This window comes from Neopsephotus bourkii, unplaced genomic scaffold (genome assembly GCF_033783945.1).
Source record: "Neopsephotus bourkii isolate Nb327-2 ecotype Australia unplaced genomic scaffold, CSIRO-AGI_Nbou_v1 NB_414, whole genome shotgun sequence".
Classification (NCBI taxonomy): domain Eukaryota; kingdom Metazoa; phylum Chordata; class Aves; order Psittaciformes; family Psittacidae; genus Neopsephotus; species Neopsephotus bourkii.
Window position 1 is genome coordinate 1,110,309 of NW_026900918.1, and position 123,245 is coordinate 1,233,553.

The 123,245-nt window shown below is 58.3% G+C and overlaps 8 protein-coding genes across 22 annotated transcripts in view; 4 read left to right on the forward strand and 4 right to left on the reverse strand.

The window, feature by feature from the left end:
• The first annotated feature begins 589 nt into the window (after positions 1 to 589).
• Positions 590 to 26,462, forward strand: FKBP5 (FKBP prolyl isomerase 5). Of its 4 annotated transcripts, none has more exons than XM_061349428.1 (11): positions 590 to 712; positions 12,539 to 12,667; positions 13,804 to 13,948; positions 14,174 to 14,316; positions 15,131 to 15,245; positions 20,349 to 20,505; positions 21,425 to 21,515; positions 22,265 to 22,348; positions 23,185 to 23,370; positions 24,261 to 24,500; positions 26,068 to 26,462. In XM_061349428.1, the coding sequence occupies exons 1-11, from the start codon at positions 617 to 619 to the stop codon at positions 26,164 to 26,166; spliced, it is 1,485 nt and encodes a 494-aa protein (XP_061205412.1). In that variant the 5' UTR covers positions 590 to 616; the 3' UTR covers positions 26,167 to 26,462. The 4 variants fall into 4 exon arrangements, with proteins under 4 accessions (XP_061205412.1, XP_061205414.1, XP_061205413.1 ...); XM_061349430.1 differs by lacking the exon at positions 590 to 712 and adding an exon at positions 7,707 to 7,731; XM_061349429.1 differs by lacking the exon at positions 590 to 712 and adding an exon at positions 7,756 to 7,780.
• A 2,098-nt stretch (positions 26,463 to 28,560) lies between these two features.
• Positions 28,561 to 36,711, forward strand: TULP1 (TUB like protein 1). 2 transcript variants are annotated; one of them, XM_061349421.1, is made up of 14 exons: positions 28,561 to 29,022; positions 29,439 to 29,481; positions 30,862 to 30,997; positions 31,109 to 31,252; positions 31,757 to 31,891; positions 32,126 to 32,239; positions 32,351 to 32,485; positions 32,672 to 32,763; positions 32,949 to 33,122; positions 33,987 to 34,099; positions 34,513 to 34,621; positions 34,803 to 34,901; positions 35,174 to 35,345; positions 36,265 to 36,711. In XM_061349421.1, the coding sequence occupies exons 1-14, from the start codon at positions 28,976 to 28,978 to the stop codon at positions 36,396 to 36,398; spliced, it is 1,647 nt and encodes a 548-aa protein (XP_061205405.1). In that variant the 5' UTR covers positions 28,561 to 28,975; the 3' UTR covers positions 36,399 to 36,711. The 2 variants fall into 2 exon arrangements, with proteins under 2 accessions (XP_061205405.1, XP_061205406.1); XM_061349422.1 differs by lacking the exon at positions 29,439 to 29,481 and having other exon boundaries at positions 28,904 to 29,022.
• Positions 36,712 to 41,367: 4,656 nt separating this feature from the next.
• Positions 41,368 to 65,610, forward strand: TEAD3 (TEA domain transcription factor 3). Of its 5 annotated transcripts, XM_061349437.1 has the most exons (14): positions 41,368 to 41,601; positions 53,772 to 54,025; positions 56,821 to 56,885; positions 58,871 to 58,933; positions 59,064 to 59,126; positions 61,527 to 61,538; positions 61,830 to 61,967; positions 62,183 to 62,226; positions 62,334 to 62,395; positions 62,717 to 62,850; positions 63,671 to 63,844; positions 64,245 to 64,385; positions 64,582 to 64,734; positions 65,365 to 65,610. In XM_061349437.1, the coding sequence occupies exons 2-14, from the start codon at positions 53,890 to 53,892 to the stop codon at positions 65,476 to 65,478; spliced, it is 1,299 nt and encodes a 432-aa protein (XP_061205421.1). In that variant the 5' UTR covers positions 41,368 to 41,601; positions 53,772 to 53,889; the 3' UTR covers positions 65,479 to 65,610. The 5 variants fall into 5 exon arrangements, with proteins under 5 accessions (XP_061205421.1, XP_061205422.1, XP_061205423.1 ...); XM_061349438.1 differs by lacking the exon at positions 61,527 to 61,538 and having other exon boundaries at positions 41,369 to 41,601; XM_061349439.1 differs by lacking the exon at positions 58,871 to 58,933 and having other exon boundaries at positions 41,370 to 41,601; positions 65,365 to 65,609.
• A 4,439-nt stretch (positions 65,611 to 70,049) lies between these two features.
• On the forward strand, positions 70,050 to 74,550 carry SMPD2 (sphingomyelin phosphodiesterase 2). Its single transcript, XM_061349443.1, has 10 exons — positions 70,050 to 70,146; positions 70,572 to 70,668; positions 70,773 to 70,849; positions 71,703 to 71,796; positions 71,885 to 71,974; positions 72,314 to 72,396; positions 72,608 to 72,740; positions 72,814 to 72,918; positions 72,998 to 73,154; positions 73,831 to 74,550. The coding sequence occupies exons 1-10, from the start codon at positions 70,097 to 70,099 to the stop codon at positions 74,169 to 74,171; spliced, it is 1,227 nt and encodes a 408-aa protein (XP_061205427.1). The 5' UTR covers positions 70,050 to 70,096; the 3' UTR covers positions 74,172 to 74,550.
• An 889-nt stretch (positions 74,551 to 75,439) lies between these two features.
• Positions 75,440 to 83,244, reverse strand: MICAL1 (microtubule associated monooxygenase, calponin and LIM domain containing 1). 3 transcript variants are annotated; one of them, XM_061349414.1, is made up of 24 exons: positions 82,996 to 83,244; positions 82,095 to 82,302; positions 81,876 to 81,992; positions 81,589 to 81,684; positions 81,354 to 81,509; positions 81,016 to 81,116; positions 80,499 to 80,756; positions 80,016 to 80,131; positions 79,809 to 79,935; positions 79,463 to 79,535; positions 78,852 to 79,002; positions 78,589 to 78,776; positions 78,374 to 78,483; positions 78,246 to 78,296; positions 78,082 to 78,159; positions 77,628 to 77,799; positions 77,457 to 77,539; positions 76,906 to 77,368; positions 76,733 to 76,815; positions 76,485 to 76,583; positions 76,303 to 76,393; positions 76,120 to 76,219; positions 75,956 to 76,029; positions 75,440 to 75,865 (listed from the first exon to the last, which is right to left on the reverse strand). In XM_061349414.1, the coding sequence occupies exons 1-24, from the start codon at positions 83,242 to 83,244 to the stop codon at positions 75,735 to 75,737; spliced, it is 3,375 nt and encodes a 1,124-aa protein (XP_061205398.1). In that variant the 3' UTR covers positions 75,440 to 75,734. The 3 variants fall into 3 exon arrangements, with proteins under 3 accessions (XP_061205398.1, XP_061205397.1, XP_061205399.1); XM_061349413.1 differs by having other exon boundaries at positions 76,300 to 76,393; XM_061349415.1 differs by lacking the exon at positions 81,589 to 81,684 and having other exon boundaries at positions 76,300 to 76,393.
• A 4,959-nt stretch (positions 83,245 to 88,203) lies between these two features.
• FANCE (FA complementation group E) lies at positions 88,204 to 107,001 on the reverse strand. Its single transcript, XM_061349559.1, has 24 exons — positions 106,812 to 107,001; positions 106,458 to 106,684; positions 105,437 to 106,061; positions 105,184 to 105,354; positions 105,022 to 105,132; positions 104,799 to 104,915; positions 104,597 to 104,720; positions 103,989 to 104,064; positions 103,818 to 103,884; positions 103,598 to 103,723; positions 94,608 to 94,759; positions 93,552 to 93,598; positions 93,111 to 93,187; positions 92,894 to 92,957; positions 92,528 to 92,603; positions 92,281 to 92,308; positions 91,550 to 91,690; positions 91,300 to 91,431; positions 90,658 to 90,805; positions 89,844 to 89,896; positions 89,205 to 89,255; positions 89,003 to 89,085; positions 88,809 to 88,922; positions 88,204 to 88,463 (listed from the first exon to the last, which is right to left on the reverse strand). The coding sequence occupies exons 2-24, from the start codon at positions 106,679 to 106,681 to the stop codon at positions 88,304 to 88,306; spliced, it is 2,967 nt and encodes a 988-aa protein (XP_061205543.1). The 5' UTR covers positions 106,682 to 106,684; positions 106,812 to 107,001; the 3' UTR covers positions 88,204 to 88,303.
• Positions 107,002 to 107,431: 430 nt separating this feature from the next.
• LOC133210296 (E3 ubiquitin-protein ligase makorin-1-like) lies at positions 107,432 to 110,574 on the reverse strand. Its single transcript, XM_061349560.1, has 8 exons — positions 110,121 to 110,574; positions 109,473 to 109,592; positions 109,091 to 109,386; positions 108,788 to 108,942; positions 108,469 to 108,689; positions 108,130 to 108,240; positions 107,938 to 108,058; positions 107,432 to 107,892 (listed from the first exon to the last, which is right to left on the reverse strand). The coding sequence occupies exons 1-8, from the start codon at positions 110,171 to 110,173 to the stop codon at positions 107,707 to 107,709; spliced, it is 1,263 nt and encodes a 420-aa protein (XP_061205544.1). The 5' UTR covers positions 110,174 to 110,574; the 3' UTR covers positions 107,432 to 107,706.
• Positions 110,575 to 112,827: 2,253 nt separating this feature from the next.
• PPARD (peroxisome proliferator activated receptor delta) overlaps positions 112,828 to 123,245 on the reverse strand; it is a 17,727-nt gene continuing 7,309 nt past the window's right edge. For 2 of the 5 annotated variants that reach the window (XM_061349385.1, XM_061349384.1), the window contains 6 exons: positions 117,734 to 117,968; positions 116,937 to 117,088; positions 115,748 to 115,886; positions 114,977 to 115,179; positions 114,137 to 114,590; positions 112,828 to 113,159 (listed from right to left, as the gene is read on the reverse strand). In XM_061349385.1, the coding sequence (XP_061205369.1) occupies positions 112,912 to 113,159; positions 114,137 to 114,590; positions 114,977 to 115,179; positions 115,748 to 115,886; positions 116,937 to 117,088; positions 117,734 to 117,869 (1,332 nt within the window). In that variant the 5' untranslated portion in view covers positions 117,870 to 117,968 and the 3' untranslated portion in view covers positions 112,828 to 112,911. Of the gene's footprint in view, positions 113,215 to 114,136; positions 114,591 to 114,976; positions 115,180 to 115,747; positions 115,887 to 116,936; positions 117,089 to 117,733; positions 117,969 to 118,460; positions 119,143 to 123,245 lie in introns of those variants that run through there. The other 3 variants (XM_061349386.1, XM_061349387.1, XM_061349388.1) reach the window with 3 other exon arrangements.

Here is a 123,245-nt window from a genome sequence, read left to right on the forward strand (position 1 = left end):
ACGGAACGTTTCGCCGTGCCCCCGCACCCGGCGTCCTCCAACCCCGGGCAGGGGCCGGTATCTGCCTTCTGCGGCTTCCCGTGCCCCATAACAAGGCCCGAGGAGGTTACACGGGGATGGGGCACCCCCTCTCCCCACCGGCGTTGCGTGGAGCTGGTTGGTCCTCAGCGATGCGGGTGCCCTTGAAGGGGTTTGAATGAACCCCCCCGGGACACTGCTCAGGGCTGGGGGTGCCCTTGAGCGGGGTTGAACGAACCCCAACCCCCCCCCCGGGGCCACAGCTTAGGGCTGCGGGAGCCTTGGAGCGCTGCACGGCGCCGGGGCGTCCTTGGAGCCCTGCATGGAGCTGACACCCCCCACCCTCGGGGCCCTGCACGGGGCTGGGGACTCCCCAGGAGCGCTGCACATCCCGGGACCCCCCGCAGGGCATCGCCCGGGACCGGGACCCCCGGCTCCTGCCCTGCTCCGCCGCTGGCCCCTGCGAGTGCGCGGGGTGGGCGGGGCGCTCGGGCACGCCAGGGGAGCGGAGCACGTTCTGATTTGCATACCACCACCACACGAGCCAATGGGAAGGCACAGCGGGGGCCGTCCACAAGATTGGCAGGAGGAGCTGCCAATGAGGAGCGGGCGGGTGGGCGGGGCGCGGCGGCCGGGGAGACTCAGCCGGTCCGGGCGGGCTGGGTCACTCGGAGCCGGGCGGTGGCGGCAGCAGGTGGGTCCCTGCGCCCGTCCCTGCGCCCGTCCCTGCGCCCGTCCCTGCGCCCGTCCCTGCGCCCGTCGGAGCGGCTGTGCGCGGTGCCGTGGAGGACTCGGGGCTGCCGAGGGCTGGGGTGCCCCGCGTGGGGCTGCGTGGTTCCTGTGGGAAGCCGGGCTGGGGTTGGGGTTGGGGCGATTCCGTCTGGGGCTGGAGAAGCACTGGGGGGGGGGTGTGTGGGGCTGGCGTGCGGCTGCGGGACCCTTCCTGGGGCTGTGTGAGGCGTTGGGTCCTTCGTGGGTCTGGGGAGTCGTGTGGGAAGGGGATGAAGCTCCCAGCTGCTGCTGTGGGGTGAGGATGGGCTGGGGTCCTCACGGCTTAGACACCTCCACCCCCCCAGTGCAGGAGATGGGGAGGGAGTTAACCCAGAGGTGCAGGAGCAGTGCTGAGGGATACTGGGATGATGCTCCGCAGTGACGCACCGGGGTGCTCTGGGATGGGGATAGCACTGGAAGGACGGCGTCACAGCGGGTAGGGGTCGGTGTCCCACCGTTCGCACCAGCTGAATGGTGCTCGCGGGGGGGGATTTCTCTTTTCCCCCCTTTCCCCTCACCAAACAAGGCTCTGGTGCTCAGCTCCTACACTTTCTCTAATGCCACCTACCAAAAACACCCTACAGGGCATGTTGCACAAATCTATAGTTTATTGGCAGCAGGAATAAGTGATTGCACAAGATAAATGTGACTATTTTTTAAGCATCTTCTATTTTTCCTCCTCTCTGAGCACAAAATCTCTTTCAAAGCTTCTGTTTTTAAAGTACACATTGAAGTGCACTTAGCAGGAGAAAGTCTTTTATGTGGTGAGCAGTGAGAGCTCCTGGGGGATACATCCATCCTTGGTGTGTCCCCGGCTCCAATGCTGTGGCTGTGCCTTGTCCTCCCTGGAATTGTGCTGCTGCTCGTGGGGAAAAGCTTGGAAAACAACTGGAAAAAAAACGGCTGGGAGTTGATACTGTGGGTTTTTGAAGGTGGAGTTTGAATGGTGTCTCTCATAGCGAGTCATTAAACTGTTGAGGTGGACTTGGGACATCACTGAGGCATCAAATCCAAGATGGGAATTGGGATCAGAAGTTGGAAAAGAGAAGTTAAAAGCAGGTTGCTCTTCCCTTTAAAACATGGGTACGCTACAGCCCTCCTGCCTCTCCTGCCTCCCTCCCTCTCTGCCCCGAGAAGGGCTCGAGGGGAAGAAAATCATTAAATCCTTTGGGCAGAGCATGTATGTGCTTTTGTGGGCTGTTTTCTTGGAGGTGGCGTGGGTTTGGGTCAGGCGGTGATGCTGCGGCTTGGATATGCTTAGGTTCTATCTCCAACCTGGCGTTCCCGAGCAGGATTAACTTCCCAGGGGGGATGAGTTTTGCAGCCCAAAGGTGGGATGCAGGAGTCCCTCACTGAGAATGCTAGAGACCCTGTTAGGATGCTGGTCCTTGGCCCTGCTGTGCGGTGGGTGATAACAGCAACAGATGCAATGCAGGAGGATGAAGGTGAGGGTGTGATGGAGCTGGATGTTCACAAGGATGGGGCACTGGTGGAGAGGGAGGTGTGCCGGGAGTTCTTTGGGGGTTTGGGACTTGTGCCGGAGGAAAAAAGCCCTAAACCAACAGGTTTCTGGTGCAGTGATTGCTTCTGCCACAGCCTGCTGGGAGGTGATGGATGTGGCCTCTCTTGCAGTTTCGGGCTTGGAGGATGGAGTGGGAATGGTGCTGGAGCGGTTTAGGGGGGGGGAAGGCTATCCCAGTGTGGCTTCTTACCCTGCCTGGAGCAGAGATGGCTGCTGGCCTGACAGCTTGTGCCCTTGTTTATCTTCTTTTTCAGACAATTATATAATCATAGCTTCCCAAAGTTGTATTTGCCCAGCACGGGCTTGAATTACGTTGAGCTCCTTTCCCAGCGCTGTTAGAACATCTTCCTGCTGGGATGAGCCAGAAAATAAGGACAATTCCCAAGTAAAAAACCAAGCTGCATCCTTCAGGAGCATCACTGCTGTGTGGTTGGGTGTGTTTTAACTGCCAGCTTGCAGATTAGCTATAAAGCTTGAGATGCTCAGCACTGAGACCCTGCTCTGTCCGGCCACAGCTCCCTGGGCTGGCTCAGAGTGGGGGAATGCTCTTGAAGTATTCAAAGAACAATTTGTTCTCATTTGTTTTTACTTTTATACTGTTTAATATTTTATATTCACTCCCTCATATATATGCATCTAAAGTTGTTACAGCCCCTTGAGGGATCGCTGGAGCTCGTGCCAGTCTCATGCATAGATATCACAAGGAAATAAGTTTCTTAGCAAAGTTGGGGGGGTTGTGTTTATTTAGTTTAATGTGGTATGTTTGTGGGTGTAAGGAAATGGCCATGACTGTTCTAACGTACGAGTTGTTCTTGTCATGGCCCCGACGGGCTTTTTCTGTAATCGCTAACTGTGACTGCAATCAGGATTTCTGATTTTGCTAGCGAGTGTGCTGGAAAATGAAAAGGATCGGAGTAAAACTGTCAGAAGTGAAGAGGTGGGGTGAGAAGGAGCTGAGGTTAACTCTTCCTCTGCCCCATCTGCATAAATGGTAGCACCACTTTTAGGAAATGAGGTTCTTTAAATCCAAGAGTACTTGAAATGGGAATATTTCTATCATAGAATGGCTTGAGCTGGAAGGGACCTTAGAGCTCCTCCAGCTCCAACCCCTGCCACGGGCAGGGACCCCTTCCACTGGAGCAGCTTGCTCCAAGCCCCTGTGTCCAACCTGGCCTTGAGCACTGCCAGGGATGGGGCAGCCACAGCTTCTCTGGGCACCCTGTGCCAGCGCCTCAGCACCCTCACAGGGAACAGCTTCTGCCTTAGATCCAACCTGAACTTCCCCAGTTTCAGTCTGAACCCATCACCCCTTGTCTTACTGCTATCTATGTTCAATTTAATCACTTAATTCAGTATAAGCAGTCGTAGGAGGCACGGCCTCACAAATAGCCTCATCTCTGGCGTGTGACCCCCATTATGGCTCCCTCCCCATCCTTCAGCAATTCACACTGTGTGTGTGCGCACTCGTGTTCACATGCATGTTTCCACTGGGCTGGTGAGAATGACGGTGACCTGGTGGGTGTGCAACATTGTCCCCAAAGCCACAGCATTCTCAGCATCATCCTGACCCCCGAGTACCTCGCAGGGTCCTCCAGTGACAGCAGTCCTGGTCCCCCAGCATCATTTTGGCCATTCGTGGCATTTCCATCTCCTCTCCAAGGAATCCTGATTTGGGGTGGGAGCAGGCTGGTGTTTCACAACATGCCGGGAATTGTCATTTGCCCAGTGAAGTTTGGCATTTATAGAGCCCTGGTACGCACATAGCTTCATAGAAAGGTTCCTGGGTGCCGGGTTATTTCTGGCAATGCCAGATGCCAAGTTGGGGATCCCTCCTTTGGGATCTCAGGGTGCTACCAAGTGCTTGTGCATGGGGATAAGTGATAACATAAGGATAAAATACACATTCCAGCTGCTGTGGGTGCCAGTGACTGGGTGGAAAGTTGTTTGGAATCTCTTGCAAGCAATGAGATGATTTTAGAAAGTACAAAAGATGAAATAAATCCAAGTTTAATTGTCAAATTTATTCAGAAAAAAAAGGCTGGATTAGGACAGAATTGGCAGACAAGGTGTTCCTTGTTTATTCCCATTTAGTATTTATTTTAGTGCCCCCAAGCTGGTTCTTAAAATGGGGTTTGCTTGCGATGCTGTAGCTGCTTCCAGGAGGATGCTCCGTGGAGGGGAGGGGTGAGTGTTACCAGACTGTGCTGTCCAGGGAATGGAACTTCATGTTTCATAGCCAGAGGTGGAATATTTCTTTCCAGTGTCCCGAAAAGCCTGGCTGGGTCTGTTCTCCCTGCTTGTTTTGACCAGCAGAGGAGACACGGTGGAAGGAGCCTGCTCATTTTCAATGGCAGAAACCCCAGTTTGAGGTTGCCAGGGAGTGGGCAGCGGGATGTCGAGCACTTTCTCACTTTTTAGGGGTGGTTTATGTAACCTGCTTGGCTATATTATTGTAGTTTTTCCCCTCTCCAGTTACATAATCCTGATTTCTGAAAGCATTAGGAAATTGAGTGCTCTTCTGTGTCTGTGGATAATGGCCTCTGAGCTCGTTCGGATGCTGCGATGGGCCCCTCTGCCAGCCATCTCCTGGGAAGCTGAGGCAGGGCTGAAACAGCCCATTCTACACTTATTATTACTGGTTCTTATCTTTTATGTTTTACCATCATCTGAGACCGTGTTAGCTCCTCCAGGAGTGGGATGGGTGCAGGCTGTTGCCTCTTCCTGCTGATGCACAGGAGAGGCTTTGCTGCTGGCTCTGGCATTCCTGGGTTTTCCAGTATTTTTGGGATGTGCTGCCTGTGGGAGTCTTGTCTTTTGTGCTGGGATCAGCTGAAATCCTCAGGGGTAGGAGCAGAAGAGCATCAGTGTGTAAAACCCTTGACTGCATCCTGTCCTGGTACCTTCTCATCTTGAAAGAGCAGCAACCCATAAATGTGTATGGCTTTTGCTTTTCCCAGTATATGTGTGTGGTTTGGAATAAAAGAGAGGGGAAAATATATTGCTTGGGGTTTTTTGTCCATTTTACATTAGAGGGTGTTGTGTCTCTGGGCACCCATGCTGAGGGCATGGACCATGGGCTGCTGATGGGATGCTTGCTAGAGAGCCAAAAGGAGCTTTATACCTGCAGCATCTTACTTGAAGCAACCCTGACAAAAATGGTGCTTTGCTAATAACCAGATTATTTTTAATGGGTTTATATTGTAAACTGTGGTTGGGGGGCAACACCTTGCTGAAAGCCTTCTGCGTGTTGCCATGGCTCCTGGGGGATGCAGAGGGGCTGAACCCATCCGTCTGTTGGAATATTTATCCTGGCAGGGAGCAACAGCCATTCTGCTCACTTGTTCTTCTCTCTGCAGCTGAATCTTGAGGGCAGTCTGTTCTTCAGCATATTTAAAAAGGAGAAACAAACCATTCATGACTTGGATCTTAACTAAAACTGCTTCAGAAGCTTAAAAGTATTAGCTGGGCAAAATGATTAGCTAGGCTGATGTGATGGGAGCACATGCTGTTGTATTTAAGTTAGCCTCATGCAGTAGTTCCTTTCGGTGTTCTCTTAATGGCTTAAAACTCTTTGCTTGTTGCCTCTCTGCTGTTACAGCACCAGCACCTTCTGGTCCTTGGGAGATGATGGGTGGCCACATCCCTCTCCAGGGTGTCCCACAGGGCAGGTGGCCCTGGGATGCTCAAGGGATGCTTGTGGGGGTTCCGGGATCTCCATGGGCAGGAGGAGTTACCCCATGGATAACCTTTGGTCCCTGGTCTGTTATGGTTTGCCCTGGCCAGGATGGAGGTTGGTCAGGGTGCTGGGCCATGAAAGCAGTTCTATTTGTGTTTTGGCTTTTTGTTTGAATCAAAGTGGCCGTGATGGGCCCAGTGCGATGCTAGCTGCTTGCACAATGTGCATGCTAGGATGTAAATCAGTCCATGCGAGTCTTAGATATAGTTTAGATTTAATGGCTTCGCTATTTGTGTTAAAGAAGGGGTGGGAAGTCAGAAACATAGTTAATGTCAAATGGAAGCTGTGATCTATGAGTGGGAGAAGTGGCACTCAAATGTCTGGGTGCATCCTTCTGTGTCGGGATGGGGCTGAGGGTTGTGTGGTGCTGCTTTGCTCAGCACCTTTAAGAAGGTCGTGTTTTCTTAGGAATCCCAGTTTTAATTTATTCCCAACTCAAACACCATCTTCCTGGGTCTCTGCTTCTCGGGCTTGTGTTGTTCCAGGAGCCTTAAAACACCCTTGTCCTGGGAAAAACATTGCTCCGGGCTCCCCTCTCCCGCAGTATGGGGACTGTTCACTCAGGTAGCAGGAACAAGGGATGGGACAAGAGGAACCGGCCTCAAGCTGAACCAGGGCAGGTTTAGATGGAGCTGAGGAACAATTCCTGCCCCAGAGGGTGCTCAGGCATTGGAACAGGCTGCCCAGGGCAGGGCTGCAGGCACCAGCCCTGCAAGTGTTCACAAACCCTCAGTGCCGTGGGTTCGGGGTGGCCTTGGCAGTGCCGGGCAATGGTTGGGCTTCATCTTAACGATCTTTCCCAACCTGTTTGATCCTGTGATTCTCTGATTTTATTAGAAAAACTGGTTTTTGTAATTAAGGGGAAGCGAAACCCCAGTGGGACAGTGCAGAGAGCCTGGCTGCTGCGCTGGGTAGGCTGGTCTTCGTTATCTGTCAGTGGCTGTGCTAGGATCAGGTCCACAAGCTCCTGCCTAGCTTGAGGGCTGGGATTTGGGGCAGTGCTCACTGCGATTTGGGGCAATGCTCGTGGCATTTGGGGTGATGGTCACCAGGATGTGGGGCCCCTTGTTTCCCCCAGCTGGTGCATTCAGATTTGCTGGTTTTAGCCTGACCTTTTGCATGTTAAACTCCCTCCTGTGTTGCAATCAAAAGCTTTTAAGACTTGTGGTGCCATAGAAGTGCTTTGTGCTAAGTAGGTCTAAAAAAACCCAAACCCTTGCTCTTATTTTTTCATCATGCTAATTTTCCTCCTGACTTTCAGCAACTGTCAATAAAAAAGTTGGACAGAATATAGCCTTTTCTGTTTCTCCTTTCTTTGTTTCCCCCTTTTTTAAGCTGATGGTAAGATGCTGAATGCTGTTTTATGGAAACAGCAAATCAAAACATCGTCCCATGGCTGCAGGGGATCTGCCATGGGAGCTTTTGTCTGTGGTCTTATCACTCCTTTCTGACCATAGCAGAGCTGGGTTTGTGGCTTAGAACAGCCGTCTCTGTTCTCCCTTCATCTTAACCCCTGTTTGAGGATAAAGTGTATGTGGGGTTTTTTACATTACAGTCTTATTTTTAACGACTTCCTTTCTTTTCTACCAGGTTTTGGTGTGAAATCCTCACCCTGTCTCTGGGTGGGCACCTCCAGACCCTTCCTGGACTTCCCAGCGTTCTCCAGCGATCGCATGGTGGCAAGGTGAGATCCCTCAAAACCCTCCCCATCCTTTCTGCTGCTTTCCCCTCGGGTGAGCCTCTGGCAGGGATCTGCGGCAGAAAGTTTCCATTTGGAGCTGGCAAATTCCCGGTATGCTGATTTCTAGGAAACGTGGCTCGGGATCGTGTGCTTGGTGAAACCCTAGCATGTGTGATACCTGTCTGTCCTCAGCCGGGGTTGGACATCTGCATCCCATTCTCTGCTCGGAAAATAGGAATTGTCTCCTGTTTCTTGAGGCTGGAAGATAGCAACACTCATGTAGAGAGGGAACTGTAAAACCAAACGGCTTGCGTTTGCGGTGTGGGTTTTTGTGCAGTGTGTGTTGCTGTTGTATGGTGTGCATCCTCCTGGTCCCATCGTTAGAAAGGCACATGCAAAGAGGAAAGGGCTCTGAGGTATATGGGGCCGTTAGTGACGTGGTTTAGTGATAGGTTTGGCATTGTTGGGGAAAAGGTTGGACTTTATCTTAAAGGTCTTGTCCAACCTGGTTGATTCTGTGGTTCTCTGTGCCCACTGCATTTCTGCAAGTGCCCGTGCAGTGCCCTGGTGTTGCTGCCAGCCTGAAAACCACACGCCATTGGAGGGTCATGAAGGTGGGGAAGGCACCGGCCTTTGCCCAGCTTAAAAAGACACCAAGAAAAGGCCTTTGTTTCACCTGCCTTAAAAAAAATAGACAAAAAATGATTATTTATCTGATGCCGCAGCTGAATTCATGTCTGTGTGGCAGTGCTAAAATGAGGGATAAAGCCACAGTGGTGCCTGTATCAGGACATGCAGAAGGATGCTCAGCCTGGGCAGCCTGGCCCATCGCAGGCAGCTTGGTTGCACATGGGCATCGACTGCTCATGAGTATCAGTCATGGGGATGCTGCTTTTAATCTGGAAGAGGGAACAATAATATTTACAACTGCTGGTGCCAAAGTGTAGGACAGTGTTTGGGAAACCAGCGGATTTGCAAGAAGGATGGATGCAGCCTTGATGCTTTTGAGCAGTTAAAGGGGTGGATGAGAAGATGCTGCGAGGGCTGGAGCAGCTCTGCTCTGGAGCCAGGCTGAGAGAGCTGGGCTGGGGCAGCCTGGAGAAGAGAAGGCTCCTGAAGGGGAGACCTTAGAGCAGCTCCAGTGCCTAAAGGGGCTGCAGGAAACCTGGAGAGGGGCTTGGGACAAGGGCCTGTAGGGACAGGCCAAGGGGAATGGCTTGAACCTGCCCGAGGGGAGACTGAGCTGAGCTCTTAGGCAGAAGCTCTTCCCTGTGAGGGTGCTGAGGCGCTGGCACAGGGTGCCCAGAGAAGCTGTGGCTGCCCTATCCCTGGCAGTGCTCAAGGCCAGGTTGGACACAGGGGCTTGGAGCAAGCTGCTCCAGTGGAAGGGGTCCCTGCCCGTGGCAGGGGTCAGAGCTGGAGGAGCTTTAAGGTCCCTTCCAACATGAACCATTCCACAATTCCATGAGTTTATATTCCTTTAGTGGGGCTGTGTGCTGGCACCATGGGTCAGGATGTGCTGGTCCAAGCGAAGCGTGTGTCGCACACTTGGAGGAGGCTTCTGAACTCGCAAGCCTCCTTGTCTGCTCAGCTAGAAGCTCTTTAATATATTTTATATTAATTAATGCTGAGATAGTTGCACTTGAAAGAGATTGTGTCCAGATGTTGAAACCTCTGGATTTCAAAGCTTGTTTATTATAGCTCATAAATTACAGATTATTACACTGTATTTCCAGGTCAGCCAGTGGAGTGGGGGCCAGTTAAAAGCAACTGAAGCCTCCAAACCCTTTCCTTTAGCAGTGAGGAATAAATTTGTCCTTTTGTGGGGCCTGGGGAGGGTGGAGTTGGTGGCTTTGGGTCCTGAGCGGTGACTGGAGGTACAGGCCAGGCCCCAGCACCGGGCTTGGGGCTCAAGCAGGGGTATTTGTGGGCTCCTTCAAGGGACTTTGCTTCAGAATAGAAGGAATCAAGTTGTGCAGAACTGCCCCAAAGCAGCTTTCCTGGGCCGTGCTCTGGAGTTTTTACTCTCCTCTCTATTGCTTTTATTCTCTCTGCATGGAAATTCCTTTCCTCTTGGTGTCCTTTCAGTGATGTTCTGATGCACTGCGGAATCGCTGCACCTCTGGGTTGAAGAGGACACCGTGGCCTGAAGGGGTTTAACTCCTCACCACCCTCCCTTCCAGATTTACACCCCAGGGAAATAAAGCAGTGTGGGTGATGAGAGCGTTTAACCTGGCTTCATTGACAGACTGACAGCATTAAGCTTGTGGCTGAGAACAGCAGGAGAGCAGGATCTGCTTCTCGGGTCAGAAATACCCAGAGGCTTTTGCACGGGGTAATGAACTGTTTGTATCCAAGGCACTGCAGCGGGAAGATCCACACTGACGGCTCCAGCAAGCTCGCAGGGCTCTCACCAGCACTCCCCGGCGTCGCGGGAGTTGAATTTGGGGAGTAGCAGATATCCCCCCCCAGCTGTTTGTTCCACATTAATTGGGATTTTGGGCCCCAGCCAGTCTCCTCCTGTTGCTCCAAACCCGAGATAAGCGGGAGCAGTGTGGGGTTTTCTCTAACGTAGGTTGAGCCGCTCTCATTGGATGGAGAAGTCTCGAGCTCTTTCATAATGTGGACCTCATCTTAATAGCCGGTCTTGTGGGCTCCATCCCTCCCACTGCTTCTGACGCAGAGCGTGTCCCCTCCTGCCTGCCTTGGCCAGCTTCCCTGGATGACTCCACTAATTGCTTACGTAGAAAAATAATGAGAAGGATGCGTATGGTGTATTTTTAGATGTCTCTTGGTGGGATTTAGCAGCCGGCAAACCAGAGCCAGCACCTCCCCATCCGTCTGTGCATCCCAGCGGTGGCTGCTTGGTGGACCTTGGGAGGTTCTTTTCTAGGAGGTGGAATTTCTTATGCAAGCTGCTCCCCTTTGTGCTCCTCCTGGTCCTTAACACCACAATAAATGGGTTATGGTTTGTGTCCCTGGTGCTGCCCAGGATCTGTGTTGGGAAGCGCTGAGCCACAGTGCCAGTGATGGGCACCACCACTCCTCACTCATCTCCAGTATGGCCATGGTGGTGCTAGGTGGCTTGGAGACCATCTCAGCATCCAAATCATAGAACGGTTTGGTTTGGAAAGGGCCTTTAAATCACATCTAACCCAGCACCGCTGCAAATGCCAGCGACTCCTTCCACTGCAGCAGCTTGCTCCAAGCCCCTGTGTCCAACCTGGCCTTGAGCACTGCCAGGGATGGGGCAGCCACAGCTTCTCTGGGCACCCTGTGCCAGCGCCTCAGCACCCTCATAAAACATTGCTTCCAAAGTAACCCATGGTTTATTTTCCAGTTTATCATCACCTGGAGATAATAAGCCTTGCCACCAAAGTTGCTGGTTTTAGTGTTTTTATTTAGGTTTATTATTTAGGAAAGGGAGCAGGCAGAAAGTCTTCATCCATGTGACCCCAAAGCCTGTGATAATTGAGCACTGCAGCAAGTAGTTCCTTATTTTTTTATTTGCCTCTTCCATTGCAGGACTCTTTGTGTCTCGGTGGCTTCCTGTGCTGGGGGGGTGGCGAGTTCCAGCTCTTCCCTTTCCACCCGGGTGCGAGGAGCTCAGTTCTTCCAGCACAAGTTCTCTGCCCTCGGAGCTGGAAACATCCTTTGCTCTTTTCGAACCCCCTGAATGAGTGTTTTCTCCTGCTGGTTAACGTCAGCTTCCACACCAAAGACTATGGGAAAGTTTCGCAACTAACGTGACTTTAATAGTTCTGGTTTATGTCTTAAAAACCCCATCACTTTTCATTCTCTGTCACATGTTTCCTTGATTATGTGCCACGCAGCAGTGCAGCTACCAAAATAGCCTTATGGTCTGAAGGAAATCATCAGGAAATATGGGGTTTAAGCCATAGGCAATTCTCTTTTCACCATGCGCTGCTGGAAAAAGAATGTGTTTGACGAAAAGGCTTTTGTGGCACCTTAGTGGTGACGTTGGGAGTGTGGAGCTCCAGCAGAAAACAAAACCAATTTCTTTGAGTCTTGCTGTGAATTTTCTCTTTATCCACCCAAATAGTTGGGATTCTTTTGGTGTTTGGGTTTAGTTTTTGGAGAAGATGCTTGCTGCCTGTTCAGGTCTTTCCATGCAGGGGGATGCTTTGCTTGCCTGAGACTTGGAACGTGCTCTGTCTCTTTGGAGTGTTTTTGGTGGGCAAGAGAAATCAAAGTTTGCCTGGGGTTGATGTGCTGCTTTTTGAATTATAGTGTCTCTGACAAAAAGGTGATTCCTTGTGGGAAATAATCTTGAGTTGTATAAAAGACCCTCAAAAGGCAAATGCTAACCTGGTACATGTATTTCTAGCACCTATACCCAAGAAGTGCTCACTTCTGTGTGAGCCAGAAAGGATGGGTGAAGCTTGGTGAGCAAGGTGATCTACTTGAAGATGTCCCTGCTTATTGCAGGGGTTGGACCGGATGAGCTCTGAAGGTCCCTTTGAACCCAAACTATTCTATGATTCTGTGGTAGCCACCAGGCTGAAGGTGAAGTCTGGGGACCACTGTGAGCATCTGCACCGGTGTGGCCAGACAAAGCTGAGGGGCTGTCCCTGGGCACTGCACATCGGGGTTTCCTGTGCCCTATGGTTCAGCAGAGCCTGGGTGGCCCCTGGGAAGGGATTTTCCGCTCTGTACACTTGAGATGTGCTCAAAGCTTCCTGCCCTGGCCCCGCAGCACAGCGAGAAACTTACTTTCTTTAACCCTTTCCTCTTACACCACTTCCCATGGTCCTGACAGGCTGACAGGGTGGGTGTCATGTCTCCCCAGGTCCAGGGCTTATGCAGAGAGACCATGACCACTGATGAGGCCACCAAGAGCGAAGGGGAGGTGCAGGCGGCGGCTCTCGCTGAGCATGGGGAGGACATCACACCGGCTCGAGACCGAGGGGTCCTGAAGGTGAGGGGGGCTGCCAGGAGGGTCCTGCCTTTCTTTCTGCTTCCTGGGGAGCACAGTCACATCGGTGGGCTGCATCTCCAGCCTCTGGGGTCATGTAGTACTTTGAGAGCTGTAGATTGGTTTCTTCTCTTCGAAGGGCAAAGGAAATGAGCATCACTTGTAATAAAGAAGGATGGAGTGGTATTTGAGACTGATGGATTCAGGCTGCTCAATCAATTTCACTGCTATTGTGTTCCTAATCAGATTATTAGCTGTAAATCCACAAGGCATTTTTGTGTGTGACTCAACAGACATTAAAAAGAGCACATCACTGAGGTCATGCAGTCTGCTCCACAACCCGTTTTTCATATTCAGGGCCGTTTCTGGATAGTTCTGCTCCCCAGCGCTTGTTCTTCTCCAGTTGAATAGGACCTTTCCTCTAAGAATAGCATCCTCCCCTGCTCCATCCTCAGCTCGAGAACTGCATGTTCCAGGCTTGTAGTACTCAAAAGAAGTGTTGACAAGAAGCGAGTAGTGAAATGACACACCCCTGCGAGTAAGATGTGTACGGGCAGAAAGCGAGCGCGGTCGCCTTCGCGTCGGGTTTCGAGCCACTGTGTTTATCCAGGCAGGGCTGCAGGGAACGGGCAGGTCTCAGCTCCCAGCCCTGTCCCGTGGGGTTTATTTTTAGGGGCTGATGGAAGGACAAATTGAATGGCTCCCCCCCTCAAGCCTTCCTTTGGTTTAGAGCAGCACTGAGGTGTATATGCATGTGTGTATATAGATTTTTATGTATGTGCATGCATATATTTATATGTATGTGTACGTGTGTATATATATTTATATATGTGCATGCATGTGGTTTATGTATCAAAATGCATGTATGTATATATGAAAATGCATGTGTGCCTATATATCTTATGCCTAATATCTGTGTATCTAGATAGATGTTATAGCTAATACCTATAACAATAGCTAGGATCTATAGCTAGTATCTATAATATAGATATCTATAGCTAATACTGATATCTGTATATATGTCTCTAATATCTGTGTATCTAATATCTGTGTCCCTATCAAATATCTGTATATCTTTCCCCATGCATCCTTAGCTGTCCCACAGCCTCCCTTTCTCACGGGTGGTTTCTCTCTCTCAGATCATTAAACGACCTGGGGTTGAAGATGAGTCCCCCATGATTGGGGACAAGGTTTATGTCCACTACAAAGGCAAACTGGCCAGTGGTAAAAAATTTGACTCCAGCCGCGATCGGAACGAGCCCTTTGTCTTCAGCCTGGGCAAGGGTGAGCTGGGCCGGGGGGATGCTTGAGGCTGGGATGATGCTGGGGGGAATGGGATGACCGTGAGGGTGGTGGGGCCCTGTTGCTCGATAGATGGTCAGTGTCAGCCCTGCATTAAGTGACTTCTGAGGGTGCTTTTTCGTGGGGTGCCATCCTTGTAGCAGCCAGGCTGGGTATTCCCTGCGCTGGTGGTTGTTCCCTCCTGCCTCACATGTGCCTCTCTCCTAGGTCAGGTAATCAAGGCATGGGACATCGGGGTGGCTACCATGAAGAAGGGAGAGATCTGCTACTTGCTGTGCAAACCCGAGTACGCGTACGGCTCTGCTGGCAGCGCCCCCAAAATCCCCTCCAACGCCACCCTCTTCTTTGAGGCAAGTAACGCCGCGGAGCCGGTGCGTGGATGCGTCCCCTGCTCCCTCCCTGCCTTGCCAGCCAGCTCAGAAAGGAAGAAAAACCCACCCAAAACCAACAAAAAACCCCAGCTTGGATTCCTGAAACGTGTCCCTGTGCTCCAGGAACCGCTGCCAGGGCTTTCTCAGAAATGTGTGTCTGAGCTGGGAGGCTGGGACTGAAACCTCCGGCTGGGGAGAGCCCCGGTGCCAGCAGGGAGAGCGGGCAGATTCCTGCTTTAAACATGTACATGGGGAGGAGAAAGTGGCTGGGAAAAGCCTCTGGGTGCTAAAAACCCATTCATGCTGGGGGTGGTTGGAGAGCCAAGGTTTTGGCACGGGGCAGGGCGCGTCAGGACCAGGCGGTGGGAGGAATGGGGCTGTCCACTTTCAGGCAGAGCCTTTGCAGGTCAAACAGGGACAAAGCCGTGGGTCGGAGCTGGTCCTGCATGAAGGGGAAGCTCCTGCCCACGCTGGTCCTGGGCCGCTTTCGCAGCATCTTGCAGCAATGACTGTGTTGTACCCTTACAGGCTTCATAAACTTGTTTGTACTGTTACTTTGTGTTGTGCTTCAGGTACTGGATGTGTCCCAATTTCTAATAAATCGGGTGTATTATGCTGTGGCTTGGAGCTGGCTTTTATGGGCAACTTCTGCTCAGCAGCTGAATGGAGAATTGGTTGCCTTGGCTCTCCAGGCAGGGGATGAACTGCTGCTCTGTGGCTTCTCTGTATTTTCTCTTCTCCTTCCCCTCTCCCTGAGCTTTGCCCACCTTTTCATTGTTGTTTTACTTTTTAGGTTGAGCTGCTTGACTTCAAAGGCGAGGACTTGTTTGAGGACGGAGGGATAATCCGGAGGATCAAGAGGAAGGGAGAAGGTTACTCCAACCCTAATGAAGGTGCTACAGTAGAAAGTGAGTGTTGGTTGCTGTGGAGGGAGGTGCTCTGCTGCAGGATCATCCCTCCAGCCCACTGGCAAGGAGCTGTTAGCAATATACAGGTTGCAGGTGTTTGTGCATCATGGTGGGATGCTGTGATGTCCAGCTGGAGGCTGGATGAGATGGAGAGATGATGGAGGGCAGTGGTTCCCTGCCTTCCTGGGGATGCTCCTTGAGCTCTCCTTGGCTCTGCTGGAGCTGCTGGCTGGGAGGGTGGATTGGCCATGGGAGCAGCCAGAGGTGCTGGAGGGGCCACTGCAGTGTACCTGTGCTCTCTTCCCTCAGTTGCATTGACAGACATTGCTGTGAGCCCTGGAGCTGCTCAGCCAGGGTGACGATGAAGGAAGCAAACCCTCACATGGGTTTTCAGGGCTGTGGCTTCTCTGCTGACCCTTTTGCATCCATTGCAGTGTCCAGGCTGCTCTGGGATACGCTGGCTGCCAAAACCCCTGTCTGTTCCCTGCCTGGAAAGCATCAGTTGCCAGGTCATCCTCCCTTAATGGCATCTCTTTTGGGCACTGACACTGGTGCTCAGCAGCTTCTCTGGCATACTTGTTAGAATCCCAGAGTGGTTTGGGTTGGAAGGGACCTTAAAGCTCCTCCATCTCCAACGCCTGCCACAGGCAGGGACCCCTTCCACTGGAGCAGCTTGCTCCAAGCCCCTGTGTCCAACCTGGCCTTGAACACTGCCAGGGATGGGGCAGCCACAGGTTCTCTGGGCACCCTGTGCCAGCGCCTCAGGACCCTCACAGGGAAGAGGTTGTTTTGGCCTCGATGGTAGTTTTGGTGGGTTTTATTGCATCTTTTGCAGAATGGAGCCTTTTCTACCCCTGCGGCCAGAAGGCTGCTGAAGAGGGCAGGGAGGGACTCGCCATCAGGGACTGCAGTGATAGGACAGAGGGTGATGGGTTCAGGCTGAAACAGGGGAAGCTCAGGTTGGAGATAAGGGAGAACATTTTAAGTGGGAGGGTGCTGAGGCGCTGGCACAGGGTGCCCAGAGGAGTGGTGAATGCTCCATCCCTGGCAGTGCTCAGGGCCAGGTTGGACAGAGCCTTGGATGACATCGTCTAGAATGAGGTGTCCCTGCCTGTGGCAGGGGGGTTGGAACTGGAGGATCCCAAGGTCCTTTCCAACCCAAACCATTGTATGATTCTGTGAAACTAATACACAGGGTTTGCTGGGTCCAGGATCGTCTCAGCTGATACAGGAGAATGAGGAGCTCAGTCTCATTGGGCTGCCCCTGTTCTGATCCTGTTTCTGGAGCAGACATTACCCTGGTCTGGGTGGGGGAAGCCGGGCTCATTTATCATGGATTCAATGATCTTAAAGGTCTTCTCCAGCCTAGCTGGTCCTGTTTCTTCCCAGGAGCCACTCAGGCACAGACTCAAAGCTCGCTCTGTACGGGAGCATTTCCTTTCTCTCTTTCAGAGCTCCCGTACACAAAGATTAACTCCCTTTAGCGACGGAGAAATTGGATCTGAGCTGTGACAGCTCATAAAGCTCCCTGCCTTAGATGACTGGTTCTTCTAACGAGGCTTCCTCGTAAGGAAAAATGAGTTTCTGACTCAGATTCCACTGTCTGCCTCTCCCGCAGTGAGCATTCAGCTGGGGACCAGCTGCCAGCCGAGCTTCGAGCTGGCTCCACACCCCCAAAGATGAAACTAAGAGACTAAATAGAATGGCAATCATCACGGGTCCAGCATTCCTCTTTATTTTGATGATGTCTGAGCACTTCACAGGCAGCACCGTGCCCAGTGCGGAGGATGGGGAGAGCCCTGGTCCCTCTGTGGTTGTTCCCTTTGCAGCTTGAGGTTTTCTGGAACATGATGATGCTTTAATGGCTCAGGAAGGGACTGAAGCAGGGAGGGAGGGCAGCAGCCAGGAATCATCTCTCTGAAGGGACATAGGGAGCCAAAAGTGAAGCTCCTCACACATGTGATAGTGCTCATCCTATTATCCCTGCTTTACCTATTGCAAATGAATGCATCCATCAGAGCAAGCAGTGCAAGCAGGAGCATGCTTGGGGTCATTGTGATGATGGATGTCCTGCCTGTGGAGAAGGCAGATACAGGGAATGCTGCTCTGATCCCGCTGGTATCATCCCACTGCCTCCGTCTGCAGCTTGCATGGCCCTTAATTCATTTAGTCCTATACATCCCTCTTCATTCAGGTGCTGGAGACCCTTAAATACATCACTGTGAGAGAGGACAAGGAGGAGCCACACAAGGCTGCCCTGCAGTGAGCAGTTTGGGTGCAAATTTACACCTCGAATCCTGTGTTCAGCTCTGGGCCCCTCACTACAGGAGAGACATTGAGGGGCTGGAGCGGGGCCAGAGAAGGGCAGCGGAGCTGGGGCAGGGCCTGGAGCACAGTGTGATGGGGAAGGGCTGAGGGACCTGGGGGGCTCAGTGTGGAGAAGAGAAGGCTCAGGGGGGACCTGATGGCTGCCTCCAACTGCCTGACAGGAGGATGGAGCCAGGAGGAGCTGGGCTCTGCTCCCAAGGAACAAGGGATGGGACAAGAGGAACCGGCCTCAAGCTGCACCAGGGCAGGTTTAGATGGAGCTGAGGAACAATTCCTGCCCCAGAGGGTGCTCAGGCATTGGAACAGGCTGCCCAGGGCAGGGCTGCAGGCACCGTCCCTGCAAGTGTTCACACAGCGTGGAGACGAGGCCTCAGTGCCATGGGTTAGGGGTGGCCTTGGCAGTGCTGGGGTAAGGGTTGGACTGGATGGGATTAAAGGGCTTTCCCAACCTGGTTCATCCGAGGATTATATGAAACATGCTTTTTTAAAGTTAAACCCAAACCCCACAACTGCAGCACTGTTCATGGTGAGCCCTGTGCTGGGGTGGCACAGCAGCCATGGGGACAGTGCACGGCCGTGACCACGGGAGCGGTGATGGTTCCTCAGGGCCATGTATCTGGGAGGCGTTTCTTCCAGCCCAATTCCAGCTGGGATTCCACATTTCCAGGAACAAGCATCTCCAGGCTGGAGTTTTGAAAGCTTTTTTTTGTTTGTTTTAAGTTATACAGATCCTAAAATCGCGGTTCTGGTCCTTAAAACCGGGGCTGCAGTTGGGATCTGGCATTCCAGCTTTTGTTACAACCTTTTCCCCCCATCCCTCCTCCTTCTCCGTTTTTAATCTGAGCACAAATTGCTGTCAGCACATCAAGTTCGTGTGCCAGCCGCACTCGGTACACTCTGTTCTCAGCTCTTCAAAAACAAAATCGCTGCAGGCACCGAGAGAACAATAAGTCAGAGCTGCAACCGGAGTGATGTTCCTCCGGAGCCTTCCCCCCCTGTAATCCAAGAGCGACTGCAACCAGCTGACCTGCTCCTGGAAACCCAAGCAGAGATTTCCTACCCCCTTCTGCATCCAGTGTATTTTGTGTGCTTTTAAAATAGAGCAAAACCGTTCTGGAAGGGAAGGGTCGGAGCATCCTCCTGTGCATCCTGTTGTAAAGAGGAACCTTGCTGTCACCGCCACATCCCGCTGGGGACAGGGAAAAGGGGAGAGATGTAGTGCTGCTTTGAGGGGTGGGGATTATGGATCCATCCTCCCTGGGAACATGCATGGTGCTGTGGGTTACCTGTATTTGAGGCTGAATTTTCCACTTTCTTAGCCTAAGACAACAGCTGCGGTTTGGTTTTGGGTAGTGCAAAAGCCAAGGTTAGCCCTGGAGGAGCTGAATTTGCCTTTTGTCCCCATCCGGATCTGAGGGAGCATACACATGGTCACTGCGTGCCAGTGATGGGTGCAGGATGTGTCCCAGGGTGCTGCTGAGCTCGTGAGCATCCTCTGCTCTGCTGCACTCGGGTCCCAGTGTGGCTTTGGTGGCAGGAGCAGGGTGGCGAGGCAGAGCTTGGTGTCCTGTCCCTGTGGTGGGGAGAGCATCCTCGGGTGGTGCTATGGCAGCGTAGCTGGACCTGCCCTGGGGTTGGGGCTCTCCTGCAGGCTCAGTCTGTGAGTCTCATTCTGGTGACTTCCCATAGGTCCTGGGACAGGGAAGTGTCTGTGGAGCAGAGCTGGGTGGGTTTCCTTCATCCCAGGCTGCAGCTCTCCCATACGGAGCCTGGAACCTCTTGGCTGTGTCTGGCACAGCGTCTGCTTTGGCTTGTCCTTGCACTTGCTTCCTGCTGCCCTGACACCAGGGTGAGGGGCTCAGTGCACATCCTCGGGTCACATCCTGCTCCCTCTGCTGCGAGGAAAGGTAAAGCTCCTGTCCTTCCATGCTGCGGAGCCGTTACGCACAGTTCTAGCCACGTGAATGCCCACTGTGGGTTTTTCTCCTAACAACTGTGTTTCGTGTTGGCTTTTTTCCCCTAACGGTACATCAGTTCCTCAGGAAACTGCTTTTGCTTTACATTTGCCTGCACGTGTTGTGCCTTGTACCTTGCCAGCGGAGTGCAGAGAACATAAAACTGTCCCCAAAGCTTGGAACGGCTTCAGGATGGAATAAATAAAGCATAATCTTGCTGTGGAAAGGCAGCCAGCAGCACCAGGTGGTGAAGGTGCCAGGTACCCGGTGTCCGCTCTGCCTGTGCTTCTGCCAGCGGCTGGGGCTGTTGCTGGTTGAAGATTAAAGGGGGGGGAATAAAGAAGAGAAAAGTTTATCTTGTGCTTTGAGTTCTGGGAGGCAGGGGAACACAGCCTTGCTCTCGAGGTGGAAGGCAAGGCGCTATAGCACTGTATAGGAGGTCTGTAATCGCCGTGATAAACTGCGTGGCTGCGTGCCAGGAGCAATATCCAGTTCCAGTAAGACTTGACTCGTGCACTTGAGTCCGAGGGGAACATATTAGTCATGATGTTTATCTGTTGTCTGGTCCTTGGGTGGATGAGATGGGCCTGCCTTGCTCTTCAGCAGTGTTTCCAAGCCCTCCCCATCCCTTTCTGCTCACCAGGGGCTCTTTGGCTACCCCCAGCCCTGTGTCTTCCCTACTTCAGAGCTGGAGGTTTTGCCTGATCTCAGGAGATCTGCTTTGTATGCTGCTTTACAAGGTGTTTCCTCTGGAGCCCACCTTGCCTTGGTTTGAGTGGCTCCAGGTGCGATCCTGCCCTGTCCCCTCTTCCCCTCGCAGTTCATCTGGAGGGATTCTGTGGTGGCACCAGGTTCGACTGCAAAGATGTGAAGTTCATTGTGGGTGAAGGGGAGGACCACGACATCCCCATCGGCATTGACAAAGCTCTGGAGAAGATGCAGAAGGGAGAGCACTGCATCCTCTACCTCGCGCCACGGTAAGGAGCACCCCTGCGGGGACACCCTCTAGTTCTCAGCTTCCAGGATCCAAAATTGGTTTAGCAGTCATGGAAAACAGCAATCCTGAAAACAGGACCCTCCAGGAAACCCTTGGGTTAGCAGTGCTGGCAGGGATGGCAAGAGGGACAGGGGAATGTGGGTAGGAATCTTGAGGTGCTTCATAAAATCAGGTGAAAGAGTTTTATCCAAGTCCTGTGGCTGAAAGGAAAATGTCTCCCTGGAAATGGCATGGGCTTTGTCTTCACTGGATGGAAACCGGTATAAAAAGATGGATTTGATGCAGTTGGAAATGGTGATTCCCACTATATAATGCATTGAGTGTTGTCAGGTATCTTTGCTTGTGGAGAATAGCACAGAATCATAGAATCCCAGACTGCTTTGGGTTGAAGGGACCTTAAAGCCCATCCAGTTCCAACCCATTGCCACAGGCAGGGACCCCTTCCACTGGAACAGCTTGCTCCCAGCCCCTGTGTCCAACCTGGCCTTGAGCACTGCCAGGGATGGGGCAGCCACAGCTTCTCTGGGCACCCTGTGCCAGCGCCTCAGCACCCTCACAGGGAAGAGCTTCTGCCTAAGAGCTCAGCTCAGTCTCCCCTCGGGCAGGTTCAAGCCATTCCCCTTGCCCTGTCCCTACAGGCCCTTGTCCCAAGCCCCTCTCCAGGTTTCCTGCAGCCCCTTTAGGCACTGGAGCTGCTCTGAGGTCTCCCCTTCAGGAGCCTTCTCTTCTCCAGGCTGCCCCAGCCCATGGCTGAACATCCTCTTGGCCACAAAACACTAGAAAGCCACAGACGTGGCGCTGGGTGTGAGGTGGGAATCTGCAGCGTGGGTCTGAGTTCATGGCCAAACGCTGACGAAAGGAAGGTTCCCCATCCTCTGACAGCTCCTTCTCCCGGTCAGGTACGGCTTCGGCGAGGCAGGGAAGCCGAAATACGGCATCCAGGCGAACATGGAGCTGGTCTACGAGGTCACCCTGAAAAGCTTCGAGAAGGTGAGGGCAGGAGCCAAGGTTCCCTTCTCAGCGCCCACCCTTTGGCCCTGGCGTGGCTGCAGCCCAGCCCCTGCTGCAGGGGGGGCGTCACCAGGGAGCTCTGTGTTCTTGATCTGTTCTGTTGGTTTGTGTGCTTCGCCTGGCTGGGCTCCACGCCTGGGTCTCTCCTTTGTTCCTCACTTGTTCCTTTTGTACTTCCTTAGGGTTTGTTTTCTCCTTTTGCTTACTTCTCTTGCATTATTTTTACCTCTCTTCCCCCCACCCTGGGCTGCACAGACACAAGTCAGCGTGTCCAGCCACTGGGGTACTGGGGACAGGATGCAAGAGATGCCCATGGGATGGGGCAAGTGCTGCTGTCCCGCATCCCTGGCTGGGTCCCCCCCTCACCCATCACTCTGGTTGCAGCAGGAGTGAGATCCACCACATCTCCTGCTGTGGGGTGTTTCTCTCCATCCTCCTTCTCCCTTCTTGGAGTGCCAGGGTTTTTCCTCCTGTAGGGTTCAGGTGGACAAATGACCTTGGCTCAGTGAGAAATCCCAAATCTGGTAGGGGTTCCACTGTTGTAAAAGGCTTCAAGTCTTTGCCCCTGTGCATGCTCTGGGTGTACCCTCATACCCACTGCTGCTGGATCTACCTTCGGTAATACTGCCCTGAGGAGTCCTGCTCATTACAAGCAATCCTGGAAAGCTGTGTGGTCCTGCCGGGTGCAGTGGGCTGCCACTGGGATTGCTCCAGGTATTTCTTTGCAGGCCAAGGAGTCGTGGGAGATGGACACAAAAGAGAAGCTGGAGCAGGCTGCCGTCGTCAAGGAGAAGGGCACGATGTACTTCAAGGTTTGTAAGCTTGAGGATCGAGGAGCAAGGGAGCTAGACATAAATTCGGGTTGACCATCAGATACATGACTTAGTAGATACTAAATCAAGATTAAGGTCATCCAGCTCCAACCCCTTCCACGGGCAGGGACCCCTTCCACTGGAGCAGCTTGCTCCAAGCCCCTGTGTCCAACCTGGCCTTGAGCACTGCCAGGGATGGGGCAGCCACAGCTTCTCTGGGCACCCTGTGCCAGCACCTCAGCACCCTCACAGGGAAGAGCTTCTGCCTAAGAGCTCAGCTCAGTCTCCCCTCTTTTAAGGTTGAACCCATTGTCCCTTGTCCTGTCACTACAGTCCCACATGAAGAGTCCCTCTCCAGCATCTTTGTAGTCTTTTCTCCAAGGAACAAGGGATGGGACAAGAGGAACCGGCCTCAAGCTGCACCAGGGCAGGTTTAGATGGAGCTGAGGAACAATTCCTGCCCCAGAGGGTGCTCAGGCATTGGAACAGGCTGCCCAGGGCAGGGCTGCAGGCACCGTCCCTGCAAGTGTTCACACAGCGTGGAGACAAGGCCTCAGTGCCATGGGTTAGGGGTGGCCTTGGCAGTGCTGGGGTAAGGGTTGGGCTGGATGGGATTAAAGGGCTTTTCCAGCCTGGATGATTCTGTGATTCACAGGGGCTGCACAGCAGCAGCTTGAGCCAAGCCCTGGTGGATTTGTAGGTACTTGGCATCGTCCTCCGTTTACTTAGTGGCCACCCCACGTTAAACTCGTAACCTGTTTGCAGGATGTTTCGGGAGCAGACTGAGCGTTGTCAGCACAGGTTCCTCTAGCCTCTTCTTCTTTGCTCCATCCCAGGAAGGCAAATACCTGCAGGCAGTGATTCAGTATGGGAAGATCGTGTCCTGGCTGGAAATGGAGTATGGCTTGTCTGAAAAAGAGTCAAAAGCCTCCGACTCCTTTCTCCTGGCTGCCTTCCTCAACCTGGCCATGTGCTACTTGAAGCTGCGAGAGTACACCAAAGCTGTGGAGTGCTGCGATAAGGTAGAGGTGCACAAGGCAGTTGGAGCATTCTCCTGCTGATTGTTTTCATTGGGAATTTGGGGGTTTTGAGTTTCATTTTGTATGAGAAGTGATTTCCAAATGGCAGTGTGATGGTGCCACCATCTCTTCTCTCTGTGGATGCTGTGTGCTTGGAGCAAAAGTGCCTTCTGGGCTTCAAAATCCACCTGGGCACGGGTTTAGGGCAATCCAGGTCCACAGGAGTCAATGCTGCATGGGCTGGCAGCCTTCAGATGCTGTTTGGGTCTGCCTGGGCGGGATATGGGCATTTGGTGCTGATCTGGGTACAGCAGGGACAGTGTGCTAGAGCTGCAGGTGATCTCCACTGGGAGATGGGATGGGGCTTTGCCAGTCCCCTGAAGAGCAGCAACCTCATCTTTGTCAGGAAATGATTAATTCTTTCATAAAAGGCTTAGATTTGAGCATCTTGCACATGGGATTAAGGCTAGTTGCCTTAATCTGAAAGGTAAGTCATCTCCAAGATGCATATGTGGCTTTTAGTAAAGGAAAATAACATTCTTGGTAAAGCAGGGACACAAAAGCACATTCAGTCCATTGATTCCCTCACCTCTGAGCTTGCTGTGCTCCTCTGGGCTCACGTTTAGCATTTACACCTGATTTCTTGCCTGTGGGTTTGTCTCCCATCGACTCAGCTTCTCTCAGGGGGATTTTAGGCGTGGAGAAATAAGTAAACCATGGTATCAACCTGCCACTGCTGATGGAGACAAGTCAGTTCTTCTTCAGCAAGGTGCAAGTGCTCTGGAGACTTGAAGCCACCTTGTCCTAATTCCTGCACATTTAATGCGGGTATGACCCTAAAGGGGTCAGTTGTGGGAGTCCCAGTTTGCTAATGGGGACCTATCTGTTTGCAGGCACTAGGACTGGACCAGGACAACGAGAAGGGCTTGTACCGAAGGGGCGAAGCCAGGTTATTGATGAACGAGTTCGAGCTGGCCAAATGTGACTTTCAGAAAGTGCTGGAAGTGAATCCACAGAACAAAGCAGCAAAATCCCAGATCTCCGTGTGCCAGAAAAAAACAAAGGAACACAACGAGCGGGACCGGAGGATCTACGCCAACATGTTCACAAAGTTTGCAGAGAGGGATGCAAAGGTGCGTGTTGCCTGGTTTTGGCCATCTAACAGGATGCTCAGCTGGTTTGTCACGCAAAGAGATGGGTTAAAACCAACTGAGTTACAGATGAGGTTGAGGATGGAGGGATAGAGCCTGCTGCAATGGGAAGAAGTGGTTTATTTGTGGGTCTCTCTTAGGCAAAGGCTGCCATCAGATGCTCAGTCATCAATGGAAGTATTTGTGGTGTGAGCTCCCGAGAGCTGATGACAGGGTGAGCATTTGGACTCGATTTTGCTGTTCCCAGCCAGTGAGTGTTGATGACCTCTTGGTCACCGGTAAAATGAAATGTCATTCTGTCTCTGGCACGGCCAGGGGTATTTTGAGACATGATAGGATGGATTTCCTGCAGCTGGTAAGGCAATAGCCTGCTCCTGTGCTCCTATGGAGAGATCACCATCTCGTAACAGGCTCTCCTCCAGCATTCCTCTGAACAAAACCTGGTGTACTGTAACAAGAGAGGACATGGCTTTGCAAGCCGTCTGTACGGGTCATTTATGGTTTAATCTCTTCTGCACTGGTGCCTGGAGGTTGAGGCTGTGGAATAAGTGACCAGGAAGCAGTGTGCTGGGATAACCAGCTCAGGTCAGGGAGAGTGATGGCTGGAGCAGGCGTGGGGCTGTGCTGTGCCTTAGTGCTCCTCTCCTGCCCCCACAGCCAGTGTATGGGCTGTTACCCACAGCTCAGTCCCTTATATCCCCACTCCAATGCTGCTGCCTTATCTACTTGTCCCTCTGCCCTGTTCCTCTCCAGGCTTGCTCCATGTCAGTGCCTTGCTCCCATCATAGAACCAGACTGGTTTGTGTTGGAAGGGACCTTAAAGCTCCTCCAGCTCCAACCCCTGCCACGGACACAGACCCCTTCCACTGGAGCAGCTTGCTCCAAGCCCCTGTGTCCAACCTGGCCTTGAGCACTGCCAGGGATGGGGCAGCCACAGCTTCTCTGGGCACCCTGTGCCAGCGCCTCAGCACCCTCACAGGGAAGAGCTTCTGCCTAAGAGCTCAGCTCAGTCTCCCCTCGGGCAGGTTCAAGCCATTCCCCTTGGCCTGTCCCTACATCCCTTGTCCCAAGCCCCTCTCCAGGTTTCCTGCAGCCCCTTTAGGCACTGGAGCTGCTCTGAGGTCTCCCCTTCAGGAGCCTTCTCTTCTCCAGGCTGCCCCAGCCCAGCTCTCTCAGCCTGATCGAGGTGGGTTGCACCATTTCCAGGGGATCCCATCCCTTCCCCAAAGGCTTGCTGAGCTGACGAGCTGTAACCTTGTCCAGCTGCTGAGCCAAGAAAACAGGAGCCTCCAGTGTGAGCTGCAGTAGTCTACAGGCAGGGGGGATCTCACATGGGGAGGAATTCCTAGGGTGGGAATTTTGGTTTTGTGGTGGCCTTGGCAGTGCTGGTGTGAAGGTTGGACTTGGTGATCTTAAAGGTCTTTTCCAGTCTGGTTGATTCTGTGGTTTGCCTGCTCTACCAGGCTTACCTGCACCCATGCCCAGCATCACTGTAACTGCCTGCTCTTTCTCCTGTTCCCAACTATGTGCTGTATTTGCTGTCCTGTAGGAAGCAGCTAGCAAAACCCGGGTTGAAAAAGTAGCAGAGAGAGCAGCTTGTGAAAAGGGATCAAAACCTGATGGTGAAGATGCTGAAGGCCATGTATGATGGAGGAGGAGGGGAAGGGAGAGCCTCCTGCCCATAGAAGAAGATTGCTGTCAGACCTCAGGACTCGCCAGTGTTTTCTTGTAAAGCTTGTTACAGTTTGTGTGATCGTGGAAGCAAAAAGGCACCTTGCAAAGGAGAATCCGCACCCTGTCCCACCGCCCTGGGCCAAGCGGGACTGGTGGGATGCTGTGGGACCACCACACGTGGAACAAATAGTGTGGAAACGGAGAGAAAGACAAAAATCATCATCGTAATAAAAATGGAAACTCTTGCCTCTTGGGAGGTTTCCACAGACAGCTCGTCCTGGCTCCTTTGGCTTCGTGTCAGCTGTCCTGGCTCCTCCTGGGATTGGGATGTGGGAGATGCTCCTTGTACACTGCAGTGCTGCCTCCGGTTGCATCTGGCACAGCATTGCGCTGCTGGCAGAGGCATGGGTGGCACCCAGCTCCCCACAGCACCCGGGGGTTTGACACCTGTGCGTACTCACTGGGGTGGGCACAGAAATGGGGTTTCTCTCCTGGTGGTTTCTTGTGTGTGGCCAAAAGGGTTGCAGTGTGAAGCCAGGGATGAGGGTGAGGACCTGCATCACCTCCACTGCAGCCACTTGGTGATAGGATGTAGCTTGCCTGTAACAAGGGTTTTGGTGAGCACTTCATCCTTTGAAGAAGCCAGGTTCTGTCTCCTTGGAGAGTAAAACCTGCCCAGCCGCAGGCAGCCGATCCGTGGCTTGCAGCCCACACCTCAGCACCCATCTTTAAGTGATTTTATTGCTTATTTGGGCTCCATACAGGGGAGGAAAAGAGCAGGGGCTGAGACGTTGGATGCGGGCTGGGACCGTGTGTTCACAGCTCGCTGCTGTGGTGAGGGGGGCCTGGGGCACATCGTGTCTGTGCACCGGTGCTGCTGCCACCTTGGCCATGGTCACCCTGCATCCTAAAGGGACACTGTCAGAACAGCTTTAGTTTTCCTCTCTGTTCTTTGTAAAGCCCCTTTTGGAGCTTAAAAATAAACAACTGAAGAAAAGAAAAGAATAAAGAAGTGTTTTCTCTGGATCCTGCTCAGCAAACGGGCTCGCTGGGGGGAGGATGTGGAGATGTCCTGGCTCCAGCAAGGGGTTTGTTGAAGAATTTACTGGTGCCCTGTTTTACCAGCAGCATCCTGGGGGCAGGCTGGGGGTGAGAATTGTCCTGATGCTTTTGGTTTTCTGCCAGTGCCTACCTTTGGGAAGGGGCTCCGGGGTGGATGGAGGAGGTTTGTGTACCCGTGGGGAGGGTGCAGAGGGAGCAGAGAGCCATGCAGGTGCCTCTACACCCTCTGCCTGTCCCTGTTACACCCCCTCTGCCACAGTCCTGGGGTATAAACCAGATTGTGTTAGAATTCCTCTTTAGTCCCACAGGTGGTACCTGAAGCACCATTTCTCAAGCATGCCCATTCTCCTACCTGCAGCCCTGCTGCTCATCCAGGTCTCGGGTTTTACAGCATCCCCCGGGTGTCTCGGAGCCAGCAAAGCATCTCTGGGGCTGCCGACCAGGGGCTCTGCGACGAAACGGCTTCTTTTTGTTGCTGGCAAAGCAAAGAAAGTCATCTGGGGGCAGCCCAAGCCGCATTTTCCATGGGGAACAGCACAAAACCCACCCCTTGCTTCGCAGTTTCTGGGCTCCCCTCCCTTCACCTCCTCTCCCCCCAGCAAATTTATTGCTTATTCCGCTCGGAGCTTTTATCCCCTTGGAAAAGGATCCGAACGCGGGCAGGTGGCGAGGAGCGGGGTGGAGGTGGAAGGGGAGCGGGGAGGGGTTTGCACCGAAGCCGTCGGGGCGCGGGTGGGTGCCGGTGCGCGGCGCTCAAGCGCCATCTAGCGGCACCGGGAGGCAGTGGGGCGGCGGGGGGGGGGGTCTGGGAAAGGCTGAGGGGCTGGGGGGCACACTGGGGACACTTGGCTTGTCCAGCTTTGCATGGAGAGCATCCAGACCATTCCCTTCGGACGGGAATAGAGGGGCGTTAGCGGGGTGAGGCAGCAGCAGCGACTTGAGGGGACCTGGGGATGGGGGATCCGAGTTGGAGCAGAGTTATGGTCTATAGGGAATTGCCTGGAGTTGGGATGCCACCTTCCCCCATGCACAACTCACACAAAACAGCCCAAATCCTGCTTTTCTATCACAAAATAAAAGACATGCTCCATCCGTGGCAGTGTTCAAGGCCAGGGTGGGCACAGGGGCTTGGAGCAAGCTGCTCCAGTGGAAGGGGTCCCTGCCTGTGGCAGGGGTTGGAGCTGGAGGAGCTTTAAGGTCCCTTCAACACAAAACATTCTGTGATTCCATGCTTTTCGGGTGGAAAAAAGCACATTCAGCGAGGTTAACCTCTGCATTCCTCTGCTCATACCAGCCTGGAGAAAGGGGCTCCACCATGCCAGGGAACCCACGCAGTGTGGGGGGAGCCGTGTACCCCCAAAAGGCACCTGGGGTCCAATTGATGCCCTGTGCCCAATGTGCTCCCTTGGGGCTCTCTTTTCCTGGGATTACTGCCCTGCCAGCTGCCCTGCTGGCCGGCAGCCCCTGAAATCCTATTACTGAGTTTCAGGAGAAATAAAAAGTTAATCATCTCCTTCGCCTGCTCTTCCTCCTCCTCCTCCTGCCACGGGGTTCACAGAGGTGGATGAGCTGATGCGGTGAGGCCGCTTGGACCATTGCGGCTGAGCCCATGGACCCAGCACCAGGCTGGTAGGGACCGTGGAGGGCAGCAGCCGGTGCTGGGAGGAGGGAAGGTTGGGGCAGGAGAAGGGAGCATCCAGCTCGACACTGGAGCAGGAACCATGCCACTGCAGACAGAGATCCTGCGCGAGGTCTGGGCTGCAGAGAGGTGAGTGCCAGTGGGCAGGATGTGACCTGCGGGCTGGGAAATGTGCTGGGCTTCCCCATCACTGCCTTCTTGTCCTATTTCCAGTGAAAATGCAATTTAATGAGCTGCTTTATCCAGGTTGGTTTTTTGCTCTGGGGCCGGTGTGATGATGCTTGTTGGCCTACAGAGAGACAGTGTTTGTTGGTGGGGGTGTCTTATATTAACATCATTGCTGTCACCTTTGGCCAAAGTCTGTTCTGGGCTCCAGGGAGGATGCTGTTGGCTGAGCTTCACCCAATGGAGACAGGGCGAGTTGCTCCTGCAGCCAAATGAAGGCTGACCTTCCTCCCCCCAGAGATGGGGTGTTGCTTGGCCAGAGGGTCTCGGAGATCACGGGGTCTCTGAAAGCCCTGACCCCTTTTCTCTGTGCCCCACAGCCCCAGTGAGGAGCCGGGGAGCCCCCAGCACAAGCCCAAGCAGGTGAGAAAAAGCCCTTCCCCCCCATCCCAGGACCACCATCCTTGGCTGCAGGCCCAAGGTCTGTAGACATTGGAGACCCCCAAACCCCAGGGCCCCACAATGAGACTGACCTGGGGCTGGACAGGATGCTCCATCGGGATGCTGCAGCCCCAGCCCCCCACCACGCTCCTTTGTGCATCCTTCCAAACCCCCTCCCCATCAGTTTCACCCAGCCCGCGAGCTGAGCACCCAGCGCTCATTAAGGCTTTAATTAAGCCCCTCAGTTAAGCCCTTGGCTGTGACTCACTTTCTCCTGGCCATGACCCCAAGGGCCAGACCCTCCTCAGGGGGCTTCAGCCCAGCCCTCGGATGCTGCCCGGCCTCTGAGGGCTCTCAGCAGCGATTTCATTAACCACCTGCTTTAATTAGCAGCCCCTCTTCAAAGGGCTTCCTTAAGGCCTAAAGGGGTTGTTATCCTCCACCCCCCCCCCCCCAGCTGCTTAAGGGACTAAAGGATGCGAAGGAGTTTTTAGCTGTGAGCTGATGACATGGAAGAAACCAGCCAGTTCCATTACGGAACCCCCAGCTTTTCTCCCTCAAAATCCACAGTGCTGGGATCCATCTAAAGCCCCTTCTCACCAAACACCTTCACCCATCATGCTGGAGCATCCGGGAGGGATGGATCCCTGCATCCCTGCAAGGGGCAAGGTGCATGGTTGGGTGGCGGGTGCACTGCTACAACTGGATTTGATTAAATCACTTTCTGAGGGTCTCAAGCTGGCACCCGTTCCCCAGATATCTCCTTTCTAGAGCCAAGTGCTGCCCTACGTGCTCCGTGTTTGGTAAATGAAAGTTATTTATAGCCCTGCCTAACCAGGATTAGGTGTGTTGTGCCTAATCCTCCTGCTTCCTATCTCCTGTTGACCTCCATCTGTAACAGCCCCACTGCTCCTTGCCTTTGTTGGGAGCCTTTTATGGGAACAAGAGGAGATGGAGATGTGGAGTCAGGCTGTTGCTATCCCCACGTCCCCTGTCCCAGCTCAGGTCCCGTGGGATGCCCATAGGTGCTTGGGGTGTCTCCAGGCCAAGGTCCCTGTGGCTTGTTCCTCTCTGCTGGTGTGGTCCATGGTGCTGGGGCAGTGCCAGCATCATGTCCCTTGTCCCCGGGGCTGGCATGCGGCTGGCTGGCTGCTAACAGCCCTTTGTGTTTTCCTCCCTCTGCCTTCTCGGTGGGGCTGCCCCATGGTAAGTCTCTCGTTCTAAGGTGCGAGTGTGTCCCTGGGGTCCCTGCTGCCATGTGCGAAAAGCCTGGCTGTATTTCGCAAAGGGATCTGGTGCTGTATGAGCAGGGGTTTGCCTTGCAAAGGAAAAAGGGGTTTAAGGCAGGCACTGCCTCTGCAGCGCCATCCGCAGGGGCAGAAGCTGAAGAAGAAGCGGCAGGAGCCTGCTCCGGAGCCCGAGGCCAAGCCCCGGCGGCTCCGGGTGAAGAAGCCAGGCGAGGGGGGCGCTGCGGAGGAGCCCCGCGCCCTGGCACAGGGTAAACGCAGACTCCCCATCTCCCACGGAAAGGGGGTGACACCCTGGTGCCCCCCCGTCCTGCACCCGCAAACAGGGCATCTCCGTCACAGGCAACTCTTGAAATACACAGGGGTGAAGAAGCTGAGGAAGAAGAAGGAGGAGAAGGAGGAGGAGGAGAACAACAAGGACCCCAAATTCACCAAGGAGCCTCGGAGGAAAAAGGAGAGCCCAGCCCCACGCTCACGAGTGGTCAAAGGCCCCAAGAAACAGCAAGGTGGGGGGTAGCACCCACTCCTCTGCAGGGACCCGCTCATGGCATCCTATATCCCCATCTACCATGTCCCACTGGTGCCATTGGTGCTGCCAGTGCAGGGACTCTGCATGTGTCTGAGGGGCTTTTGGACCAAAACCCAGCCGTGGATCTAGGAAGCAAGGGGATGTGGCAGGGGAGCCGTGTGCACAGTGCTGGCTGCGGGGCCAGGATTGGCTTGGGAATGTGGCCGGCCGCTGCCACCGGCTCCTTGGGCATCTTTCGGGGACAAAAAGCCGGGGCTCCGCAGCCACGAGGTGGCAGTGTGCCTTCGCCTGCTCTGCCCGGCCCGGGCCGGGCACGTCCGATGTGCCACTGGCCACCAGCCACGGCTGGACTGGTACCCCCGTCCCCAGCACCATGGCCATGGTGTGATGGGTGCCGCGGGAGGTTCCCTGCTCGCAAACCGTGATGGCCCGGTGCAGGAGGCCATCGCATTGCTGATGCCATGGTGTCACCTCTGGGCAGAGCCAGCTGAGGACTCGGAGGATGCGGAGGAGGAAGAGGAGGTGGAGAGTAAAGACCCACCAAAAAAGCTCAAGAAGAAGTTACCTAAAGAGCCCCCCTCGGGTGAGAGCCGGGAGAAAAAGCTGAAGGCAAGGGGTAAGTACCCAGGGGACAGGAGTGGCTTGAGCTCGGCTTCGTCGCCACTTGAATCTGTCCTTAGTGGGATGAGAGGTCCATAGCATTCCACTGCCATTGCTCAGGTAGCTCTGGGGCAATTGCCCTCTCCCCAAATCTCCCCCGAGCTCAACCCTTCCTGCCACATCCCTGTGCCCATCACTGCCTGTACCTGTCCCCCTGTCTGACAACTCATCAGCTTCTCCATCCCACCAGGAGACAAGGGTGACTCTGACAGCAAAGCCAAATCCGCTAAAAGCACCAAGAAGGAGCCCATGTCCATGTTCCAGGTGAATGGGGAGAAGAAGGAGAAGAAAATCAAGAAGAAAGGTACAGGAAGAGCAGGGAAAGGGGGTGGCAGCCAGTCCTGCTGCCCCATCGCATCACCTTGAGCTGACAGCACCCAGTGCTGCATGGCAGTGTCCTCCATATCCCCTCCAGCCGCCACCAGCAGTGATGAAGAGGATGATTCCGACTCCAGCACCAAACCCATCAGGTCGGGAAAGAAGAAAAACCCAGCATCCCTCTTTCAGACCGGTGGGGATCCCCCCAAGGAGAAGAAAGCCAAAAAGAAAGGTGGGAGCCCAGCACTGGTGGTGTGGTGGAGGGTGGTGGGTGCTGCAGGAGTGTGGGCGAGCCTGGCCATGGAGAGGGGGCTATGATCAATGGCTGTGGGGCTATGATCAATGGCTGTGGGTCTATGCCGAGTTCAGTTTTGGGGTTCAGCAGAATCAGGCTCTTCCCTCCATGCCCTGCCTACAGCTCCTCCCAGAGCAGCTGAGAGTGAGGACGAGACCCTGGAGACCCCACAGAAAAACTCCAACAAGAAGGGGAAAGGGAAGAAATCCAAGAAGGTACAAAGAAAACCCTTAGAGCCGTGGGAGGCAGCAGCTCTTCCCACCCCAGCGTGTGTTGGAGGGCTGGAGCATCATCCCTAAATCTGCAGCACTACAGCCCAGGGGAGATGGGGAGCAATGAGCTGGGAAAGGAGCGGGGCACAGGCTTGACTGTGGGGTCACCATTCCCTCTTGTGCTGCAGCCCAAGGAGGAGAGAGCCCCATCACCTGTTATTGAGGTGGACAACCTGGAGGAGTTTGTGCTGCGGCCGGCGGCGCAGGGGGTGACCATCAAGTGCCGGGTGACACGGGACAAGAAGGGGATGGACCGGGGGCTTTACCCCACCTATTACCTTCACTTGGATAATGACAAGAAGGTGAGTTGGGGTTGGGATGTGCGGCTCTGCATCCATGCAGGAGCACCCTCAGGCTTTTGCAGAAATGCCCACCTGCATCCCAGAGGCACCTCTCTAGTACAGAGGAGGCCACAAGGATGATCGGGGGCTGGAGCAGCTCCTGTATGGAGCCAGGCTGAGAACACTGGGGCTGTTCAGCCTGGAGAAGAGAAGCTGTGGGGAGACCTCAGAGCAGCTTCCAGTGTCTGAAGGGGGGGTACAAGGATGCTGCAGAGGGGCTCTTCATCAGGGACTGCAGTGACAGGACAAGGGGTGATGGGTTCAGACTGAAACAGGGCAAGTTCAGGTTGGATCTAAGGCAGAAGCTCTTCCCTGTGAGGGTGCTGAGGCGCTGGCACAGGGTGCCCAGAGAAGCTGTGGCTGCCCCATCCCTGGCAGTGCTCAAGGCCAGGTTGGACACAGGGGCTTGGAGCAAGCTGCTCCAGTGGAAGGGATCCCTGCCCTGGCAGGGGTTGGAGCTGGAGGAGCTTTAAGGTCCTTTCCAAACCCAAACCAGGCTGGGATTCTATCCCACTGTGGTGGTGGGTCCCGGATGGGGCTGTTCCCTTCCCCTGCAATTCCTCCTGGGAAATGCCCGTTTCAGGGTATGTGGGATGGTGAGCAAACGTTGGCTGGAGAGCCATGCTGATGCCAGGCTGGGCTCAGACCCTCCTGCCCCCTGGCCCAGCCTGTATTGTGGGGATCATCTCCAGTCCATGACTTCCCCAAGCTTGTGACAGTGACCTGCTGGGTTAAGCCTTGTGCAGAGAGCAGGGCAGAGCGGGGGCAGTGGTGGCGATGGCTGTGCTAATGCCCAGTTCCCACAGAGTTCCCCTGTCCTGCCAGGTATTCCTTCTTGCTGGGAGGAAGCGGAAGAAAAGCAAAACTTCCAACTACCTCATCTCCATCGACCCCACCGACCTGTCACGGGGAGGAGAGAACTTCATTGGGAAGCTGAGGTAGGGATGGAGATGGCACCCCATCGCTCCATGGGTTGCTGCTGTCCCAAGCGATGGCTGGGTCAAGCAGGAGGCTAAATTCAGTGTTCCCTGTTGCTGGGTCCAACCTGAGGAGTGTCGGGGGGCCGGGAGGGAAAACCAGCTTGTCTGGTTCCTCCAGGCAGACAGGTTATGGCTGGAAACAGTGCCTGGCAAGTCCCAGCGTGCTGCACCGCTGGCGGCCGCGCAGCAATTGCAGGGGAGCCCCCGAGGTGGCAGCACCCTCTGACACCCTGATTTAGGGGTGCCCTGAACCTGAGCAAACAGCTAAGGATGGCACTGGCCATGGGTGTTGCAGCTGGAGCAAAGCTGGCTTGGGGGCATAGAGAGGTCTTGGTGGCACCGGCTGTGGCCATCTCCTGTCCTCGCTGCAGATCCAACCTGATGGGCACCAAGTTCACGGTGTTCGACAACGGCGCCAACCCCGACAGGGCCAATGCTGACTGGTCCAACGTGCGGCAGGAGCTCTCGGCCGTGGTCTACGTAAGGAGCCCCTGGGACCTCCTGGGCAGGGGCAAGAGGGTCCCTGACCTGCACCCCTTCACTGGGCTGCTGCTGCCAGGGGTGGTGGGGATGGGGCATGGGGCTGGATCTGTTCCTGAGCCCTCCTACAGCTGCCAGCAAGAGGCAGTTGCTGGTTTTAGGGATGGGGTTTCCTTTGCAGGAGACCAATGTTTTAGGGTTCAAAGGCCCCCGGAAGATGACGGTCATCATCCCTGGGATGAACTCTGACAACGAGAGGGTGCCCATCCGGCCCCGAAATGTAAGTTGGGGAGAAACTCCTTGGGGCCTGGATTTGGTGGGGATCACCTTGGATTTTGCCCATTTTGGGGCATGGAAAAGATTCCAGGTGTCCCTGAGATTCAAAGCACCTCCCTGGGAGGTGGGAAATGTGGTAGCTGTATTGTTTTCTCCATGCTGGATCCCAGTTTCCAGCTGGATACTGCTGCAGAGCATCCTCTGGGCACCCCAGGGAGGGTAGCAGGGCTCTGGGCACAGTCCCCCAACTCTGCTCCCCGCTCTCACCCTCCCCAGGATAACGACGGTCTCCTGATGCGATGGCAGAACAAAAACATGGACAATGTGATTGAGCTGCACAACAAGGCTCCGGTGTGGAATGATGAGACCCAGTCCTACGTCCTCAACTTCCACGGCCGGGTCACGCACGCCTCCGTGAAAAACTTCCAGATCGTGCACAGCAGTGACCGTAAGCTGGGGGGGGATTGGGGAGCACCGCCTTCAGCCGGCCCCAGCACCCCCCCCTTATGCTGAGCTTTAATCTGCCCACGCGTGGCTGCTTTTGGGGTGCTGGGGTGAAGCCACACAGGGTCTGAGGCACCGTGTGTAGGCAGAGGGAGTGAGCGTCATCTGTTGCCGGGCAGATCAGGGCAATGACAGACCCCGCGGGGTGCCGAGCACCCCCCAAGACGTTGACAGGCCCCCTTAGCCCAAGCTGCCCCAGGGCATCCCCCCCATAGGCACCCCACGCTGCCCGCGGGTCACCTCGGGGTGCGGCGCGCCCTGGGGACCGTGCCTTGGCGTGGCAGCGGCTCCGTGCCGGCCGTTGTCACCTGTCGGGCGCAGTCAGAAGCCCTCGGGCTCGGGTGTTGGGTTACGGGACAGAAACGGCCCCTCGAGGGCCCCTGGTTATTTATACAGATTTCCTGTCACCCGCCCTCCGGTCCCAGCGGTCCCACAGGGGGGGTCCCTGCCCCTGCGGAGGGACTGAAGGGTGCCGTGGTCCACGCAGTGGGGAAATGATGCTTTTTGGTAATAAGCACTGCGGTACCAGGGGGGCAGCAGGTTCTTTGGGGTGTCACATTGGAAAGAGGAACCGGCCTCAAGCTGCACCAGGGCAGGTTTAGATGGAGCTGAGGAACAATTCCTGCCCCAGAGGGTGCTCAGGCATTGGAACAGGCTGCCCAGGGCAGGGCTGCAGGCACCGTCCCTGCAAGTGTTCACACAGCGTGGAGACGAGGCCTCAGTGCCATGGGTTAGGGGTGGCCTTGGCAGGGCTGGGGTAAGGGTTGGACTGGATGGGATTAAAGGGCTTTCCAACCCAGTTGGTTCCACAGCTCTATGGAAGGGTGGGATGGGTGCCCAGCCTCTTGCTCTCTCTCCCACAGCTGACTACATCGTGATGCAGTTTGGGCGCGTGGCGGATGATGCTTTCACCATGGACTACAACTACCCCCTCTGTGCCGTGCAGGCCTTTGCCATCGCTCTCTCCAGCTTCGACGGGAAGCTGGCCTGCGAGTAGCACCTTCACAGGGACCACGTGCTGGTGCCCAGTGGATGCTCCTGTGTCCCTGTCCTGCTCCGCTTCCTCCATTTCCACCTTCTGCATGGTGAATGCTCATGGTTACAGCTGCTCCTGTGGTGGCTGGAGGTGAACGATGCCTGCAGAGCACAGTGGGACACTTATCCAGGCAAACTGGGGCCAGATGGCAGAGTCAAGCTCAGGGTATATTTAGCCGATGAGGCTGACTGCGATCCCGATCTCATCCCTTTGAGACATTTCTTGGACTTGGATCCTGGAAACTCATCCCCCTTTTTTATTTTCTATTTTTTTTTAGATTCTGGTTTGTATTTTGTAGCTCGGTCTCTCAGGGAGGGGGGTTGGTGATCTCTGTGTTTCCTCATCTGCCTATGAGTGTGCACAGACCCCCCCTGCCACTGAGCACCAACCCCCTTTAGTCATAGAATCATAGAATCAGTTAGGTTGGAAAAGACCTTCAAGATCAAGTCCAACCCTTTTTGCCCTATCTTTCCCTGGTGCAAGCAGCCATGCAGTGCCCCTGATGTGTTTGCACACCCAGGGCTCTCCATGCACTGGGTCTAATCCCACTTCCTGGAAGCCTTTGGGGAATTTGGGTCCCTAAGGAGCATCTTGGCACCCAGAGCACTGGCACCGCCTGGGTGTGTGCCAAGGGGAGGCACCGGCAGCCACGTGAGGCAGAGCTGGCATCACCAGCACGGGGCTGGGCCGGGGCGATGCTGCCAGGAGGGACCTGGAAGGGAAAACTCTGGGTGCACCAGGAAGTGCCGGTGCGTGAGTCACCAGGTGTGGTGCGGTGCTGAGTCACACAGCGCCCGGCCAGGCCCCCTGTGTCCCCCCATCCCTCCAGACCCTACCGGGCTGGTGGTGCTCAGGAGCCCTGCACACCCCATAGGTGCTCCCTGCTCATGGGGAGGTGCAGATGGGAGATGCCACCTCAGGATATAGACCCATGGATGTTACAGGGGTCTGGGGGGAGTCACTGGGAAGGGGAGGTGATGGAGAGGGCAGGTTGGGGGAAGCAAGGCAGCTTGTGCCCCATTTCCAGCACTAATGCACCTTTGTGGGGTGAGGATTTGGCTGCATGCACAGTCCCAAATTTGATTAATTCAGTGCTGAGAAACAATGGGACATGCCAAGGTGCCCCATGCTGTCCTTGACCCCCTAACAGTACTTCACTCACCAGCTCAGCTCATGCACTGACCACAGGGTGGCCTGATACAATTTGGGGTCCCCTTCCCAGGACGCACACAGTTATTTCCCCATTCTGTGGGTGATCTAAGCCTCCCAAGTTAACAGTGCGAGAGGTAACTGGGACAGAAAGGCTAAGGAGCAGGAGATGGATGAGGCAGATGTGGTTGTGCAAGAGGGATGCTCATCCTCGCTGGGCAGTGTCACAATGATGCTGTGGCCTGAAACTCCCTCACAGTGATTGCGGGACCGTGAGCTGCAGTGGGACCTCTGGAGAGCATCTGCCAGAGTGGCTTCATGGGTGGAGCCAAGGTTTTCCCACCAGCTGCACGAATGTGGGCTCCGTGATTCATCTGCATACATTTGTGGTGGGGCAGATGAAGGCAGACAGCTCAGGGACAAAGGGACTGCGTGGGACATCGTTCCTTATCCTTGTGGTGAGATCAGAGACCTTCTTGTAAGCTAAAGGGAGAATCGGCGGTTTGGGAGCAGCATCCCCTGGCTAGGTATGAGCAGCAAATGTGGGGAAAGCAAGAGCTTTCTGTCCACAGATCCAGCTGTGATCCCAACATCTGTTTGGAATTGGGCGCAGCTTGGCTAACAGTGGAGCTAACACTTGTCCCTGTCCTCTGATGGAAGCAGAAAAGCCAAAGTGGGGTGAGAAAAAGGAGTTAGGGCTCCCCAAGCTCTCACTGGAGCATGAGCTGCCGATATCCCAACTGCTCCCTGGGGAGTTTCTCCCTCCCCTCACCCAAAAAGCTTTTGTGTTGCTCGTTGTTGCTTGCAAACCCCTTGGTGTTCCCAGCCTGCGGCCCAAGCAGAGTGAAACCCTTTGCCATGGGTGACCAATGCCATGCCACCCCATCCCAGAACCCCAAATCACTTATACAAACCCTCTAACCCAAACCAACTGCAGCACAAAGGAACAAATGCAAACAATTCAGTAGGGCGATGGATGCTCGGGCTCTTTGTTTGCGCTGGCTGTTAACACCAGAGGAGACAGGAATGGAAGCAGTTGAAATGTGTATCTACTTTGGCCGACGGAAAGTGTGACGGATGCGCCGGCAGACCAATGGTTGGGAATGCCGGGGGGTGCGTGGGTGTGAAAGGAATGCTTGCTGCAAGAAAAGATCAGGAAAAAAAGGAAAAGAGCAAGAAGGAGCCTTATCAACAGCGTTGGAGCCCAACGTGCGCATCTTCCTTGGAGAAAGGGTTTCCTCTTGCCCCAGGGATGATGCGTTCCCTACACCAGGAAGGCTTCGTGGCTTCTGAAGCTTTATTTCAGGGGGTCGATAGTGCAAGGGTAGATTTAACCCCATGAAGCGCTCGCAGGCACAGGCATGGCCGATGGCCAGGGGCGACTGCCGGCAGCTCCTCAAGGGATGCTCCCGGGAAATGTGCTTTAGTTTTTGCAAAGCTGGCTATAAGGCAAAGCAGAGACAAAAATAAAGGAGGTTCCAGCCTGATGCTCAGCCAGGACCAATGTCATGGTGGTGCTGGTGGCTCTTGCAGGCGCTGGGTGCTGCATCCCCATCCTGCTCCAGTGCGTGGAAGCATGCTAGTCCAGAGCTGAGCAGGAGGATGGAAGTGGGGTCTCTTCTCTGCTTCTCCTCTGCCCCACACGCCATGTGCCCAGCCCTGAGCACTGACTCACTCTTAGGGGGGATGTGGGGTATTTCTGTGGGGCTTCAACAGGCCAAATGCCCCATGGCTGGGCCGCCTGTGGAGGGAAGGGGCTGGATCCGTCCCAGCAGGTCTAGGAGTGGAAGGGCTGGAGCTGTCAGGTGGGTTCCCAGTGAGTGCCGTGCCCAGCGGAGAGCATTGCCTCAGCTTTGGGGGCTCTTGCTCCACGCTTTGAAGTGGTGATACATTAATGAACTAAAGAAGTGATGGGGATGAGGTGTTTGTCTCTCCCCTTGCCCTCCCTGTGTATTTATTCTGGGGACATTTTTGAGAGGGAAAGGCAGGCTCGTGGGCTGTGGGTTTGCAGGATGGGCTCTCGCTTGCCACAGCAAGCGTCAGGCAGTACTGGGAAAGCCAATGTTTTCCAAGTGCTTTAAAAAGGAATCATTTTTTAATTAGTGACTCCATTCTGGAGAAGTGTTGGAGTTTTACAGTGTTGTAGCTGTTCTTGGTGTCTTGCCTAGACTTGGATGTTCTGGCCATAAGAAAATATTATTTATGGCGTTGCTGCTTGCAGCTCTTTTATATTATAATTTGGGAAAGGAAGTCGCTGTTCCCACCAGTGGACGAAGAAAAGCAGAAACAGGGATTATGGACTTCTGAAGGAGGAAAAGAAATACAAATAAAGAGACAGGACTGAAACAAACCACCAAAGCAGGCTCGGATCACTGCAATCCAGAACCAGCTCATCCCAGTGGTACCAGCAGTTGGGTTGGATGCTGTAGCCAAGCTGAAGCCGGAGCTGAACCAGGCCTGGCACAGCGGTGACCCCCTTGGTACTCCCCTGCATGGAGTTCCATGTGTTCCTAAACGTTTGCAGATCAGGCTTTTATTCATGGGCTAATGCACGCTTGTTTGCTCATGCCTTACTCAGCCTAAACTCCTATTGAACTCAATTAAGGCTGTCATCTCCAGGAGCAGTCAATGTCATTTTTGCCCAAGTAAGGGATGAGTAACGAGGGATCTGAGCGGCCCTTGGAGAATAGCAACCATTTTGTTGCAGTTTTGGGGCCAGATTTCTTACAACTTAGCACCAGGCCAAGGGTGGAAGAATGTGATATGGCTTTATTAATCACACACGATTGCTGAATGTGCTGGATGCTTTGGAGACCGCCGCTTTACGGGCTGAAGAGTTGGCTTGTCTTGTCCCAGAATGCTTCAATGCAACCGAGCTCATCACGAAGATTAGAAAAACATGTTTCGAGAAGGGATGGGATGCAAAGAGCATCCCCTCTCCAAGCAGGGCGCAGGGAGGATCGCTCTCCCTGATTTACCTTGGGGGGTTTTGGGTACCACGGAGTGTGCTGGACCCCATGGCCAGCGATGCCGGGGTTTTGTCATGTGTTGCCCATACCCGGGGCCGCAATTCCCGACAGTCGGGCTGGGTCATGGCCAGGGATTTGCATGCGATCAGCGGCTGTGGCTTAGCACGTTACCACCCATCGGCTGGCTCCTGGCTGGGTTCCCCTGGGAAATCGCAGTGGCGTGGGCTGAGATCCCCATCCTGGGTATCTCAGGGTGGGGTGGGTGTCTGGGGGAGATGGGTATGGGGGGCTGAGGGTGTGTATGGGGGGGATAAGAGGGGCATGAAGGTGTTTGGAGACGGGTGAGGAGGGGGATGAAGGTGTTGGGTGGGGGGTGAGGATGTGAGGATGGGGATGAGGAGGGGGATGAAGGTGTGCAGCACGGCGCGAGGGCATGCAGAGGACAAGGATGAAGTGTGGAAGGGGAAAAGGTGAGCATAGGGAGGCGAGGATGAGTGGAGCGGGATGCAGATGTACGCGGGCGACCCTGGCAGGCTGCTGACGGGGCGGGACAGCAGCGCCGGCCCTGGGCTGCATCTCGGGGCTGCGGGCTGGAGGAGGGAGGAAGAGGAGGAGGGTGAGGAAGGCTCCTAGAGGGCGCTCCCAGGGCGCGGGACGAGCCGGGCTCCAGCGCTGCCCTTTCCCTGTAAACGTCCCGGCGCAGGGGAAGCCGCGGCGCTCGCAGCCGCTGCCCCGGGGGTGCGAGCGGGAGGGAGGGCGGGAGGACCGGTGGGAGGAGGAGGAGGAGGAGGAGGTTGGCAGGAGGAGGAGGAAGGCCCGGCCCCGCCGCCTCCTGATTGACTCCCAACTTTCTGCTCCTCCCTTGCATAAACTTTCCCGTCCCTGCGCCTGGCTCCGTGCGCGGACCCGGGAGCCCGCCGTGCTCCCCGCATTCCTGCCGCCCTCCCTGGCCCGGCCCCGGCCCGGTCCCGGCCCGGCCCCGGCCCCGGTCCCGGTCCCGGTCCCGGCACCCGCGGCCGGCCCAGCCCCTCCGGAGCACGGAGCAGGTAAGTGCCCGCCGGGAAGAGACTCCCAACCCCCCTTCCTCCTTCTCCTCCTCCTCCGGCGCCTCCTTCCTCCCGGCCCTCCGGCTGCACCGAGCCCCGGCGGCTGCTGGGGAGGCGGCGGGGTCGCACCAGCCCTCGCCCCTCGGTACCCGGCAGCCCCGTCCGCCCCCTTGGAGCTCACCCCCCGACGGGGGTGTGTGTGAGGGGCACAGCCGCGGTGTCCCCAAGGTGTCCCCAACCACCCCCTCCCCCGTTGGGTCCCCAGGGTCCCGCCCCGTCGGGGCTGTTCTGCGCTGCTTCCCCGCTCCGGCTGTTCCCCTATAGGGACCTACGGGTTACAAAGAGGCCTTGTGTACAGTATAGCCCGCACGTCGGGAGCAGGCGCCAGGCGTTATAGAAAGAGATAAACGCCCCGGCTACACCCCCCTCCCCCCCGGGGAAGCAGCACGGGACTGGGGGGCTGTCCCGGGCGGGGGGTGGGGGCTACACGCATGTCACGTTACATGTGTGTCACACGCATGTAGGGGATGACCATACACTGACTGTATGCTAAACACTCCGTGCCTCGTCATAGGGGCGCATTGCTAACGAGGCAGCAATTAGGTGTATAATTTTGAGCAGTGTGTCATCTTTATTATTATTATTATTATTTTATTTTTACACCCTCCTTGGGGTTGGGGTTGGAGGGTGTTTTTTCTTCCTTAACCCCTTTGGAAGGAAAATAAGGCCAAGCCCTCGCAGTGCCACCCGTCTCCACCCCCCGAAACTGCTCAGGTCTGTACTTGGGTGAGAAAAACACCTGTATTTTGGGGAGAAACCATCTGGAAATGGTAGTGGAGGCCCTGCCAGGGCAGTGGGCACCCTGCAGCCTGCATTGCCATTGGGTGCTTGGCACGGGGAGAGGTGAGGGCAGAGATCTGGGGGGTTTTGGTGCTTTGCGGGGAGCCAGGGCAGGCGACCGGCCCACGGCAAAGCGATAATCTCCGGTGTCAGGCACGCCGGGGTATTTTGGGCTCCGGCGTCCTCTGTCCCCTCCTATCGCTTTACCCGGCGCGGGTACGTGCGTGCTGTGAGTCAGGGCTTTGGCACTGCCCCGGGGGGCCCTGCCAGTGGGGCTGCCACCCCCCTACCCGGTTTTGGGCTGCTTGTGATGATGGGTAAAGAGCTGGGGGGCTGCCAGGCCATTGATCCCCTCCCCTGCACCCACCGGCTCTGCGGGCCTCCATGGCACCAAAGCTCTTGCCTGCACCCACTTTTGGGGTGGGTTGTTTCACTTTGGGATGAGAGAAGAGGGTCCCCAAAGTGAATGTGGAGCGAGGGCTCGCCAAGGTCATCCAACAGCAAAACTGGGGGGGAAATGGGTGTGGGGTGGTGGGGCTGGGACCCTGCTTGTGGGAAAAGGGACTGTCACCGTGGCGCTGTCTGAGTGACATTCCCGGCACTTCCCCGCTGGAGAGGACGGGCACAAGTGCCCCGTTGAGAGAAGGCCCTGGATTTAGTTGTGTTTGGGTTTGTGGAGCCAGTGTTCCCATGGGAAGGGGTTGCGGATGAGCGTGGGGTGAGCAGCCACCCCCTCCCAGGCGAGTGACACGGGGGGGATGTTCCCATCCCCAGGGAATGTTGGGCACCCAAATCCCTGCCCGGGGCTGGCACCGCACTGGCTTTTCTAACAAAAATAACCCTTTGAAAGCAGCGAGCTCCACAACGGGCTCCAGCTGCCTTCTGTGAGTGGCACTGGGCATTGCAAGGACCCTCGTCCCCACCGGGGTGCCTGCAGTGTCAGGGCTCAGCTCGGAGCAGGGGGATGCTTCAACCAGGGCATTCTGGGGAGCGAACTGGTGCAGAGGTGACCCCTCCAGCAGGCGTCCCACCTCTACCATCACCTTCCTGCAAAGCAAAACCCCCTTCAGCCCCCACGTCCATCAGTAAAAGGGACTTGCATCCATGTCCCATGACATACAGTTACTATCTACCATGAGACCACGAGCAGCATCTCTTTGTAATCGCCATTTAATCCTCATCTTGCTGCCACCAGAGATGGTCGGGAGGTGAATGCCGGTGGCCCTGGCACTGTGCTGAGGGAAGGAACCTTCCTTGGTGGTGTGGAGCAGGTCAGCTCTGGGAGGAGGGGTGGCACTGCCAATCAGTATAATTAATGTATTAAATAGCGAGTAACTGCGTGGCTCCTGTCAAAAGCAGCGAGCACGAGGCTGGTGGCAGGTGAGCTCAGCTGGAAACCGGGGACATGGGCAATTTTGGGCTGTTTACAGGAAAACAGTGTGTTTTCCTGCCTTAGTACCTCTTCTATCCATGGAAGCAGGGAATGGAAGAGGAGAATGGGCTGCAAAGCCCTAATGAAGGATGCTGCCGGGATTCACGTGGCAAAAGCCATCCCAGGGCTCTTTGTGGGCTTGGGATCCCATCAACGAATGGGACGGATGATGTCCAAAAAGTGTCCCATCTCTAAGAGCTTATCTCTTTACTAAATTCTATATGGCAATTGCAAGGGGCTGGCGGGGCTGCCTAGGTGTTACATCCACTGCTGGTGGATGCGATATAACCAAACAGCTTTTATGTCGGGAGCTCCCATCCCTAGGGGATTTGCTGGGTGGCCAGGCCATGCTCCGAGCTCCTCATCCGTGTGTCCGAGGTGCAAGCTGGGGTTGGTGCCCAGGCACCTGCGTGTTGCGGCTGGGGCAGGCTCCCGGAGCGCATGGGCGGGCGTTCGCTATTGCCACCGTCACGTGGAGGCTTATGAAATGTTTTTTTGGAGGGAGGAAGGGAGGGAGGTAATGATGGGGTGAGCGGCGGGGCCGTCCCCGTGCCAGCCTGCAGCGGGCACGTGGCAGGGGCAGCCACCCCCCTCTGCGATAACGCGCGGCCGCATCCTGCTGCAGGTCTGGACATGCTGCCGCAACTCCCGGTGCTCCGGTTTTCCCCGCTTGGTGCAATGGGAGTGAGGGGCCCAGCAGAACCTCCTGGTGGTGCTGGGTGGCCGCTCACGTACCCATGGCGGTGGGGAGTAGGGGGATCGTGGCACTGGGCGCTGTTCTGGGGTCCCCATGCAGGTTGTTGAAGGGTTTGTGCTGAGCACATGTGGCTCAGAACTTTGGAGGTGACAAGCCGTGAACCCCACAGTCTCATCCTTGGGGTGGCAGTTGGGGATGATGTTCATAAAGGGCTCTGCTTTGGCACAGCTGATGGTGTCCATAGAAACGTGAGTGTCCTTTTGTTGAAGAATGTCTATGCTGGTGATGCAAATCCCATTGGAGTGTGTCCCCTCATCTGGTCCCGAATGGATGTAGTGCTCTGATGCCCCCAGCATCCCCTGTTTGGTGCCGCGAGACAGCAGCAGCACCAAAACCCAGCATGCCCAGCGCCTTCCAGGGCTGTGTCATGAGATGTGCCAGGTCTCCACTGGCTAAAGCCAGCCCAGCTCTCACCCTCATCCATCCTTTTACAAGCCAGAAGGTGACTTCAGGGCTGCGTTTCGCCCTGTAAGAAATAACAGCAGGAACCTCTCGCTCACAGGTGGCTTGCAAGATGCGAGCAGTGGAGGAGGCTGGTTTATCCCCTTCCCCCTCGCTGCCGGGGGGGATCAGACGGACCCAGAGCGTGTGCTGGCAGAGCTCCTTCTGCGGGGGGTGGCCGGGGATGGGCCGGCCGAGCTGGAGCTAATTTTAGGTGGTGGGCAGAGCCTTGCGGGAAGCAGCCGGCTGGAGGGAGGGATGTGTGCGGTGCCGGGGTCTGAAGATGCTGCTGTGGGGTTTGGGGTGACCCTGCATTGGCTGGGAGCAGCCGTGGGGCGATGGGACACGCACAGGGCAATGCCCTGCGTGCCTCTGCGCCAGGTTTGCGTGACCCAGGGAGATGCTGAGCCTCGCGCCGCGCCGTGCCTCAGTTTCCCTGCTGGCGGGTTGGAGGCGGGCGGGCTGGCCGGGCTCGGGGATCCTTGCCTGGGAGCGCCAAGCTTTATTCTTCCCCCCCCCCCCGACTGTCTCCTCCTCGCTGCTCGCACAATTAGATCCAGCTGTTCACAATAGCCACTAACTTCTCTCCGGAAGATGTTCAAAGTTTACAGACGCGGCGTGCGTGGAGGATGGGCTGCGATCCCCATGCCAGCTCCTCGCCGCCCGCCCTTCCCCCAGAGGCAGCCAGCTCCTGCCTTCCCCCCCCCCCCCTTCCAAGCTTAGGCAATTCGGGTTTAGGACAAAGCACACCCGCACGCGAGCCCCCGACCCAAGCAAGCGTCGGGTTTTTATTAGCAGGAAGATCCGGGTGCTTTGTAGACCGGGAGCAAAGGTCTGGGGTAGATCTGTAGGATCCTGCCTTTTCCCTGCCTGGTTCTTACCCCACTCTCGCTTGGTGAGCCCGCACTCACTGGTGGCACGAGGTTGGGTTCTGGCTCTCCCATGGCCCTCACTTGCAGCCTTGTCCAGGCAGCATCACGGAGCAGAGGGTCAGGGTCTGGCTCCGATGTCTGGGTGCTCCCCGGCACTCTTGGGCCATGCTTCTTGCCAGCGATCCTTCCTTCTTGTACCAAGACTCCTGCCCCCGTGTATTTTTAGCAGCTTTCCTCCCCAAGGATTCCAGAGCAGTTTTTCAATCTGCGGGAGCGGGAGTCGCTGTGCCCCATTCCAGCTCTCAGCTTGGGAAGCGGTGAGAGGTGCTGGGAGAAGGCGATGCTCTGCCACAGCACCCGGCGTGCACCAGGGCGCGGGGTAGAGTGGTGCTACCCCAAAATATCCCTTTTTGGGAATAAATCACCGTGCAGTTTGGGCAGCTGTAATGACAGAATGAACCAGGCTGGGAAAGCCCTTTCAGCTCATCCAGTCCAACCCTTACCCCAGCACTGCCAAGGCCACCCCTAACCCATGGCACTGAGGATGTGTGAACACTTGCAGGGATGGTGACAGCAGCCCTGCCCTGGGCAGCCTGTTCCAATGCCTGAGCACCCTCTGGGGCAGGAATTGTTCCTCAGCTCCATCTAAACCTGCCCTGGTGCAGCTTGAGGCCGGTTCCTCTTGTCCCATCCCTTGTTACTTAGGAGAAGAGATCAGCCCCTTCCCTCACGACAGCCTCTTTCAAGTAGTTGTAACACATCTCCTGTGTTAAATGCAGGCTCCCCGAGCTTCATGCTCATCATGGTGGGGCAGGGAAGCGTGTCCCCCTCACACTGCCATTGTCACCTGGGGTCCCAGACTGGAGCATCTCCGTGACTGAGCCCCCAAAACCTCGTGTCTCCGGTGCTGGGGGGGACCAGTGTCTGTGTTCCTCTCTGTGTGCCCCTCTGTGTTCCTCTCCCTCCCGGTGCTCAGCTCGGGCAGCTGCTCCCGGGGCAGGGTTGGGTTTCGCAGGGGTGGAGGCAGCCGGGGGTGGGTGTGAAATGCATTGCAGCCTTCCTCATCCTCCTCATCCTCGCCTGGCAGCCGGCGTCCCCGGGAAGACGCTTTCCCTGTCCTTGCTGCAATGGCATTAAATAGGGTCAGCAGCACCCGAAACTCCTCCATGGAGGCATTTCTTCACCCAGGAGTAGGTCCGAGGGCTGGAAGGTTATCCGGGATGACTGGCCCACCCGGATGAGGGGACACCAAACCAGTGCTGGCCCTTAGGGCTTCCCTGCTCCCAGAGACCCTCTGGACAAGCAGTGCCAGGAGCCCCTTGGGCTATGGGACACGGTAGCCACCCTGTGCTCATCTACAGGGGATGTTCAGTACGAGACATCCCAGGTTGGGTGTATTTTGATGTGGGACCAAAGCGAATTCAGTGGTCCCCAGTGGGTGCCAATGCCTGGCACCGGCTGTGCCACTGGCCACCGGTGCTGGGGGTGTCATGGGGTGGCCACAGTGGTGGTGGCCTGTCCCCGGCAGGCGACTCCAACCCTGTTGTTTCCATCCAGAGCATTTCATAACACAGAGAGCAATTAATGCTGCAAAAGCTTTCTATTTATGCTGGGTGAAACGCCCCGGCCTGGCTGGGCAGGGCGGCCGTAATTGGGCCAGGGAGGGTTACGGTGTCCATCTGTCCCCTGCCCTCTGGTCTTGAACCTGGAGGCTTGAGCAAAACTGGCTCAGGTCCTCCAGCAGCCGAAACCCGGCTCTGCTGCCCTGCCCGGGCTGGAGGAAGAGGAGATGGCGGGGTTGGTTTGACACCCATGGTTCTGCCGTTAGGAGGAAGCATCCTGGGCTGTGCCCCAGGGTTTGCCTGGTCCCCTTCCTCCTTCCTACCAAAATGTTTTGGGCTAAATCACTTGAGTTTCCTCTTTCTTCACTCTTTGGGATGAAGGTCGGAGCATCCCTCAGCCTTGGGCGGCTGGGTGAGGACCAGCCGCATCCCTGTGAGCAGGGGCCTAGGGATTTGCTGGGAGCTTGGGGGACGTCAGTCAGAGCTGGGGGGACGTTCCTGGGGCAGCCCTGGCAGCACCATGGACCCTGGTGGGATGCTGCCACGTGGCCTCCTGCGGTTTCCCTGCTCCGATTGCTTCCTGAGCCGCCCGCCAAGCCGGAAGGGACAGGAAGCGATAGAGGGGAGGAAATTAGTCGGGCTGTCTCACGGGGAGCCGGGCTGGGGTATGGGGGCTCTGCCATTGCCCTGGTCCCCAGCGCACCCTGGGGTCCCTTTGGAGTGAAGGTGGCCGATAGTCCCTGGCAGGAGGTGCAGACCTGGGTGGGATGGAGCAGAGCGGCCGCTCTTCCCTTCCATTCCCAAGCCAGGGAATCCCTCACTGCAGCCCGGGCTGTCTGGAAGAGGAGCACGATGTAAACAAACTTCCTTCCATTGCCCTCCCCACTGAGCGGGGTCTTGCTTGGCTGCTGTCGCCTGCCTCAGTGGGTGCTGGCTGTCCCTGGGATGACTGAATGCAGCTTGGATTGTGTTCCCTGTGGGACTGCGGTGGGGTCTGGGGCAGGGTGTTCCCAAAGGGTCCCTGGTGGCACTGCCAAAGGGGACAGGATTCCTGTGAGAACCACTTGGCTATTGCCAGTAAAGCGCTGTTGGGTCGTGCTCAGCCGAGCTCCGTGCCTGGCGCTGGGGTCGGCAGGGGACAGGGCAGCATCTTCCCTGGTGTGTCGTGGTCCTGTTGGGGTCCCCTGGGAGCCCTGAGGTTTCTGGGTTTGCTCTGAAGGGCTCTCCAGGCTGGTGGCCGTGTCCATGCAGCAGCCTTTATCCAGGGCCTGTTCCCAGGGTCACGGTGTGGGCAGAGGCAGCAGCAGGGACACTGCCCTCAGCCACTGGTCCCCTGCCTGACACAAGGAACACGTTAACAAAGGCCTCTGCCTGCCTGCAGCTGCTGCCAGCCCCCCAGCGATGTTCGTGCTGAGCCCCATGGGCTGGGGAGGAGCTGGGGTGTGCAGGAGCCTCGGCTTTAGGGTTTGCTCATTTGGGGTCTCACAGAGCGGGCTCTGGGGGTCTGCGCGCTCAGCACAAGGGGCGATGGGGGCTCCTTCTCTCCCCTCACCCCTGGGTGTGGGTGCCCCTGGTCACGGTGATGGGGAGGGCTGCCGGTGGCCTCGCAGTGCTGCGGCTGTGCCGGTGCGAGGTGAGCGCTGCGCGGTGCCAAGCCTGCCCGGGCTTGTCCATGAACTTTTATCCTTTTGCTGTGGGGTCTGTGTGCAGGAGGGAGGGAGGGGGGCTGGATCCCTCCAGGCCTCCTGCACGGGAAGGTGGGATGGAGCTGGGATGCAGCCAGACCCCCCCCACCTGGGGTCTGTTGTCCCACCAGTGTCCCCAGCACCGCAGGGGATCATCCTGTTGGGTGCTGGTAGTGCCCTGCTGTGGGTCTCCATAGGGAACGCTCTATGCTGCTGACCCCCTTGTGAGCAGATGCTGGTGGCCATGCCCTGAATCCCTGGTGGCTCAGCGGGATGCTGTGGCAATAGCATCGCAAAGGGCGATGCTGGACCCAGAGATCCACAGAGGTCATGGAGGTCAGGAGTGGCTGGGGCAACGCTTTTGGGGCTGAGCACACTGGGGGAGAGGAATACCCCATTCCCCCTGTCTTGGTGGCATGGGACAAAGATGGGGAGAGGGAGCTCCCCATACCCGGGGGCTTTGTGGGGCTGACGGGCACCTCTTCCTGTGTGGTGGCCCTGCAGCCCTCAACAGTGATGTCCCCGTGCTCCCATTGCTCTCCCCTGCACTGATCCCTATCGTGGCTGGTTCTGCTGGTCCCGGCAGCACCCTGCTCCTGAGCTCGGCACCCGCACCCAGCCCCAGCGGGTGCCCCCCGGCCGCTCCGACCACAGACCCTGCCTCCACGCTATTTCCTTCCCACCACCCAGCAGAAAACACCCTGGCTGCAGCAGCCTCCCCCGTGCAACCTCCCCTTTGCTTCTGCAGGGGTTAAAGAGTCTTCCTGTGGCTTTCCCTCAGCAGCTCTCCCTGACCTGCACAACGGTCTGCGTCGCACCCCCACACATGGTGCCAGGGCCAAGCACTGTGATCCTATGGGAACACCATCCCCTGGCACAGCCTTGGCCTTGCAGGGAGATAAGGGCTTCCCTGGCAGCATCCTCCCCTGCCTGTTGCGGGCACCCATCCTGCAACGACTGCGGGACCTTGCAAGGGTGCAGCCCCCGTCCAGCACCCACTAAAAGCTTTGGGCTGGAGCACGGTACCCCACAAAGGCATGGGATGAGCGAGCTGGACCTAGGGGGGGGTCCCCCTGGTGTGACTGACAGCCAGTATCCCTGCTTATGGGGACAAGCATCCCCATGGCGGGGCAAGCATCCCCATGGGAGGCGAGCATCCCCACCCCAGGTCACTGGTGCTGGGGTCCCCAAGCCCCGCAGAGGTGCCTGCAGCACGGGAGGGGGTTTGTCCCCCCAGCGCCTGGGGAGCAGCCGAAGGCAGGAGCTGGTGGCATGTTTCCCAGCAGGTCCGGTCACCTCCCTGCCCGGAGCAGGTCTGGCCGGTGGTCCCCCCGCAGCCCGTCCAGCCACACCAGTTTCCTAATTGCTGCTGGTGCTGGTGTTTTGTAAGGGCAGGGTGGAGCGCGGCCCTGGCCGTGCCTTGCGTCAGCGCAGCGCCTTGCACACTCCCTCCAGGAAATCCAGTGTCCCAGCCCAGCCGAGAGCAGGTTCCGTGGAAGAGGAGGAGGAGGAGGAGGAGGAGGAGGAGGAGCTGCTTCCTCGCACCTTGGCAGGAACCCCGGCATCACGCTCCCTCCTCTCCTGGCTTCCCTGCAAACGCTGGGCTGGGCTTTTCCTGCTGGGGAGGGGGGGAACAGTGCAATGGGAAGGGGCTGGGGGACGTGAGCTGGAGCCCTGCCTGTGCCTGCAGCATCTGGCACAGAGACCATGACCCAGGGCACTGGTCATGCTGCTTGATCCAGGATCCTGCCTACATTGGTGCAACCAGCCCCATAGCTTTGTCCATGGCCCTATAGCTTTGCCTTTGGTCCTGTAGCTTTGCTATAAAAGCACCCTTCAGCTGGGAAGGACAGGGGGTCTGGTGGGTCCCCCCGGCAAAGCAAAGTGACCCCCAGCATCAGCTTTTGGGGTTTTCCCCTCTTGTGGTGCCGTGGGGTACTGGGATGTTGGGGGGTCCTGGGCTGGTGCAGGGCTGTGGGGCCCATGGGCTCTGAGGGCTGCAGGGTCTTGGGCTGCTGTGGTGCAGCTGCGGGATCTCTGGTTCCCCTGTTTGGGGTCCCGGTCTTCTGGGTGTTCTTGGGCTGCCACAGTGGAGCCAGGGCTCCGCACCCAGCGAGGCAGTTGTAGGTGCCACACTGGGATGGAGCCCTACTGCAGGGGGGGACCCACTGGGGCCATCTCCATGTGCTACCTGCATCATCCCTGCCTGGCACCTGGTGTCCCCTTATCCTTCTATATCCTGGACAGTCCACTCTGTTTGGGCAGCACATCCCTCTGGAGGGCTGCCCTGTGGAGCAGCGTGGCAGCAGGCACAGGATGCTGTGGGATTTGAGGTGCTGTTGGTGTGCTATGGGACTTGGGATAGTACTCGGGATTTTGTGGGACTTGGGGTGTTGTGGGACTTGATGTGCCACAGGACTCAGTGTGCCATGGGATTTGGGGTGTCGTGAAAGTTGGAGTGCCACGGGACTCATGGTGCCACAGAACTTGGTGTGCCATGGGACTTGGTGTGCTGTGGGACTTGGGATAACGACTGGGATACTGGGATGCTGCGGGACGTGGGATAATGATCAGGATGCTGTGTGACCTGGGATAATGGCAGCGGTGCTGAGGGACTTGGGATAATGATCGGGATGCTGTGTGACCTGGGATAATGGTGGGGATGCTGAGGGACTTGGGATAATGATCGGGATGCTGTGTGACCTGGGATAACGGCAGGGGTGCTGAGGGACTTGGGATAATGATCGGGATGCTGTGTGACCTGGGATAACGGCAGGGGTGCTGAGGGACTTGGGATAATGATCGGGATGCTGTGTGACCTGGGATAACGGCGGGGGTGCTGAGGGACTTGGGATAATAATCGGGATGCTGTGTGACCTGGGATAACGGCGGGGGTGCTGAGGGACTTGGGATAATGATCGGGATGCTGTGTGACCTGGGATAATGGCAGCGGTGCTGAGGGACTTGGGATAATGATCGGGATGCTGTGTGACCTGGGATAACGGCAGGGGTGCTGAGGGACTTGGGATAATGATCGGGATGCTGTGTGACCTGGGATAACGGCGGGGGTGCTGAGGGACTTGGGATAATGATCGGGATGCTGTGTGACCTGGGATAACGGCGGGGGTGCTGAGGGACTTGGGATAATGATCAGGATGCTGTGTGACCTGGGATAACGGCGGGAATGCTGAGGGACTCGGGGTAACGTGGGACTCATCGTGCCACAGGGGCCGGGGCGCGGCGGGACTCGGGTGCCCCGGGCCCATCCGGCACCGCCGCCGCCATCGCCGCCTTGGCCGCCCGGCTCGGTCCTACCATCCAGTTCTCCTTATTTGGCCACAGTGCTCGGCAAGAGGGGGAGCAGCGGGCGGGGGGACCAGGGCGGAGCTGACATCGCATCAGGACGAGGGAAAGAAGGATGGGGACGGGATGGGGACGGGATTGGACGGGATTGAGGGGGGGGATTTCTTGTTTTATAAAAGGAGAAAAGAGAGAAAAGAAAAAGGGAGAGGAGAGGAGAGGAGAGGAGAGGAGAGGAGAGGAGAGGAGAGGAGAGGAGAGGAGAGGAGAGGAGAGGAGAGGAGAGGAGAGGAGAGGAGAGGAGAGGAGAGGAGAGGAGAGGAGAGGAGAGGAGAGGAGAGGAGAGGAAAGAGGAGGAGAGGAGAGAGAGAGGAAAGAGGAGAGAGAGAGGAAAGAGGAGGAGAGGAGAGAGAGAGGAAAGAGGAGGAGAGGAGAGGAGAGGAGGAGAGGAGAGGAGAGGAGAGGAGGAGAGGAGAGAGGAGAAGGGCTCCGGGCGCTGGAGCCAGCGGCGGCTCAGTTCCTTTAAAAGGAGATGTCTGCGCCGGAGACCTTTGTACACTCCCAGCCCGTCCGGGAAGCGCGGCGCAGGAGACACCTCTCCGCTCCCACCGCCGGCAGCTGCCGCCAAACATGTTATTGCAAAACACTGCGCGGGGAGCCGGGCAAGGGGAGGAGGAGGAGGAGGAGGAGGAGGAGGAGGAGGGCTGAAGGCTCCCCAGCATCACCGCGGAGCGCCCAGGCCGAGCATCCTCAGGGCCGGGGGCCTCTCCCGGTGCCAGGGGTAGGGCTCTGGCACATGGTTCCCATTAGCGGGGTCTGGCTTGGAGTACCCAATGTCTCCCTTCACATCCCAGCTCTGCCTTTGCCAGCAGAGTGGAGGGTTTGGGGCTGGGGGCAGTTTTGGAGTGGGTGCGGGTGCTGGTGTGGGGCTGGGGCTCACAGGCAATGGGGCTGCTGCTGCCCTGTCCTGGGGTGTCACCCATGGGCTCCATGTGCCCAAGCTCCTCATGGATAATGCAGCATCTGGGCTGTTTGTTCCCAGACTTTTCAGTTTGACCCTGGGTGATCACTGGTGGTTTGGATTTGGGAGTACTCATGGAAATCATGGCTCTGCCCCCAGGGGAAAGCCTGTTTGTGGGTGTGATGCCCTGCACCAGGATGCTGCTCCCAGCTGTGGGTCCAAGAGGGGACAGGGCCAGTGCTAGGAAATGACCTTGATCCATGCTGTCACTGCAGCTCTAGTGAGGGTCTCTGGGTCTGACTGGTGTCTGTGTCCTGCAGGTTGTCGTGTGTCCGTGGGGGCTCGGGATCGGAGCCCAGAGCAGCCAGCACCATAGCGTCCAACAGCTGGAACGCCAGTGGCAGCCCCGGGGAGGGGCGGGAAGATGGCCAGGACAGCATGGACAAGAGTCTGGACAATGATGCCGAGGGTGTGTGGAGTCCGGACATCGAGCAGAGCTTCCAGGAGGCGCTGGCGATCTACCCCCCCTGCGGCCGGCGGAAAATCATCCTCTCGGATGAGGGCAAGATGTACGGTGAGTGATGGCGGTGAAGCAAAACCTCCTGCCCCAAACCCACACTGGGGCATCACCTTCAAGCACCCCCCAACAGCAGAAGCAGCTTCCCTGGGTACATCCCGGAGCTGGACCAGGGAGGTGGCAGTGACCCGCATCCCCTCCCTCTGCCTGGCTCTCTCTCCCGCTCCCTCCCTCTCTCGGCCCTGCCGGAACGACTGGTTTGGTGAAGCCGTGGGGCAGGGAGCGGGTGCGGGACTGCGGGGCCAGCACCAACCCTCCCGTTCCCGCGCGCCTCCGCATCGCTCCCAACCCTTCCCAACCGGACCTGGGGGTGGGCAGCACCCACTCTCTGTGGTGAGAGCCAGCAACCCACCCCGAGCCACCTGCGCCTGGCTCAGCTGTCGGTGGCTTTGCTGGCAGCAGCAGGGCTGGTTGGCCCCACTGGTGCAGTGAGTTTGGGAGTGCTCTCAGCCTAGTTTCTGGTGTCTCCCAGAACACTTCCGTCTTGGCAGCTCTGTGCGATGGGGAGGAAGAGGATGAGGATGGGTGATGTGGACAGGAGGTGATGCTGGCACGGGGTGTATGGTGTCACCAAAGAGCAGGGGAAGGTGCCGTGGTGTCCCTGTCCCTCCTCCCCTCCACCTCCCATGTTGTCACCCCCAGGGCTGGTGACCTCGGGGACGGCTCACCATGTCACCACCACCCTGCAGTGCCAAAGCCCGGCACCTCCGTTCCCAGCCTCCAGAATCCACCCATCCAGGATGTCACTGGCCATGGCTCACAGAGAAGGGCAAGGGGATGAGGCTTTGCGGTGATCACCGTGCCGCTGTCCCCATCCCCACGCCAGCTCCCTGTGCCACCCTGCTCGCTGGGGCCCCCAGGCCGGGGTGGGGGGGTAGCAGAGGGCTTCCCAAGCGGGTGCATTTTTTGGATTTCTCCGGGAATAGCTGAAGTGCCGCCGGGAGCCGGGCCCTAGCGCCGAGCCCCGACCGGTTTTTCCAGCCTTTCGGAGACATCTGGCAGCTGCTTCAAGAGGCAGCGGCCCCCCCGGGCAGATCCCTTTCATCTCCCCCTACCCTCCCCAGCACCTCCCCACCAGGACCCCCAGCCAGTGGTGCTGGGCTTACTGGGGACCCCAAGAGGCACCGGTGGCACCGGCGATGCCAGCATCCAACATAAAGGTGCTTTGGTGCCGCTGCTTTCCACCATTCACCTCTTCTGGGGTGTCGCACGGGATGCCCATGGCCACAGCAGCCTGTGCCCCACTGATGCCAGCAAGCAGGTGGGAGCTGGGGGGCTGGGACTGGCCCCTGCTCTCCCCTCGCTGCCCGCCGGGTTATTTTTAACCCAGCCCGTCCAACCGGTTCACGTGGTGGTGTCAGGGGAGAGGAATTTGGGGAATGTGGTAATTTGGAGGAGGACGTGCCCTCTCGGAGGGAATGGCACGAGCCCCGGTGAATCACGGGGGACAGGGACCGGCCTGGGTGAATCACGGGGACAGGGATGGTACAGCCCGGGGTGGTGGCTGGGGCGAGGTGCGAGGCAGGATGGGTGCAGGAGGTGCTGGCTGCTGCCCACAGGAAGGCACCCACATTTATTTCCCTTGTTTATTTATTTCCCATATTTGTGTCCCATATTTTCCTTGGTCTGGGTAAGGAGAGGAAGAGACTGGGGAGCTGATGTGACCTGGGAGCTGCTGCAGCGCTGGGTACCCCCAGGCTGGGGCTCAGCACTGGATCCCCTCCACCCGCACCCCACAGCAGGCATCATCTCCCTCAGCTTTGGAGGACACCCATGTGGCCTTTCCCTTTGTTAGGCACCAGTGAGGCCAGGGCGCAGGCTGGGAATGGCAGGAGCAATGGGAGCTGTGCTCAGTGCTTCAGGGTGCCACTGGGATGCGCCCCATTGCCAGCACCCATCTCGAGCACAGCGCAGCCATCCCTATGGCACCTGGCCCTGTCTGTCCCTCTGTGTGTCCCTCCTCCTCCAGGAAGTCCCAGTTGCTCCAGGGCCGGTTGTGCTGGAAGGGAAGGACTGGGGGGGGGGGGTGATCACAGCTCTACGTTTGAAGGGATGTATTTTTCTCAAGCCCAAACCCGCTCCAAGGGCATTTCGACAAGTTCCAACCGCGACCATCTGGTCCATGAAGCTCCATGTGGCGTTCCCGGCCGCCCCCGAGCGCGGGGGGCACGGCGGGGGGGGGGGGGCCGCGGCCGGCACAAGAAAGCTCCCGGCTGCTCTGACGTTGGAGCAGAGATTGGCCACAGCTGGCCCCCAAAATGTGGTGCAAAAGCAACTTCTGCTTCGAATTAGACCCGGGACGTTAGGAAATAGTGGTGGAAAGGCCAGCGCCAGCTTGCGAACGGGAAGCAGGGAGCCGGGGGGGGACCCCAGGCTCCTGGTGGGAAGGGGTGCGGGGAGCGGGTTCATGGGGTCCTCCCAGGGTGCTCTCTGGGCGTTGAGGGGTGTTTGGGGACAGGGCTGTGGTGGGGTCCCTGGGGGGCCGCTGTCACCCCCCTTGAGCCCCCTTGTGTTTGGGGGCTGCCAGACCCAGTGGGTGCCGCTGGCCTGGAGGGGTCCGGCCACCCCACGTCCCCGAGGGTCACCACATCATCCCATCGAGCCACCCCAATGTCCCCTCGGGCCAGAGAGCTGTCGTGGCAGCGCCATCTCCTGGCAGTGCCTCCTTCGGTAAGGACTTGCCTCATTGAAGGAGCAGCCTCATCAAGGACCAGCATCTTCAGGCTGGGTTGGGGGGTGCTGGTGCCCCTGCCCCCCGTTTCCCCCGGGCTGACCCTTGGCTCTGCTGGCAGGTCGTAACGAACTGATAGCCCGGTACATCAAGCTGCGGACGGGGAAGACGCGGACGAGGAAGCAGGTGAGGGCATCGCTGTGCTTCTGCTCGTGGGGGGACTCTGGGGTGCAGGGGGGGTCAGGTAAGCCTGGGAGTGAGTGGGTGCCCGGCTGCATCACCCGTCCTCTGTGTCCCCTCCTGGAGCCACCGTTGCTGCCAGCAGGACCCTTGTCCTCCGCAAGGAGCTTTGCTTTCAAGCACAAACACCCTCAGGATGGTCGGTGCCAGCCTGATCTCTGGGTGCCCTGAAGTCTGGGGTGTGGGGCAGGCAGCACCCAGCCCCCCCCGGCTGTGCTGGGGTCACCCATGGGGGCAGGAGCCTTGGAATCTCCATCCGAGCAGTGTGTGCATCCACGTGCATCCATGCATCCCTTTGCTGCTCCACCTGGATCTGGAGACCGTTCCCACCTCTGGCCCTTTGAATCATGGAATCAGCCGGGCTGGGAAAGCCCTTTAATCCCATCCAGTCCAACCCTTACCCCAGCCCTGCCAAGGCCACCCCTAACCCATGGCACTGAGGCCTCGTCTCCACGCTGTGTGAACACTTGCAGGGACGGTGCCTGCAGCCCTGCCCTGGGCAGCCTGTTCCAATGCCTGAGCACCCTCTGGGGCAGGAATTGTTCCTCAGCTCCATCTAAACCTGCCCTGGTTCAGATTCAGGCTTTATGCTGATTGTGCCAGATGCCCCAATGAAGGCACCCCCAGAGCCCCCAGGCTGATCCCAAGGTGTCCCCATGTGGCCAGGGACAGGCTGTGCAGGTCCTGGGGACCTGGGAGTCCTACAGAGCCCTTGCCCCAGCCTCGCTGCCCTGCAGGGATTGGTGCTGAGGCAAACGGATGCCAGCAGGGCAGGGAGCATGCAGTGGTCCTCCATTGCCTGTGTGAGCAGGGTCACATCCATCCCAGCAGCTTCACCCTTCTGCCAGGGATCAGACCTGGGTGAGGACATGCTGCCCTTGATGGGATGTCTCTGTTTGTCACACATCTGGTGGCTTTTCCCTCCCCTCTGTGGTGGTCCCCAGCCAGGAGCTGGTGACCCATGGTGCTGGGAGTGGGTTCGTCTCCCACTGCAGGGGACTGATGGGTTTGGAGCATGGGGACACTTGTGTTGGGACTGTCCCATGCCACAGATCCCTTCAAGGGAGGGACTCTGGTCCCCAGGCACTGGCTGGGGGACATCCCTCCAGGACTGATGCCAGAGGGAGAGGGACCAGGGTTCAGCCACTGTCCCTGTGTTCAGACCAGCGCTGAGAGGTGCTTTATTTCTGGCTTAAAGCCTCAACTGCTCCCTGGATCCCTTCTCCATGTGGGGAAGGATGCAGTGCTGGGTGACAGCAGTGCCTCAGGGGGGAGTGCATGTGGCACTGTCCCCTCTGTGCAGTCGTGTCCTGCACAGCCTCTTGTCCAGCTTGGTGCTGGTGGGTGAAGTATCTTGCCTGTTCCCTTCCTGCCTCTACATCAGCCTCTTTGCTTCGGATCCTGCCCTTAGAAGGGTCCAGACACCAAAACCTCTCAACACTTCTCTCCTTTCCCACCTGCAAAATTAGCAGGAGCCTGAGGGGAATGAGCTGGTCCCTCCTGGAGCTCCCTTGGGACCTGCAGACCCGCTGCAGGATAATCCAGGCGCCCCCCAAACCAGCCGGTTTGTACCCTCCGCACTGCAAGCAGCAGCTCATTGCACTCACAGGGGCTGGGGGTTCTGTCTGGGAAGCCCCAAGACATGGTAAACATGGACCCCCCCATCTGCATCAGCTTCACTCCGAGGAGCTTCACCCCAGACAGGGGGGCACAAACCAGCATCAATCAGTGCAGCAGCACCAGAGCCCCCCAGTTTTCCTCTCTCCAGCGCGTGGCAGGCACAGGACCCTCTGCATCTCCAGGAGCATCACCCCCTGCGCTGCTCCCCTTGTCCATGCTCCCTTCCCCAGGAACAGCATCCCACCTCGCAGGGATGAACAGATCTTCACGCTCTCTGTGTTTTCCTTTCCGAACGGCGTGGCGGGCGCTAGGTGTCCAGCCACATACAGGTTCTAGCTCGGAAGAAGGTGCGGGAGTACCAGGTTGGCATCAAGGTACGTTGGTGCCCGTGCCCAGGTGTCCGCGGCGGTGTCTCTGTGAGCATGGGCAGCCCCTTTTTCCTCCTTCCTCCTTTCCTCTGGTTGACGGCTCTGCTGTTCCCCCTCTCCTGCTCTCTCTCTGCAGGTCTCTAGCCACTTGCAGGTTCTTGCCCGGCGGAAATCTCGTGAGATTCAGTCCAAGCTGAAGGTACGCGCCCACCGCCGCGCCTGCTGACCACTAACGCCCTCGGCTCTGCGGTGTGCCGCTTGCTTTCCTTCACTGCCTCTGGTTTGGTGGTTTTGGTTTTCCTTCCCCCTCCCTCGGCTTCTGAGACCAGATGGGTTTTTAGAGGCATCACTGCAGAGGCACAGAGCAGTGCAAGGATGGGAGGGGGGCAGAGCCCTTCCTTCTCCCCCAGAAGTGTGAATGTGGGTGCCAAATCCCCTCCTGTCGCCCAAGCGAGGACTCTGCTCTGCGGAAATGGGGGTTTAAACCTCCATGGGGCTGCACCCCTCTTTTGGGCTATCAGGGGTTCTCCCAGGAAGGGTAGGACCCCCTCACCAAGGGCAGCCAGCAAGACAGTGAGGGTCAGACAAGGGGTGCAAAGGGCTGTCCCCTGCAAGCTGAGACCTGGCCCTGCTGGGGACGGGTGCTGGTGCGATATGGGCAGAAGCAAGGGGGGGCCTCGGGTCCATGCAGGCTGCCAGCTCAGACTTCTGATGCACGAGGGTCTGAGTATGGCCAAGGTGGCAGCTCAGGGATGAGGACAGCAGTGGGTCCCGATGGGGCCGTGCTACTGTGGAGGGGACACAGGGGTCCCAGGAAGGAGAAATGGGGTGCCAGGGCAGCCCGTGATTCCAGGAGCCAAGGGAGCCGAATGAGGAAAAACTGGATCATCCTCTCTTCTCTGGTTCGCTTTTCTTTCCTTCCTTCCTCCTAACTGGAGCCCAACTAACCCTTCCGTAACTGGTCCCACTGTGCTTCGTGGCGGTGGTGGGGAGGATGATGATGGGGGCACGGGCAGGACTGGGGGCATTGACAAAGGACCGAGCCCTGCTCAGATTGGACCCACATGGTGCAAGGTGGGGAACAGAGCGGTCCCCACTGCACCACCACCCATTGAGGGCAGCAGCTCCAGGCTGGGCTGTGCACACTGGGATGCTCCCAGGTTAATCCCAGCACTGTCACACCAGTGATGGGCAGGATCCAGGGGGGACGCCTGCTGCCTTGCCGAGGAGCCCAGAAAAGCTTCCAGCTCCCTGCCATGACCTCCAGGTCCCAAAGGCATCATCCGCTCCCTGTGTCCCTGTCCTGGATGCTGTATCCAGGTGTCCAGCACTGAGGCTGGCAGTGGGGCCACTGTCAGAGCTGGCACTCGCATTGTGGCATCCAAAGCTTTAAGAAGCTCTGGCTCACCCTGCCCAGGAGCCCACCAAGCCATAACCTCCACATCCCTTCAGCGGGGACCCTGGTGCCCCATGAGTGGGGTGCCAGGAGCGCTCCCACCCCCTGTGGGTTTGGTCTGTGGGGGAAGCTAGGAGAAGGCACCTGAAACTATTCTGGGAGGCTCCTCTGGGCTCGTGCACCTTAAACACAGCTCCCAGCCCCAAATCAAATAGATAAAAATCACTTTCCTTGTTGCAGAGCCCAGGGCAAGGGGGGAGAGTCAAGAGGCAGGAATGACCCCAGGAGCCTGGGGATGGAGGCCAGTGTCCATGGCTGCGCTCTCCATCCCTGGCCATGCTGCTGCAGGAATCCAGCAGGGAACAACCAGGGCAGGGATCCCTTTAAACAATACACTGGATGCAAAACGTCTTTCCCAGCCATACTGGGAGGCGAAGCCAGGCGTGGGCACCCCTCTGCCCTCACCCAGTGCCTGTCCTATTGAATGGAAACTCCCTCCCGTGAGCAACAGGAGTATTTTAAGCTGCAGTCATGCACGTGTTAGTGCTGCATGTGGCTGCATGCCCCTGCTCCTGCGCTGCCCCAGGTGGAAACAGATGAAGTGATTGATCCCTGAGGAAGGTTCAGAGGGAAACCAGGCTGTGCAGTGGGACCAGCACCATGTGTCCTGGTGATGTGGCTGGAGGAGCAGCCCTACCGTGAGCCAAGACCTCGGAGCCCTCCGCTCCTGCCCAGCAAAAGGCAAAGGGAATAAGAATTGGTCTCCCATAGGAATGCACACACAGCACAGATGGGTTGTGCCCAGGGCCTTCCTTGTGGTGCTGTAGGGAATTTGGTGCTGACATCCCTGGGCAGGACAGGAGCTGGGCAGGACAGGAGCTGGTGGCTCTTCCTGTCCGTGCCCTGGCTGCAAGCGTTGGGGTTTGCTGAGGAGGTCGTGAAGGGGGTTAAAGGTTGCACAGGGTTTGACAAAGCCAACAGAGACACTGGCTGGCAATCCCCCACAATAGTGGGGAGGCTTTGGTGTCCCATTCTGGGGGGGATTAAGCCCAGGCATCACTGCCCACCAGGTCAAGGGGTTCAGTCCCCAGGCCAGGCTGTGTTGATGAGCTGCGGGGGGGGATACCCCACTGGGGGTGCACACCGTGCCCACAGGCTCCCACGAGGCTCTAACCTTTGTTTTTTCCTTTCTTTTGTGGACAGGCCATGAACTTGGTAAGTTGAGCTTGGGTTTGTGATGCCTTTTGTTCCCATTGCTTTTGCCTGCTCCTGTGGAGGGGCTCAATCCTCTGCATCCCCGGGGCGGGGGCGATACCTTCCAGCCCCAGCGGCTCTTGCCCAGGGCACATTTGCAAGCTTCAAGCATTTGCTTTTGGGGTGGGGGGGGCATCCACTTGCCCTGGTCCTTTGGCCGGGCTGCATGACCAGCTCCAAGCTTTTGTACACTCAGATTGGGGGGGTCTCAGTTTGCCCCTGTAACTCCCATCTCCCTCCTGTCCCCCCCAGGACCAGGTCTCGAAGGATAAGGCTCTGCAGAGCATGGCTTCCATGTCCTCCGCGCAGATCGTGTCAGCCAGCGTCCTGCAGAACAAGCTCAGCCCCCCTCCTCCTCTTCCTCAGGCTGTCTTCTCCGCTGCCCCCAGGGTGAGGACAGCCCCACGCCCCCATACAGGGACACCCTGGGCTGGGGGGGGACACAGATCCTGCACAGGGGACAAGGGGATGGTGGCCGATGGCCACCCTCAGCCCTGGGGGCAATGCAAGGGGGGATATGGGGACTCAAGGCAGTTGGAAGCAGGCAAGGAGGGGAATTTGGGGGGGTCACAAGCCGCTGACTGTTCCCTGTGCTGTTCTCCCAGTTTTGGAGTGGGCCTATCCCAGGACAGCCTGGACCCTCTCAGGAGTAAGTATGAGGCCCCTCCACTGCCCAGTGCTGGGCAAGACCCCCCCTTGGTGAGGGGCTGGGGTAACCCAGGCTTCGTTAACCTAATGATGCTCTTTGCTTTCCAGCATTAAACCATTTGCACAACCAGCTTACCCCATCCAGCCACCCATGCCTCCGTCACTAGCCAGTAAGTGCGACCCTTGCCCTCCTTACAGGGACTGCAACCTGCTCGGTCCTATTTGTCCCCTGCCCTGTGCCACCCTCCCACCACCTCCTGCAGGCTCTAGGGGAAAAACCTGGGTTTAAACCCAACAAAAAGCTCCAGGATGAGCAGGACCCTGCTGCTCCCAGCTCTGTCTCTCCCCACCTCCACGTCCCTTTCCCTTTTCATCCCGTGTTTTGGCCATCCCAAGGGAAGCCCTCTGTGCTGGGAGATCTGGGTGGGTGGGGGTGCAATAGGACAGCAGTGCAGGGGGGTTCACCCCATGGTGTCCGTGTCCCCCTCCAGGTTATGAGCCCTTGGCTCCGCTCCCACCAGCCGCCTCGGCCGTGCCGGTCTGGCAGGACCGTACCATCGCCTCCGCCAAGCTCCGGCTCCTCGAGTACTCTGCCTTCATGGAGGTGCCACGGGATGCTGAAACGGTAACGGTCCCCTGCACCTGGGTGGGATGTGCCTGTCCCCATGCTTGGTTTGGGTTGAAGGGGCCTTAAAGCTCACCCAGCTCCAACCCCTGCCATGGGCAGGGACACAGAATCCCAGAATCCCAAGGGTTGGAAGGGACCTCAGAAGATCATCTGGTCCAACCCCCCTGCAAGAGCAGGGTAACCCAGAGTACATCACACAGGAACTTGTCCAGGTGGGCCTTGAATATCTCCAATGTGGGAGACTCCACAACCCCCTGGGCAACCTGTTCCAGTGCTCTGTCACTCTCACACTGCCAGGGATGGGGCAGCCACAGCTTCTCTGGGCACCCTGTGCCAGCGCCTCAGCACCCTCACAGGGAAGAGCTTCTGCCTTAGATCCAACCTGAACTTCCCCTGTTTCAGTCTGAACCCATCACCCCTTGTCCTGTCACTGCAGTCCCTGATGAAGAGTCCCTCTGCAGCATCCTTGTAGCCCCCTTCAGGCACTGGAAGCTGCTCTGAGGTCTCCCCACAGCGTCTCTTCTCCAGGCTGAACAGCCCCAGTGTTCTCAGCCTGGCTCCATACAGGAGCTGCTCCAGCCCCTGAGCATCCTCATGGCCTCCTCTGGACTTGTTCCAACAGCTCCATGTCCTGGGGACACCAGCACTGCACAGTGCTGCAAGCAGGCTCCATGAGAGCAGAGCAGAGGGGCAGGATCACCTGCTGCTACCGCGTGTTTTGATGCAGGCCAGCACTGGGTGCTTTCTGGGCTGCAAGCTTACCTCCTGCCAGTTCACCTCACCTCTCGTTTTCATTCCCCCACCCTGGTCCTTACAGTACAGCAAACACCTCTTCGTACACATCGGGCAGACGAACCCCTCGTACAGTGACCCGCTGCTGGAGGCTGTGGACATCCGCCAGATCTATGACAAGTTCCCCGAGAAGAAAGGTGGCCTCAAGGAGCTCTATGAGCGTGGGCCCCAGAACTCCTTCTTCCTCGTCAAATTTTGGGTACGATGCTGGGAGGATGAGGATGGGGAGGGTTCTCCTTGAGCCATGGGCTTGGTGCACGTTGCCAGCACAGTGGGAGCATCTTGGGCAGCTCATAAGCTGGTGTCCCTTGTTCCCATGGAGAGCTGGTTGGGATGACACCTAAGAGGACCCCAGCCCTGCTCATTGTAGAATCATGGAATGCTTTGGGTTGGAAGGGACCTTAAAGCTCCTCCAGCTCCAACCCCTGCCATGGGCAGGGACCCCTTCCACTGGAGCAGCTTGCTCCAAGCCCCTGTGTCCAACCTGGCCTTGAGCACTGCCAGGGATGGGGCAGCCACAGCTTCTCTGGGCACCCTGTGCCAGTGCCTCAGCACCCTCACAGTAAGAATTTCTTCCCTGTATCTTATATCATTTCCAGGCGGATTTGAACAGCACCATCCAGGACGGGCCGGGGACTTTCTACGGTGTCAGCAGCCAGTACAGCAGTGCAGAGAACATGACCATCACGGTCTCCACCAAGGTGTGCTCCTTTGGGAAGCAGGTCGTGGAGAAGGTGGAGGTGAGTCCCGTGCCCCACTGCATCAGGAAGGGGTGGGAATCGGGTCCACAGTGGGTTCCAGGATGGAGAAAGCCCCAGAGCTGGGTGTAGGAGCCATGGGAGCGGAAAGGCCATCTTCACCATGTCCCAGTTGGCCACCCTGTGGTTTTCCGTGTGCCATTGGGTTCCCAGTGCTCACCCTGGCTGTGCCCCACAGACGGAATATGCGCGGCTGGAGAACGGCCGGTTCGTCTACCGCATCCACCGCTCTCCCATGTGCGAGTACATGATCAACTTCATCCACAAACTCAAGCACCTCCCTGAGAAGTACATGATGAACAGCGTCCTGGAGAATTTCACCATCCTGCAGGTAATCCCCTTCCTTTTCCAGGGAGCATTTCCCTCCATGGCACAGCCTGCTGTGTGCTACCCGGTCCCAGGGCACTCAGCCTTGGCAGCGCGTATACACCTGAGCCCCCAAAACCTGGGTAGCAGGCTCTTGGTAGTGCAGTTAGATTGGTTGTGCCTAAGCCTGTGCAACACCCCAAATGTCTCTCCAACTGCCTGACAGGAGGATGGAGCCAGGAGGGGCTGGGCTCTGCTCCCAAGGAACAAGGGATGGGACAAGAGGAACCGGCCTCAAGCTGCACCAGGGCAGGTTTAGATGGAGCTGAGGAACAATTCCTGCCCCAGAGGGTGCTCAGGCATTGGAACAGGCTGCCCAGGGCAGGGCTGCAGGCACCGTCCCTGCAAGTGTTCACACAGCGTGGAGACGAGGCCTCAGTGCCATGGGTTAGGGGTGGCCTTGGCAGTGCTGGGGTAAGGGTTGGACTGGATGGGATTAAAGTCTTTTTCCAACCTGATTGATTCTAGGATTCTAAATAACAGGTAGCATGTTTTTCATGGTGCAATTAAAGTGTCTGAGCCCATCAACCCCACCAGTAACAGCATCTCCCCGAGGGCACAGCCCCATCCTGATGCGCTCTGTGCTCTGCTGCAGGTTGTTACCAACAGGGATACCCAGGAAACTTTGCTCTGCATTGCCTTTGTCTTCGAGGTCTCCACCAGCGAGCACGGCGCCCAGCACCATGTCTACAAGTTGGTCAAGGACTAGGGGCCCTCGGGGACAGGTGGGCTATGAAGGGTGCAGGGTGGGGGGGCTGCGCCGAGCAGCCACCCACGCCCACTGCCTCGTGAGGAGTCATTTGAAGAGAGGAGGAGGAGGAAGAAAAAGAATAGCCAAAAAAGACTGACTGTGACGCAGATGCTTTCGACTTAGGAACAGGTTCTTTTTTTTTTTTTTTTTTTAATAAGTAAAAAAAAAAAAGAAAAAAGAAGAGGAATGGGAAAGGAAGTGTAGGGAGAAAGGCAAACCGCATCCAGAGCTGGATGGGGAGAGGCCGAGGAAGGCCGGGAGCCCATCGTGCCACTGCCAGCAGCGGGATGTTGGCGCAGAGGACAGCCCCTCCTCTCACCCTGCACTCGAGGGTCCTGGTCCCAGTCCTGAGTGGAGAGGAGCGAGTACAGATGGGCTGGAGGATATGGCAGCAGCATCACTCCAGGTCTGACCTGAATCCGACTGGCATCAGTGCTGCCTGGTGGCTGGTGGGGACATAGGGATGGAATGTTGAGGTTGGAGCAGGGTAGGACAGGGTGGAGGGGACCCAGGATGCTCCTTCTCCATGCCCAGGTGAGGCACTGGGAGCCGGTGGCACAGAAGTGGGAGGCCATTGACGATGCAGTCTTGGTTTTTTATGGCTCTTTTTTTTTCTCCTTTTTTAAATTAAAGTGCTTTTTAATACTTTTTAAGAAGACACCGTGCTTGTAAGCAGGACTGTGACCCTCTCTGGTGTCCAGGACCTCCTTTCACCCCATGTGCTGGTGATGGAAGAGGTGACACTATAGTTTGATGGGTCAGAGCCATGCTGGGCTTGGGGAACAGCTCCTGTAGGGAAGATTTGGGGGTGTCCCCATTCCAGGAAGGGCTGCAGACGTGGCAGTGGGATCCCCTGAGCTCTGCACTTGGGGCGACCCAGGCTAAACATACCCACTGTGGTTGCTTGCTGAGGAGTATCAAGGAGAGAGCACTGTGGGTGGATTTGCCTGATTTACTTTGCATTTTCCATCCTTTTGTTGGAGTTCATTTCACCTTTTTGGACTTTTTTGGTGTTGACTGTTGTGGTTTCAGCTGCTCCCCCCCGCCGCTCCGGCTGGCTTGCCTGGATCCCATGGGAAGCAGCTGGGGAAGCAGCTGGAGCAGGGAGAAGAAGCGCATTGTGCAATGCAAGACCAGGCTGCGAGCGGGCAGAATTTGGGACAGAGAGAGGCAGAGAGGGGCAGAGGACAGGAAGGACACCAGAACAGGGGACTGGCTCTGCTTGGAGGTGCTTTTGTGGCTGCATCCCAAAATCGGCCCAGGCAGCGCATCCAGTCCCTAGGCTCTGCGTGGACTGAGCATCCCCAGGGTACAGGAGGGATGCGGAGGGGCAGAGGTTGGGATTTGAGGTGGTGGCAGGAGGCTGGCAGGGGGACGAGGAGCCTGCGATGGGCAGGTCTGGCCGGGTTTCTTGTGGAGTGAAGGCAGCGGGAGGTGCAGGACTGGGTTGAGGGGTGCTGGAGCCAGGGGTGATGGGACCGGGGGGTTTAGTCTTGATGCTGCCAGGTGTAGAGAACAGGGACTGCCCCAAAGCTTTGGAAAGGGCCTTGGCTGCCATTGTGGTGCCACGTTCCATGAGATGTGGGGACTTCAACCTCTCGCTGCTGAAAGAAGCCACTCGGTGGTGGGCCTGGATGGAGCAGGGACAGCAGAGCAGGGGGAAGGAGAGAGGGAGAAATCCAGGGAAAGGCATGGGCACCCCCTCGCAGGGCTGTGCCGGGCTGCCCGGCCGAGTTCTCGTATGTAGCATGCTTCTTTGTTGTTTCGTGGTTCTTTTTCTTTCTTCCGTTTCACTCACTGACCTAAAAACTCTGGGAATGAAAACTCAGCACTTCCCCCCCATAGAACACAGGCGTGCCCTGCTCCCTGTGCACAGGGGACGAAGCTCTTCTGGAACTGGACTGCTCTGTGCCTCCATCCCTGCATCCATCCCTGCACCCTCCATCCCGGGGTGCCCACCCGCACCCCCCGCACACGCTGCCTGGTACCCAGAGACACTTTCTCATCCCCCCATCCCCTCTGTTCTCCTCCAGTGTATTTATGAATTTCACATGAAGTACTGTTTTATTTTTTTAACGACTTTGTAAAGCTTACCAGGGTTACAATCACCATTTTTAGAGCTGTGTCAGTCCACAATGTTAAAAAAAAATCCCTTTTTTTTAATGTATTATATTTTTTGTGTATTTTTTTTAATCCAGCTGTGATGGGTTGTATCATATATTTGTTGTGTTTACTGTATCTGTCCAACTTCAAAGAGAGGAGACTGTGGAGCTCCAAGAAAACTACAGTCTGCTGAAAAGAAAACCATTAAAATTATTTGTTCATGGGTTGGCTCAAGTCATTCTGAAGTTCATATTGGTTTATTTCTTGTGGTTTTCTTCCAACAGACAGGACTATGAGGGTTGCTACAGCCCATGAAACCCCTTGGCTGGGTCACGCTTCCCCTGGACCACAGTTCTGGGCATTGCAACACCACATTCAAGAGCATTTTGCTGTGGTTGCATCACCAGGGGTGGTTCTGTAGGGAAGGTGACTCCTGGATTAACCCACCCTGGGGCATATGCTGCACAGCATCACTGGGTGCAGGGACACATATCTTAGGGGGTCACATCCTTGCTCACACTGGCATCAGGGGATGGAGGACTGAGTCTGACCAACCACTGGGAAATGCAGCCCGAAGAGCCAACCATATCCTGGGCTTCATCCCTGGCAGTGCTCAAGGCCAGGTTGGACACAGGGGCTTGGAGCAAGCTGCTCCAGTGGAAGGGGTCCCTGCCCATGACAGGGGCTGGAGCTGGAGGAGCTTTAAGGTCCCTTCAGCCCAACCCATGCTGGGATTCTGTGATTTCCTCAAGCCTCCAGAGAGCTCTGAAAGTCATCCCATCAAAGAGCAGTAAGGGGAAACTGCTTGGCTTGGGCAGTGCTGCTGCTACATCAGATAACGACTGGTCCTTGGCTTGGGTGAGAAATGAGCTGGGGAAGCCACCCATCCCAGAGCACAGATGGCTCTTTGCTGTCACCTGAAGCACCACAGGGCCTGTGCAGTGTGTGGTGTTTGCCAGGTCCCTGGGGGAATTCACCTCCTTCCGTGATTCTGTGGCTAAGGCATCCAAGAGACTTATTTCTAAGTGGGCTCCGTGTGGAGCTAATCCAGCCTGAGCCATAGGCTGGGAATGGCAACAAAACAACACGCAGAATCGAGAGAGACCCTGACAGCAGAGCCAGGCTCACCAGCACCCCGTGCATACCAGCCCTTGCTGAGAGCATCAGTGCCCCGCGAACAGGCTGTAGGACGTGCATGCAGTGCCATCGTAAGGGCTGTGAAGGAGGAGGCAGGGGAGGAGGAAAGCTGCTCAAATACTGGGCACTGCCGCCTTTCCCATGAGCCCATGGACAGGAGTAGGGGAAGGGAAGGGAGAGATGCCCGGGGGGGCTGCGGGATGCTCCCGAGGAGACCTGGGACCAGGGTGCTAATGAGAGAGGATGACAGCGACATCACGGAGGATCCCACAGGCCTCCGAGAAGATGCTGGGATGGGAGCCCGAGCTGCCAGGAGCTGCGCGGGCTGCCCTGGGGAGGCGAGCGCAGCCGCCGTTACCGCTGCTGTCCCCCAGAGCGCCTGCCAACGCACCGTATCCGCACCCATCACACCCACCCCCGACCCATTCACACCTCCCGGCCCTGACCCGCCTCCCGGGGCGGCCCCTTCCCTTCCCCTTCCCTTTCCGTTCCGTTCCGTTCCGTTCCCGTTCCGCGCTGCCTGCCGGGACGCGTAGTCCCGCGGCCCCGCACCGCTCCCGCTCGCACCAGGTCCGGTTCCGATCCCGATCCCAGTCCGCTCCGCGCTCCCCCCGCTCCGCTCCGCTCCGTTCTCCCGCTGCTCCGCCCCGCCTATTGCTGTGCTCCCGGCCCCTCTCTCTGCCCCGCTCCGCCTGTTGTTGCTCCCGGCCCCGCTCCGCCTGTTGCTCGCAATCCCATCCCCGTTCCGCGCCGGGTCCCGTCGGGAGCGTCCCCGGGGTTGTTACCGGTAATACCGGCTGGCACCGCACGGCGTGGGGACGAGATGAGCCGCGCTGGGAGCCCCCGGGGCAGGCAGAGCCCGGCTGCCCGCGCCCGTCACCCCGGAGCCCCGGGTCACTTTCCTGGGGTTCTAAGCGGGCAGCGCTGGGGCTGCTCCGGGCCCTCCCGGGGCTTGGGGTGTCCAAAAGTGTCCACGGGCTCCGAGGCGCGGAGGGGGCTTCGGGGGGGGTGGGTGTCCCGTGCCCGTGCCAAGCAGATTCGCTTTGAAACTGGACTTAAAGTTCCAGGGCTTGAGCCCTGAACCCCGTCCCTGACTCACCGGTGTCCTCGTCCCTGGCATGCAGGAGTCACCCGTCTTGTTCGGGTGCGTGGGTCCCTGATTAGGGGCAGGTTGGGGTTTGGGATGGCCCTTGCGGGTGGGAGAGGAGGGGGGGGCCTGGGCCAGGCTCCTTTGTCCCAGCCTGGCTCCCCAGATCTGACCCGTTCTCTGTGCCAGCTCCCCGGGGCTGTCACCCCCGCCCCGTCCCTACGGGACCCCCCTCTGCCCTGGTGAGCAATGGAGGGAGATTCCACCCTGCAGCTCCGTGTCTTCGACCTCAACTGCTGGTGAGTCCAGGGGCTCTCTGGGGTGGGGATAGGGACCCCTGCACTGGGAGAGGGGGCCCACCCTTTGTGTCCCCTTTGTTTCGGGCTCACACTGCTCTCCCAGCCCTGCGCCTGTCAGGGTTGTGCTCCCATCCCCTCTGTGCCTGCTCCTCCCAGAAACACCCCCCCCCCCGTTCACCCCCCAACCATGGATGAGCTGCCTTGATTCTGTGGGCAGGAAGAGCTGTCCCCAGTCAGCCTGCTTGTGCATCCCTCTTGTCCCCATGTCCCCCGGTGGCCCTTGCCCCTCCCTTCCCCTCTCAGTCTGCCTCCTGCCCATTCCAGTGCTGGAGCCCTCGCTCCCCCATTTCAGGCACTGGCAGCCCACATCACCCCCTGCACCCCCCCCCCTCCTCCAAGCTGTGACCTCCCCTTCTCTCCATCAGGGCCATCCGCTACCTGAGCAAACGGCGGCAGGAGCGCGTGCGGCTCATCGGGGACGTGCTGCGCCAGGAGCGCTTCGACCTGGTCCTGCTCCAGGAGGTGGGGGCAGCCCCTGAGCTGCACGCGCCTGTTGTCAGCCCCGGGCTGTGACACGAGGTGTGCCCGGTCTCAGCCCGGTCTCAGCCCATGCTGCTGTTCTCCAGGTGTGGAGCGAGCAGGACTACAGTGAGCTGAAGGTGAAGCTGGGAGGATGCTACCCCTTCTCCCATTACTTCCGGAGGTGAGAGGGGCCAAGCTCAGGGCTGCCCGTGGGGCTGTGACACATCCTTGGTGTTTGCCACATGGAGACACCAGTGCAGGTGCTGTAGGTCACCTCTGTCCCATGTGGAGAGTGGGGTGCTCACAGGAGCACAGTGGAACCCTGGGGTGTGAGGAGCCCCTTGGCTTGGGGCTGGCAGGAGGGAGGAGGGGGGCACCATATACTTGTGGTTAAGCCAACTATATACTGGGCTTCACCAAAACAAGTTTAACCATCAGGGTGAGGGATGTGATCCTGCCCCTCTGCTCTGCTCTCGTGAGACCCCACTTGCAGCACTGTGTGCAGTGCCTGTGTCCCCAGCATAAGGACATGGAGCTGTTGGAGCAAGGCCAGAGGAGGCCATGAGGATGCTCAGGGGCTGGAGCACCTCCTGTATGGAGCCAGGCTGAGAACACTGGGGCTGTTCAGCCTGGAGAAGAGAAGCTGCGTGGAGACCTCAGAGCAGCTTCCAGTGTCTGAAGGGGGCTACAAGGATGCTGGAGAGGGACTCTTCATCAGGGACTGCAGTGATGGGACAAGGGGTGATGGGTTCAGACTGAAACAGGGGAAGTTCAGGTTGGATCTAAGGCAGAAGCTCTTCCCTGTGAGGGTGCTGAGGCGCTGGCAGAGGGTGCCCAGAGAAGCTGTGGCTGCCCCATCCCTGGCAGTGCTCAAGGCCAGGTTGGACACAGGGGCTTGGAGCAAGCTGCTCCAGTGGAAGGGGTCCCTGCCCGTGGCAGGGGTCGGAGCTGGAGGAGCTTTCAGGTCCCTTCCAACCCAAACCAGTCTGGGGTTCTGTACCTACACTTCTCACTGTGCTTTTCCCCTCCTGCAGTGGGGTGATCGGCAGCGGCCTCTGCGTCTTCTCCAGGTTCCCCATCCTGGACACCCTCCTCTACCAGTACTCGCTGAATGGGTACCCCTACATGGTGAGTGGGATGGGGGACATGGCATCACGGTTCCTGGCCCCATGGAGCCTCACCAGCCCCCCAACCTGTGCCACTTCCCCTCTGGCAGCTCCAGCACGGGGACTGGTTCTGCGGCAAGTCCGTCGGCCTTGTCATCATTAAGATCTCTGGGATCATCTTCAATGTCTATGTCACCCATGTGAGTGCCCTGGGGAAGGACCTGGCACTGGGGGCGGCAATGGGGAGGAGGGGGATGAGTGGCTGTACCCCCCCTTTGCTGTCCCCTTGCTTTTAACCACTGCTCTGCACCGTATCTCATGGGACTCTGTACTGATGTAATGAAATATTGCTTTGGAGAGGGGCAGAGACCCCCAGCCTGGCTGAGCATCCCAGGCTGTCCCCAGGGGGTGAGATGAAGACAGAGGGGTTATCCAGACCCCAAAAGGACCATCTAGAGGGGCTGGGTGGGTGTGCAGGGAGCCAAGGAGTGAGGAAGGTGCCAGCGTGGGGGTCACGGCCACTCTGCCCCCCCCACCAGCTACATGCGGAATACTGCCGGGAGAAGGACGCCTACCTGCCCCACCGCCTGGTGCAGGCCTGGGAGCTGGCCCAGTTCATCCGGTGAGCAGCTGTGGGGTGTCCCAGTCCCACGGGGTTCCCCATTGCAGGTCCCCGGGGTGCGTGTGGTCACCCCTGCCCCTGGGGCTTGCACTGCAGAGAGCTTCCATTTGCACCAAGTCCCAGTCAGGAGTAAGGCTGGGGAGCGCTGGGGAGGGCCCCAGTCACCCCAGTCCGCTGTGGGGCAGTGGTTTAGCTGTCCCCACCCCCACAGACACACCTCAAAGGCAGCTGATGTGGTGCTGCTGGGGGGGGACCTGAACATGCACCCTGAGGACGTGGGCATCCGGCTGCTGCGCGGCTGGACGGGGCTGCAGGATGCCTTTGCTGAGGCCAAGCACTTTGAGGTGAGCAGCAGGGGGGAAGCAGGGTCCTGGGGCGCACTGAGAGCCCCCCACCCACCCATGTGCTTCATCTCAGGGCTGTAAGGATGGCTGCACCCTCATCCCCAACAACTGCTTCACCATCAAGACAGAGCTGCTGCCCTTCCCGCTCGGTATTCGCATTGACTACATCCTCTACAAGGTAACGGGGGGTGCCTTGGCCATCAGTCGGGAGGAGCAGGGGGGAGAAAGCATCACGAGCCCCCTGTCACCTCACCCAGGCCATCTCCAGCTTCGTGGTAAAGTGTGAAGAGCTGAAGACCACGACGGGGTCAGCTCCAGGCAGGGACATCCCCTTCTCAGACCATGAAGCTGTGATGGCAACGCTGCACATCAGGAGGCAGCGAGAGGCTGCGAGTGCCACCTTCAGCACAGCGGGTAAGGTGGGGGTGCTGCCAGGGTCCCCCATGTGCTGTGGAATAGGGGCTGGTGGATGGGCTGGAGCTGGATGAAGTGGGCAGAAGAGGCCGTGAGGATGCTCAGGATCTGGAGCAGCTCCTGTATGGAGCCAGGCTGAGAACACTGGGGCTGTTCAGCCTGGAGAAGAGAAGCTGTGTGGGGACCTCAGAGCAGCTTCCAGTGTCTGAAGGGGGCTACAAGGATGCTGCAGAGGGACTCTTCATCAGGGACTGCAGTGATAGGACAAGGGGTGATGGGTTCAGACTGAAACAGGGGAAGTTCAGGTTTGATCTAAGGCAGAAGCTCTTCCCTGTGAGGGTGCTGAGGCGCTGGCACAGGGTGCCCAGAGAAGCTGTGGCTGCCCCATCCCTGGTAGTGCTCAAGGCCAGGTTGGACACAGGGGCTTGGAGCAAGCTGCTCCAGTGGAAGGGGTCCCTGCCCGTGGTAGGGTCCTTTCCAACCCAAATCAGTCTGGGATTTTATAATTTGGATGGAGTTTTGGAGGAGGTTTCCCCTTGCTTAGGGCATCCCTTGGGGTGCCTGCGTGGGCAGGCAGAGCAGGGCAGTGGGAGAAAAAGCCCTACTGGGGGGGGTAAAGGGCAATGGGGGATGCCAGGGGGGTCCTATCCTGCTGAGCCACCTCTGCCCCCCGCAGCGCCGGCGCTGGTGGACGTGGTGACGGAGGCACGGACCGAGGTCGGCGTGGGGCTGCGGGCAGCGCAGCGGCAGCGCTACTCCACGGGCAGGCTGGCGGTGCTGGCGCTGCTGCTGCTGCTGCTGCAGGCTGCGGCCGTGCTGGGCACGCTGGCGGGGCTGGGCGGGCAGCCCTTCCCCAAGCTCTCCTTCTCCCTGCTGGCCTTCCTCGCCGCCGGCATCCTCCTCCTGGCCACTGGCCTCCACCTCTTCCACACCATCGAGGTGAAGATGCTGCAGGGCACGGAGGAGCAGATGCGGATGGCGCTGCGGGTGCTGCAGGAGCGGCCCAGCGACGGCTGAGTTGATGCCGTGGATGTCCCACGGTGTCCCCACAGCCCCATCCTGGCCTCTTTAGGTCCCTTTTTCCAGCTGACTTCTGATTGTAGGTGAGCAGCGCTGTGGCCGCATCGGTGGCACAGGTTCACAGCTGCCTCTCTGGGTGAGATTAAGATTTTGGGGGCCAGTTTCATCATGCTGGCCCCCATGGGAACCCGGGGGGAGGCAGATTTTAATCGCTTTTTTAACACACCCTTTTTACCTGGAGGGACCCACCAGCATGGCCGAGAGGCTCCAGAGGCTCAGCCTGGGGTGGCCTCAGGGGCTCCTGGTGAAAGCTGGTGCCTGCTCCAGCAACCAGATTTGACTCAGGTAGAAATAAAGGTGATGTTTTAACCCTTGGTGCTGGGCTGGGGAGGCTTTATTCAAAGGAAGGGGGAGTTTGCAGCAGGATTGTAGGGCTGGTGCAGACACAACGAGGACAGGAGGGTTTGGGGAGGGAGGATGAGGAATGGAGAGGGGGGTGCACTGCTAACAGAGGACCCCGCACCCAGGACCTCCATGCTCGGCATAGCTGGTGCTTAAGCACTGTCTGGCCGTGGAGGCCACCCCACAACAACCGTGGCATTGCCAAGCAGGAGAAACCCCAAAGGGACAAGGAGGACGCAGGCCTCAGCCTGGTGCCACACAGCACTGGCCCTGAGCACAGTCCCCTCTGGGAGCTGCTGGACAAACAGCCCCTTCCCCAGTGCTGGGGCATCACGGGCTGGGGGGGTCTGACTGGCTTCCAGCAGTTGCTGGGGAGAGCAGGGATGTGGCACTCGAAAGCAGCAATGCAGAGTGGTGGGGTCAGCCCCGTCTGTCCCTGGCTCCACTTGCAGAGCCACATGTCCCTGAAGAGCTGGATGTCCAGTGTGGGGTGGATGGATCTGCTGGATTAGGAGGCATGTCCTCAGTGTGGGTGGATGCCCCAGGGTGTCCTCCGAGGGCTACTCCTGACACTGCCTCTCCACATCTGGCATCTGCACTGCAACCTCCCTGCTGTGGCCAGGGTCACATCTCCAGTGCCCAGAGCTGGGCAGGTTGTGATGAGCCACCTCTGTCCCACCAAGAACGCGTCCTGAGGCAGGTTCAGCTCGAGCACGAGGGGCTCTGCTGGCAAAACACTTCCCATGGCCCAGCCAAGCCTCCGGGCAGCATCCTCTGGAAGAGGTGATGGCTGCAGGACCTCCTGCACTGAGCGAGACCCTGCTTCCACGCGGGGCTGCTTCCTCCTGTGGCAAACCCCACAGTGCCTGTGTCCTGCAGCCTCCTGCAGATCTTGTTCTCAAGCAAGCTCAAGGCAAAGGCAATCCAGCCAAGCGTGGGGAAACCCTCTCTGCACCCCCAAGCCAGGGTGCTCCCCGGTGTCTCCCTACACAGGTATCCACCAATGGGTCCAACCTCTCCATGGCAGCTTTGGCAAGCAGGGAGCTGGATTCACCACAGCACCTCAGGCATCACCTCCAGAGGTGATGCTGAGCCAGGCTGGGGGGACACCTCTTGTCCCCCCGCGGGAGGAACCCGTGTGTCCTGAGGCCACATGAGTCAGGGCTGCAGCTCACTGAGCCGCTTCTCCTCCTGGATGTGGATGAGGACGTTGCGCTTGTTCACCACGTCCAGCAGCTGCACCAGGATCTCCTGCTCGGCTGCACGATCCTCGGGTGTCTTCAGGGATTCTATGAGAGCAGGAGGCTGGAGCAGGGCTGGGGGGGGGGGCACAGCCCCATCATGCTCCCCCCACCAGGCACAGGAGCCCCAGAACTCACCCTCCTTGTTCATGTAGCCCCGGAGCTTCTGGTCGAGCTGGCACTGCTGCTCCTCCAGCTTCAGCTCCTGCACGCTGCGGGGAGGGAAGGGGGCCGCTGGGCTCGGGGGGCTGGGGTGAGCTGAGCCCCCCATGCCAACCCGGAGCATCCTCCCCAAGCCTTACGCGATCATGAGGTCTGACTCCTCAGACATCAGGCTGTTCTTCTTCTGGACCAGGTACAGCAGCTGGTTCATCCACTGCGTCTTCTGGTCGGCCGGGGTGCCTGTGGGGCAGGGGGGGTGTGAGTGGGGCGCAGACCCCCTCGTTACGGTGCTCGTGGTGCCCCATCCACCCTGGCTTTACCACCCTCATCCCGGAGTAACTTCTCGAGCTTGATGCCCTGCTGCTCCAGCTCCCGGAATGTCACCTCGATCTCCTCCAGCCGCCTCTGGATGGCCTGCAAAGGGAGGGCAGTCATCACCCATGGGCTGGCACCTCCTGCAGTGGGATGGAGGGGATGGGGACCCAGCTCTGTCCCACGGGGCTACCTGGGCTTTGCAGAACCGCTTCATCTGGGCTTCCCTGTCCCGGCGGGTCAGGGTGCGCTTCCAGGTGGGGTATTTCTCCTCTTCCCCCGGGTCCAGGCCCTGTGAGGGACAGGGGCATGGGCAGGGGTCAGTCATTGCCCCAGTCATTGCGTCAGAGCCTGACCCAATGACTCTGAGAGGAGATGTCAACGAGAGCCCCAGCACTGCCTGAGCTGGTGCGGCCACTGCTATTAAGGGAAAGCACTCACCGACTCCACCCTGATGCCAAGGTTCGGGCCTTCCTCCTCCTCCTCCTCCTCCTCCTCCTCCTCACTCTCACTCTCCTCCAAAGCTGCCCCAAGAAAAGAACCGTTTTGAACCGTTTTGGGGTAGTGGAGGGACCCAGAGCCCTGCTCAGAGACCCCAGCTCATAGTCACCTACCTTCCTCCATGGCCATTTCCTCCTCCTCTTCCTGCTCTTCCTCCCAGGCATCTTGTGCTGGCCACTGAGCAGGAAGGGCCTCAGGTGCTGCTTGGAGCCACAGACGAGCTGGCTTCGGTGGTGGCTCAGGCTCTGCTTCACTGGTGAGGTTCAGCGTGGACAGCTTGAGCTTCTCCAGTGGCGTGAGGACGATCTTCCTCCTGCCACCACCCTCCTCACCCTCCTCTGCCACCCGTCTGGGCTCCGCGCTGGGACCCTCATCCTCTCTCACATCCTGCTTGGGCTGTGCCAGCAGCTCCTCCTGCTGCTCCATGTCACCAGCATCACCCACAGCGTCCTCCACTGCCCCTCGCTCTTCCCCTAGCCGCGGCGCTGCTGCTGGGGGCTGCAGGGGACCCGGTGGTACACCATCCTTGGGGGACACACATGGGCTCCCAGCATCCGAGGGCATGCAAGCGGCATCCTATGGCAGAGGGGTTACGCAGCACAGGAGTACCCCCTCCACCCCCCTCCACCTTCCCCCTTTTCCATGGGGATTTACATCAACTTACCCCATCAGGCAGCACCAGGGGCTCATCCTGGGCCGGATCCATGCCGGTTGGATGGGGGTAATGAAGCGAGCAGTAAAAATGACCTGGAGGGGGGGAACCCCAGACCCATGCAATGACCTGGCTGGTGGAGAAGCCTTCCCCTGAGCATCCCCTCCGGGCCGCCCCCCTCACCGTGCTGCTCATCGCAGGCGTAGTCGCCCAGGCGCAGGGTGGCCCCGCACTGCCAGCACTGGAAGCACCCGCGGTGGAAGAAGCGTCCCTCGGCGCTGGCTCGCTCCAGGATGTAGACGCGGCGGCCACAGAAGTAGCAGGCGTCGCTGCTGTCCCCGCGGGCGGCCGCTGGCTGCGGGCACACGGGGCAGGGTGCGGTGGCACTCGGGGGGCTGGCGCCCACCCTGCCCCAGCAGCCTAAAGGGGTTGGGGGGGGGTTCTCCGCTTGCAGCTCAGGTTTGCTGGCACCAGCAAGGGAGTGGCAAAGCCTTGGCTCTGGAAAACCAGTTGGGTCAGGAAACAGGCAGGGAGGAGCCGGGAGCATGTGGGTGTTTGCTTGCACAGCTCCAGTCCCAACCCTTGGCTCAGCCCCACCGCTGCCCCCACAAGCGCCCACCCACCCACAAGGACCAACCTGCCCTGGGTCCATGGGGGTGGTTTGTGGCGGCTCACGGGCATCATCCGGCATGTCTGCATCCAGCCCTGTCTCCAGCTAGGAGCAGCCCAAGGGAGGGTCAGCCTCACACTGCTCCCCAGGACCACTGCGCCCTGGGGCACAGCACCCCTCTGCTGACCCACCTCAGCATCCCTGCGGCTCCTCTTGGCCTCAGCATCTTTCTGGGCACTGTCCTGCAAAGGGGATAGCTAGGATGGGGAAGGGGGCATGGTTTTGGGGTGTCACGAGGGTCTGGATGGGGATCCCTCACCTGGGCGCGCTTGTGGGTCAGGCTCCGGCTCTTCTGCTGCTTGCTGAGGAAGAGGATGGCTCCTCGTGTACCAAGTGGAAACAACGACTTCTTGGTGACCTCCTCTGCCTCTGCACAGAGGGGACACAGCCATGGGACGCACCCTACAAAGCGGGGGGCACCCACCCAGCCCCAGAGGAGCATCAGGATAGGATACGTCACCCCAAAATCCATACCTGGTGAGGTCTTGAAAGCTTCATAGAACTGGCTGAGGTAGGTGATGAGCCCCAGGCAGTCGGGCTCTGCCATGGTGGCCATCTCAATGCTGGAGAGGACAGGCTGGATGCCCAGCTCCTGTTCCGCCACGTCCAGCATCATCTGGTGGTTCCGGATGGGATCCTGGGGGTCCAGAGACTCGAAGTGCCTGCAGGGAGACACGGCTGGCACCAGGGTGTGCTCTGCAGGTTGGGGGGTACCGGTGGGGGTCCCAGGCACTCACACCAGGTCAGGCCGGAAGCGGTGGATGAGGGCGCAGAGGGCCAAGCCGCTGGTCCAGGAGGTGGTGAAGTTGGTCACGTCCACGCCTCGGTACCCGGCCGTGCTGGCCTGGCACCAGCTCAGCAGGTCCTCATAGGCACCTCTGGAGACCACTGGGGAAGCAGCACACGTATCCCCACCCCAAAGCGGCAGGGGACACCCCCATCCCGCTCCGCAACCCAGCATCAGTGCTTTAGTGGGGAAGGGGTCCCATGGGGATGACACAAGATGCCCGCCATACAACACACCCCACACCCCCCCCGAGGCTCAATAAATGGGTTGATAAAGCATCTGTCAGGATTTCCTAGCTCAACATCAGTGCAGGCCAGGAGGAGACAACAACCTCCCCCCTGAGCTGCAGCTGCGGCTGGGTCCCCAGAGGGGGCATGGGCAGAGGGAATGGAAACCAGCAGTGCCACTGGGATGGAAAGGCAGCTGGTGCGGGGAGGAGTGCGGTGGGCAGATGGACAGGAGCCAGGGAAAATCAGGACAGGAGCTGCTCTGGCTTGGGCTGCTGGGAGGAATGCGGGGTCCTGGTGCTGGGGGGGCCGAGGCAGGACCGGCTGCTCCTACCAGTGCTGAGTCTGTTGTCACTCTTCCTCTTGTGGTCCACCTCCACTGTGCCCACGAGGTAGAGGTCCCGGACCTGCAGATGGGGACACGCCAGTGGTGGGGCACTACATGCACAGAGCCAGTGGTGCCTTGCCCAGAGCTAAGCCCAGCAAGGAGACACCCAAACACCCCAACCTCCCCAGAACCCCCCGCATCCACAATGCACAATGCATTAAATTGGCCCTGGGGACCACCACGTTCAGCTTCACACCCTTCTGGGACAGGAGACCGTGCAAGTTGGTGTCACCCTGACCACTGGGGAGGCTGGGCTGGGTGGCTGCCCCATGGCAGGACCTGGGCTGGGTACCTGGTTGGCTTTGATGGCCTGCAGGTTGATGTTGGGGTAGCGCGTGGCCGGGTCGATGCTGTACTGGCTGATGTTCTTGTTGGTGTTGTCCGGGGAGGTCTGGGAGAGGTGCTGGTAGATGCTCTCCCTGGGTGGAAGGGACACGGCTGGGGTCAGTGCTCATCCCCACCCGCTCTGGGTCCAGCCCAGCAGGACGGGGATATTCACCTCTCAGCCAGCACCTCCAGCGGGGGCGTCCCGGCCGCCCATCGCCGCACCATCCATGCCGCATCGAAGGCAGCGAGGAAGCCCCGGGCCACACCAGTGCCCAGCGGCCAGAAAGGCTGTGAAGGGAAAGGCAGAGGTGGAGCTGGAGCAGCACGGCCGGGCGGGATGGCTGGGAAGAGGCTGGGAGCTGCCAGGCTTGGCCGGGGATGAAAGCAGGGAGAGGCAGCAGGACACACAGCGAGCATGGTGCCTGTGTCCTCCCCAGCCAGAGCGGCTGCCTCTGGAGAGGAGCTGGGCTGCTCCTTCACCCTGATCCCTGGTGGGGCCAGGGAAGGTGTAACCCCACCAGAGCATCCTGACAGTGGGACTTGGGGATGGGCAGATGGGGCAAGAAGTATTTAGGGATGGGGAATATATGACAACCAGCACATCTTGCAGGGAAAAGGGAAACTGAGGGAATGGTGCTGCAAGGGGGACCCTCACCTCCACCAAGCAGTCGCCCACCAGCCCAAGGAGCAGGCGGACCCCGTTGTGCTCCCGCACCAGCGCCGCGTTCTCCGAGCGTGTCATGCAGGTGAAATCAAACATGTCAACGTCCGGCAGGCCCCGGTGGTTGAGGGCAAACTCCAGCTGGGGAAGGCAGTAGTTGGTGGAGAAGTTGGCAGCTTCTTTGGCATAGCTGAGGAGGGCGTCCCGGTTCACGTTCTCTGGGGAGAGGAGGCTCTCGATGTCCGCTTTGTCCTGCGAGGATGGGGTGAAGCTGGCTGGGACATGGGAGGCGGTGTCTGCCCCCCAGCCTGAGTGCAGCCGTTCTAGGGTGAAGCTGTGCCACTGGGCCTGGGGCTGTGAGCCCTACAGGAGGATTCTTCCCCTGGCACAGGCTGCCAAAGCCCTCAGCATCGCAGGGGTGCGGGGTCAAACCAGCACCCACGGTCTGCATCCTCCCCTCCATCGCTATGGGATCCTATGGGATCCCAGGGCTGGATCCTGCCCTACTCACCTGGAGGATGACCCCCTTCTTGAGCAGGCTCTGCTTCTTGGCCGTCATGACAAAATAGTGAGTGTCATCCTTGTAGTAGACGATATTTTCCAGGTCGATGCCTGGGAATGGGCAAGGAGCTCTGCTGAGCCATGGGGCAGAGCCACGGGGAGCCCCCACACTGAGCTCAGCCACCTATTGTCCCCTGCTATGAAGTACCGGGCAGGGACACGCATCCAGGGGACACAGAATCAGCTGGGTTGGAAAGGACCTTTAAGACATCCCAGGGCTGAGCCTCCAATTGCACCAGGAGGGGACACGGAGCCGCGCACCCCCCTGCCGGGGCTGGGACCACCGACCTGTTTTGTTGTAGAGGTTCTGGAAGAACTTCTGGTTGTAGATTCGGGCCACGCCGCTGATCTCGGCCACCTCCACCTCGGCCCGGCTGTGGCGGTTGATGAAGTTGGTGGTGATGCCAATGGCCAGCTTGCCCCTCATCTCCTTCCGCTTGAACCCTGCGGGATAGCACTGGTGTGAGCCCCCGCCTGAGCCCCCTGTACCAACCCCATGGGTGCAGGGTCCCTCTGCCGTCACCTTCAGGGACAAATTTGCCTCCACCGGCTGAGATGAGGACGTCGAACTCGTAGTGGCTGAGGGGCGAGGAGCTGGGCTGCAGCAGAGCGCGCCAGCCTGCGGGGAGAGCGCCCGTCACCAGTGGGCTGGCTCTCAACTGGGACGTGCTCCAGTGCAGGGGGGAGACGCTTGCATCTCATCCCCCTGCAAACAGGCATGGCCTGGACTAGCAGAGGGCCCGGGGGGGGCTCAGAGCAGCCACCCACATCCCTGTCCTTGTCCCCAGAGATGCCACAGCAACACCTTACCCTGTCCACCCGCTTTGCCCACTGGGGGGATGAGACCGTTGAACTGCACCTGGATGTGCACCTCCACCCCCAGGAGCAGAGCCACCTTCAGCAGGATCAGCTGGAGCTGCCGGATACCTGCGATGGGAGCAGGGACACTCAGGGCTGCACCCCTGCTCCTTGTGGGGACAACGGGGGGACCCTGAGGGTGCAGAGCTTGCCCCCCCCTAAAAGACTCACTGATGTGGTCCAGAGTGCCGGTGCAGAAGTGGCCATAGAACTTCTTGGCGCCCAGCGCCCGCAGGTCGTGGATGGTGAAGGGCCAGAGGTGCAGGACGTTGTTGCGGGAGAAGGAATCCCTCTTCTCCAGCAGCACCACGCGGGCACCCAGCAGCGCCAGCTCGATGGCCACCCGCAGCCCACAGGGGCCAGCGCCCACCACCAGGCACTGCCAAGGGGATGGGTGGTGTGAAGGTGATGGGCACCCCACAGACAGCAGGAGCATGGCTGCATCTCCCTCCTTCCCCAGCCCAGGATCTGGCTCTCTCAGGCAGTGCCCTCATCCCCTGCGCTGCATGCACTGCTTCTCTCTGCAAAATGGGGGTCCTGTGGGGAGCCCCTCGCTTCTCTGGCTGCCTGAACCTTGCCTTTGCCCAGGGCAGCAATGCAAAGTGCTCAGTGAGATAAAGCACAGCCCGGAATGGGATCTCACCAGCAACAGGCTCAAAACCAGGACTTGGGTTCCATCTCCTGCATAAGACTGGGGGGATGATGGGGCACCAGTACTGGGGACAAAAGCTATCAGCTCTTGGACAGAAATAGGATGCCTGAGCCCCAGGGAAGTCCTGTCCTCCAAAAAGGGCCTGGCAGGTCCCTTTGCCCCTTCGCAGCCTCCCATGAGGTGTCCCCAGTGAGGAGCAGCCAGGAGGAGGAAGGACGCTGTTGGCTGGGTGGCACTGAGGTGACATCATGCCACGGGGAGAGGAGTGGTGCTCATTAACACCCTGCCCCATTAAACCCCATCAACCCCATCCTGCATCCTCCCGGGGTGGGGGGCAGGGTGCCCCAAGTGATGCTCTCACCCTGATGACAAGGACACAGCAAGGAGGGACCCAAACCCTGCACTCCATACACCCGGTACCTTGGTGCTGGCACAGGCTGTGCCCTGGTCGTAGTCCTTGTGCCCAGCTTTCTTATCCAGCTTGCTCCACAGGGCCTTGGCACTCCAGTAGTTGAGGGCAGCCTTGAGGCCATGGTAGAGCTGCAGTCCGCTGCCCTGCAGCCCCAGCTCCTGGCACAGCTCCCTGAAGCAGCCCAGCACCTCCCGGCACTCCCCGGCACGCAGGAACCTCTCGAAGATGCCATGGGCCGGGTTGGCCGGGGCGTTCATCCTGCTTCACCGCGCAGCCTGGCGAGGGACAGCAGAGGTAAGCGGGGGGGGGGACCCTGCTGACCCCCATCCTCAAACCCATCCCAGTCCCATACCTGGTCTGGGTGCGAGGTTTCCCACCCGGGGGTGCTCTTGGGGCTCTTCCTGGCAGCGGGCGCTGAAGTCTCCCCTGGGTGCTGCACCCGGCGAGCCACGGTGTCACACTGGGCAGTGACGTCAGGGGAGGGGGTGGCTGCGGTGGCAGCAAGCGGCTTCCTCCGTGCAGCGCGTGCCTGCAGCAGGGAGAGGTGCTTGGAACAAACCCACCGCTTCCTTCCTCTTCACCTTCAGCCTCACCAGGGGAGGGACTGGGAGCTGGGCCCTGGGTGCAGGGGCAAACCGAACGCAGCCAGACCCAGCCCTGGGGAGCAGGACTGGACCCATCCCACCAGCCTGGCTGTTAGAACCGGAGCGGGGTGACTTTTCCACCCATCTCTGCCTCTGCCACCCCTGGAGCAGGGCAGACGCAGATGAGCACAGAGGAAGTACCAGTGCGGAAACCCCAAAACCCAAACGAGCGAAGGAACTGCTGCCAGGGAACCTGCAGGAGGAGAGGTGCAGTGCACTCCCCATGGGTACCCCAAACCCCCTGCATCCCCTGGGAGATGCGCTCCTGGCATCTCTCCTGGGACCAGCACTGCTTGCATCCCTATCCCACTCCTGGCACTGTCCCCTCAGCACTGTCCTATGCCATCCTCTATTTGCCACCCTAAGCACAAAGCTTTGCCTTGGCCCAGGGCTGGGAAAGCCTCCCCCAGCCCCACAGATCTGTGGTGCTGCCAAGCAGGAACTGGTGAAAGTCTTGGGAAGCCGGAACACTCCCACCTTTGAACCATTGCTCTTTGCCCTCTCCTGTTGGTGTTACTGGCAGCAACGTGGTGGCACCCTGGAGGATGCCAGAGGGGGAATGAGGCAGCATCTGAACCCGGCTGCCCTCGGTGGGGTGGGGGAATGGAGGGGTTTAAGCCTGGGCTTAAATTTAGGCTGGAAAGGCCAAATCCTAGACGGGTTTCAGGTTTGGCCTCACTCCAGCAGCTTCCCTCCGCCTGCAGGCGCTTTGCAAAGCACTTCTGCAGGTCACCTTCCCTCCCAGGCAGGAAACCCGGGCACTGGAACCTCTTCCTCCCTGGGCAGACACAAGGGCAAAGCATCCAGCAGGCAGGGAGCAGGAGCCGGCACCCCCTGCTCGGTCCCCAGCCCAGCAGCATGGGGACAGAGGACAGGAGCGATGCGTTCACAGCAGGGTGCTGATTCCTGCTCTTCCCCCGAGGGCTCCAGCCCTTGTGGCCACACCAGCTGCAAACCTCACCCCCCCCAGGCCCCAGTTCCCACTGGGCACGATGGCGGGGGCAGCACGCTTCCCAGGAAAGATTTCAGGCCCCAGCGCTGGGGCAGGGAAGCTCGGAGGCGGCAGAACAACGCTCCCTGTGTTACACCAAGTTTCCTACGGAAACGATGCTGGTGCTGGCACACATCCCCTTCAGTCAGCTCAGCCCCCGCCACTGTCAGCAAGGGCAGAACCCCCCCGATACTCGGTTCCTGCAGGTTTGGTGCAAGCAAGCAGCTTTCAAGCCCCACAGGCCAGGGATGGTGCTGAGCCAGGCTGCCTCCGGCTCTGCTCTCCCCATGGATGCCTTCTGCATCTCTTCCCTTAAAACTGCTCCTGGAAGCTGGAGGGAGGAGCTGGGGGGGGTTGTTGGTGGTGTAGAATTGAGCCAGCCCTGACTCAGCTCATGCTGGCTCTGGTGGGGACATCACCCCGGAATGACGCATGTGGAGCGTCCCTGGAGCAGGGACATCCCACCCTGCTTTGTAGGTCGGGGTCTCTGCTGTGTCCTTGCATGAAGAGAAGCAGTGGTCCCCTGGGAGATGGCCAGGGCGGGCTGTGCTGGGGGTGCTGGGCTGCGGGCGAGCTCATGTCTTCCAGGCACATGGAAACGGGGTGGGGAAGGACACGGCTCCATGCGGAGCTAATGAAAGCTGGGAGGATTTCCAGCCTCTGGGAGCTGGCTCCCAGCATGGACCAGGCTGCTCTGGGTTTGGGATCCAGCCTGGAGACCCCCTCCCTTCCAGCAATGTCAGGAGGGCCCTAAGGCCTCCAGCTCTTGAAGGGAGGGGAAAATCCCTGCGAATCCTCTGGTTTGAGCCAGGGATGTGGGTGCATGGGCAGAGGCCCCCAGCACGGAGCTGTGGGGAGAAGAGTGGAGGAGAGGGGACAAAGCAGCCACCAGCAGTAGCAAGGGCAGAGCCTGGCAGCAGGGTCACGGTGGGGGAGCTCCCCCCCCGGAAAGCACAGGCCAAAATCCCCCCTTGGAGGTGCAGCCAGCAGCAGAAGTGAGCACTTCTTGGGGCATTTTGGGGTTCCCTTTGCAGGGGATTCACAAGCCACAGTCCAGCCACATCCTGAGGAGAGGCAGAGACAACACCTGGGGGATGCGTAAACTCACCCACTACCAGCCCCATGGGGGGGAGCTGCCTCTTGCAGCTGAGTTTCGGCACAAGAAGTCTGCCCAGGGCCAGGCTTTGCATCCCACATCTTTGTCATCCTCCTGCTTCTCCTTCACCCCCAGCCCCTGTTGCCCCTGTGGGGTCTTGGGGTAGGTACCATGGATTTGGCTACCCAAATGTACTGGAGTCTTCATCCACTCCAGGCACAGGATTGTGTCCCCCAGGCTCAGCCCTGGGATGGGACCAGCCCTAAACCCCCTCTTAGAACTCACTCCCGAGGTCCTTGGAGCATCCCACTGGGCAGAGGGGTGGGATGTGGGAGAAGCACTCAGCAAAACTCTTCCCACTCCATCCCACTCGGCGCTGGGAGCACTGGCAGTACTGGGAATGGAGACGAGGAGGAGGAGTGGGGGCTGCTCTCTTTCCCTTTTGTCCCGGGGGGAGAGAAGCAGCAAGAATGCGGCGGGGGGACCGCCGGAAGAGACTTTGGGGATGGGGCAGCGAAGACAAAGCGCTTCCCGCCCCCCCACCAGAGAGCATCCCTGCTCGGCATCCCGAGCATCCCACAGCACACGGGCACGGCGGGGCTGAGCATTTCCTTTGTGTTCCAACAGCCCCCCCCCCCCCAATCAGCACCCCAAAATCACCCCTTGGCTTTGGCACCCTCCATCCCCAGCCAAGCCCCGCGGGCAGACGGGACCGGCCGGTGGGATGCTGCCCGCATCCGAGCTGGGGGACACGGGGATGGGGAGACAGCAGAGCCCTGACACCCGCACGCAAGGATGCTCTGCCCATCACCACTCCTCACTCACCTCCAGAGCCTGCCGGAAAGGGAAACTGAGGCACAGCCCGGGGGAAGCGCTCGGGGCCGCTTGCAGCGGCAGAAGCAAGCAGGAAACGGGCTCCGGCTCCGCAAGCCGCGGCGGGCTGGCCCGGCCCTCCCCTCCCCTCCTCCTCCTCTTCTTCCCTCCCCCTTTCCCACCCTATCTCCCCCCGCCGGGGGAACCGGGGGGACTCGGGCGCCCCGGCTGCTGCAGCGCGGTGCTGGGACCGGGGGGTTGGTGCTGGGACCGGGGGGTTGGTGCTGGGACCGGGGGGTTGGTGCTGGGACCGGGGGGGTGGTGCTGGGGTGCTCCGGGCTTTGCTGCTGCAATTGGGGTACCACAGAGCTGGAGGCTGAGCCCACATCAGCCACCCGCGAGTGGTCCCCAAGCTGCTCTGGGAGGTTTGGAGCAGCTGGATGAGGAGATGCACAGCACAACCCCTGTCCTTTTGGTTGTTGGGGGGGTCTTTTTGTTAATTTTAGGGTGAGAAACTAGACTTTCATAAAGGAAATACAAAGATTCAGGCGAGCAAACCAAACCGCTTCACTTTCCGCCCCGGCTCTGCGCTGTACTTCCCCCCCCCAGCCAAAAATAGAGACCAAGAGGGAGCTGTGGTACAGGGGGACCCGCTCAGTGACAGCCCCGCACCCCAACCAGTGGTCAGAACCACCACCGCCCCCGGGGGAACTTTTGGGGTGATGTGGGGACCCGAGTGGGAACGGTCCCTGCAGGGTGAAGGTACCTTAGGGCAGAGGATGGAGCCGCTGCAGTCACTGAAGGTCGCTCCTGGCCTGGTGCTTTGGGGTGGTTTTGGGTGCCGGTGTCCTCAGGGTGCTGCTGGACCCTGGGCTCCGGTGACACACGGGGACAACCTGCCACGAGGCTGGGGACGGTGACTCAAGGGCACGGGGCGGGGGCTGTGTCGCCGTGAGTCACCCGTGGCACCGCCGCTGGCTTCGGCCAGTGGGGCCACCCAGCCCGGCACCTCCATCCCTCCTCCCCAGGGCCCCTCGGGCCTCTCCCCGGGGTCCTGCTGCAGAACCACCCCCGGACTCCTCCCCCCCAGCTCGGGAGGGGTGTTCCGAGCCCACCGGCTCTCTGCGAGGCTGCTGGATGCGGGCACAACGGAGCCCATCCGTGCTCTGGAGCAGAGAGAGCCCGGGGCGGACGCGGAAACGGGGCGGACGCGTCAAACCAGGCGGTTTTCCCAGACGCTGGAGCGGCCAGGAACAGCTCCCTCTGTTTGTGAGCCCTTTGTGCTGCTGGCAGAGAGTCTGGACGCTGACCTGGCTCCTGCCAGCCCCACCTTTATCCCCCAGGCAGCAGCAAATGAGCATTAGATCTCAGTTACAGCTCCCCAGGAGCAGGGACCGAGGACACGCCGCGGTGGAGGGTGTCCAGGCAGCGTAGTGGGGAGGGAACATTGACGCTAATGCAAACCCACTGGCCACGGGCAGTCTCGTCTCTGCAGCACAGGGGGATTGTGTGGTAGCATCCCTGCACCCCTTGGTGTGCTGAGAACAGGCAAACTCACAGCATCGAGGAGAGCTTCTGCAGCTCTGTGAGCCCTTTGTGCCTGTAAGGACGTGCCAGCCAAACCTTAGATCCCACCACAGGATGTTCCCTGCGCTCCAGCATTACAACCCCCCCATTTTCCCTCCGGTTTTATTATTCTAGGGCTGTGGTGTTTTACAGTGTGAGGAAGGAGCAACGACACAGACTGAGGGACTTCCCCTCCCTGCTCAGGCTTAGGCCTTGGGCGATGCCACAGACTGCAGCCGCTGCAGCTCCAGGGCACGGATGAGGAGGAGGAAGGCGATGCTCAGGAGAAGCAGCCAGAAGAAAACCCAGTAGTACTGCGGGAGGAAGAGCCACGGCCGCCACAGCACCTCTGGGGACCCCTTGGACCTGGAGAGAAGGCGACCAGGGACACTCATCAGCCGGGAGAGGAGAGCGAATCCCTCCTCCGCCCAGCCGGGGACGAGGAGGGGGTTCAGCTCAACCCCAGACCTCACTGGCCCTTTTGCAACCCAAATACAAGCAGCCTGGGAAGGCACAGGCGACCCACAATGCACAGGGGAAACTGAGGCAGAGGAGGGTCAAACTGGGGCAGACAAGCAACATCCCAGCTTTACATCACCAGATTCCCCAGCCCATTCCCCATGTGCAGCCCTAGGACCACAAAGAGCCCAGCAGCCACAGGCAGACACTGAGCACACACAGGGTGCTGGGCACACGTGGGGTGCTGCTCACATCAGCCCAAGCTGCTCCGGCTCCTTGCTCCCTGCACCTGAGCCTTTGTCTTGTGCCTCAGCCGCTGTGTCCCCGGTCACGGCACTGCCCTGGCCCTGCGGCTCCAGCTCGCTCCTGGGGAGAGAGAGGACCCGGTGCTGTGCCATGCCCCGTGGGGCAGTGCCAGCCGGTGCCGTGCCACCCCCTGCCGTTACCTCTGGGTGCTGCGCCAGCGCTGGGCCCCGTCCCTCTCCAGCTCCCCGGCCAGCGCCGCTCGGCTCTCAGCGCTGGCACCTGGCTGGGCACCAAAGGTGGGAACATCAGCGGGGACCCAGCGCCCCGGCAGCCCCGAGCCTGGGGACACGTCCGGCAGCGGGACACAGAGCTCCGGTCCGTCCCCGCCGCGCCTGTCCTTACCAAGAGCTGCTTGGGGATGACGGCGATGCTGACTCTGCGGCGGGCAGACCCCTGCAACGGAGGGGCTGGGGGTGAGCGCTGCCCGTACTCCCCATCCCCTCCTTCCCCATCGCCTCCCTAGCACAGGGACACCGAGGAGAAGGGACACTGTGCCAGCCTCCCACTGGCCCTGGAGCTAAGGGGGAAGCCTGAGAGCTGGTGGGATGAGGGAAGGTCAAAGCCAAGAGGTTTGTGCCTGTCCTTACTGCTTCAAGCCGTGCCAGCGGGGCTGCCTAAACCCTCCCCGAGCGCTCCCCTACCTCTTGAGCTGTAGGGGAATCAGTGCCGAATTCGAGCTGGTGCTAGAGAACAGCCAAGCCTGCGCCTCTCACGCTATGACCCTGCAACGCAGAGGGACCTGCCTGAGATCTCCGGGACAAGCAGCACCCAGCCTCGGGCACCCTCTCTCCCTGCAGCCCCCCGAGGCCACCCCTACATTTTGCTTCGTGCCCAGCACTTCTAGCAGACCTTGCCCGCAGCAAGCAGCTGGCAGGGATGGCATCGCCCTGGGACAGTGGGTGCACGGGGACCGCAGGCGAGGGAGAGCAGCAGGGTGCGGGGAGGTGGTGGCTCCGGGGCTGCTGAACTGGGACCAGTTACCTGCTGGAAACTTCGCATCAGGGGATGAGGCCTCAGCCGTGGCTCCGCGTCATCTGGGATCAAAGAGAATCAGCCTTACATCACCCCCAAAAATGAAGACAGGGGTGATGGCTGCAAACCTCCCTCCCATTGAAAGCTGTCCTGGCTACATGCTCAGTGCTTGGTACACGTCATAGAATCCCAGCCTGGTTTGGGTTGGAAGGGACCTCAAAGCTCCTCCAGCTCCAACCCCTGCCACGGGCAGGGACCCCTTCCACTGGAGCAGCTTGCTCCAAGCCCCTGTGTCCAACCTGGCCTTGAGCACTGCCAGGGATGGGGCAGCCACAGCTTCTCTGGGCACCCTGTGCCAGCGCCTCAGCACCCTCACAGGGAAGAGCTTCTGCCTAAGAGCTCAGCTCAGTCTCCCCTCGGGCAGGTTCAAGCCATTCCCCTTGGCCTACTGCTACAGTCCCTGATGACTGCTACAGTCACTCATGTGCCCTGCCCGAAGGGACCTTGCTTTCACACATGGCAATGGTGTACACAAGGTATGGAATCCAGGGACAGAGCGTCCTTTGTGTGCCCTGTGCCCCCCTGCCCTGCATTCCCTGCAGCATGATGCATTCCAGCCACCAGCACCTGCTCCCACGCCGCGCCTGCTGTTACACCAGCACTGGAACCCACATTTGTCATCGAGTCCCAGCTGTCACCCGTCCCCTGTCCCAGCCTGCTCAACCCGCTGGCTCTCAGTGCAGGGTCACGCTGACCCCCGGGAGGGGTTTGGGACCAAATCCCATGGGCTCGCTCCATGCACACCCCGCAGAGCCCACCTCACCCTGGCTCTCTGCCAGCTGCCGGTTGCGGGAGTTCTGCTGGATCAGGCGCTTCATCTCCTCCAGCTCCGTGTGCTCCCGCAGGTGGTGCCGCTTCAGGTTCTCCACGTGCTGGACCATCACCTCTGCTGCTCGGCTCATCCGGGCCTCCTGCGGCCAGCCAGGATGGGAGATCAGGCTCCCCATTCCCTGGCCCCTAAAGACCCGGGTCCCTGCCTGTCCTGCACTGTGCATCCATCCAGGGAGTGCAAACGCTCCCAATGACAGGCAGATCCCTTGCAGCCAGTACATGCATACATAGAATCATGCAATGGTTTGGGTTGGACAGGAGCTTAAGCTCATCCAGTTCCAATCCCCCCTGCCATGGGCAGGGACACCTTCCACTAGAGCAGGCTTCCCAAGGCTCTGTCTAACCTGGCCTTGAACACTGCTAGGGATGGAGCATTTACCACTTCTTTGGGCAACCCCTACCAGTGCGTCACCACCCTCACAAGGAAGAACTTCTTCATGTCATGCCATGTTCATGAAGTCAACATCAGCACCACGAGGAGGGACAAACTCCAGCAAGCCCAGGGATGGGTCCCCAAGTCCATCCACAGCACCCCTCAGAGCTCCCAGCCTTGCAGGGTGCAGACATCACAGACCTGATGTACAGCCCCCAGCTTCTCTGCAGCACTGGTTGCCCGCTCCACAGCAGCCGCCAGCACGGCCAGGCTGTGCTGAAGCTGCTCCAGTGTCTCCCTGCAGCCCGTGTCAGTGCAGAATGGACACAGCCTCTGTGGAGGGAAAGGACGAAGCTGCTGGAGCCAGGACTTGGGGTTGTCCAAACCCCTCTGGGGCTGGATGCTGGATGTCCCCAGCAGACGCCAGCCCCCTGCCCTGATGCCCACCTACCTCCAGAGCAGCCCGGCACTGCCCCAGCTCCTCCTGGATGTTTTCCTCTGCCGCATCCCGTGCCCGTCTCTCCACCTGCACCCGCTGCCACAGGGTGAACACGTCACAGCGAAAAGCCAGGGCGAGGTGGGCAAAGGCTGCCTGAGGGCAGGAGGGAGAGAGGTGGGACACAGGGTGAGGGGGATGCCAGCAGGGCCATGCGCTGCTGTCCCCAAGGCAGACAGACTCCCTTCCAAGCCACCAAGCAGGGCAGTGTGAAGGGTAGTTAGCATTTGCCCCAGAAGCCATTAGGCTGCTGTGTGATGGGGATGGTCCCCATGAGATGCCGTCCTGCCCAAGAGATGTGCCCCATGGGTAATGCATGTCAATCCCAAGCCCTCCTGGCAACAGCAGAGGCCAGGCAGATGCCAGCCCTCGCTGCAGGTCCCAGCTGACAGCGGAGCCTGACTCAGCCCTGGCACTCACAGCAAACTGGTTTTTATTAACGCGGCTTCCACCACCTCCCCGGCTTAGGGGCGCTTTGGGCAAGCTGCAGAGCACCCGGTGGGAAGGCCGAGGATGGGCTCATCTTGCTGTGGAAATGCAGCTGCCTCCAAACGCCAGCAGCATCGCCAGGAAAGGGATTTGTGGCTGCCAGGGGACTGCGGTGCCTGGAGGGTGGCCAGGAGCAGGGCACAGCCCTGGGACCATGAGCCAGCAAAGTCCCTGCGTCCCCCTTCCCCAGCGCTCACCTCCACATCCTGCTCTGTCAAAGCCACCCTGTGGAAAGAGAAGCGCTGTCAGGGAGGGACTGCGTGCTGAAAATGCCCTTGGTCTGCTCGCAGGGGTGCCAGGCACCTCCAGAAGCCCAAGTGCCCCTGGTCTGGAGGATGGCTCTTGTACAGTGGCAAAGGAGGCGAGGCCAATCCCTGGAGCACACAGTGCCCTGCTATGGGACCCCCCTGTCCCACAGTCCCCGGAGGTGCTCTCTGCTCTTACCCGTGCAAGCCGAGTCTCTCCAGCACCGCAAGCTCACTGGGGAAACCCAGCAGTGGCTCCTCTGGGGTTTCTGCATCTGCAGGAAGGCAGCAATGCCATGGGAGAAACCACATGTGAAGACTTTTCCTTGGCCTCTACTTCTCCCTCTGCCCTCCTGTCCCAGCAGGTAGCAAGTGCCCATGGTGTGGGACTATCCCAGTCCTTCCCCCAGTATCAGGGGGGCTTCAGGCCCCTCCAGACCAGTCTGCCTTCCCCATGTGCCCATCAAAGGAGATGACTCTCATCAGGCCACGCTGTTCCCACACTCATGCCCAGCTTCTCCAAGCCTTCCCCTACGGCAGGGATGTGGGAAGGGGACTCACCCACCTTCCTTGGCCCCAGCACTGTCCCTGGTGTGCACAGCCACCTCCTGCCTGTCCGTACCTGGCACCTGGGGGGCACAAGGGCACTGTTGGAGCAAACCCCTCCCTGGTGCTGGACAGCATCCCAACAAGAGCAGCACTGAGAAGCTGGGGGTCCACATGAGCCTGAGATGGTTGGAGAGAAGAGCCCCCCAACCTGCTGCCCTCCTCTCCCCTCTCACCTCACCAACGTGCTCCATGCTCTGCTCACTCCCAGCCAAAACCCCATCTGGGTGCCCCTCGGGACTGCTCATCCTCCCTGGGGACAAAACAGGGGGTTTGGAGCTGGGCAGCAGTGTCCCCTCCCCAGCCCGACACCACCTGAAGGGAGATCCCCAAATCCCCGCTGGCATTTCTGCAGGCTCTCGGGACAGGTACCCCCAGAATACCCCTGTGGGGTGAAGGGAGCTGGGCCAAGGCAGTGGGAGGACGGTGAGGTCAGCGCTGTTGAGGCAGATGCAGGGAATGGGGTTGGGGTCCCAGGGCTGGATGGGTGTGGGGGTGCAGACAGCTGCTGCCAGGCCAGGGGACACCCTCCTGGCTGGACCCATACGATGCTGCTCCAGGAGGGAGAGTGCAAAACCCACCCCATTCCCCCCATCCCCATGCTGGGCTGTCCTTACCTTCATCTGGAGACACAGGGAGCCCGGCCAGCTCTGCCTGCTGCTCCCTATGGAGAGAAATCCAGGTAACCCCAAAGAAACTCTGGCAGCAGAGGCAGTATCCCACCCGCTCTGCCCTCCTCCAGCACCACAGCCCCCCGCGATGCGTTGCTGCTCCATGGGCTGCAGCTCCAGACCTGGCTCCTCTCTGAGCATCCCCTGCAGCCTGCTCTGCCTCTGTCCCCGCTGTCCCTGGCACGGGCGCAGCAGCCGCAGCAGCGCCGGCACGGAGGAGCCGGCCGGAGCCGTTTCCAGCCAGCACTGAGTCACCAGCCCACGGCCCTGCTGCTCCTCACCACATCAGTGCTTTATTCCCTTTGCCCTGGCTGCTGAGCACCCCTCGCTGCGCACCGGCCTCTGCCCAGGCACAGCAGAGCCGGCTGCTGGCAGAGCCCAGGCACTAGCTCACATCACTATCACAGGGACTGCACATGATTTCACCCCCCAAGAGTGCACCAGGATGGTCTCACCACCCCAAAACTCTGTTCTGGGTGCAAGGAAGTCTGGCAGCTCTGCAGCATCCCTGCTCATTGGGATGGTGGAGCACACTGGGGATGGCAGACCACCAATGCATGGAGATACAGGGGCTGCAGCCTCATGTTGGAGCCCAGCAGCTAACTGGGAAGGGGTTTCAACCCCAAAACTTTGCTCCTGGCTCCAGAAGGGGACACAGTTGGGCTTTGCCCTCTTCTCCTTGCAAACCTGGCGGTCATTCTCCAGGAACGGTGGCTGCAGAAACAGCCACTGTGCCAAAATGGTGCTCGATGCCTTGTGTTGGAGACCAGCACCCAAATGGGAAAGGACTTGAACCCCAAAACTTTGCTACTAGCTCCACAAAGGGCTAGAGTCAGGCTCCTGCAAGCCTGGGGGTCATTCCCTACGAGTGGTGGCTGCAGAAGGGGCCCCTGTGCTGAAATGATGCTCCAGCCAGAATGCCCCCTTGCCTGGCACCGCCGTCCCCATCCCATCCTTGCCAGCACCCCAAGAATCCATGGGGTGAGCTTGTCATGCACATACCTCTGAGGTGAGGCGCTGGGCCCCTTTATCCTCTGCCTCTGCCGCCGTCGGCGCCCCTGGGCGAGCCCCTGTGCCTCCTCTTCCTCCTCTCCCAGCGAGGTCCCTGCGAGCGGCTTCATCTGCGAAGCGCGGAGGCTCCGGGACCAGCACACCTACCACGAGAGACACGGGTTAACTGCGCGCAGATGGGAGAACGCCTCTTAAAGGGGGTATTTTTAAAGCGTTTTCTCACCCAGCAGGAGCTCCAGGCTCCTCTGCTTTAGTGTGGAGGCATCTGTGGGAAAAGAGGTGGGGAGGCCCGCTGCAGTTCGGGAGGATGCTGCTGGGATTCGGGCGGGCACAGAGCGACGGAGGGAGGAATTAATACAAGCCCCAGTCCTGGGCAGTGTTGAAGCCGGATTACCCCCGTTCCCTTCCTATGGGGCAACTGGAGCTCCTGATGTGGCTCATCTCCATGGGGGGGAGATAAGTTTGCACCTATTGCACCTCCCTACACGCAGAATAGGAGAAACCTGCTGTACCTCAAGCATCCCCCTGCCAGGCTGGCTCCCAGACAGACAAATAGAAGAGATTCCCGAGACCAAGGGAGCTTGGACATCTCATTTAGGATGTTTTGCAATGTTTAAAACCCAGAGAAAGCCAGGAGAAAGTGCACAGAGTCCTGTTCCCAGCGCAGGGTGAAGGGATTCTCCTGCAGGATGGGTCTCCTCAGGAGCTGTGCCCACAGACACACAGGTTTGTGGTAGAAAGAGGGGGTTTTAGGGCTAGGACAGGAAACACAGCAGAGATTGAAGGGGACAGAGAAGAGGGACTGCTTGAAGTCCCACCGGCCTGCACAGAGCCTCGGCCAAGCTCAGTATAGGTCACGCCATCACCAAGCAGGGCCATCGCCCATCTTGCCCCCGTCCTGAATGGGGCCATCACCTATCTCCCAGATCTCAGCCCTGATGAAGATATAAAGCAAGCAGCACTTGGTATGTGACAAAACAAGCCCATTTCATGCCGACACACTGGAAATTGTCCCTGGTACCTCTACGCAGGGGCTCAGGAGCCCCCTGGCCATCAGGGATCAGCCAAACCCATCACAATGGAGTTTTCCTCAGGGCTGGTCCCTGATGCAAAGCACTCGCTCTGTAACAGCCACAGGAGACCCTGCTGCTGACTACAGCTCAGACGGGCCCCCAGCCACTCACTCTTTATGATGGAAATACAGCGGCATGCAGCACGGTGTAAATAACGCCCCGGGAAGCGCCTCTCCTCGGCGCAGCCACTTCCCCAAGCCCTCCCCGGGCCGTTACCTGCCTGGACGTGTCTCATGCAGCTGAAGGCAGAGGCTGGGCCCCCAGCTCGGACCCAGCACTCAGTCCCCCGCAGACGGGGCTTGCGAGCGCCCCGGAGGCGAGAGCGACCGCATCTGCGGCAGAGGAGCTGCCAGGGAAGAGCTGGATGTGAGAAGGCCTTTAAAGGACATGCATGAGAGCTCCCGCACGGGGCTGGGCCGGGCTGAGCGGTTTGCAGGTGGCCACAGAACCTCTGCTTCTGGTGCGGGGCCGGATCCTGCACCCGCTCTTTGGCGGTGGCAGAGCTGGGAACGGCCATGGCTGCTCCCTCCGTGCCTGGTGCCTGCAGAGCAGAGTGGACCTGAGCCTCAGCACCTCCCTGGCAGAGCTCAGGGCTCTGGCTCTCCGAAGCCTTGGGAACCCCTTCATGGCTTCGTGGGGGACACAGCACCAGGTTAAACCAGGGTAACAGATGAGGAGCCCCTGTAGCATCACATGTGCTGATGCAGGGAAGCCTCTCTCCCAGGACCCCAGTCCCTCTTGTTCCTCTCAGCAGCCCTACACCCCCCCCCCCAGCCATCACCCCCACTGCCTCTTCTGCCCAATCCTTTGCTCAAATCCTCTAAAGCTGCTTTTTCCCCCTAATGAGCTTATATGGAATCAGACTCGATGCTCAGCTCTACAGGGGACCGGGCTGCAGGCACGCAGCTGCTGTTTGCCTATGGGACCCTAATGCATCAAGAGGAACAAAGCAGGTCCTTGGGGTCTGCAAATCTCTTAAGCCCTGAGAGGTCAGCCAGCAATCGGCATCTCCCAGTCTAGGGGCAGGGCCGGCCCAGCATCATACCCGTCAGTAAGGGCCAGAGCACAGGATGCGGCCCCAGGGCCTGGGGGGGCTCAGAGAACCCATTTGCAGCTCCAAAGCAGGACCTGTGCCACAGTGGGATAAGGCTTTAGAAACAGCGATCAAAAGTGGTCCCCACCAGGTCAGGGCTTCCAACATCCTTGAAGCCCCCAGGGATGGGTTTTCCCCTCTTGGGGCAAACACCTCCTGCTTTGACCTGACCCAAAAGCAGAGCTGCTGAGAAATCACGAGTTGCCTTAGGGGAAGGATAGCCCCACATTGTAACACACATCTTCCTGTAACACACATACCCAGCAACACAAGCTGTGGTATGCACGATTAGCACAATTAATGACAATGAATGCATCATAAGTTCACACTGCCAGGACACGGGACATGCTGGAAGGCAGACTGCAACTGTCACTCTCTGCTTTACAGTCCTATACATCCCCTGCCTTTCCTTAAAATTACTTCCCCAGGGATTTCCTCTCTCCTCCAGCCCGTTCAGTTTTCTGTCATCTCCACGGGTTTCAGGTGATCACTTCAGCTTCTTTTAGAGAAGGACTTGCACAGACACATGCCCTGAAGCGAGCAGGGTGCCTGGCCCAAGCTGCTAGAGAATGCTCAGGGCTTGGGATGACAGAGCTGGATCTGTTCTGCAGGAGAGTACACCCATGCATGTCCATCCAGAGGCAGAGGAGTGTTCTCCCAATGAGTTTCCCAGCCGGCTGCTGTCTCAAAACACTGCTAAGTCTCCAGGCATGAAGTCAGGTTTGCATCAGCGCTGCCAGTCCTGGCTGCCTCGCCTCCAGGCACTGTTTCATTTCAGAAAGGGGAGAGCCAAGCAGATGAGAAGACCCTTCCTTCCCCTGGTCTGAGGCTCAGCACATGGAGCCCATCGCCCTGATGCCGTTCCCCTCCTCCAGGATCTGCTTTGGCACATGGAGCTAAACTATTCATTTTAATGCTGAGTGCTTTTTCTAGCCAAGCATGTGCTTCCTCCCCAAGAGAGGCTGCAGCCAAGCCTCCCATAACAGGGCATGGAAGGCAAAGCACCTTCAAAGCATGATGCTGAGCAGAGTGTACAAAACCAGAGGGACAGTGGACAGAGACCTTTGCACACCAGTGCCTTGCCACCAGCGCAGTCTCGTGTAGGAATGAGGCCCTGAGATACATGGTGAAGGGATTAACATGGTGTGGTAGCAGACCAAAACTCAACTTCTCTCTCACTCACCTAAATAAATACACCAAAGTGAGAAAGTGGCTGCTCCCCCCATCTATGACAGCAGCAGCTGGCAATTTGACTACAGCCTCACCTCCACTTCTCCCAGAGTATAAATGTGGCATTTGAATAGGACCCCACTTTGCAGACAAGTTGATGGGCTTGCTCCTCTCCCCTTGCAGCTCCATCAGGTGATAGCCAGGTAGAACCAAGCTTAGTGAATCACCAGTTGGTTTCTTCCAGGAGCTCAATCAGTCACTGGCTAGCTGTGGGTCTGAGAGCTAACACAGCAGCAGAATTTACCCACAGCAATTCCAAATCTGTAGTTCTGTTGCTTCGATAAACTTCACTATCCATGAATCCGTACTTGTGAAAGTTCTGATTTAACACAACGGGATGCATAGTGTTAAATAGGTGATAATGAGAAATGAAGCTGCACTCAGCCCCTCTGATCTCTGAGGACTGGCTGGAACACAAAGGAGTTTATTTCCTGCCAACTTTCGATATTCTTAATCTAACAGCAGTTCCTGCTGGCCCTGTACCCACAGAGCCTGCTTCCTCCCTGGGAGCAGCAGCCTGGCACCAGGCAGGCAGCAAATCAGGCTCTGTAGCCTCTGCTCTGTGTCCTGGCATGCCCATGGCTGCACCAAGTTGCTCTGGGGGGGACACAGACTTTAAGACACCATCACATTGGCTCCCCACAACAGAAAAGAGTGTTTCTGCTCAAAAACTTCTCTATTCCCTCCCCACACACATGTGCTTCAGTAAGAGGCAACGCTCCTCTTCGCAAACAACCCCATTCAAGAAGCTTCTAAAAGCATTTAATAAAGCACCCTTATTTTTAACGTATGAGCATCTAAACCATGATTGCAATCCAGGTGCTGTAGAGCCATAAGCAAAAGCAGCCCAGCTCCCCATGCACAGACCTGTTCTGCAGCGATGAATGAGACCCTGCTGGGAGATCTCCAGCCTCAGATGAGCAGCAGTGAGGGGCTGTGGGCTCTGGCTTTGCCCCTCGTGTCTCCTTCCAGCGAGCCCCCAGCAGCAATGCAGCACTTACTGCAAGGGCATCTTCCCAGGGCTGCTCCTGAGCAGCTCAGCTCCCAGAGCCCCTGGGCATCTGGATTATTCACTTCTCAGAGGAAAGCTGCTCACACTGACACTGCCTGCTACTGCTGATGCGGCAAACGTGATTTATTAGGTCTGTGCAGGAGGCCCGAGCATAAGCAACACCCCAACCCTCCAGCTAATCCATCTCTGTGTGACCCTCTGTCTCCCCAGCTGACAGAGACCTGGCAGCCGCCACACTACACAAGGGAGAACACGATTCTCTCACTATGATTAAAAGGCTGTTGGCAAAAGGCAGACCAGAAAGAGAGGTTTTGCTTCTTCTGATTCAGTTTGAAAGTTCAGGTTGAATTAAAAGGCCTGCTAAGCCTTCCCCCGAGTGGTTCAGCCTCACATCTGGGTGTCACAGCCACCAGACCTCAATCCAAAACTGCATCAGCATATTAGGGATTACATGCATGTGATTCACAGGTGTCAATGAAGCTTCTCCAGGGGGAAGCAGGGGACTATCAGCTTCCCTGCAAGAGGGGACATAGCGACTCCCTGGACGTGCCTGTAGGGGAAAGAGGCAGCCCCTCAGGGGATGGATAGGGACCATTTTGAGGACAAGGAATGGAAATGGAAAATGAAAAGTAGTTTCAGCACTTCCCACCAGGGTGTTGCACAGACTAAGTTGGTCTGGCTCCCATGTGGCTCTGAATAACATCTGTGAGTGCAGCATCCACATGCCTCTGCCCACCCAAAGAAGGTTCTTCACTGTACCACCATGACACCAAGATGCCACTTAGGGAGTGGAGACATCCTCTTGTCATGAAACTGGTGCAAAACTCACCATGGGAGAATGAGAAGGCAGCAGAGAGAAAACCCATGCACTTGCATAATATTAATTTCCTTTAAAACCAACCAAAACTGTTAGGCCAAAAAGGGAATTCCCCTCCATAGCATGAAGGAGGTAAATCTTTACAAATGGAGAAGGAAGCTGATAAGGAACCACTGTCAAATACCCCGAGTAAACAGGCTGAAAATTATACACTGCCTTCTACACACAGCTTGGGAAATGCATAAGACAAAGCTTCAGACCTTTCCCTTCACCAGCACTGCTAATAAATCAGGACAGGGGCAAACCCAGCCCTGGCTCTCCCTCTGCTCTTGGATACGGCTCTGCTGAGCTATAAAACCTGACTGATGTCTTATGCCGCATCCACTTGTTTGAACTGTTCAGGCTGGATTTGACAGTTCCTAAGAGGGTCAAGAGGAGTCAAAGAGTGAAGTTTTCCCTGCGGGTATTACCAACCACCACCTAAACAAGGAGTCTTCCACCAGCACTTCCAGCGTCTCCAGGGTTTGCTTCCAGTTCTCCTGCCGTGACTGTTATCTTGCACAGCGCAGAGATATCCACAGTACATGATAAACTGCAGCCAGGAGCAAAACCAGGGCTAAGGCGGCTCTTTCTACAAGACAATGTTATGCTTCCCAGAACAGGACCCCCCCCTTGCAGTTTGCAAAGCTGATCCTTCACTACTGCTCCATGCAAAAACCACATAGGCTGCCCCAAAAGGCAGCTCCCAGGATATCTAGATGAGTTTAGAAGTGCAAAGATGCATATTGCACATAGGAGCCAAGAACGGCCTGTGAGAGTCAGCCTGCTGCCTAAAGAAACCAGTGAGCAGCTATGAAACCAAGGAGAGATGCACACTGGAGCCAGACTTCAAAGCCTTTATTGCTGCCCAGTCCATAGAGGTGCCGGTGCTTCCCCCCAGTGCTCCAGGTATACACAGCCCATCCTTCCAGTTCTGCAGCAAGGACACCGGGAAGCTGATGACCAGGTGAGTTCTGGAGATGAGTTTGTCCTCAGTCATCTTCATGTGACCGACAGCCACAGCCCTGCGGGCAACGACACCGAGGTCACTGGGAGAAGCTTTGCAGGGAATCCATAAGGACCGCAGGCTGCTACCTAATAAAGCCAGAAGAGCAGGCTCAGACCTTGGTGATCAGGGCACAACTTCTATTTATGTCGTAGTTTGGGCAGCCCTACAATAGCTTCAATATACTCAGCTATTAACGCACTGGTATGCAAATGCATCAACAATTTGGCTCCCTGGAAGGTTTCCTCCCTCCAGCTAATGTAGACTTTGAAGCCTCATCAGTCCAGTGTCACCTAAAATAGCTTAAGAGATTCTTACTATAGTCAGAAATCTGTGCTCTCAGCATTAAGAGCATCACTTAATGCTTCAGTTTCGTTCCTCTGGCTGGATCAAAACGTTAATGAGTAAACTTGAAGCAGTAACATGTCTCACCTGCATGTTTGAATCCCTCTTCGCCCTTTGTAGATGGAAATGTTTATGAATTTTTAAACAGTTCCTTCCTCAAGTATGCAATGCTTCAAAGCCTCCATTAAAACTCCAGCACTACCTCCCTCGGAGTCCATCCCCTCCTTCCCATCGTTATCTTTCCACTCCTCCATCCACAGCGTGCCCAGATGAGGTTTCCAGTGGGTGCTTTCAAGGACACAGGATAAAAATCTGGCATCAGTGACACTATAAAGCACTTTTATTAGCACATGACCGAACACCTTGCAATGGGCAGTGTCATCATTGCTGCATTGACAAGCAGGAAAGTGACATACAGAGGTCCCTGTAAACCAGAAAAAAGGCAGATTTAAAGCAGACAATCCAAGTTTACCAGGCCTTCATCTTGATCCCACTCTCCTGCATCCTGAGGTTTGTAAATCCCAGCAGACCTCGCAGCTCACTGCTGCACCACCCAGAAACCAGCATAGCCAAGGTGCACAGAACATACCCCTTGTGCCTTGGCGCCTTCAAGCCATGGTAAAAATCACAAGGGTAAATTAAACCTGGTCCAGAATGACAATATTCAAACAGGCTCAGATTGGTTTCTGTCTTAATTCAGCCATGTGTTACGGGCATTAAGGCCCAAGGACCTCCAAACTCCACCATGCTACGTCGCTTGCTAGGTGCTCTGAGCCACCACAACGTTGGAAAAACACTTCCAATAGGAAGTGTTGGGCAAGATGGCTTCATTCTGGCTACCGGGATGCCACTGTGGGCAAGGAGAGGGGGAGCTCTGCCAGCTTTATAGACTCGTAGTCATTTAGGTTGGAACAAGACCTTTTAAGATCATTGAGTCCGACCACTGCACAGACCCGGCGCCAGGAAGGAGCAGCCCGATGCTTTGAGCACTGCCACTGGGGAGAACCGAAACAAGGCTGGAGGCACACACAGGAAGCACTGCGCCTGCCCTGCTCCGTTTTCAACCTAGCAGCAGATCCGGGTTGATTAAAACAAGAAGCGACACCTGCGAACAGGCCAGCCCCTCCACAGCTCCTCCTCTGCCGCCATCTTGGGAGAGGGGTGGAGGGAGCCGCCATCTTGAGTGTGGCGGGACCGGAAAGCCGGGAGCGCCATCTTGAGTGTTGTGGAGGGGGAAGGCTGCGGGCGCCATATTGAGTGTGGCGGGACCGGAAGGCTGGGGCTGCCATCTTGAGCGTTGTGGAAGGGGAAGGCTGAGGGCGCCATCTTGAGTGTGGCGCGGCGAGAAGACGGGGGCGCCATCTTGAGTGTGGCATGGCACCCATGGGAGGCCACTCACACACAGAGCAAACAGAGAGACAACAGGAAATACATTTATTGTTTAACCAAGAAACCTTCATCTTCAAGCCTAACGGCATGCGTGGGGCTGGGTCGGTGCTGCCCAGTGACAGCCCACCTCAACCGAGGCTGGCCAAGTGCAAGGCACCACTGCAAAGCCCCAGGATAAAGGCAGGGGTGCTCCAGTCCCAGCCCACACATGCTGGGTCTCCATCCCGCTGCTGGTGAGCCCAGGAAGGCACTGGGCTGCAGTCACCACCACCTAAGAGCAGGCTCTGCCCAAGGAAGCCATTGCTTTGTGGTTCTCTTTGGTGCTCACCTGGGTGAAAGAGAATGTCAAGGACAGGGAACCCCACCGGCACCAAGCTCAGCATGGCTTTAGTGGGTACTTGTGTTTCCCATCGCCAGGAGCACAGCATCCCCAGCAGCGCAGCATCTCCCCGGAGCGCAGCACCCCCAGGAGCGCAGCATCCCCCCAGCAGCGCAGCATCCCCCGGGGCGCAGCATCCCCCCCAGAGCGCAGCATCCCCCTGGAGTGCAGCACCCCCCGGAGCGCAGCATCCCCAGCAGCGCAGCATCCCCCCGGAGCGCAGCATCCCCCGGGCGCAGCATCCCCAGCAGCGCAGCATCCCCCTCGGAGCGCAGCATCCCCACGGAGCGCAGCATCCCCACGGAGCGCAGCACCCCCAGCAGCGCAGCATCCCCCGGGTGCAGCATCCCCCAGGGCGCAGCATCCCCCCGGAGAGCAGCATCCCCACAGAACGCAGCATCCCCCCGGAGCACAGCATCCATCCCCCTCACCTGTCCCCCTCCAGCACCCCCTGCAGTGACCTCCTCAGAGCCCCATTGCTGCGGCCCAGCGCTGCGGCCAGGCTGCTCCGGTGGGACGGGCTGACCTGGTGGGAGAGGAGCCAGGAGCCGAGAGCTGCACCACCAATGCCCCGGGGTGCGAGCCCGGCCCCACTCACCTGGCTCTGGTACATGGTGAGCACGGCCATCACCAGCCCAGTGTATCCCAGCGCCGTGCCGAGGGCTGGGGCCTGCCGGCACAGTGCCAGCACCAGCCCATCCAAGAGCTCCGGGGGCAGCACCTCCTGGAAGAGCCCCAAGCAGGGAGGTGACCGGGGCCTTGCTCCGGGGCTGCTGGAGCCGGCAAGGAAACGTGGCGGGGGGCAAGGGGGTCCTCACCTGCCGGCCCAGCACAGCCTGAACTATGGGCAGGAGCTTCTCTGACAACGGCACCTCCAAGACTTGGCTGCAAAGGACGGGGAGGAGCGGATGTGATGCTCCCATGGAGCTGCCGGCCGGTTGGAGCCGCCGCACCCGTGGCGTGGGGCTGCTGCTCCTGTGAGCTCCCACCTCAGCACCAGCCGCACGGAGTCCGGCTCCAGGCACTCCTCCACCAGCTCGCACAGCAGCTTGGTCTGCTCAGCACCTGCAAGGGTAATGCACAACGGGCACAGAGCCTGAAGAGGCTGCCAAACCCATGGGGATGTGCCCAACGCCCCCTTCACACAGGGGTACACCCAGAAAGCAGGTACTGCTCCCTTCTGCTGCTCAGGATAGGCCTGTGCCCATCTGCAGCAAGGGTTTCATTCGCACCAGCCCCTAGAAGGGGATGCTGCTGTGGCAGCGATTCCTGCAGGACCCTCTTCTCATGCCAGCAGAGCCTGCCTGGGGCGGTTTTGGCCCCAGCATTAGGAGCTGCCAGGAACCCTGGAGTCCATGGAACGGGATGGCAGCTTCCCTTTGGGAGCGCTGATGCTGGGAGCCAGCCTGGCATCCTAACTCCCAAGTGTTCACCTGCCCAGATAAACCCAGCAGCATTCCTCCATGGTTCCTAATGTATTTTGGGCAATAAACTGTCTCCCAGGAGAAGAGAAGCTGGGGCTCCCCTTGCTGATGGATGCATCCCATGACCCCTCTCCATTTGCTAGCAGATGAAGCCTCCTGCAAGCCCATCACACCTTCCCCAGGCTCCTGCAGGACCGCAGCCACCAGGACACGACAGAAGGGCTGGGAATACTTGGAGCAAAACGAAGTGAGGGCAGCCATAAGGTGTCGGGAGGGCGGCTGGGTGAGGGACAGGACCTAGGGACAAGGAAAGGCAGATGGGGATGGCGGGGAGGGAAGCGGGGGCCAGGAGGTCTCTGCTGCTCCTGCACGTACTCGCCTGAGGAAGAGCTGCTGCGCCAGGGTGGCTGCGCTGGTGTAGCCGAGCTCAGGGCTCAGAACCAACAACCAGCTGCAGAAACGCAGCAGGAGGTGCTCCGGGCACGTGGAGAGCTGCAGGAAGGAGCACAGCCCCTCGAGCTGGGGTGGCAGAGGGGCAGCACATTAGGGACGCTAGAGACAGCAGCACCAGCAGCTGCAGTGGGATGCTGAGGCTCACCTGGGCAGGAGAGCAGCTGTTCAGGACGTGCAGCTCAGGGGGGATGCTGAGATCTGGGTGCTGGAGGGAAACCTTGAGTAGCAATAAACCAACCACAAAACAGCTCCAGGGCTTTTCTGCTCACTGCCACCCCCTGCACTGCCACACAGGGTGCCCACAGACAGCAAACCCCTGTGGCAGCAGCCTCCAGCCATCGCTGTAAACCCACCTCCTCTCCCATCCCTTCCAGAGCCCCTGTCTTGAGCCCGTTGAGACCACCAGCTCCAGGAGAGAGACAGAAGCAACACTTACACTGGACTCCTGCAGCAGCATCTTCAGTCTCGGTCCATGCAGCTGGAGAAAATGAGATGAAGGACTAGGAATCGGAGTGTAAGGGCTCAGTGGCTGGAAGGGGGAAGCCAACCCTGCCCAGTACCTGCAGAAAGGACTGGACCTCCACTGCCACCTCTGCCTGGGAGATCTTCCTGGGAGCTTCCTGCTGGGAGCCTTCCGGAGCAGCCCCACAAGGGCTTTGGGCAGCTCCATCTCCTGAGGACTCCTCTGGCGTCTCCTCTTCCCTCCCTGCCACATCCTCAACCTCCCGCATTCCCGGGGGGTCCAACACCACCTCCTCCAGCAGCATCCTCTTCCCTTCTCTCTCCTCACCCAACTCCAGGCTCTCCTCTGACCCTTCCTCGTGCTTCCCACCGTGAAGCACAGAGTCAGCCCCATCCCCAGTGCCACTGGGCTGTTTGCTGAAGCACCAGTTCAGTTTCCTTCGCCCCTCTGCATTGTTCTGGCCCATTCTCTGGCCCAGGCACCTAAGCTGCTGCTGGCACATGGAAGACAAGGGACCGGGAGATGGGCAGCACGCTGCTGCCCTTGCTTCCTGCCGGAGCAGATTCCCCAGCGCCCGCACCCAGGGATCCACATGGGAATCCTGCTCCAAAGCCTGGAGCAGCCGATCCAGGCAGCTCCCTGGCACCAGGGCTTGCACCATGAGCAGCAGGGAGAAGAGGTTTCTCTGGCACACAACAGGGAGCAGCAGCAGCCGCGGCTTCCTGGATAAGGGGAGAAAGGGGAAAGATCAGAGCAAATCCCTAAATCCTTGTTTCCCGTGGAGCAGGGTCTAATGGGCCCAGGAAGCAAGAGGAGGCAGAAAACACAGAGCACCTCAAGTTGGAAAGGACCCATAAGGATCATAGAGTCCAACTCCCTGCTCCTCACAGGACTACCTACAGCTAAACCATATGGCTAAGAGCATCGTCCAAATGCTCCTTGAACTCTGAACCCAGGTTGAGCCATGCCTTATACCTTCACCAGCTTTTGCAGGCAAAGAGCAGCAGGTCCCTGCCACAACCCTGACATCACTCCAGCCCATGGGAAAGAGGCTGTGCGGTGCTGAACCGGGCACCTGGCACCCCAAACCTCCCGCAGATCACACACATCCAACTCACAGAGCCAGGGCCCCCTCCGGCCCGTCCAGCGCAGGCTCCTCGGCGCACAGCGCTGCAGCGAAGCTCTGCCAGGGAAACACGGGCCCTGGTCCCTCCCCGGGCTGGCCCCGCTGCAGCATCCGGAGCGCAGCCAGTGCCCCACGGGGGCCGGAGGCCAGGGCGTGGAGCAGGAGGCGGCTGGGCTTGTCCAAGCTCCGAAGCCAGGGCAGCCCCTGGGGCTCCATCGCCTGCAGGGGAATCGGGGAGAGGCCTCACACGGGGCGCACCGGGGAGGCTGCAGGGAGGACGGGTCCACCCAGGACACGCTCTGGAGCAAACCCCCCTCGCCAGCTCCAGTCTGGGGGCTGCCCTTACCTGCAGGGGGGGCCGTGGTTATCCTCACCACCCGAGGATGGAGGAGCATCACCGAGGAACCCCCGCCAAGCTCTAAACCCGCTCCGCTCGCAGCTCCCCACCACCCGCTCAACGGGACAAGAGGGGAACCGCCGGGGGCTGCTGGCGGTGCCCCCGCCCGGAGCAGCCCTGATGCCGCCGGGGACCCGCACACCGGGGCTGGGTTATCCCGGTGCCCGCCCCCGGTAACCCGCGCTGGGAGACAGACAGACACCGCTGGGAGACACACACAGCACGGGCAGGGACCGGAAGGGGACCGGGTACCCTCCCCTCCCAGGGACCGCCGGTGACCCGGAATCCGCGCCACTCCACTTCCGGGCCCGCCCCTTTGGAGAAGCGCGCCACATATGCAAATCAACCGCCCATGCACGTTGGCTTCGTTATGCAAATAAACCCTTAAAGGGAAACCCTCGCATCCCCCCCGGAGCACAGCCGCGGCGGTGGGCGTTCAGAGCCCGCTTTATTTCATCACGTCCACGTTGAATAAAAGCAGTTTAAAACAGCGCCCGCAGCTCCCCCACGGCCCCGTGTGCACTAAACCCCCAGCCCGAAACCCAGCCCCGGCCCCCCTCGCCGGTCTCCACCACCAAGGTGAGGGCAGGAGAAGGGGGGGGTCTGTGCCCGTTGCACTGAGAACCCCCCAGCTCCATCACCCCCTGGCTTCCCATGGGATGTGGGACCTGCTGAGGGTCCATCAACACGGGGGTGATTTCCCCATCCCACCCCATCCAGGGTGCAGCACCCCAAATCAGTGTTGGAAGCAGCCCAACACATCAAAAGCTGATGCTTCCCCCCTCCCAGAGGACATTCCCTTGCCACCAACAGTGGGGCACCCCATGTGCGGCACCCCATGGCTTCAGTCAGAGTCACTGAATTCCACCAGGAGCATCTCGTGGCTGTATCTGGAGTATCGGAAGTCTGCCTCCAGCATGGCCAGGCTGAGAGCCCACTCCAGCACGCAGAGCTCCTCGTCTTCCTCGTCAGAGCTCTGCAAAGAAGGCTCCTGCAGCATAGGAGATAGGATGAACCCCAGCCTGGAGCCCTGCCCCGGCCCCCCCGGCTGTGCCACCCCACTTACAAAGGGCACCCTCGGGTGCTGCTGCCTGTGTGGGGGTGGCGGGCGGGCAGGCAGCTCGTGCAGGTAGATGCAGTCTGACTTGAATGGGCAGCACCCGCGGTTCTGGGCAAAGAACTTGCACCTGATTTTCCTATGGGGTCAAAGCACGGTTGTGGGTACAGGTCCTGGAGCAGCGCAGCGCCCGCAGGGCCGCACACTCACCCTGTCCGTGCCTTGAAGGCCTTGATGAGCTTCTCCTTCTCAGCCCCCTCCGAGACCCAGTATTTGTGGGGGATGTAGTAACTGGAGGTGATGCGGCATTCTGGGCAGGCCCTGGCAAAGGAGATGGGTGCAGGTCCCAAAAAGGGAGCAGGGAGCATGGGCCTAGCACCCACACTGGCTGGTCCCACTACTACAGCCTCATCCAGCATCCCCAACCCCATCGCAACCCCAAATGCCTGTTCCCAAAGGGAAGTTGTTCCTTCCCAAGACCCAGGGGAGGATCTCAGGGTGCAGAAAGGGTGCTGGTGCCCACCCCAGCACATCCCCATCCCCGCTCACTTGATGACGGTGCTCTGGAAGTCGCGGCTGCGGCGCCACTTGCGGATGCAGCCCAGGCAGTACGCATGGCTGCAGTTGGGGAGGATCCCGAAGAGCCGCTCCTCTGGAAGCAGCTTCTCGTACACCCGGTCCATGCAGATGCCGCACACCACGGCCTCACTGCGGGCCCTCAGTGCCTCGCTGGACACCGGCGCTGCCGCAGCACCCGGCTCCTTGGGGACCTGCAAGCGGAGCCACACGGCATTGCCCATTGCCACTGCCCCACAGGGACTGACAGGGAGCGACAGGGCCCGCCCCGTGCAGGAGACCCCCAGCCCACCTCTGCGAGGTCAGTCCTTGTCCCCGTCTCCTTCCCAGGGTCAGAGGAGCTGGGATCCAGGTGCAGCACTCGCGCCTGGGAGCCTGCAGGCAGGAGAGCTCTCAGAGGGGAAAAGCACATCCCCCCCCCCCTCCATCCAAGAGGCAGGATGGATGCTGCAGAGCACAGGCTCTGTTACGGTCCCAACCCCACTAAAAGCTGCTGCCCACATCTGGGCATTGCTTCAGATGGAGGGAGGTGGGGAAAAGCCATGCATGGAGTGCACGGCCGTGACCAACCACCCCAGCATCCCCAGGCACCCACCTGAGGCCCCCCGAGCTCGTGCAGGAGCAGCCTCCCCGCCGATGGCCCCACGCGGGACATGCCCATGCGCGGGGATCTTCTCCTTGGCTTTCCTCTCCTCAGCCTCCACGCTTGGGAACTTGAAGGCCACGTGTGCCACGCTGGGGGCAGCGGGGGCCAAGCTGCGCCGGGCTCCTCCCCAGCCCCGGGCCGTGGCCATGGGTGCGGGCTCCGAGCCCCAGTAGCTGCGGGGGACGGGGGGCACGGGGCCATAGCGGGTCCCCACCGGCACTGGCTCCTCTCGGATGTGCTCGTAGCTGGGCAGACAGAGGTCCCGTAAGGACACCTCCCGGCTCCCGGCCCAGCCCCGGGGCATCAGCCCCCGTCCTCGCTGCCTCTTTACCTGCACCGCTCGCCGTAGCCGCAGAACCCGCTCTGGAAGTACCTGCAGGTCTGCGCTGATTTTCTGTCGTGCGCGAAGCGGCAGCTCTGGCCCCAGCGGCAGAACCCACGGGAGAAGTTCCTGGCAGCCCCAGAAGCGGCAGGGCCGGGGTCAGACCCGGGACCCGCCTGCCTGGATGGGGCCGCGTTTTCGGAGCCCCCCGGCTGGTGTCTGGGCTCAGGAGCCCTCCCCAGGGGCAGATCCCAGCGGGAGCCAGGGCTCTCCCTGCCCCATGCAGCCTCCCCTCCTCCGGGCTAAACAAAGCCCAGGGCTGGGCTGTCCGGGGGGGCTGGAGCATGAGGCTGGGGGAGCAGGGAGAACCACGGGGGTATGGAAGGCATGGAAAGGGGCAGGAATCCTCAGCCTGGGGCTGGCAGGGAGGGGGGGCCCTTGGGGTGCTGCTGGGGACCCCCAGCTCCAGAGCAGGGGAGCCGGACAGGACAGACCCGGTCCCCTCCATCCCCTCACCCTCCAGAGGATACAGGAAAGGGGGGTTCCGGGGCATCACAAACCATTCCCTGTCCCCAGAGCGAGGGATTCACAGCCCCATCTCCAGCCTTTCTCCCACAGAAGCTGCTCCCAGCCCCCCCTTTCCCCCCAAAGCCCTACCTGCACAGGGGTCTCAGGCAGCCCCCGCGGGCCACCAGCGAGCCCGGCTCCATCTCCTCCTGGCAGCACGAACGGCCGGGAGACCTCCTGGGACTACTCCTGGCCTTGGCCCGTGGCCTGCTGTTGGCTGGGACAGAGTTAATTTTCCTCCCAGGCGCTGGTGCAGCGTGTTTTGGATTTGGGGTGAGAACAGCGCTGATAACACACGGATGTTGTAGCTGTAGCTGAGCTGTGTTTACACTGAGCCAAGGACTTCTCAGCTACCCAGACTGCTGCAGCAGCGAGGATGAGGGGGGCACAAGGAGCTTGGAGGGGACGCAGTGGGGACAGCGACCCCCACTTCCCAAAGGGATATTCCAAGACCATACAGTGCTATGCTCAGGATATAAACTGGGGGGGAAGCTGGCTGGGGGCTGCTGCTCAGGGATGGGCATCAGTCAATGAGCAATCACAGTGAGCAATCAGGTGGAGACCTTAGAGCTGCTCCAGTGCCTAAAGGGGCTGCAGGAAAGCTGGAGAGGGGCTTGGGACAAGGGCCTGTAGGGACAGGGCAAGGGGAATGGCTTGAACCTGCCCGAGGGGAGACTGAGCTGAGCTCTTAGGCAGAAGCTCTTCCCTGTGAGGGTGCTGAGGCGCTGGCACAGGGTGCCCAGAGAAGCTGTGGCTGCCCCATCCCTGGCAGTGCTCAAGGCCAGGTTGGACACAGGGGCTTGGAGCAAGCTGCTCCAGTGGAAGGGGTCCACTGGGTTGGACCTGGATGGGCTTTAAGGTCCCTTCCAACTACAGCTGCTTTATGGAGGGGTTGGGGCAATGGTTTTCCCTGGGGGCACTCTATGGGGGCAGAGGGAAGCTGGGGGGCAGCAGCTGCTCCCCACAAACTCTTGGCTGTTGAGAGCTGATAAATCCTTTAAATCATGGCAAATCCATGGAAACCACACCAAGTCCCACGGGAGCTGCTGCAACCCTCCCGAAGGGCAGGTCCCCAAGGGGCCTGAGTGAAACCCCACACGGAAAGGCTGGATGCCACAAAGGTTCTTAAATATTTAGTTCAGATTTATTTAAAGTCAAGTCAGTTTGTGGACACTATTTATATTATTAAAAACACTTGGAGGTTGGTACTTCTAGCAAAAATATACATTTCAGTTGGAGGGTTGGTAACGCTGGCGAGGAGGAAGAGCAAAAGGTTCCCCAGGTGAGGAGCATGAGTCCCATGTGGGCCACGTTGAGGACAAATCCCCTGGGATCCATCCAGTGCCTTCCCCCAGAGGGCTTCAAAGTGCTTTAGAAACGGTCATTCATAACCCCCCTGTGAGGTAGGGAGGGGAAAGGGAAACTGAGGCACGACAGGAGCTGGGGGGCAGCAGCAGGGGCAGGTTTGGGGCCAGCCAGCCCTGGGAGGGGACACCCAGAGCAATTCCCTTGGGGTTTTAAAGGAATTATTGCACCAGGGAAATCTGCTACCCTGAAGAGGAGGAAAATAAAGTAAAACTGACTGATTTGCTCCCACAACCCCTCCTTGGGAACACCAGGATCACAATAAGGCTGCTCAGGACATACGGGACCACAAGCTGCAGGTGGGCAGGTCCCAAGGGGGACTGAGCCCTTCCTGGAGCTGTCTCCCCAATGCTGGGGGACAGGAAGCTCCTGTTCATCATCAGCAACCCACCCTTGGTCTCCCCTTTTATAAATCCATGGCATTTCTACCAGTTTAGAGCTCCAAAGCTCTCTGCAACCAACACAGCACCTAATCCCTGTGCTCCTCCTCCGAGCAGAGAGACAATCCAGCTCCCTTTCACATAGGGGAAACTGAGGCAGGGCAGTTAACAGGTCAATGCCCCTTCAGCATCACAAGCACTTCGGGCTGGCTGTGGCTCTCCCCTTGCTGGTGTTTCTGAAGGCTTTGTGTGCTCAGGTACTGACAGGGAGCTCTGCTGCACAACCCCCAGACCCCCAGGCTGGGGAAGGGGCTGCAGGACAAGCCACAAGCCCTGCACCTCATCCTGACCAGCCCCAGGCCCTGCACAGGCCTTTCTGGTAACTGACATCCCTGCAGGACAGCCTGGGGAGCACAAAGATTCCATCCTCTGCTCTGAAGGTGGGTTCTGATGAGCCAAACCCACCTCCTCCTCCCTCTGTGTCTCACATGGAGGTGCTGAGCAGGATCCCTCTGAAACAGTGGTACCAGGAGCAAGGGAAGGCAGAGATCACACAATCCCTCTGGGAGACAGGAACACACCACACACCGAGGGAAGGGGGCAGCAGCTGAGGGTCTCTGCTAGGACCACACCACCCACCTTCAAACACTCTGGCTTTTCTTTGGGATAGGGAGAAACCCTTTCATTACCCTGTCCCTCACGGCTCAGGCCCACATCTTCGGAGTGCAATACAAAGATCAAGACCCACTGTCAGTGCTGTGGCTGGCCCCAGCAGATACCTGCACCACGCTCGGGTGTCCTAATGACCACACCATCTCCCACCACCCCCAGGCTGCTGGAACCCCCACCATGTAAACAGCGTGGTCGCTCCAAGGAGCAGCTGAAGAGCTGGGCTGTAGTAACGGAAACTGTAGCTTATGGTTTGCCTTTGTACATTTGTTAGTGTGTGTTAACAGGAGCCCCGGGCCTAGCAGGAGGTGCTGGTGGCATCTCGCCCTATGTACCGTACGTCAGGGTCACGTAGAAAAGAGTTTCCAGTAGAAGAAATGGAAGACGTGGGGGGAAAAGGTTTTCTTTGTTTCTGTACAAAGAGTCTCGATGGGAATCATGGCTTCATTTGCATAAATAACAGGTCCTCAGTACATGTCCTTGTAGATCTCCTGCAGAAGAGGGTGCAGAGATGTCTCGGTCTCTGTCTTCTTGATCTTCTGCACGAGCTGGGCGTGCTCTGTCACGAGCTGCCGCAGGTCTGCCATCTTCTGCAGCAGCTTGGGGAAGAGGTACTGGGCATCCGGGTGGTTGGACTGCAGGTGGAACTCCAGCGCCCGCAGGATGTTATCCTGGATCTCCTCCACTTGCTTCACGTTCATCAGCCCGGGGCGGTCTGTGGAGAGGAAGCTGCAGGGTTACGGTGGAGCCCTCCAGAGCACCTGCTCCTCCTGGGAAAAGGGAGACGGGGACTGTAACCCACCCACCATGGCTCCAGCCCCAGCAGCTACACCAGGGGAAGCGCGCCCTCAGCCAACACATCCCACAGCAGCATACAAGGAGGTGCCACTTCTCACTGCTGGTCAGCACGAGCGGCACGTCAAGGGAAGGGATCCTGCCCCTCTACTCTGCCCTTGTGAGACCCCCGCTTGCAGCACTGCATACAGTTCTGGTGTCCCCAGAATGAAAAGGACATGGAGCTGTTGGAGCAAGTCCAGAGGAGGGCTACAAGGATGCTCAGGGGCTGAAGCACCTCCTGTATGGAGCCAGGCTGAGAACATTGGGGCTGTTCAGCCTGGAGAAGAGAAGCTGCGTGGAGACCACAGAGCAGCTTCCAGTGTCTGAAGGGGGTACAAGGATGCTGGAGAGGGACTCTTCATCAGGGACTGCAGTGATGGGACAAGGGGTGATGGGTTCAGACTGAAACAGGGGAAGTTCAGGTTGGATCTAAGGCAGAAGCTCTTCCCTGTGAGGGTGCTGAGGCACTGGCACAGGGTACCCAGAGAAGCTGTGGCTGCCCCATCCCTGGCAGTGCTCAAGGCCAGGCTGATGGAGCCTTGGGTGACACAGTCTAGTGTGAAGCATCACTGCCTGTATCAGGGGTTGGAGCTGGATGATCTTAAGGCCCCTTCCAACCCAAACTGTTCTGACTCTACACACCTTGCTCTCAGTTCAAGCTTGCCAGGCATCAACTGCCATGAACAAGCACTGGTTTTGGAACTGTTCTGTTCTGTTCTCCCATCCCCCTAAGACACCCCTGGCTGATCTCCGGCACCCCTCAGCTGCAGCTCAGGTCCCGCAGCACACCCCAAACCACCTCTCAGTACAGGAGGACTCTTCTTGACACTTGCATGGCCAAGAGCAGCCGCTCACCTCCGCACAGGATGATGGCAGCCACAAACAGAGACAGGTCGCTGTCATCCAGCTCCAGCGCATTGAACTTCACTGCAAACTCAAACTTGGGCTCCATGATCTCATTGAAGGGCTTGCGCAGGCTACGCAGGAACTCCCGGGTCACAAAGCCATTCCCGTTGGCCACCAAGAGCCCATCCTTGTTCATGATAGAGGCCAGCATGGCAAAGATGGCCTCGTGCACCCCGTATTTCAGCAGAGTCACTTGGTCGTTCAAGTAGAGGCCTATGAAGCTGGGGATGCTCTTGGCAAACTCAGTGAGCTCCCGCACAGTCTCGACCGTGGTGCACTGGCAGCGGTAGAAGACGTGCACCCCGATCTCCTTGTAGGGGGGGATGCCGTTCACCAGCTGCTTCCACACCAGCCCCTTTTCTGCCTGCCACAAGGTGTCCATGTCATGGATCACAAAAGGCTGCTTGAAAAAGAAGCAAGCAGTTAGGAACACATTCACGTCCCTGCTCATTGAAGGGGGTTGGACTAGATGGCCTCTGAAGGTCCCTTCCAACCCAAGCTATTCTATGAACATGCTGCAGGGACTCGAGATACCAGCTCTGCCAAGGACACTTGCATTTGTCTGCCTGTCCCTTTGCTGTTCTCTTCCTGCTGGGGCAATCTTCACCCCCAGAACAGCACAAGTCTGCAGAGGAACAGGAATTTGCCCAGCCAGGGGCAGGACCTGTAGAGCCCATCTGGCTGCAGCTGAGAGCTGCTGCATGGGGAACAGCTACAGCAGGATCCCCCAGGGAACAGCCCCCCGTGTTGGTCATGGCCAACCCTGCCTGCCCTGGGGAGGGAACTTACTGGGGTGCTGCTGGCCTTCCCGGTCAAGATACCTCTCGCCTTCTTTTTGGTCATGTTGAAGTTCTTCAGGTAGGCGTTGTAGATGTGCTTGGAGAATGCCTTCAGGTCGGCCACCTGCGGGTTCTGGCAGCTGATCTCACTCGCTGTCAGCCCTGCCACCAGCTTCCTCTTCTCTGCCTCGGGCATGCGGCCAAAGCGGATTGCTGGGGGGCAACACCAGGGGTCAGGACACTGGGGGTGATCCCAGGGGATGCATCCAGGGAAGCAGCATCTGCTCTGCCACCACAGAAGTCTGCTGGTGAACACCAGCACAATGCTTCTCTGGGGATGCAGCTCCTCCTGCACTGACACCTTCATGAACCAGCTGTTACTGCTCCTGGTTACTCCTTCCAACACAGCCTCACACCAGCTCCCATCCCCACTCCTCTGGGCTCTCACACAAACCCCTTTCCCCACATAAACACCTTTACTTGCCCAGGAACAAGATGGTTACACCTGAAGCTTGAAAACCCCAGCACAGAAGAGCAATCTGTGTGTCCAGCTGCCTCTGGGCCAACCCATAAGGGAAAGCCACGTGCCACCAGCCAGCCTGCACGATGGGGACAAACCACCCCTTCTTGTGGAGAAGGGGATGAAGAGTCAGAGTCTCCAAGCACTGTGTTTGAAAGATGATCCCCTTAGCAGGATGACAGCAATGGGCTAAAGCAAAGCCACATAGAGACCCCTCACAGGAGGGCAGGTGGCCCCTTGGCACCCAGCAGCGACACTCACCATTATGGGACATTCCCAGTGAGAGGCATTTCTGGAAGCGGCAGTACTGGCACTTGTTCCTGTTCTTCTTCTGAATCTTGCAGCTCCTCTTGCACTTCTCATACTCCAGTTTCATGCGGATCGTCCGGCGGAAGAAACCCTGCAGGTGGGTGGCACAGAGGGGAACAGCAGCGTTAGCACCTCTGGCTTGGGGCAAGGCAGGGTTCTTACCCTTAGGAGCCTCATGGGGGTTCAGGCGGGTGGGGAGGAGCAGCCCTGGGGCTCTGACACAAGCAGAGTCTGCACCTCAAGGAGAAGTTGTGTGGTGGGAGAAGGGGCTGCAGAGGAAGGGCTCTGGGTTGGTGCTGGGAGCTGTGGGAGTGACTCTGCAGCAGAGAGGGAGGCAGGGACAAGCGAGCCCCAGCCTGCAGGAATGTCTGGCAGGGCCTGGGCCCAACGCAGCCCCACTGGCATCTGCTGGGGGGGAAAGAATTTCAGAGGCGCATCCAAGCTGCGGCCAGTGATCCCAGGGGGATGAACACACGGCTCACTGCTGAGCTGCAGCAGAGAGCATCTTTAACAGCAAAGCCAGGGTCCCCATGGGGACAGGCAGATTTGCCTTCCAAAGTAAATCATGATGGGGCAAGATTTAGGCCTTACACATCTCAGCTGCCTCCCCCAGGCCACTATCTGTCTGCCTGTACTCTCCACACTGGCTGCAAATGATGTTCAGCCTGGAGAAGAGAAGCTGTGGGGAGACCTCAGAGCAGCTTCCAGTGTCTGAAGGGGGTACAAAGATGCTGGAGAGGGACTCTTCATCAGGGACTGCAGTGATGGGACAAGGGGTGATGGGTTCAGACTGAAACAGGGGAAGTTCAGGTTGGATCTAAGGCAGAAGCTCTTCCCTGTGAGGGTGCTGAGGCGCTGGCACAGGGTGCCCAGAGAAGCTGTGGCTGCCCCATCCCTGGCAGTGCTCAAGGCCAGGTTGGACACAGGGGCTTGGAGCAAGCTGCTCCAGTGGAAGGGGTCCCTGCCCGTGGCAGGGGTTGGAGCTGGAGGAGCTTTAAGGTCCCTTCTAACACAAACCATTCCATGGTTCTAAGCTTTTACACTCACTCAATCCTGCATCTCTGTTTTGCTGCAGATCTGCTGTCTGAAGATACCATGGGCCCCGGGGCCAAGTCCCTGCCTGGCCCAGCCCCGCACGCACCTTGCAGCCCTCACAGGCGTGGACGCCGTAGTGAAACCCCGAGGCTCTGTCTCCGCACACTCTGCACTCCACGCTGAGCGCTCCCAACGCCGCCTCCTCGCAGCCCACCTGCAGTTGGTCCGACAGGGAGGGAGAGGAGCTCTGCGAAAGGTCTGCAAGCACACAACAGGTACATCCCTTGGGGCTGCAGCCACAAACCCACTGTTCTGTCCAACTGGGATGGCCAGCACTGTCCCACCCTGCCACTGGCACTGCAAGTGGGCAGTTAACGTCTGAGATCAGGCACTGGCTGCAGGCAGATGCCAAGCACAGAGCCAGAAGTGCCCCCAACGTGAGAGACATCAAATCAGTGCTGATTTCTCCCCTCTGGCATTCGTGTCTAGGCAATGAAATCCAACCAGCAATGTTATAATCCCCAGTTGGCAGGCAGTTGGCACAGGGCTGCCCAGTTGGGATGCCCAGGGCTCTCGAGGAGCATCTTCAGCAGCAACAGATCTTCCCACTCCAGCTCCTACAATCAGTTTGTACTGGGGACTTCAGGAAGTGGCACCTCAGGCACCCTGGGAGTCCCCTCACATTACCTCCCTATCCTTTTAGCTTCCATCTCCCAGCTCTCTGGCAATGGCTGTGCAGTGACTGCACAGAAAGAACTAAGCCTCTCCCTAAGCTGGCTCTCGATGCCTCTTTTCATAAAGGGGAGAGATTAAAAACAAGCCATCAAACCCTGTTCAGGGGCAGGTCCTCTGCCCTTGCAGCTGGGCATGTGGGTGCCTGGATGCTCCCAGGGCTCCACCCACCTGTGTAGCTGCTCGAAGGCAGTGAGCTGTCTGGTCCTCCACTTGTGTCTGAGGCTCCGCTTGCCACCATCACTGCCTCTTCCTCTTCCTCCTCCTCTTCCCTGACCTCAGGTACTTCCTCCTGTAGTTGTTCCATAGTTGATCACCCCTCAGTGCCAAGACTGCAATCGCTGTCATAGCTCTGGCATCATCCGCGTCTATTCGAGATGGACCCTACCAGGCTGTTCCTGTTAGCCTGTGGGACAGAGAAGAAAGCACCCACTGAGCACCCCAGCAGCAGGGCAGTGTGGCACCACACCGTCCCCCTCTGCTTTCCCTCCTTAACCCAGGGAGACAAGCAGCACCTTTAGAGGTCACTTTACACTCGGGTATAAGCACTCTGCAGGCCTCTAGGAAGCAGAAGCTCCCTGGAGCTGTATTTAAAGCCCAGACCACAAACCAGCCCAGGCACCACGCAGGGACCTGGAAGTCCCACAGCAGGAACACTGCCCCAGACAATGTCCCCCTGAGCAGCCAGCACCCTGGGGTGGCACAGTGGGAGCTGAGGCTGGTCTGACAGCACCAGCACCACCAGAAGGATTCAGATAGAGCTGCCTTCACCCTCCACCCCCAGAGCTTGGAGGGGGGGCAGCAGCTGAGCAGGGCACAGCAGCTCCATGCCCATGGGTGGGAGATGTTGGCAGAGCCAGGCTCAGTTAAGAGCCGACAGTGGCTGAGAGCCCCTGGCCTGTGTGAGCCATCTGCAAGCCTGATGCTTCCTGTCACGCTCCTTCCCATTCCAGCGCTGCCAGTTCCACCAGTTGTGTTTATTTCCACTTGTCGTGTTGTAACTGGCCTTGGCTCCAGTGCCAAGAGCTGGGCTCAACGTGTGGCTGCTGCTCCGAGCAGCTGCTGGGCTCTGCTCAAGCAGTGTGATCACAACAGCCACACAATCCAGCCTGTGTCCCAGTCCCGGGTTTCCTGTGGGGGCCCCCCCTCCTGCACGCTTCCGCTCCTTGTTTGCCTTAGTCCCTCCCAAACAGCCCACAGAAAACTCAAGCTGTGTGAATGGTGCATCCCCAGTTCCCATCTCCCTCCTATGGATCCATGCTGGATCTTGCCTGAGCATCCACCTCATGCCTCTACATCCCAGTGCTCATTTACCTCCACATCCTGCTTCCTAAACTGACTCTTGCTTTAATTAATACCTCAAGCCCAGTTTATGTGAAGTCACATCCAATTCCTAAAAGGAGCTATTTTTAAGTGGAGAAATAGCCACTGAAACCCATTTTCCACCGGGAAAGCCTCAATTTGCATGAGTTAAACTGATGCAGCATCCTCGAGCCCACAGCAGAGGGAATGAGTAACCTACTCCCAGGGAACTCACACAGGATCAACCTCCAAGCACCAGGACAGTCTGTGACCCATGCCCAAGCCAACACCACAGCACTGGGCTTGACAGGGGATAGGAGCAGTGACCCCAGACTCCCTGGGCTCACTCTCCCCCTGCAGCATAGCCTCACATTGGAGCTTGCGCCACAGCCAGCTCCTTGGATTCATTGGAAAGCCACCAGCAAACCCTGCAAGCGAAGGCTGAAGGCAAACATGTCCCAAAGCCAGGACACCAGTCACCTCTGGAGCCTGGGGCTCCTGCAGGAGAGGGGCTTGGCTCTTCCCCTCCACAGTGGGAATTCCAGGTGCAGGGCAGATGGCTTTGTTTCCATGAGAGCTGTGCTAGAGGCAGCCAGAACCCCTCCAGAGCAGGAGCAGGAGCAGGAGCAGGAGCAGGGGCAGGAGCAGGAGCAGGAGCAGGAGCAGGAGCAGGGGCAGGGGCAGGGGCAGGGGCAGGGGCAGGAGCAGGAGCAGGAGCAGGAGCAGGAGCAGGGGCAGGGGCAGGGGCAGGGGCAGGGGCAGGGGCAGGGGCAGGGGCAGGGGCAGGGGCAGGAGCAGGGGCAGGGGCAGGGGCAGGGGCAGGAGCAGGAGCAGGAGCAGGAGCAGCAGGAGCAGGAGCAGGAGCAGGAGCAGGAGCAGGAGCAGGAGCAGCAGCAGCAGCAGCAGGAGCAGGCAGAGGGGTGCTCAGACAAGGGCAGAGCACTCCCTCCCTCTGCCTCCACAAGAGCACTGAGGGACCATTGAAGGGCTGTGTTATCCTTGGCCTCCTCTCACACATCCCACACAGTGGGACACGGCAGGAAAAGCAATTCATGGGAGACGGAGGGAAACGAGCTCCGTGGGTCTGAAGGCTATATATAAATGAACATACAAACATCAGGAAAATGCTTGTGCCTGGAAGAGCAGTTAGTGAGGGAAGCTGGCGGCAGGAGAAACTGGGCTACAGTGGAAAACACAGCCTGCAGCAGCTTCGTGAGCCTCTTAGCAGCTCTCTTTTGTCTCTGGCACCCAGCACAGGGCACTTGCTCTAAACCCAGTGCAGATGAAGCCCTCTGCTTCACCCCAACTGCCATTGGAACAAGGTGGACACAGCGCATTAGTGGCATCCCTGGCACTGTCCTCCATCCGCCTGACCTACCCAGGGCTGTGCCCTCCCCAGGGTGGCAGCAAGCCTGCAACACCCAGCTTACAGTGCCAAACCCACCAGAGCAACCCCAAAACTGTGCTGGGGTCAGGGTGCCTGCAGATGGGTGTGCAGCCCTGAGAGGGGGGAAAGCAGAGGGTGCAAGGCCAGGCTCCAGCTGAACTCCCCATGTAAATACAGGCATTAGGGGAAAGAGAAGGATTTGGATCCCACCCTTTGAGAGCAGACAGAGCGAGAGAGAGAAAAGCTTCTACCAGAAGGCTCTGAATGTATTGTTTTAGTATCTCCTTGCAGGCCAAGAGTGCAGGGGCCTGGCCAGAGGGAAGCTGTGAGCACTGTTTGCACACCTGCCCTTCCCTCAGCCATTCCCCTGTTTTCTAAACACACACAGGGAGGAGAGAGGGGAAACGGGACTGATTCCACACAGGAGGCTGCACCCCTGCCTTGGGGCCAAGGCAGCCACCGCCCGGGTGAGAGGCAGGGCACAGGCTGTTCCTGCACCCCCCAGCATGGAGCCAGCCCTCCCCTGTGGGCCAGGGGCAGCACATGGAGGCTGTGGGGCTGGGCTGAGGTTTTACACACACTCCTCTGCTCCTGTGAGCCCTGGGGTGCAGAGGGGGTTGGGTCCTGGGAAACCAGAGCTCCCCAGAGGTTTGGCTGAACTCTGAGCAGGGGCACAGCCCTGCGTCCTTGTGGGATGGTGCTGGGAATGGCAGAGGATGGCCAAAGGGCCCATCTCAGCCCCAGAACCACCCCATCCACTTGGTGCCTTCACATCCAGCTGCAAAGCAGAAGGAGCCAGAGGAGGGATGACTGTCTCCTCCCCTTGGCTAAAAAGCACCAGCCAGAGCACAGCCCAAAGCTTTGAGCTGCAGCACACAGCCACCTCCTTTTCCTGTTCATCAGCTGTTACAGGGCAGCCATGGAAAGAGGATGGAAACAGGGATACGGAATGTGAACTCCTTCCCAAGCATCTCTGGAGAACCCAGCAGAGCTGTTTCCTTTCCTCTTCCACAGGATGGAAATGAGCAAGAGGGCAATCATCTCATGACTTGCTCTGCCCTTGCCTCAGTCCCCATTCCAAGGAGCTTTGCTGAGCCTGGCAGAGGCAGCAGCCACCCTCCTGGAGCCAGCAGCACTGGGGCTGTTTGTGGCTCTGGGCTTGGGCAGATGCCTGCTCCCACGCTGCACACAGCACTGCAACAGGTTTAACTTCACTAGAAGCAGGAGCTGGCATCTATGCCAAGCTAAACCATACAGCAGGAACGGGGGAGAGACATGGCACACGGGGAGGAGGAAAGAAACCAGGTTTCTCTCCAGTGTTCTTGTCCCAGTGCAGTGTCACAAGATGGGGACGTGTGCTCTGACACAGACACTCAGGTGCTGGCAGCCAGACAGCCCCAGAGCAAGAGCAAGGAAGTGCTCGTCATTAGAAAGATCTCATCTTTAACCCAAGTGTAGTTGCACTGGTGGTGAGCTCGAACAAGGGGTGATTTTGGTGTGCTCACTGGTCAGGACACACGCTCCCATTCCCCTCCAAGAGACATCCATTTGTTTCCAATGTATTTACCCAGATGGGATTGCCCAAGTCCCCACTGCAAGCTGGAGGATCCTCCAGTGTAAGATCCCAGCCTGGAAGATGGGAGTTTCCAGGCAAAGCAAAGTGCCAAAGAAGAGGTCCAAACCTCCCTAGGGCCAAGTCAGAGCTGACCCGCTCACAGCAGTTGTTCAAGTTACTGGAAAAGAGATTGCCAGGAATTGCGAAGGGAACCAGTTTACCACAGGAGCACTTCCAGCCTGCGTTTGTATTCCTCTGGATTGGAGTTTTAGCCAAATTCCCAGTCAACAGAATTGAATCCCTTTGGAAGGGGCAAGATGAGAACACAGCCCTCTGTACGCTTCCCGTGACGCACGGCACATCATGAATCCACAAAGAGACATTGAACTGAAGCCATAAACAAAATGGGATTGCTGCTCCTTGGCCATCGCTTGTGGACATCCCCTGGGATGTGTCACAGCTTCCGATAGCTGCAGACCAAGTACCTGTTTCTGTTCCTCCTCCTTGACATCAGCTACTACCAGCAAAAGCCAAATAAGAGCTAAGCAGATGCTGCAACACAGGAAAGGTAACATGAGTGCACCGAAGATGTTTGTTTTGGTTTCTTAAAGATCATGAGCTAATGAGATCTCAGCAGCACTTACTGCCTAAGTGCTTCCTTCCTTACTCACAGGCCTCAAGGTAGACTACATAGAATCACAGAATCAACAAGGCTGGAAAAGCCCCTTAATCCCATCCAGGCCACCCCTGACCCATGGCACTGAGGCCTCGTCTCCACGCTGTGTGAACACTTGCAGGGACGGTGCCTGCAGCCCTGCCCTGGGCAGCCTGTTCCAATGCCTGAGCACCCTCTGGGGCAGGAATTGTTCCTCAGCTCCATCTAACCCTGCCCTGGTGCAGCTTGAGGCCGGTTCCTCTTGTCCCATCCCTTGTTCCTTGGGAGCAGAGCCCAGCCCCTCCTGGCTCCATCCTCCTCTCAGGCAGTTGGAGGCAGCCATCAGGTCCCCCCTGAGCCTTCTCTTCTCCACACTGAACCCCCCAGGTCCCTCAGCCCTTCCCCATCACACTGTGCTCCAGGCCCTGCCCCAGCTCCGCTGCCCTTCTCTGGCCCCGCTCCAGCCCCTCAAGGTCTCTCCTGTAGTGAGGGGCCCAGAGCTGAACACAGGATTCGAGGTGCAGCCTCACCAGTGCCCAGTGCAGGGGCACAATCCCTGCCCTGGCCCTGCTGCCGCACTGGTGCTGGTACAGGCCAGGATGCTGGGGGCTTCCTGTCTGCCTTGGGCACAAGCTGCTCGTGTTCACCTCCATCAATCAGTGTCCTCAGGTCCTTCTCCATAAGCAGCATTCCAGCCACTCTTCTCCAAGCCTGGAGCGCTGCTGGGGTTGTTCAAGTAACATGCAGAAGTAAACTCTTCGAGGGAGCAAGGAAGAATCCTTCC

Bases quoted from the DNA above. Each gene is read 5' to 3' on its own strand.
- FKBP5 (XM_061349428.1), top strand. From the start codon at position 617: ATGAGGAGCGGGCGGGTGGGCGGGGCGCGGCGGCCGGGGAGACTCAGC. The intron at 13,949-14,173 runs GTGAGCTGGGCC...CCTCTCTCCTAG, and splicing joins TGTCTTCAGCCTGGGCAAGG to GTCAGGTAATCAAGGCATGG. The intron at 22,349-23,184 runs GTTTGTAAGCTT...GCTCCATCCCAG, and splicing joins AGGGCACGATGTACTTCAAG to GAAGGCAAATACCTGCAGGC.
- MICAL1 (XM_061349413.1), bottom strand. From the start codon at position 83,244: ATGAACGCCCCGGCCAACCCGGCCCATGGCATCTTCGAGAGGTTCCTG. The intron at 79,936-80,015 runs GTGAATATCCCC...CCTTCCACCCAG, and splicing joins CTGGAGGTGCTGGCTGAGAG to GGAGAGCATCTACCAGCACC. The intron at 78,160-78,245 runs GTGGGTCAGCAG...GGCTGCTCCTAG, and splicing joins GGAGCCGCAGGGATGCTGAG to CTGGAGACAGGGCTGGATGC.
- LOC133210296 (XM_061349560.1), bottom strand. From the start codon at position 110,173: ATGGAGCCGGGCTCGCTGGTGGCCCGCGGGGGCTGCCTGAGACCCCTG. The intron at 108,943-109,090 runs GTGGGTGCCTGG...TGTGCTCTGCAG, and splicing joins ACGAGCTCGGGGGGCCTCAG to CATCCATCCTGCCTCTTGGA. The intron at 107,893-107,937 runs GTGCCCTTTGTA...GGGCCGGGGCAG, and splicing joins ACAGGCAGCAGCACCCGAGG to GGCTCCAGGCTGGGGTTCAT.
- TEAD3 (XM_061349437.1), top strand. From the start codon at position 53,890: ATGGACAAGAGTCTGGACAATGATGCCGAGGGTGTGTGGAGTCCGGAC. The intron at 61,968-62,182 runs GTGAGGACAGCC...CTGTTCTCCCAG, and splicing joins TCTTCTCCGCTGCCCCCAGG to TTTTGGAGTGGGCCTATCCC. The intron at 62,396-62,716 runs GTAAGTGCGACC...GTCCCCCTCCAG, and splicing joins CATGCCTCCGTCACTAGCCA to GTTATGAGCCCTTGGCTCCG.
- FANCE (XM_061349559.1), bottom strand. From the start codon at position 106,681: ATGGAGCCCCAGGGGCTGCCCTGGCTTCGGAGCTTGGACAAGCCCAGC. The intron at 103,724-103,817 runs GTGAGGACCCCC...GGGCTCTTCCAG, and splicing joins AGGCTGTGCTGGGCCGGCAG to GAGGTGCTGCCCCCGGAGCT. The intron at 88,923-89,002 runs GTAACGGCAGGG...CTCTCTCCCCAG, and splicing joins CGCTGGCGCAGCACCCAGAG to GAGCGAGCTGGAGCCGCAGG.
- TULP1 (XM_061349421.1), top strand. From the start codon at position 28,976: ATGCCACTGCAGACAGAGATCCTGCGCGAGGTCTGGGCTGCAGAGAG. The intron at 29,023-29,438 runs GTGAGTGCCAGT...TGTGCCCCACAG, and splicing joins GAGGTCTGGGCTGCAGAGAG to CCCCAGTGAGGAGCCGGGGA. The intron at 35,346-36,264 runs GTAAGCTGGGGG...TCTCTCCCACAG, and splicing joins GATCGTGCACAGCAGTGACC to CTGACTACATCGTGATGCAG.
- SMPD2 (XM_061349443.1), top strand. From the start codon at position 70,097: ATGGAGGGAGATTCCACCCTGCAGCTCCGTGTCTTCGACCTCAACTGC. The intron at 70,669-70,772 runs GTGGGGGCAGCC...GCTGTTCTCCAG, and splicing joins ACCTGGTCCTGCTCCAGGAG to GTGTGGAGCGAGCAGGACTA. The intron at 72,741-72,813 runs GTGAGCAGCAGG...GCTTCATCTCAG, and splicing joins CTGAGGCCAAGCACTTTGAG to GGCTGTAAGGATGGCTGCAC.